General features: G+C 41.5%; 3 protein-coding genes, 1 non-coding gene and 1 pseudogene across 5 annotated transcripts in view; 3 read left to right on the forward strand and 2 right to left on the reverse strand.

Annotated features, from left to right (window-relative positions):
* Nucleotides 1-56,681: 56,681 nt before the first annotated feature.
* LOC129398616 (POTE ankyrin domain family member A) lies at nt 56,682-74,912 on the reverse strand. The gene is made up of 4 exons (XM_055116528.2): nt 72,959-74,912; nt 69,511-69,541; nt 68,765-68,906; nt 56,682-59,871 (listed from the first exon to the last, which is right to left on the reverse strand). The coding sequence occupies exons 1-4, from the start codon at nt 73,045-73,047 to the stop codon at nt 59,639-59,641; spliced, it is 495 nt and encodes a 164-aa protein (XP_054972503.1). The 5' UTR covers nt 73,048-74,912; the 3' UTR covers nt 56,682-59,638.
* Nucleotides 74,913-85,055: 10,143 nt separating this feature from the next.
* Nucleotides 85,056-85,162, reverse strand: LOC112440709 (U6 spliceosomal RNA). Its single transcript, XR_003028729.1, has one exon. It is a non-coding gene; the product is annotated as a U6 spliceosomal RNA (small nuclear RNA).
* A 25,294-nt stretch (nt 85,163-110,456) lies between these two features.
* LOC100983339 (large ribosomal subunit protein uL1-like) lies at nt 110,457-111,186 on the forward strand. The gene has a single exon (XM_024929871.4). It carries the CDS (start codon nt 110,472-110,474, stop codon nt 111,027-111,029), a length of 558 nt encoding a protein of 185 aa, XP_024785639.3. The 5' UTR covers nt 110,457-110,471; the 3' UTR covers nt 111,030-111,186.
* A 6,628-nt stretch (nt 111,187-117,814) lies between these two features.
* Nucleotides 117,815-118,851, forward strand: LOC100979867 (NADH dehydrogenase [ubiquinone] 1 alpha subcomplex subunit 5-like; annotated as a pseudogene).
* Nucleotides 118,852-139,944: 21,093 nt separating this feature from the next.
* Nucleotides 139,945-144,179, forward strand: part of LOC103786893 (proline-rich proteoglycan 2) — a 6,630-nt gene continuing 2,395 nt past the window's right edge. The window contains exon 1 of one of the 2 annotated variants that reach the window (XR_008955843.2): nt 139,945-143,942. Coding sequence is in view for 1 of the 2 variants with exons in the window: in XM_057303001.2 (XP_057158984.1) it covers nt 140,594-141,334 (741 nt within the window). In the remaining variant the exon portion in view is untranslated. The other variant, XM_057303001.2, reaches the window with a different exon arrangement.

The following is a 144,179-nucleotide window of genomic DNA, read 5'->3' on the forward strand; positions in this document are numbered from 1 at the left end:
AGTCTAAGCAGACCAGGCCAAAAGTAATTACCCAGTATAGTATGACTGTTTTGTTGAGGCATGGCCAGACTGCTTCTTTAAACAGGACCGAAATCCATTCCTCCTTGCTGGATCTCTCAGCCAAAGCCTCTGGCCACCCCTGTTCATGTTCTATGGCAAACAAAGTTCTAATTTCTCCCTCGGATGGAGTGCCTAAGGAGTGAAGCAGGCCACCACCTTTGCTCTTTGGGCATCTCAGCTGGTCCAATCTGTGGGCCTTAAAGAGTCCAAACCAATTGGGAGGCTGAAGGGAACCCCAATATAGCACAGCTGCTCTACAAAATATAGCCAGACTGCTTCTTTAAGTTGGTCCCCGATCCCTTTCCTTCTGACTGGGTGAGATGTTCCAACCCAGGTCTCCAGTCACCTCCTACAGGTGCATTCAGGCTGGAAAAAGATCAGTAACCCCCGGGGATGAAGCTACCAGAGGAAGGAACAGGATGCCATCTTTGCTATTTCACAGGCTTCACTGGTGATACCTTCAGGTACCGGAAAAACTGAGGCAACAAGGGTCTATAATAGAACCCCAGCAAACTGCAGCAGCCCTACCAAATGGTGGCCAGACTGTTAAAAGAAAAACAGACAACCAGATAAACAACAACAAAAACACAAAACCCCCAAAGATCAGGAACCTCAAAGATCGAAGGTAGGTAAGTCCACAAAGATGAGAAAGAATCAGTGCAAAAATAATAAAAGCTCAAAAAGCCAGAGTGCCCCTCTCCTTCAAAATGACAACACCTCTCCAGCAAGGATTCAGAACTTGGCTGAGGCTCAGATAGCTAAAATGACACACGTAGGCTTCACAATGTAGATGAAAATGAACGTCACTGAGCTAAAAAAGCAAGTTGTAACCCATTGTAAGGAAGCTAAGAATCATGATAAAACAATGCAGGAGCTGACAGCCAAAATAGCCAGTACAAAGAGGAACATAACTGACCTGATAGAGCTGAAAAACACACTACAAGAAATTCACAATGCAATCACAAGTATTAGTAGCAGAATACACCAAGCAAAGGAAAGAATCTCAGAGCTTGAAGACTGGCATTCTGAAATAGGCAGGCAAGAAGACATACCAAAGAATAAAAAGGAATGAACAAAACCTCAAAGAAATATGGGATTATAGAGAGACTGAATCTATGACTAACTGGAGTACATGAAACAGACAGGGATAATAAAAACAATTTGGAAAACATATTTCAGAACATCACCAAGAAGAACTTCCCCAGTCTACCTAGACAGGCCAACATTCAAATTCAGGAAATGCAGAGACCCCAGTAAGATAATCCACAGAAGATCATCCCCAAGACACATAATCATCAGATTCTGCAAGGTCCAAATGAAGGAAACATATTAAGGGCAGCCAGAAAGAAAGGACACATCATCTACAGCGGGAAGCCCATCAGATGAATAGTGGAACTCTCAGCAGAAACCCTACAAGACAGAATAGATTGAAGGCCAATGTTCAGCTTTCTTAAAGAAAAGAAATTCCAATCCAGAATTTCATACATGGCCAAACTAACCTTCATAAGCAAAGAAGATATAAAATCCTTTGCAGACAAGCAAATGCTACAGGAATTCATTACCACCAGACCTGACTTGCAAGAGCTCGTGAAGAAAGCACTGAATATGGAAGAGTAAAACTATTACCAGCCACTACAAAAACACACTGAAGTACACAGATCAGTGTCACTATGAAGCAACCACATAAACAAGTCTACAAAATAATCAGGCAGCATCATGATGACAGGATCAAATTTACACCTAATAATTTTTTTTTTTTTGGAGACAGTCTTGCTCTGTCGCCAGGCTGGAGTGCAGTGGCATGATCTTGGCTCACTGAAACCTCCAACTCCCTGGTTCAAGTGATTCTCTTGCTTCAGCCTCCCAAGTAGCTGGGATTATACGCATGCACCACCACACCCAGCTAATTTTTGTATTTTTAGTAGAGACGGGGTTTCACCATGTTGACCAGGCTGGTCTTGAATGCCTGACCTCGTGATCCACCTGCCTTGGCCGCCCAAAGTGCTGGGATTACAGGTGTGAGCCACCGCGCCCAGCCTACACATAATATTTTTAACCTTAAATGTAAACGGGCTAAATGCCCCAATTAAAAGACACACATTGGCAGACCAGATAAAAAATCAAGACCCATTGGTATGCAGTCTTTAAGAGACCCATCTCATGTGCAAAGACACAAATAGGCTCAAAATAAAGGGATGGAGGAAAATTTACCAAGCAAATAAAAAGCTGAAAAAAGCAGGGGTTGCCATCCTAGTTTCTGAAAAAAACAGACTTAAAACCAAAAAAAGACAAAAAAGGGCATTACATAATGGTAAAGGGCTCAATTCAACAAGTGCTAACTATCCAAAATATGTATGAACCCAATACAGGAGCACCCAGATTCATAAAACAAGTTCTTAGAGACCTAGAAAGAGACTTAGACTCCCACACAATAATAGTGGGAGACTTTAACACCCCACTGAAAATATTAGACAGATCATCGAGACAGAAAATTAACAAAGATATTCAGGAACTGAACTCAGCTCTAAATCAAGTGAACCTAATAGATATGTACAGAACTCTCCACCCCAAAACAGAATATACATCCTTCTCATTGCCACATGGCACTTATTGTAAAACTGACCACATTATTGGAAGTAAAACACTCCTCAGCAAATCCAAAGAACTGAAATAACAATAAACAGTCTCTCAGACAACAGCACAATCAAATTAGAACTCAGGATTAAGAATTTCACTCAAAACCATATTAGTACATGGAAGGTGAACCACCTGCTTCTGAAAGGGTAAATAATGCACTTAAGGGAGAAATCAAGAAGTTCTTTCAAACTAATGAGAACAAATATACAATACACCTGGGAATCTCTGGGACACAGCTAAAGGAGTGTTAGAGGGAAATTTATAGCACTAAATGCCCACATCAAAAAGCCAGAAAGATCTCAAGTCAACAATCTAAATAACAACTAAAAGAATGAGAGAACCAAGAGCAAACAAACCCCAAAGCTGGAGGAAGGCAAGAAATAATCAAAATCAGGGCTGAACTAAAAAAGATAGAGACACGAAAAACCCTTTTAAAAATCAACATATGCAGGAGCTGGTTTTTTGAAAAAATTATTAAAATAGACCACTAGCTAGACTAATGAAGAAGAAAAGAGAGAAGATTAAAATAGACAAAACCAGAAATAATAAGAAGGATATCACCACTGACCCCACAGAAATACAAACAACTATCAGGGAACACTATAAACACCCCTATGCACATAAACTAGAAAATCTAGAAGAAACAGATAAAATCCTGGATACATACAACCTTCCAAGACTGAACCAGGAAGAAACTGAATCCCTGAATAGACCAATAATGAGTTCTGAACTTGAGGCAGTAATAAATGCCTACAAACCAAAAAAAAAAAAAAAGCCCAGGACCAGATGAATTCACAGCTGAATACTACCAGAGGTACAAAGAAGAGCTGGTACCATCTGGAACTATTCCAAAAAGCTAAACTCAATCTATGAGGCCAGTACACCAAAACCTGGCAGAGACATAACAAAAGAAAACTTCACTCCAATATTCTTGAAGAAGATTGATGCCAAAATCTTCAACAAAATACTGGCAAACTGAATCCACCAGCACTGCAAAAATGCTTATCCACCACAGCAAAAAGCTTATCCATCACAATCAAGCTGACTTCATTCCCAGGATGCAAAGCTGATTCAACACACACAAATCAAATGTGATTCATCACATACACCGAACTAGGTACAAAAACCACATGATTATGTGAACAGATGCAGAAAATGCCTTTGATAAAATTCAACATCCTTTCATGTTAAAAACTCTCAGTAAACCAAGTATTAAAAGAACATACCTCAAAATAAAAGCTTATATGACAAACTCACAGCCAATATTATAGTGAATAGACAAAAGATAAAAGCATTCCCCTTGAAAACCAGCACAAGAGAAAGCTGCCCTCTCTCACCACTCCTATTCAACATAGTATTGGAAGTTCTGACCAGGGCAATCAGGCAAGAGAAAGAAATAAAGGGTATTCAAATACAAAGAGAAGTCAAACTATCTTTGTTTGCAGATGACATGATTCTATTTCAATAGAACCCCGCCATCCCAGCCCAACAGCTTCACATAAAAAGCTCATAAGCAACTTTAGCAAAGTCTCAGAACATAAAAGCAATCTGCAAAAATCACCAGCATTCCCATACACCAACAGGCAAGCCAAGAGCCAAATCATAAATTAAATCTCATTCACAACTGCCACAAAAATAAAATCACTTTTGCTATGCTTTAGCAGAGACTGGCAGCATTTTTCCCCTAAACTAGAGAACTATGGATCTTGGAACTTCAGAGAGATTATTTGGAGTATCTTTGCAGAAGAATTTTTTTTTTTTTTTTCTGAGAGACTTTTGCTCTGTCACCCAGGCTAGAGTGCCGTGGTGTGATCTCATCTCACCGCAATCTCCGCTTCCTGGGTTCAAGCAATTCTCATATCTCAGCCTCCCGCATAACTGGAAATACAGGCATATGCCACCACACCCAGCTAATTTTTGTATGTTTTGTAGAGATACCGTTTCCCCATGTTGGTCAGGCTGGTCTCAAACTCCTGACCTCAAGTGATCCAACCACCTCAACCTCCAAAACTGTTGGGATTACAGGCAAGCGCCACCGTGCCCATCCCAGAAGAAATTTCTAAGCAGCAAATCATTCAAGATATAACCTGGCTGTTTATTTATTTGAGACTGCGTATAGCTCTGTCACCCAAACTGGAGTGCAGTGGTGTGACCTTGGCTCACTGCAACCTCCACCTCTCAGGTTCAAATGATTTTCCTGCCTCAGCCTCCTGAGTAGCTAGGATTACAGGCACGTGCCACCACACCCAGCTAATTTTTGTGTTTTCAGTAGAAATGGGGTTTCACCATGTTAGCCAGGCTGGTCCCGAACACCTGATCTCGTGATCCACCCATCTCGGTCTTCGAAAGTGCTGGGATTACAGGCGTGAGCCACCACACCCGGCCATGACCTGACTGTTTCTTAACGTGTATAGTCATGTGTCTTCATAAAGAGATGGTCTGAAATTGGAATTTACATTTTAAAAAAAAAACAGAGCATAAAAGTTTGGAAAACTTGCAGCCTGACCATGTGTTAGGAAAAAAATGCACTTTCTGGGGAGATATTCAAGCTAGTGGCTGTAGACATTTGCATAAGAGAAGGTGAATGTTAATAACCAAGACAATGGGAAAAAAATGTCTTCAGGGCATTTCAAGATCTTTATGGCAGCCCCTCCCATCAAAGGCCTGAAGGCCTAAGAGAAAAAAAATAGTTTTCTTGACTGTGCCCAGGATCTCACTGCTTTGTGCAGCTTTGGGACATGGAGCCCTGTGTCCCAGCTGCTCCAGCTCCAGCTGTGGCTAAAAGAGGCCAAGGTACAGCTCAGACACTGGCTTCAGAGGGTGCAAGTCCCAAGCTTTGGTGGCTTCTACATGCTCTTAAGCCTGTGGGTGCACAGAAGGCAACAATTTAGGAGCCTCTACCTAGATTTCAGAGGATATATGGAGATGCCTGGATGTCCAGGCAGAAGTCTGCTGCAGGGACAAAGCTCTCATGGAGAAGCTCTACTAGGGCAGTGCAGACGGGAAATGTGGGGTTGGAGACGTCACAGACAGTCCCCACTGGAGCACTGCCTCATGGAGCTGTGAGAAGAGGGCCACCATATTCCAGACCCCAGAATGGTAGATCCACTGACAGTTTGCACCATAAACTGGAAAAGCCGAAGGCACTCAGTGCTAGTCCCAGTAAGCAGCAACAGGGGCTGTACCCTGCAGAGCCACTGGGGTGGAGCTGTCCAAGGCATTGGGAGGCCATGCCTTGTGTCAGTATGGCATGGAGTCAAAGGAGATTATTTTGGAGCTTTAAGATTTAGTGACTGCCCTGTTGGGTTCTCCAATTGCATGGGGCCTGTAACCTCTTTGTTTTGGCCAATTTCTCGCATTTGGAATGGGAGCATTTACCCAATGCCTGTACTTCCATCGTATCTAAGAAATAACTAACTTGTTTTTTTATTTTACATGCTCATAGGTGAAAGGAACTTGCCTAGTCTCACATGAGACTTTGGACTTGGATGTTTGAGTTAATGCTGGAATGAATTAAGAGTTTGGGGGACTGTTGGGAAGGTGTGATTGTTTTCAAATGTGAGGAGGACATGAGATTTGGGAGAATCCAGGAGTGGAATAAGGTTTTGCTCTGTGTCCCCACCCAAATCTCATGTTGAATTGTAATTCCCACATGTCAGGAAAGAGACCTAGTGGGACATAACTGGATCATGAAGGTGGTTTTCCCCATGCTGTTCTCATGATAAGTGAGTTGTAATGAGGTCTAATGGTTCAAACGTGTGTGGCAGTTCCCCCTTTACTCTCTATCTCCTGCCACCAGGTAAGATGTGCCTTGCTTCCCCTTCACCTTCTGCCATAATTGTAGGTCTCCTGAGGCCTTCCAAGCCATGCATAATTGTGAGTCAATTAATCCTCTTTTCTTTATAAATTACTCGGTCTCAGGTAGTTCTTTATACACGTGTGTAAACAGAATAACATGTTGCCCAAAGCAATTAATCGATTCAATGCTATTCCCATTAAATTACCACTGACATTCTTCACAGAATTAGAAACAAACTATTTTAAAATTCATATGAAACCAAAAAGAGCCCAAATAGCCAAGGCAATCCCAAGCAAAAAGACAAATAAAAGCTGGAGGCATCACACTACTTGACTTTATACTACAGGGCTATAGTAACAAAAATAGCATGGTACTGGTACAAGAACAGACACACAGACCAATAGAACAGAATAGAGAACCCAGAAATAAGACCACACAACTACCACCATCTGATCTTTGACACACTTACGAAGAATGAGCAATGGGGAAAGGATTCCCTATTTAACAAATGGTGCTAGAGAACTGGCTAGCCATATGCGGAAAATTGAAACTGGAAACCTTCCTTACACCATATACAAAAACCAACTCCAGATAGATTAAAGATTTAAATGTAAAACCCAAAAACTGTAAAAACTCTAGAAGAAACCCTAGGCAATACCATTCAGGACACAGGCATAGGCAAAGATTTCATGATGAAGACCAATTGCAACAAAAGCAAAAGCGGATGAATAAGATCTAATTAAATTAAAGAGCTTCTGCACAGCGAAAGAAACTATCAACAGAGTAAACAGAAAACCTACAAAATGGGAAAAAACTTTTTCAATCTACCCATCTGACAAAGGGTCTAATATCCAGCACTGGATAGTGCTCCCAGTACTAATATCCAGCACACTAGAACCTGTAGGAGGGAAGGAGGTGGGAAAAGGGAAAGGATCAGGAAGAATAGCTAATGGGTGCTAGACTTAATACCTGGGTTATGAGATGATCTGTGCAACAAATCAACATGGCATATGTTGATCTATGTAACAAACCTGAATATCCTGCACATGTACCCCTGAATTTAAAATAAAAGTTAAAAATTAAACACAACAAAACACCAAAAAACAATTTAAAATGTGAAAGGAAAGACAGATTTTAAAAAACAGAACTTCTGAAAATGCATGCAAAGTTAAACAGAGTCAAAAGTTTTCACAACATCCTAGACCAAGCAGAAGAATTTTAGAATATAAAGACTGATCTTTCAAATTCACCTACTCACACAAAAATTTTTTTTAAAAAGTATTTTTAAAAATGAAGAAAGCCTTTGGGCCAGGCGCAGTGGCTCATGCCTGTAATCCCAGCACTTTGGGAGGCCGAGGTGGGCCAATCACCTGAGGTCAGGAGTTCAAGACCAGCCTGACCAATATGGAGAAACCCCGTCTCTGCTGAAAACACAAAATTAGCCGGGCATGGTGGCGCACACCTGTAACCCCAGCTACTCAGTAGACTGAGGCAGGAGAATCACTTGAACCCAGGAGGCGGAGGTTGCGGTGAGCCGAGATCACACCATTGCACTCCAGCCTGGGCAACAAGTTCAAAACTCCATCTCAACAACAATAATAAAGATGAACAAAGCCTTTGAAAAATATGGGATTACGTAAAGCAACCAAACCCACCAGTTATAGGCATGCCTGAGGGAGAAAAAAGTTAAAGTCTTGGAAAACATTTGAGGAAACGCTTCAGGAAATTTTTCATGGTCTTGATAGAGATGTAGATATGCAAATGCAAGATGCTCGGGGAACAACTAGAAGATACTTTACAGGTGAATATCACCAAGGCATGTAGTCATCAGCCTATCCAAAGTCAACATGAAGAAAAAATCATAAGAGCACCTAAAGAAAAGCATCAAATCATCTATAAAGTAAATGCCGTCAGACTAACAGCAGACTTCTCAGCAGAAATCTTACAGACCAGGAGATTAAAGACCTATTTAAGCCTTCTTAAAACAAAAATACCAGCCCCAAATTTTATATCCTGCCAAATAAAACAGAGACAAAGTCTTTCAAAGACAAGCAAATGCTAAGGAAATTTGTCACCACTAGACCAGCCCTGCAAGAAATGCTCAAAGAAGTTCTAAACATGGAAACTAAAGAATCATACCATTATAAAAACACATGCAAGTGGCCAAGAAATATATTAAAAAACTGCTCAGCATCAGTAATCATAAGAGAAATCCAAATCAAAACCAAATAAGATACTGTCACACCAGTCAGAATGGCTATTATCAAAAAGTCAAAAAAAACAACAGATGCTGGTGAGGCTGTGGAGAAAAGAGAATATTTATGCACTGTTGGTGGGGAAAGCAGTTTTGTAATATCTCAAGGAACTTAAAACAGATCAACCATTAGACTCAGCAATCCTATTACTGGGAATATGCTTAAAAGAAAATAAATCAATAAACCAAAAGACACATGCACTTGTATGTTTATTACTGTGCTATTTACAACAGCAAAGGCATGGAAAGTCAACCCAGATGCCCCTCAACAGTAGATTGGAAAAAGAAAATGTGATACATATACACCATGGAATACTACACAGCCAAAAGAAGACAAAATCATGTTCTTTTAAGCAACATGGATAAAGCTGGAGGCTATAATCCTAACCAAATTAACACAGAAACAGAAAATACTACATGTTCTCACTTATAAGTGGAAGCTAAATATTCAGCACACTGAGACATAAACATGGGAACAACAGACACTGTAAACTACTAGATTGGGGAGGAAGAAAGGGGTGTATGGGTTGATAAACTACCTACTGCATAATATTCTTACTAACTGGGTACAATATACCCTTGCAGCAATCAATCACATGTACCTCTGCATCAAAAATAATTGTTAGCCAGGCATGGTGGCTCACACCTGTAATTCCAGCACTCTGCAAGGCCAAGGTGAGTGGAACACTTGAGGTCAGGAGTTTGAGACCAGCCTGGCCAACATGGTGAAACCCCATCTCTATTAAAAATAGAAAAAATAAGGTGGGTGTGACAGCATGGGCCTGTAATCCCAGCTACTCAGGAGGTTGAGACAGGAGAATCACTTGAACCTGGGAGGTAGAGGTTGTAGTGAGCTGAGACTGCACCACTGCACACCAGCCTGGGTGACACAGCAAGACCCTGTCTCAAAATAAATAAATAAATAATCATTAAAGTTAAAAAATATATACAAATACAAACCTCACAGATCTTATGAAGTAATCACAATTGAGACTCCAAAGAAACTAGATAACAATATTATGACAGGAATAAAATTTCATATATCAATATAAACCTTTAATGTACATGGCCTAAGTGCTCCACTTAAGAGATAGAGAATGGCAAATTGAATTTAAGACAACAAGATTCAGCCATTTGCTGCCAAGAAGAAACCCACCTAATGAATCAACACACTCAGACTCAAAGTTAAGCGGTGGATAAAGGTGTACCATGCAAACAGAAAACAAAAATGAGCAGGAGCAATTGTACTTTTATCAGATAATACAGACATTAAATTAACAACAACAAAAAGAGAGGTTATTATGTAAAGAATTCAATTAAACAAGAAGATATAACTATTCTTAAAATACATACACCCCAAACTGGAAACCAAGGTTCATTAACCAAATATGAGTAGACTGAATGAAAGACACAGACAGCAATATAGTAATAGCAGGGTGCTTCAACACCCCACTGACAGCAGTAGACAAATCATCAAGGATAAAAATCCACAATGAAACTCTGAACTTAAAATGATCTTTACACCAAATGGATCAAATAGACACCTACAGAACAGAACATTCTACTCAACAACTACAAAATGTATATTTTTCTCATCTGCACATGGAACAGTCTCAAAAATACTCCATATGTTTTACCATAAGAAAGTCTCAATAAATGTAAAAAGATCAAAATAATATCAAGTATCTTCTCAGACCACAGTAATCCTATTGTAATTTTGAATAAAATTAGAAATCAATACCAAGAGGAAATCTCAAAACTACACAAATACATGGAAACTAAACACTGTTCTTGAATGATCTTCGGGTAAACCAAAAAATTAATGCAGAAATCAAAAAATTTTTGAGAGGAATAAAAATAGAGACAAAAAAATACCCAAACCTCTGGGATACAACAAAAGGAATGCAAATATGAATGTTTACAGCATTAATTATGTCAAAATGACAGAAATAGCTCAAAATAACGACCCATGTCACACCTCAAGGAACTAGAGAAATAAAAACAAACCAAACCCAAGGCCAGCATAACAACAAAAAATGCAAACATCGCAGCCCAAGGAAAAGAGACTGAAATGAAAAAAGATACAAAGGATCGACAAAATGAAAAGTTGGCTCTTTGAACAAACAAAATTAACAAACTGGTAGCTAGGTCAAACAAAAAAAAGCAAAAACATTCAAATAAGCACAATCAAAAAGAGTAAAGTTGACATTTCAACTGATACTGACATGGCTCTGTTGTCTGGGGAAACACCTAGGGTCCTTGGTCTTGCACAAAGAAAATTAGTGACATGGACACATGTGGAGTGGATTAAGGAGCAGAAAGTTTAATAGGCAAGAAAGAAGAGAACAGCTCCCCCGTACAGAGGGAGGGAAAGCAGTTGCTTATATTGGGAGATTCAAGGAGGTGATGTCTGATTTGTATAGGGTCCAGGGGATTGGTTTGACCAGGTATGTCATTCGCATAACCTGCAATAAAACTGGCCTTTTATTATGCAAATTCAGCCATCTAGCTGATTGCCATGACACCTGTACAGGTGGCCTCTACCTGACTCCCCACCATGATGTCCGTACATGTGGCAACAAAGAAAAAGTAGTGGGAACCACCATATTGGGTGGACCTGGCTCTTAGCTACCTGCATTTACATATGCAAACCTGTAGCTTGCATATCAATGCTTGCAACTATGGTTTTTCAGGCCACTTTTTTTTAAAAAAGAAATGTTTGGGGGCTGCTTTTTTATTAAAAGATAAAGCCTTACTGAGGACTCTTTTACCCTTTCTGGCTGCCTAAAATAATTTAATAACTCCTGTAATAATACCAAAAAAATACAAAAGATTATTAGAGACTACTATGAGCATATGCTCAAAAACTAGAAAATCTACAGAACATAAATTCCTGGATACATACAACCTCAGAAGACTGAAACGGGAAACTATAAAATTCCTGAGCAGACAAATAATAGGTAATTAATTTGACACAGTAATTTAGAAAATCTCCCAACTAGAAAGAGCCCAGGGCCATACAGATTCACAGCTGAATGTTACCAGACATAAGTAAAACAGCACATCAAAAAGGTAATACATCACATACAAGTGGGTTTTATTCAAAGGATGCAAGGATGGTTCAACATAAGGAAATCAACAAATGTAATTCAACACAAACAGAACTATGAAGAAAAACCCTATGATCATCTCAACAGATGCAGAAAAAGTATTGGATAAAATCCAATATCCCCTCATGATAAAAAAATTCCTCAACAAATGAGGCATTGAAGGAACATTCCTCAAAATAAAAAAAGTCATGTATGCTAAATCCACAGCCTACATCATACAGAACGGGCAAAAGTTGAAAGTATTCTCCCTAAGAACTGGAACACAACATGGATACCCAATTTTATCACCTCTATTCAAGATACTACTTGAAGTCCTAGACTGAGCAAGTAAGCAAGAGAAAGAAATGAAAGGCATCCAAACTGGAAAAGAGAAAGTCAGATGATCTCTGTTTGCTTATTGATCTTATACCTGGTAAACCCTAAAGACTCGTACGAGAAACTTCTAGACTTTATAAATGACTTCAGTAATGTTTTAGGATACAAAATCAATGTGCAAAAAGCAGTATCATTTCTAAACACCAATAATGTTCAAGGTGAAAACCCAATCAAGAACTCAATCCTATTTACAATAGTCACACAAACATGAAATACCTAGATGTTCATTTTAGTCAAGGAGGTAGAAGATCTGTGTTAGGAAAACTACACTCTGAGTAAAGACAAAACACTGATGAAAGAAATCATAGATGAAACAAACATATAAAAAAATCCTATAACCACATATTTGGTAGAATCAATGTCTTTAAAATGACCATACTGCCCAAGGAAATACAACAAATTCAATGCATTCTGGTCAAACTATTACCATCATTTTTCAAGGAATTAGTAAAACAATTCTAAGATTCACATAGAACAAAAAAAGCCCAAACAGCCAAAGCAATTCTAAGCAAAAGTAACACAGTTGGAAGCATCATATTACCTGACTTCATATTATACTATAAGACTGTAATAACCAAAACAGCATGATGACAGTACAGAATTATACCAACTGGCTAATGGAACAGAACAGGGCCCTTACACCTACACCCAAGTAATCTTCAACACGGTCTACAAAAAATACACAATGAGGAAAAAACAACCTATTCAATAAATTGTCCTAAAAAAATTAAACAGCCACGAGTAGAAGAATAAAACAGGACCCCTATCACTCACCATATATAAAAATTAACAGAAAATGGATTAAAGACTTAAATGTAAGACTGGAAACTATAAAAACTCTAGAATAAAAGCCAAAAAAACCTCTTCTGGACACTGGTCTTTGCAAAGAATTTATAACTAAGTCAATGCAACAAAAGCAAAAAATACACAAATCAGATTATATTAAACCAAAGAGCTTCTGCACAGCAAAAGAAATAATCAACAGAGCAAACAGACTACCTAAAGAATGGGAGAATATACTTGCAAATTATGCATTTGACAAAGTAGTAATATCCAAAATCTATAAGGAACTCAAGCAACTCAACAACAACAAAAAACATTAAAAAGCAAACAAAGGATGTAATAAGATATTTATCAAAAGAAAACATACAAGTGGCCAACAAGCTTACGAAAAGATGCTCATCACTAATCATCAGAGAAGTGCAAATTCAAGCTGCAGTGAGATACCATCTCACACCAGTCAGAATGGCTATTATTAAAAAGTAAAAAAAAAAAGAAAGAAAGAAAAGAAAAAGAAAAAAGTGAATGCATATACAATGTAAATTAGTACAACCTAGTTGGAATAAACTTCAGTTAAGGGGGAAGGTTGCAGAAGCCAAGGTTCTTGTCATGTAGATGAAGCCTCTAGATAGCAGGTTTCAGAAAGAATATATGTGAATGTTCTTATCATAGGTGTCAGACTTTCAGGAGAGGACAAGTAAGGGAGGGAGATTCTTTACAGAATGTGTATTTTATCAAGAGACAGATTTGCAGGCCCATTTCAAAATATGTCAAAAAATATATTTTGAGGTAAAATACTTTGATTTTCTTTTAAGGCCTACTTTGATTTTCTTTTAAGGCCTGTTATTTGTCATGTGAAGTTATGCCACAGTCAGGTTGGAGTTGGTCTTCTTGTTACAAAGAGGCTGTTTTGTCAGTTATAATTATAATGTTAATGCTGTTCACTTGTGCCTCAACTCCAAGGATAAAAGTGTACAATGAGACATGTCTGACCCCACTTACCATCATGGCCTGAACTAGTTTTTCAGGTTTGTTTGGTCCTCCTTGACTGAGAAATCTAGTAGTTGGGGGACTTAGAATTTTATTTGTGCTTTACATCCTGCTCTTTCTGGCAAACGTTTGCAAGGCAACATCAATAATGAAACTTTGGCTGGGCTTGGTGACTCATGTCGGTAATCCCAACACTTCAGGAGACCGAGGTGGGTGGATCACTTGAGGCCAGGAGTTCAAAACCAGCCTGACCAACATGACGAAACCCCATCTCTACAAAAAAATGCAAAAATTAGCCAGGTGTGGTGGCGCATGCCTGTAATCCCAGCTGCTTGGGAGGCTGAGGCAAAAGAATCATTTGAACCCAGGAGGCAGAGTTTGCAGTGATCTGAGATCATGCCACTGCACTCCAGCCTAAACAACAGACTAAGACTCTGTCTCAAAAAAAAAAAAAAAGTCAAACTTTAATTTTTTCCCTGTTGCAAGAGTGGTGAAGCTACCTGCCCTGGATTCTGCTCCTTGATGGGGCCCCTATGGCCAACAGACTTAAAGCCAAAAGACTTATAGCCAATTTAAATGTTTGAGGACTAAACTCTGGTTTTTTTTTTTATCTTGCCCACATTCCTATCTAAGGGGTCTGGAGAGCCATGCCCTACAAATCATAAATTCTCATCAGAAGGGTTTTATTTAACCCTATATATCATGACATATTTTCCAACCTGCCTCTGGCATAACATTATGAGACAAGGAAGAAAATCAAAATATTTTACCCCAAAACATGTTTATTTGCCATATCTTGAAATGGCCCTACAAAGCTATTATTTGTGGGGGAGAATTTGCATCTGTAAACAATCTCCATTATCATAGCTGGAATTTTTTCTTCAAGACCCTCCCAATCCTAAAGAGATGTAACTAAAATCTGAATCGGAAACATTTGTCATCTATTGTCTCTAAGGGCAGCCACTATAACACTTCAAAAGAACTTGGATCTCCACAATTTTTACCTTAACCAGAACATTCCTTTCTATGAATCCAAGATCTTTAAACAAACTCAACCAATTATCAACCAGAAAATTTTTAATTCACCTATAGCCTGGAAGCCCCCCCACTTTGAGTTGTCCTGCCTCTCTAGACCAAACCAATGTATTTCTTAAATGTATTTGATGTCTCATGCCTCTCTAAAATGTATAAAACCAAGCTGCACCCCGACCACCTTGGGCATATGTTCTCAGGACCTTCTACAGGCTGCGTCATGGGCCATGGTCGCTCAAATTTGTCTCAGAATAAATCTCTTCAAATATTTTACAAAGTTTGACTCTTTTATTCGACATATTCTAGGCCAGACAGGAATAGGGGTGGGCAGGCATTCATCAACTCTTAAAAATTTTAAAGCAACATAAAAGCCAAAAACCAAAAGCCAAAGATAACAAAATTGACTTGTATAACTTTGTTAAATCAGGTTTAGCCTAAAGCTGCCTCTTTACATATTTTAAGTTCAGCCTAAAGGCTTCCCTGTATAACAAGTGGACATGTAAACAGACCACAGCCTACACTTGTGCCAACAACAGACTACTGGCCATATACAGCCAACCGTTCAAACTCTGTTCAAATAAGGCAAATTCCTAGCTGTAACCAATCCAGCTGTTTCTATACCTCACTACTATATTTTTTATGTAACTTCCCTTTTTATGTACATAAATCTTCTTCCACCATGTTGGCTGCACTTGAGTCTCTGAGCTTACTCTGGCTCAGGAGGCTGCTTGACTCATGAATCGTTTATTCCTCAATTAAACTCTTTTAAATTTAATTTGGCTAAAGTTTTTCTTTTAACAGATGGCATCAGAAGTGGGATCTGAAGCAGAGCTTCTAATGACTCCCAGGAGTGCTGAGTGACCAAGCAAGGTACCTGCCGGGCCCACAGTGCCCACTGCTTTCTCACAGCAACTGGGGATCATGGAAAGTTCTCAGATTTTGAAGTTCCACGGATTTGTGTTTTGAGCTCTCCAAGTTTCTTTGAGCAAATTTCTGATCCAAACTGGGTTTGGAAGTCGTGACCAAAACTGGACTGGGTCAAGGATAGAATATGGTAATTAACTGGCTTGGATCCGGTTAGAGGCCTCTTACATCTGATGGGGTCAAAAAGAACCCAGGTAAATGGCAATATTGCAGGGGGCATAAAATTTGGCTTTTGGAAATTTGCAGGGATTTTTGTGTTCTACCCCTTTGTTTCATTTTTCTTGTGCACTTAGGTAGGAAAAAAATCACTGGCTAAGCTGATCAAGGAAACCTGATGGCAAAGCCAATATTTGTGGTAAAAATGGCATCCTTAATTTCTGAAGAATTGAGTTCCGGCTTACACACGCATAAGTATTAAGCCCCGGAAGCAGCAAAGTCTTACAGAAATGGCAAAATCTTAACTAAAGATAACTTACAGTGGAACGTTTTAAATGAACAACACTGCGCTGAAGTGATTTGAAAATAAGGGTTCTTACATCAGTCTCATTGAAGGATGTCTATTGATGTGCAAAAGCTTCTAAAAATACTTCAGTATTTTAAAGACTTTACGGAAAAACAAACAGCTTAAAAGACTGATTAAAGAAATTAAATCTGCCTTGCACTCTGCTGATGGCTGTGGATGACAGGATTCGGCATGTAAAGGATCATGGGACATGGGGAACTGTTTTTCTCCTGAAATAGGGAAACGAGAGCTGATGGTACTCCTAAAAAAGATCCCTTCACGACTGATAAGCAGCCCCCTGAACTTTAATTCACTGTTACTGCAATGGGTAGGTCCTTCTCTGGCCTCCCTGAGCTCTTTGCCTTCCCCACCCCACCACAGACAATATTTTTCTCTTTTCCCTTTTCTAGCTTTTCTGTTACTCAGGGCAACTGTCTGCTCTTTCATCTTGCTCAGAGTCCACATATTGAAATTCCTCGTTGGAAGCTCATTCCATCTCACTTTCAGTGGATGACAGGGCCCAACCTGAGGCAAGTCTGACCCTTGCCGGTTCAATATTGGGCACTAAGCAGAGTTTTGTCACATGTATTTTGCATTGGCCAGAATAGAAAATGTTAATTTGGTTACCCCATGCAACCTCTTGTAAGCATCTTGCAAAACTGAAAGGCTTTTGCCTATGGTTTTAAGAAACAGAAATAGGTTTTATGAAATAGAAAAAGGTAATTTTCCTTTGTAATGTGGCTTGGCCAAGGCTATGGGCAGCAAGCAGGGTTGTGAAGATCACTAAGGGAAAGGGAACCTAGAAGCTTGACATGCCTCCAAAAGGGTCAGACTTCTTGCCTCAGACTTCTTGCCTCTCTCTATGGAAACTAGCTGTAGAAATGGTAAAAATCACTATCTCCTCTGCAAAGTTTTCATTAATGAAAAAAAGGATTTGTGAGACTAGTCTTAAACTGTAGCAAATCTGGTGTACTTTGTGCTATGAATTGGGGTCATTTTGTCATAAAAATGGGTACTACAGGATAGAATGCAGGCCTAGGGCCCCCATAAGCTCACTGTTCAAGCCAGTCCAGCAAACTGGTCAATTACAAACTTTGCTGCAGGTATCTGAAACATTAAAAAAAAAAATGGATGGGGATTCCCTCTCATCTAGTTTTATGTCCTTGGGAGCTTGTTACCAAATGGTAGTACTTTCTCTTGGTCTCCACCATCTGGAGGACAGGAATTGTGGAGTTCATGTCATAGTACTAAAAATTATCTTGAGCAGTTAAAAGCCTTTGCAAGTTCAAAACTGGCTGCTCTAGGCTCCTTCTGTGAAGAGCAACGGAAATTACCTAATGCTATAGCTTAGTGGCTAAGACTTTGCCTTTTTACAGTGGCAGCCTGGTTTCAATTCTTGGCTCAGAGAATGAGTCCTTTCTGGTTTGATATCTGTGTGATCTTTGCCATTTATTCTCTTTCCCTCCATGAACAACTTCCGACATCCATCTTGAATTTTTCCTTCTCTAGGCTACCTGTGGAGAGTCTAGATTTTGTAAAAATTGCTTACTACCTCTTTGAAAATACCACAGACACTCGTGGTTAAGTCATAACCTTAGTTAAGGCTTATTGGTTTCACCTGGGAGATTACTTTTGTAATAGTTAAAAAGCCAGAAATATTGGCTGTTTGACCTAGCTTAAGTCAGGTTAATATGAGTTTAAAATGGCTTTTTTTTAAAAGTGCACTATAGGTAAAAGCCAGCTTAATTAAAATGGAATATCCAAGATATAGGTATATTTAAAAGTCCTTTTTGATTTTTTCTCTTCTTCGATCTTATTTTTCCATTAAAAAAAAAAGGAAAAAAAAGGTATTTTCTTTTCAGTTAACTCAATTGTTTTTCTCCATTTTGTCTTCTTGCTTTTCTTGATGCACACACGAGGTTAACTGTGCATGCATCAGTTACTAAGATAACTTCTAACAGCCTGGAACTCCTTGGGAAAAACAGAGGAGGCACCACAGACCTGGTTTTGGGAAAAACCTCTGTTTTCCTCACGAAACCCCAGGAATTGAAAGCAGATAGATTCCTCACAAAATCTAAGGCTATATTTTTGGGGATGGCAAATGGCAGTTATGGGGGGCGATACTCAGCTCTTTGCACGTTTCAATCAGAGAAACATGTTCTTGGTCACCTAGAAAGTATGGAAATGTCCTCACTCCCCACTGAGAAATAAGGCTCCCATAAGGGATGGGCTGATCACAAAATGAACTAATTGGTTTTGGATTGCTCTGCACCAAATACATGGTAAGGATCATTGCACTGTCTTGTTCCATAGCATTTCTTTTTTGGGGATCCAGTATAAACTGGGACCCTAAATTTTGGGGGATCTGTTTTGCCTTTCAGCTGTGCCTGTTTATTAGGTCCTAAAAACCGCATATTTTCCTATCCCTCTTCCACAAAGGACTCCATCCTGAAGCCAGTAATCCAATTAAGACAAAACTGACAAAAACTGGCAAATGAAAAAATCTTACAACTACTGGATCTACTTCTGTCTGTATTTTTATATGTTGTGTGTGATGTTTATAAATGAAAAAGCTCTAATTGGTTTAAAAATCAATGAGTGCTTAAATCAAATATTTTTTTCAGAAAAATAAAAACTGTTATGCCTTTTAGTTCATCTGACTTTAGTAAACTTTGGGAAATAAAGACAGTTTTAAAGTTTATTGGTAAAATAAAGGCATTTGGTCTAAATTAGGCAGGTCAGATATTAGATTTATAAAGTGCTTTAAATAAACTGCTTCTTTGACTTCTAAAATTTGTTCAACTTACCTGTTTTGGAGCCACCAGGAAAGGCCTGGGGACATGTGGAATTAGCCATGCCCCCTGGCTATGCTTGAAAGAGTCAGACTTTATCTGCACTTCTGATGTCCTAGGCTCCAGACCCAGTACATAATTAAAATCAGTTACTTGCCAGGTTTTTCAACAAAAATAAAAATTGCTAAGAGTTAACACTGTAACATGTAATTGAGACTACTGAAAAAGGTTTTACATGGAAGCTGTGTGAGCAAAGTGAAATGTGCTTTTAGTAAAAGATTATAAGAAGGCATTGGAATGTAAATTTTTGCCTAGTTTAGAGGGTTAAAGGATTGTTTTAATTTAGATAGGATAAAGCTAAAGGTTTGAACAAGTTGTGGAAGGTTTCTGAAAAATTAATCTTGTAAAAGAAACTGTGTGTGTGAACATATTGGCTAAATTTAAAGTAGCATTATTCAGTTTTTCCATAAATTGAACATTGGAATAAAAGCACAAAAGGGTTTTATTAGAGCACTGAACTGCTTTTTAATACAAATTTGTAAAAGGTTATCAAAAGTTTATGAGAATCTCACCTTATGGTCAAAATGATAAAGACTGAATTTGTCTATAAGGTTTTATTAAAAATTGGGGTTGACATTAATAGTACATTAATGCAAAGATGAAATTTGGCATTCTCTCTTGAATAAGATTTTCATGTAATATTACAGGATAATAAAAGTTTTGTTTCCCCTCCAAATAAACTACAGAAAAAGAAGAGAAAGACACAGATTGTTTGAAAAGCTAAGTCTTCTATCAATGAGTCAAATTTTTGCCTTTAAAAATTTTTTGAGTTATTTTGGCTAAATGACTTATTGTGACCTCGAATTCCATTTTATAATATCAAGTGTTTTAAACCTTTAATATATTTGATAGCCTTCCCAAAATCAAATTTCAGCTTCAAAATTAAGTCTTTTTTGACTTCTAACTTTGGGATGCTACAGAGGCCCCTGAAGCATCCAAAAGATGGGTAAACAGAATTATTTGACATGTTAAGTTACATGGGAATCACTGTCAAAATAAGAAATGTCTAACCTTCTTCAGGTTATATTCTAATGAATGTTAACATATGTTACAACATTGTGTGGGATTTCTAAAATTCTAATATGTCTAAATACATGCTATCAATCATAATTACAGTTATAATAAATTGTAGACCACAGAAATAACCAAATTTACTTGTCAATTGTGTAACTATGACTATTTAAAGTCATTTCCACAGTTAACTGCTTAATACTGATGCAGTTTCTGAAAATTTCACAAGCACAAAATATCCTAGAATATGGTGTCTTTTAGGTTCCTGAAAGGATGGGAAGGACCACGAAAAGAGCTCTTGAATACAGGTTTCTGGAAACTTTAGAATCATATCATTTGGATGTGTAAGAATTCCTGAAACTTGGCAAAATGTGGTGGCTCACACCTGTAATCCCAGCTCTTTGGGAGGCCGAGGCAGGCGGATCACAAGGTCAGGAGTTTGGGACCAGCCTGGCCAACATGGTGAAACTCTGTCTCTACTAAAAATACAAAAAAAAAAAAAAAAAAAATTAGCCAGGTGTGGTGGCAGGGACCTGTAATCCCAACTACTTGAGAGGCTGAGGCAGGAAAATCGCTTGGAGGTTGCAGTGAGCCAAGACTGTGCCACTGCACTCTAGCCTGGGCAACAGAGCGAGACTCCATCTCAAAAAAAAAAAAAAAAAAAGAATTCTTGTAACTTTAATGAAAAGACTTACTTGTTTTTAAAACTCCTACTCACGAAGAACAAAAATTAATTGAATAACAAGAAAACACTTTGTCAGAACTTCATGCTAAATAAGCCAATACTGAAATTGTTTAGATATACAATTCAATGAATTCCATGTTCTAAGTCAAATTACCTATGAAAACCCATCTGTTATTAGTGCTATGAACCTAAATTGGAGAAACAACTGGTATTCAAGAGGGCATAAGTTCAATGTTAAGCATGGACTCATGGAGAACAGGACAGCTGCCTTGTCCTTCCTGAGTCCATCCATAAAACTTTCATTATTAAAATTTCTGCATTCCATGACTCATCATAGAAAAGATAAAATAATCCAAGTTAAATATATATTGGCGTGGTGAATTCTAAATTGCTAAAATAGTTTATGACCAATGTTTGTTTGTCAAACTCATATTCCTGGAAAGACAATCAAAGCTTCAGATACATTCCACTACCTGATAGGCCATTTCAACATTTATAAAGGGATTTCATTGAATTATCATTTTCAATGCATGTTTTCTGGTTGTATAAAATCTGTCCCATGAAAAAGACCTGATGTTATAACAGTAGATTATTATGTCACACTGTATTTTCACCACATAAAAGAAAGCTTTTTATGATTCACTGCCTGAGAATAATCAACACCCCTTCACAATCTGGAGCCTGAAGATTGGATCTTCTGAGAACATCAGAGAAAGACTGCCTTTAACATCCACACTGCAGCAAAGCACCACAAAGAAGGGTCCCTCCACAGTCTTGGAACTGTACACCCACTGGAACCCTTAAAGTAAAGCTAACCAGAGAAGTTTCTCCCAGAAGATGGCATACTTGATGTGAACACCTTTTCCCAAGATCACAGATCAAGACTTTTCTATCATGAGACTCTGAATATTTTTTCCCTTGCTAATGCCTCTATAAACAATAGACATGAAAAGGGGGGTCTGTTGTGCACACTCATGGGGTATACTTTTATCTGTGAAAGATTTTGTAGCCAGTCTTATATATATATAAAACCTTAAACCTTGGGAGCTTGTTTGGAGGTTCTAGCAGAGGACTGCAGCTACTCATATACCCTTGACCAAAAAATGGTCCTCCTATGCAGCTTCAAAAGGGATGCACATGGAGTAGTGAGAGAGGAAGGGGACACCTGCCTAGCTAGCCAAATCAGCCAAACCAAACCTGGAGATCAATGAGGTAAGAGATGTCAGAGCCATATCGCCCTCACATCTGGATAACTTTATACCTTGATGGATGGAAGATGAAGGCCAAATGTGAGAAATTTTAATGGTACATATGTTGCCTCATAATCAGTTGGAAACAGACATTTATTCACTCCTCTTAACCTACATCATGGGTTAAAGAGAACATTGCCAGGAAGCCTTCACTCCTTTGTTAGGTCCTATTTTTCCCATGGTTTAAAGTAAAAGAGGCAATGATTTCAAATGTATCCCTCATGATAGGTTCTATAGCACATTCTACTGTAAAGGCTAAAGTTACAAAACAGACTTTAAATTCCCTTGGGAAAGCTATGCTAAATAATAGAATTGCTCTAGATTACTTACTGGCTAAACAGAGAAGTAACTGTGCAGCTGCTGGCACGTGTGGCCTATGAAGAAATACATCACAATAGGTATTATATTCAGTTGTCGGACATTAATGAAGAGACTGCTTACTTAAGTGAGCAAACTCTTTAGCTCATTCTTTGGATTTTAGGTGGTTTGGTTTATGAGGACCTTAAGTAACTAACTACTCCAAACCCTTGTTATTATCTTTCTGATACACTATAGTCTCCCTGGCACACTGTATTCTCCTTAAAATTTTAAATGCTTCCATGCAGCCATCTCTATAATGTCAAATGGTCTCTCTTCAACTGGAATGACAAGAGCTGAAAAAAGTGTGTGACCATGAGGACACTGTAACCTATAAGTAACATGCTGAGACCAGAAACCCAAAGTGATGGTAACTGAGAGTAGCACTAAGACCCTAAGTTTTGGCCACAGTGTCAATCACCTAAGTGAGAACCTGACCAAAATGGGGGAATTTTTTTAAAAAATTATGAGAGGCTATTGTTTTGGACTGAGTTCATGCATTATGCCCCAACAGACCAGATTGAACCAAACCAAAATTGAGTCACTCATGCTAAATATGACATAATCAAACTAAAACTTTAAGGAAAAACACACATCCTAGAACAGACTAGGTTTTGTTTTTTGTTTTTGTTTTTGTTTTTTCCTCCTATAAAAAGGATGTTCCAGCATAAGAAGGTACCCTCTACTCTAACCCTTACAAAAAAATCAAATAATCTGAAGTCCCTGTTTCCACCTTACAAAACCCACTGTTCTACTACTTCCCAATGGGTTTCAAGACCAAATAAGTACACACACAATAGTAATAGGAACATCAATGACTAAAATATGACCAATCTCTCAAAATTGAGAAGATGACCAAAAGAGGGAAACTGTTAAAGTTTAGCCTAAAGCTTCCTCCTTACAAATGTTAAGTTTGGCCTAAAGGTTAAGGTCAAAGGTTTCCCTGTACTTGAACTATAACAAGTAAAAGTATAAACAGACTACACCCTACATTTGTGCCAATCACTGAGATTAGGCCAATCAAATGTAGACAACTGTTCAAATCATGTTCAAATAAGGCAAACATTGAGCTGTAACCAATCCAGCTGTTTCTGTACCTAACTTCAATTTTCTGTATATCACTTTCCTTTTTCTGTCCATAAACATTCTTCCACCATGTGGCTGCACTGAGCCTGAGTCTACTCTGGCTCAGGAGGCAGACCAATTAGCAAATCATTCATTGCTCCAGTAAATTTTTAAGTTTAATTCAGCTGAAGTTTTTCTTTTAATTTCTATGTGATGGGCTAGCATAATTTTGGTTTTAGTTACACACTGTAGTAATTAGCTATGTGAAACACAATCATATTAAGACTTTTGTTATGCCACAAAGTTTTTTGTGTGGTCTTTTTAGTAATTTATACTAAGATGGCTGATTTTAAAAGAGCTTTCTGTATTTATCTGTATAAGTTTCATAACTTGGAGCATTCTACCCATTAGACTTTGTCACTAAGTATCTTAATATCCCCCTCTCAGTAATTTTCTTTCAATTTTATGGAGAGTAGAAAATTCTTTATAGTTGGGATGGATGGAAAGAACCCAGGAGGCAGTTTCTCATTTTGTCAGCTGTTTAGGCATGGGCACCTGTCCTTTATTTGAAGAAGCTAAACTAATTTTATCCCTCAAAACTGGTCCTTAAAGTCCCATATGCTCAACTTTTCTACAAGAGTACTTGCACGTTTGAGAAAAGGTGTTTATATAGTTTTAGCAATGGGACATTAGCAATAAAAATGGATTGGGCCCAGTGGGATTTATAATAGTTTTAAATTTTGGAGATACAACGTAGAGAAAGGTAATTTTTGTTGTTTTACCCAATTTTATAAGCTATATATATAATTGACTTTTTTTTTTGACAGTTTCACTCTGTCACTCAGGCTGGAGTGAAGTGGGATGATCTCAGCTCCCTGGAACTTCCGCCTCCCAGGTTCAAGTAATCCTCCTACCTCTCATCCCAAAAGCTAGGACTACAGGCACATGCCACCACATCCAGCTAATTTTTGTATTTTTAGTAGAGACAGGATTTCACCACATTGACCAGGCTGGCCTCGAACTCCTACCTCAAGTAGTCTACCTGTCTTGGCCTCCCAAAGCTGGGATTACAGATGTGAGCCACCGTGCCTGGCCCAGAATTCAAAATATTTAAACACAAAGGACATAAGCCCTGCTAGCTCTGACAATGACAGAAAAAGAACTCACAGGTAGCTAAACATTTAAATTATCTAGTATTAAGGCATAGAACAAATTATATTAAGATAGAGAAAAAATAATTTAGTATTTATGTGTTTATATACAGGCCTAGCCCAGTATCACTTGAAAGCATTTTTGTTTTTTGTTTTTTGTTTTGAGACAGAGTCTCACTTTGTCACCCAGGCTGGAGTGCAATGGCACCATCTCCACTCACTGCAGCCTCGACCTCCTGGGCTAAAGCAATCCTACTGCCTTGGCCCCCCAAGTAGCTGGGACTACAGGTACATGCCAACAAACCAAATTACTTTGAACTATTTGCAGAGAAGGGGTATTGCCATATTGCCCACAGGCTGATTTTGAACTCCTGAGCTCAAGCGATCCACTTGCCTTGGTCTCCCAAAGTGCTGAAATTACAGGTGTGAACCACCATGCCCGGCCTAGTTTATTTATATTTTTAATTTAAAAAAACATTCTGACTGCATCCTCTCCCTCTTACACTCCCAGAGGAAGTGAAGAATTATCATCAATGGCAAATGGCAGTTGCAGAAAAGCAACACCAAAAGCTGCACACATACACCCTCCCAAGACTAAACCAGGAAGATGTCGAATCCCTGAATAGACCAATAACAAATTCTGAAATGGAGGCAGTAATAGCCTACCAACCAAAAAAAGCCCAGGACCAGACAGATTGACAGCTGAATTCTACCAGAGGTACAAAGAGGAGCTGGTATCATTTCTTCTGAAACTATTCCAAACAATAGAAAAAGAGGAACTCCTCCCTAACTCATTTTATGAGACCAGCATTATCCTGATACCAAAACCTGGCAGATACGCAACAAAAAAAGAATTTCAGGCCAATATCCCTGATGAGCATCGATATGAAAATCCTCAATAAAATACTGGCAAACGAAATCCAGCAATATATCAAAAAGCTTATCTACCACGATCAAGTTTGCTTCATCCCTGATATGCAAGGCTGGTTCAACATATGTAAATCAATAAATGTAATCCATCTTATAAACAGAACCAATGACAAAAACCACATGATTTTCTCAATAGATGCAAAAAAGGCCTTCAATAAAATTCAACATCCCTTCATGCTAAAAACTCTCAATAAACTAGGTATTGATGGAACCTATCTCAAAATAATAAGAGCTATTTATAACAAACCCACAGCCAATATCATACCGAATGGGCAAAAGCTAGAAGCATTCCCTTTGAAAACCGACACAAGAAAATGATGTCCTCTCTCACCACTCCTATTCAACATAGTATTGGAAGTCCTGGCTAGGGCAATCAGGCAAGAGAAAGAAATAAAGAGTATTCAAATAGGAAAAGAGGATGTAAAATTGTCTCTGTTTGCAGATGACATGATTGTATATTTAGAAAAACCCATCATCTCAGCTCAGAATCTCCTTAAGCTGATAAGCAACTTTAACAAAGCCTCACGATACAAAATCAATGTGCAAAAATCACAGGCATTCCTATACACCAATAATAGATAAACAGAGAGCCAAATCATGAATGAACTCCCATTCACAATTGCTACAAAGAGAATAAAATACCTAGGATTACAACTTACAAATAATGGGAAGGACCTCTTCAAGGAGAACTACAACCCACTGCTCAAGGAAATAAAAGAGGACACAAACAAACAGAAAAACATTTCATGTTCATGCATAAAAAGAATCAATATTGTGAAAATGGCAATACTGCCCAAAGTAATTTATATATTCAATGCAATCCCCATCAAGCTACTATTGACTTTCTTCACAGAATTACAAAAACCACTTTAAATTTCATATGAAACCAAAAAATAGCCCATATAGCCAAGACAATCCTAAGCAAAAAGAACAAAGCTGGAGACATCACGCTACCTGACTTCAAACTATACTACAAGGCTACAGCAACAAAAACACCATGGTACTGGTACCAAAATAGATATATAGACCAATGGAACAGAACAGGGGCCTCAGAAATAATGCCAAACATCTACAAATCATCTGATCATTGAAAAACCTGACAAAAACAGTCAATGGGGAGAGGATTTCCTATTTAATAAATAGTGCTGGGGAAACTGGCTAACCATATGCAGAAAACTGAAACTGGATCCCTTCCTTACACCTAATACAAAAATTAACTCAAGATGGATTAAAGACTTAATAAGACCTAAAACCATAAAAACCCTAGAAGAAAACCTAGGTAATACCATTCAGGACACAGGCATGGGCAAAGACTTCATGACTAAAACACCAAAAGCAATGGCAACAAAAGCCAAAATTTACAAATGGGCTCAACTAAAAAGCTGCCACGAAGCAAAAGAAACTATCAGACTGAACAGGCAACCTACAGAATGGGAGAAAAATTTTGCAATTTATCCATCTGATAAAGTGCTAATATCCAGAATCTATAAAGAACTTAAACAAATTTACAATTAAAAAAAACCATCAATAAGTGGGTGAAGGATATGAACAGACACTTCTCAAAAGAAGACATTTATGCAGCCAACAAATATATGAAAAGAAGCTCATCATCACTGGTCATTAGAGAAATGCAAATCAAAATCACAATGAGATACCATCTCACGTCAGTTAGAATGGTTATCATTAAAAAGTCAGAAAACAACATATGCTGGAGAGGATGTGGATAAACAGAAATGCTTTTATACTGTTGGTGGGAGTGTAAATTAGTTCAACCACTGTGGAAGACAGTGTGGTGACTCCTCAAGGATCTGGAACCAGAAATACCATTTGACCTAGCAATCCCATTACTGGGTGTGTACCCAAAAAATTATAAATAATTCTACTATAAACACACATGTACATGTATGTTTATTGCAGCACTGTTCACAATAGCAAAGACTTGGAACCAACCCAAATGCCCATCAATGATAGACTATATAAAGAAAATGTGACACACACACACCATGGAATACTATGCAGCCATAAAAAAGGATGAGTTCATGTCCTTTGCAGGGACATGGATGAAGCTGGAAACCATCATTCTCTGCAAACTAATACAGGAACAAAAAACCAAACACTGCATGTTCTCACTCATACGTGGGAGCTGAACAATAAGAATACATGGACATAGGGAGGGGAACATCGCAAACCAGGGCATCTCGAGGGGTGGGGGATTAGAGGAGGGATAGCATTAGGAGAAATACCTAATGTAGATGACAGGTTGATGGGTGCAGCAAACCACCATGGCATTTGTATACCAATGTAACAAACCTGCAGGTTCTGCACATGTATCCCAGAACTTACAGTATAATAATAAAAAAAAACAAAGTCCAATTTTTTAGAAAGGTTATTATGAATAATTTCCTTTCCATTCTAGCCAACAGAATTGCATACACAATTTTAAAATAAATTCTCTTTTTAATGAAGCTTATTACACAGACCAATTATAACACACTTGGACTTTCTGTTTTGTCCTAAACATACTCTTTCTTAAATAACCAGCCATTTCATTTTAGGATAAAAATCTATCATACAAGATTCTTTTTTTTTTCTTCTTCTTTTTTTTTTATTATACTTTAAGTTTTAGAGTACATGTGCACATTGTGCAGGTTAGTTACACATGTATACATGTGCCATGCTGGTGTGGTGCACCCACTAACTCGTCATCTAGCATTAGGTATATCTCCCAATGCTATCCCTCCCCCCTCCCCCCACCCCACCACAGTCCCCACAGTGTGATATTCCCCTTCCTGTGTCCATGTGATCTCATTGTTCAATTCCCACCTATGAGTGAGAATATGCGGTGTTTGGTTTTTTGTTCTTGTGATAGTTTACTGAGAATGAAAATTATTTTCCTTTTAATCTTTGTTAACAAAAATATCTCTTTATAACTTAACTTTCTTTAAATCTCTCTCTTAATGGTTTCCTTTATCTTGTTATATAAGAAATCTTTTAATAAACTTTGAATTGGACAATTACTTTCATTTTATTTCTTATCATTTCTTAATTTCATTTTTTCCTACAATTTTTCTTTTTTCATTGGAATACTTCTTATTTTGGCACACTTTATATGTAAAATCACAAATTAATTAAAATTTTGATTTTTTGTAATAATTTTTTGTGAAAACCTAGGAAGCAGGAAATCTTTAATTGTCACATCAGCACTTTATAAGGGTGTATAATCTTTTTTTTTTTTTCTTGAGATGGAGGTTTGCTCTGTCCCCAGGCAGGGGTGCAATGGCACAATCTCGGATCACTGCAACCTCTGCCTCCTGGGTTCAAGCACTTCTCCTGCCTTAGCCTCCTGAGTAGCTGGGAATACAGGCATGTACCACCACTCCCAGCTAATTTTTGTATTTTTAGTAGAGACGGGGTTTCACCATATTGGTAAGGTTGGTCTCAAATTCCTGACCTCATGATCTGCCTCCCAAAGTGCTGGGATCACATATGTGAGCCACCATGCCTGGACAGTGAGAAACATCTTATAATTATTTTGAAAATGCTTTTAATGATGTAATTTAAAAATTGATAATGACCCAGACATTTAATATCTATTATTCGATACAACATTAAGATTTAACTTATATGACATGTTCATTTATAAGCTTTCATTCTATTACATTTACCTAATTTCTTATTAATAGGTTTCTCTTACTGATAACTCTGGATTGAGTGGTTTCCATTAAATCAACAATATTAAATGTCTTGGGGTGGAGCCAAGATGGCCAAATAAGAACAGCTCCAGTCTACAACTCCCAGCGTGAGTGACGCAGAAGACGGGTGATTTCTGCATTTCCAGCTGAGGTACTGGGTTCATCTTACAGGGAAGTGTTGGACAGTGGGTGCAGGACAGTGGGTGCAGTGCACCAAGCATGAGCCAAAGCAGGGCGAGGCATCGCCACACCCGGGAAGCTCAAGGGGTCAGGGAATTCCCTTTCCTAGCCAAGCAAAGCTGTGACAGACGGTACCTAGAAAATCGGGTCACTCCCAGCCCAATACTGCATTTTCCAATAGTCTTAACAAACGGCACACCAGGAGATTATATCCCACTCATGGCTCAGAGGGTCCTATGCCCACAGAGCCTCGCTCATTGCTAGCACAACAGACTGAGATCAAACTGCAAGGCGGCAGCAAGTCTGGGGGAGGGGCACCTGCCATTGCTGAGGCTTGAGTAGGTAAACAAAGCAGCCAGGAAGCTCGAACTGGGTGGAGCCCACTGCAGCTCAAGGAGGCCTGACTGCCTCTGTAGACTCCACATCTGGGGGCAGGGCATAGGGAAACAAAAGGCAGCAAAAACCTCTGCAGACTTAAATGTTCCTGTGTGACAGCTTTGAAGAGCATAGTGGTTCTCCCAGCACCCAGCTTGAGATCTGAAAATGGACAGACTGCCTCCTCAACTGGGTCCCTGACCCCTGAGAAGCCTAACTGGGAGTCACCCCCAGTAGAGGCACACTGACACCTCACACGGCCGGGTACTCCTCTGAGACAAAGCTTTCAGAGGAACGATCAGGCAGCAGCATTTGTGGTTCACCAATATCTGCTGTTCTGCAGCCGCTGCTGCTGATACCCAGGCAAACAGGGTCTGGAGTGGACCTCCAGCAAACTCCAACAGACCTGCAGCTGAGGGTCCTGACTCTTAGAAGGAAAACTGACAAACAGAAAGGACATCCACACCAAAACCCCATCTGTATGTCACCATCATCGAAGACCAAAGGTAGATAAAACCACAAAGATGGGGAAAAAACAGAGCAGAAAAACTGGAAACTCTAAAAATCAGAGCACCTCTCCTCCTCCAAAGGAACGCAGCTCCTCACCAGCAATGGAACAAAGCTGGATGGAGAATGACTTTGACGAGTCAAGAGAAGACGGCTTCAGACAATCAAATTACACCGAGCTAAAGGAGGAAGTTCGAACCTATGACTAAGAACCTAAAAACACTGAAAAAAAAATTAGATGAACGGCTAACTAGAATAACCCATGCAGAGAAGTCCTTAAAGGACCAGATGGAGCTAAAACCCATGGCACGAGAACTACATGACGAATCCACAAGCCTCAGTAGCTGATTCGATCAACTGGAAGAACGGGTATCAGTGATGGAAGATCAAATGAATGAAATGAAGGGAGAAGAGAAGTTTAGAGAAAAAAGAATAAAAAGAAATGAGCAAAGCCTCCAAGAAATATGGGACTATATGAAAAGACCAAATCTACGTCTCACTGGTGTACCTGAAAGTGACGGGGAGAATGGAACCAGATTGGAAAATACTCTGCAGCATATTATCCAGGAGAACTTCCCCAATCTAGCAAGGCAGACCAACATTCAAATTCAGGAAATAAAGAGAATGCCACAAAGATACTCCTCGAGAAGAGCAACTCCAAGACACATAATTGTCAGATTCACCAAAGTTTAAATGAAGGAAAAAATGTTAAGGGCAGCCAGAGAGAAAGGTCAGGTTACCCAAAAAGGGAAGCCCATCAGACTAACAGTGGATCTCTCAGCAGAAACTCTACAAGCCAGAAGAGAGTGGGGGCCAATATTCAACATTCTTAAAGAATAGAATTTTCAAACCAGAATTTCATATCCAGCCAAACTAAGCTTCATAAGTGAAGGAAAAATAAAATCCTTTACAGACCAGCAAATGCTGAGAGATTTTGTCACCACCAGGCCTGCCCTACAAGAGCTCCTGAAGGAAGCACTAAACATGGAAAGGAACAACTGATGCCAGCCACTGCAAAAACATGCCAAATTGTAAAGACCATCGAGGCTAGGAAGAAACTGCATCAACTAACGAGCAAAATAACCAGCTAACGTCAAAATGACAGGATCAAATTCACACATAACAATATTAACCTTAAATGTAAATGGGCTAAATCCTCCAATTAAAAGACACAAGACTGGCAAATTGGATAAAGAGTCAAGACCCATCAGTGTGCTGTATTCAGGAAACCCATCTCACATGCAGAGACACACATAGGCTCAAAATAAAGGGATGCAGGAAGATCCACCAAGCAAATGGAAAACAAAAAAGGCAGGGGTTGCAATCCTAGTTTCTGATAAAACAGACTTTAAGCCAACAAAGATCAAAAGAGACAAAGAAGGTCATTACATAATGGTAAAGGGATCAATCCAACAAGAAGAGCTAACTATCCTAAATATATATGCACCCAATACAGGAGCACCCAGATTCATAAAGCAAGTCCTTAGAGACCCAGAAAGAGACTTAGACTCCCACACAATAATAATGGGAGACTTTAACACCCCACTGTCAACATTAGACAGATCAATGAGACAGAAAGTTAACAAGGATATCCAGGAATTGAACTCAGCTCTGCAACAAGCAGACCTAATAGACATCCACAGAACTCTCCACACTAAATCAATAGAATATACATTCTTTTCAGCACCAAAACACACCAATTCCAAAATTGACCACATAGTTGGAAGTAAAGCACTCCTCAGCAAATGTAAAAGAACAGAAATTATAACAAACTGTCTCTCAGACCACAGTGCAATCAAACTAGAACTCAGAATTAAGAATCTCACTCAAAACCGCTCAACTACATGGAAACTGAACAACCTGCTCCTGAATGACTACTGGGTACATAACGAAATGAAGGCAGAAATAAAGATGTTCTTTGAAACCAATGAAAACAAAGACACAACATACCAGAATCTCTGGGACACATTCAAAGCAGTGTGTAGAGGGAAATTTATAGCACTAAATGCCCACAAGAGAAAGCAGGAAAGATCTAAAACTGACACACTAACAACACAATTAAAAGAACTAGAAAAGCAAGAGCAAACACATTCAAAAGCTAGAGAAGGCAAGAAATAACAAAGATCAGAGCAAAACTGAAGGAAATAGAGACACGAAAAACCCTTCAAAACATCAATGAATCCAGGAGCTGCTTTTTGAAAAGATCAACAAAATTGATAGACTGCTAGCAAGACTAATAAAGAAGAAAAGAGAGAAGAATCAAATAGATGCAATTAAAAATTACAAAGGAGATATCACCACCGATCCCACAGAAATACAAACTACCATCAGAGAATACTATAAACACCTCTACACAAATAAACTAGAAAATCTAGAAGAAATGGATAAATTCCTCGACACATACACTCTCCCAAGACTAAACCAGGAAGAAGTTGAATCTCTGAATAGACCAATAAGAGGCTCTGAAATTGAGGCAATAATTATTAGCTTACCAAACAAAAAAAGTCCAGCGCCAGATGGATTCACAGCCAAATTCTACCACAGGTACAAGGAGGAGCTGGTACCATTCCTTCTGAAACTATTCCTATCAATAGAAACAGAGGGAATCCTCCCTAACTCATTTTATGAGGCCAGCATCATCCTGATACCAAAGCCTGGCAGAGACACAACAAAAAAAGAGAATTTCAGACCAATATCCTTGATGAACATTGATGCAAAAATCCTCCATACAATACTGGCAAACCTAATCCAGCAGCACGTCAAAAAGCTTATCCACCATGATCAAGTGGGCTTCATCCCGGGGATGCAAGGCTGGTTCAACATACACAAATCAATAAATGTAATCCAGCATATAAACAGAACCAAAGACAAAAACCACATGATTATCTCAATAGATGGAGAAAAGGCCTTTGACAAAATTCAACACCCTTCATGCTAAGAACTCTCAATAAATTAGGTATTGATGGGACGTATCTCAAAATAATAAGAGCTATCTATGACAAACCCACAGCCAATATCATACTGAATGGGCAAAAACTGGAAGCATTCCCTTTGAAAACTGGCACAAGACAGGGATGCCCTCTCTCACCACTCCTATTCAACACAGTGTTGGAAGTTCTGGCCAGGGCAATTAGGCAGGAGAAGGAAATAAAGGGCAATCAACTAGGAAAAAGGAAGTCAAATTGTCCCTGTTTGCAGATGACATGATTGTGTATCTAGAAAACCCCATCATCTCAGCCCAAAGTCTCCTCAAGCTGATAAGCAACTTCAGCAAAGTCTCAGGATACAAAATCAATGTACAAAAATCACAAGCATTCTTATACACCAACAACAGACAAACAGAGAGCCAAATCATGAGTGAACTCCCATTCACAATTGTTTCAAAGAGAATAAAATACCTAGGAATCCAACTTACAAGGGATGTGAAGGACCTCTTCAAGGAGAACTACAAATCACTGCTCAATGAAATAAAAGAGGATACAAACAAATGGAAGAACATTTCATGCTCATGGGTAGGAAGAATCAATATCGTGAAAATGGCCATACTGCCCAAGGTAATTTATAGATTCAATGCCATCCCCATCAAGCTACCAATGACTTTCTTCACAGAATTGGAAAAAACTAAAGTTCATATGTAACCAAAAAAGAGTCCACATTGCCAAGTCAATCCTAAGCCGAAAGAACAAAGCTGGAGGCATCATGCTACCTGACTTCAAACTATACTACAAGACTACAGTAACCAAAACAGCATGGTACTGGTACCAAAACAGAGATATAGACCAATGGAACAGAACAGAGCCCTCAGAAATAATGCTGCATATCTACAACTATCTGATCTTTGACAAACCTGACAAAAACAAGAAATGGGGAAAGGATTCCCTCTTTAATAAATGGTGCTGGGAAAACTGGCTAGCCATATGTAGAAAGCTGAACCTGGATCCCTCCCTTACACCTTATACAAAAATTAATTCAAGATGGATTAAAGACTTAAATGTTAGACCTAAAACCATAAAAACCCTAGAAGAAAACCTAGGCAATACCATTCAGGACATAGGCATGGGCAAGGACTCCATGTCTAAAACACCAAAAGCAATGGCAACAAAAGCCAAAATTGACAAATGGGATCTAGTTAAACTGAGGAGCTTCTGCACAGCAAAAGAAACTGCCATCTGAGTGAACAGGCAACCTACAGAATGGGAGAAAATTTTCTCAACCTACTCATCTGACAAAGGGCTAATATCCAGAATCTACAATGAACTCAAACAAATTTACAAGAGAAAACAAACAACCCCATCAAAAAGTGGGCAAAGGACATGAACAGACACTTCTCAAAAGAAGACATTTATGCAGCCAAAAAACACGTGAAAAAATGCTCATCATCACTGGCCATCAGAGAAATGCAAATCAAAACCACAATGAGATACCATCTCACACCAGTTAGAATGGCAATCATTAAAAAGTCAGGAAACAACAGGTGCTGGAGAGGATGTGGAGAAATAGGAACACTTTTACACTGTTGGTGGGACTGTAAACTAGTTCAACCATTGTGGAAGTCAGTGTGGCGATTCCTCAGGGATCTAGAACTAGAAATACCATTTGACCCAGCCATCCCATTACTGGGTATATACCCAAAGGACTATAAATCATGCTGCTATAAAGACACATGCACACGTATGTTTACAGTGGCACTATTCACAATAGCAAAGACTTGGAACCAACCCAAATGTCCAACAATGATAGACTGGATTAAGAAAATGTGGCACATATTCACCAGGGAATACTATGCAGCCATAAAAAAGGATGAGTTCATGTCCTTTGTGGGGACATAGATGAAACTGGAAACCATCATTCTCAGCAAACTATCGCAAGGACAAAAAACCAAACAATGCATTATCTCACTCATGGGTGGGAATTGAACAATGAGAACACATGGACACAGGAAGGGGAACATCGCACACCAGGAACTGTTGTGTGGTAGGGGTAGGGGGTAGGGATAGCATTAGGAGATATACCTAATGCTAAATGATGAGTTAATGGGTGCAGCACACCAACATGGCACATGTACACATATGTAAGAAACCTGCACGTTGTGCATATGTACCCTAAAACTTAAAGTATAATAATAATAAAATTTAAAACAAAAAGTTAAAAAAAAAAGTGTCAGGAAACAATAGGTGCTGGAGAGGATGTGGAGAATAAGGAGAACTTTTACACTGTTGGTGGGACTGTAAACTAGTTCAACCATTGTGGAAGTCAGTGTGGCAATTCCTCAGGGATCTAGAACTAGAAATACCATTTGACCCAGCCATCCCATTACTAGGTACATACCCAAAGGATTATAAATCATGCTGCTGCTATAAAGACACATGCACATGTATGTTTACTGTGGCACTATTCACAATAGCAAAGACTTGGCACCAACCCAAATGTCCAACAATGATAGACTGGATTAAGAAAATGTGGCACATATACACCATGGAATACTATGCAGCCATAAAAAAGGATGAGTTCATGTCCTTTGTAGGGACATGGATGAAGCTGGAAACCATCATTCTCAGCAAACTATCGCAAGGACAAAAAACCAAACAGCACATGTTCTCACTCATAGGTGGGAACTGAACAATGAGAACACATGGGCACAGGAAGGGAACATCACACACCAGGGCCTGTTGTGGGGTGGGGGGAGGGGGAAGGGATAGCATTAGGAGATATACCTAATGTTAAATGATAAGTTAATGGGTGCAGCACAGCAACATGGCACATGTATACATATGTAAGTAACCTGCACATTGTGCACATGTACCCTAAAACTTAAAGTATAATAAAAATATATATTAAATGCCTTACTTATCAAAAATTACATGAAGAAAAATCATTGTTTTCTGCTGGGTTTATAATTTATAACTTTTGTGTCAAATTTTGACATCTTATAGTCGCTGAGATGAATACAAAACCACTTGACAAGAAAATTTAAAAAAAGAAAAATGAAAAAAACTACTTGACCAATACATCTAAACCACAATGTATGCTGACAATTGTGAAGACATTTTGAATTTTCTTTTTACCAATGAATTTAAAGCCAGCTTATAGGTTAAAATTCTACTTTAGTCACATGAACTTGAAAAAGTACTTGGGTATAAGTTTCTAATCTTCTGATAAAATATTTAAGAACTTTTTAAAAGCCAATTAGAGCCCTTTTATATATTTTTGATACTCAAACATTATATACATTTGTCATATAAACATTTAGACATATAGACACACAGAAGTAGATCTTAGGGATTCATAAGATTTTTCATTTACTGGCTTTAGGGTGGAGCTTTTTAAGAAACAGGGCCAAGGAATCATGCAGTTTCTAGGGCCTAACATGCAGGCAGAGCTGTAAGGCAGAACAGATATCTAAAAATCAAGGACTACATTTTTACAGAAAATCCTCAGGACCTCAAAAGAGGAAAACATTATGAGATGAGACAATGCCATGTTTTTACCATGCATTTCACTACAAGTACATTTCCCCTGAGGTTGGTGGCCAACAAAAGCCAATTAGCCCATTCAATAATCAGCTCATATCCCATGGCAGTCTCACTATTCAGTAGGGGGTTGGGATGTTTCCATACCTTCCAGGTGGCCAAAGGCATACTATCTCTTCCAATAAGCTGCCCTAAAAATATATCTCTTACCTAGCTATTACACACACCAAAGTCAAAAACTTTCCCATTGTGCAAAGTGATTTTTGACACCCTCAAAAGCCATTACGATCCAGCAATGCAATTTAAAAAGTGAGCAGTTTAATATCTGCAAAAAACTTGTCTGTTTACAACTCATGGGATTTGATAAACAAAAATAGTGGTTCCTCCCAAAAAGAAGTCTGGTGCCTTCTTTTGTAAGCAATCAGGCTATCAGAAATTATTTTAGATCTTTTATGTGGGCATCAAGGGTGGCAAGAGAAAAAAGGGACAGACATAAGTAAAATGGAGAGATATAATTCAGTTGAATGAGAAGAAAAACAAATATTTTTCAAAAAACAAGATCCACAGAAAGGCCTTTTAGATACACACACACACAAATATATGTATATATAATAGAAAAATAATGATATATAAACACATATTTCTAACATACATATGTGTATTTGTTCATATATAAATATATGTATATATTTAGAACATATATGTAATTATGTTTAAATATAATTATATACATATTAGAAATTTGCTTTTAATTAAGTTGACTTCTAATCATGGAGCTCTTAAAAAAAATCCTTTTAAATATTTTACTACCATATCATAGCTAGGACAAACTGCTGGTATTTTTAAAGTAACACAAATACCAAACCAGAAAGAACTAGACTTAGGAACCAAACTCAGGTTGCTGTGGTGAACAGGGCAGAATCTTAGCATTGGGTGGCCACCACTGCTCTTTCAGTTTGGCCTTGGCTAGCAAAAGATGGCCTTGTTACATAGACGAAACCTCATAGGTTAAAAAAAAAAAAAGTTTTAAAAAGTCCTTTCTGCTAACTGGATTTTTTTTTCTTTTTGCAGCTACCGGAGTTTTAGCCAATTCAAATGCCTTGTTCCCCACAATTTGGAACATTCCTTTGGATGTGACCAAGTCAGGAAAAGATGGTCATACTTCATGGGAGAAATGTGAAACAACAAAAAAATCCCAAACATAAACAAAAACAGTTAAGCAAAACAAACAAATTCATATGAATACCAAGTGTTCTAACAGTAAGGAGAAATTAAAACCAGCTGGTTGGTAATCTTAACTTTTAGTCATTAAGGAACATTTTTAAGACAAAACTCTAATTCAGCTACTTACCTGGAAATAAAGCTCAGGCTGATGATCGCTCTCTACCATCATAGAGAGGCAGGAAAAAACTCACACTCACCTTCTCTGTCAGAAGCAAGTTGAAACTCAAGAAAGAAGGTGCCTGCTCTCCATCATCATGGAAGCAGGAAAACTTGCCTTCCTTGTTGGAAATGAGTAAAACTTCAGAAAAGGAGTTGTACAGCAAAATAACTTCAAATAGCAACCAAATTTTGGGAGATCAGGGACTCTCTGGAGGGGAGAAGCTCCCCAAGCTCCACAAATTAGCCTATTGGCTTGAGAAATAAAGATAACCCAGGTTGGTATCAAGCAAAAATAAAAGATTTATCAAAGGTCAGGGCCATCTTTGTAATGTCCTTCTCTGCCTTTTTTTTTATCTTTATTGGTATAAAGTTTTTTTTGTCAGGATAGGATTGCAACACCTGCTTTCTCCTGTTTTCCATTTGCTTGAAAGATTTTTCTCCATTCCTTTATTTTGAGCCTATGTGTGGCATCGCATGTGTGATGGGTCTCTTGAAAACAGAATACTCAAATGGGTCTTGGTTCTTTATCCAGCTTGCCCCTCTGTGTCTTTCATTTGGAGCATTTAGCCCATTTACATTTAAGGTTAGTAATGATATGTGTGGATTTCATCCTGTCGTCATGCTGTTGGCTGCTTATTCTGCAGACTTGTCTGTGGTTTTTAGCATCACTGGTCTGTGTACTTCAGTGTGTTTTTGTAGTGGCTGGTGATAGTCTTTCCTTTCTGTAGTTAGTGCTTCCTTCAGGAGCTGTTTTAAGGCATGTCTGGTGGTAATGAATTCCCTCAGCATTTGCTTCTCTGAAAAGGATCCTATTTCTTCATTTATGAAGCTTAGTTTGGCTGGACATGAAATTCTGGGTTGAAACTTCTTTTAATAAGTTCAATATTGGGCCCTACAATCTCTTCTGGCTTGTAGGGTTTGAGCTGAGAAGTCTGCTATAAGTCTGTTGGGAGTTCAATATTGGGCCCTACAATCTCTTCTGGCTTGTAGGGTTTGAGCTGAGAAGTCTGCTGTAAGTCTGTTGGGATTCCCTTTGTAGGTGACCTCACCTTTCTCCCTAGCTGCTTTTAACATTTTTTTCTTTCATTTTGACCCTTGAGAATCTGATGATTAAGTGTCTTGGGGATGATCTTCTCATGGCATATCTTACTGGGGTTCTCTGGATTTCCCGAATTTGAATGTTGGCCTGTCTGGCTGGGTTGGGAATATTCTCATGAATGATATTCTGAAATATTTTTCCAAGTTGGTTCCATTCTCATCTTTCAGATATATTAATCAGTAATAGATTTGGTCTCTTTACATAATCCCGTATTTCTCAAAGGTTTTGTTCATTCCTTTTCATTCTTTTTTCCCCCATTCTTGTCTGCATGTTTTATTTCAAAAAGCCAGTTTTCAAGCTCTGAGATTCTTTTCTCTTCTTGTTCTATTCTGCTAGTTGGTCTTGCACATGAGATGGGGCTGGTCTGACCTCAGCACTCCTTAGTCTGCTTGCCTCTCCCAGGGCCCCAGCCTGGCCACACCTGCTTACAGGGCACTCTTGGGTGCCCACACACACTAAAAGAATTTTCATAATGCAATCACACACAATCACCATGTGACTGCGTTATCAAAATTCTTGTAGTTTGCTTTTCAGCTCTATCAGGTTGGTTATGTTCTTCTTTATACTGGCTATTTTGTCTGTTAGCTCCTGCAATGTTTTACAATGATTTTTAGCTTCCTTGCATTGGATTACAACATACTTCTTGCACTCAGTGAACTTTTTTCCTACCCATATTCTGAATTCTACTTGTATCATTTCAGACATCTCAGCCTTAGCCCAGTTCTGAACACTTGCTAGAGAGTTGACACAGTCATTTGGAGGAAAGAAGGCATGCTGACTTTTTGAGTTTTCAGTGTTCTTGCACAGATTCTTTCTCATCATTATGGGCTTACCACACCTTCAACTTTTGAGGTTGCTGACCTTTGGACAGGGTATTTTTTTTAATCATATTTGATGACTTTGAGAGTTTGATTGTGGTGTAAGGTGGATTCAGCCAACTGGCTTTGTTTCTGGAGGATTTTAGGGGGCCAACACTCAGCTCCCAATTCCTGGACTGTGTGCTTTAACATGGGGAACTTGTATTGGGCCCCAACTTTGTTCCCTGGCTCCTCCAGGTTTGAAGTCCACTGTACTGGGGGACCAAAGCGCAGCAGCTGCAGCAGAGTGCTAGCAGATGCAAAAGTGCCTGCCTCCCTGCAGGCATTCACCCAGTGGTGGAAGCAAGACAGCTGGGGTGGGGGGGCCAGGGGGGCCCTGCTGACTGTTTGTGCTGTTGCACTGGAGGAGGTATTGGTTTGGGGTGGGGTGCTGGCAAGTGCAGGTCTGGGTGCCTTCTCTGTGCCCCCCAAGCAACAGCAGTTGCTTAGGGTATAAGAGGGTCCCTTTTTCTCTGTACAGCATTAGCTCAAGGGCAAGGTGCTGGCAGGGTGGGCATTTTTGGCTCTGTGCCCACCATAGCTCCATCATCAATAGCAGTTGACGTGTGTTGGGGTGTGTGGCTGCACTCCCGTGTGCTGGTGGGGCAAGTACAGCAAAACCCACCTGTGTAGACACACACCAGCAAAGTGATATAGGAAGTTTCCATATAAAGAAGAGCTGCAGTATGGAGAGGCAATGTGCAGGCTGGTGCATGCCTGTAGGGGCCACATTGCTGAACTCTCCACTGGTCAAGCACAGTCCACTGGCACAGAAGCTATGGTGTGGGCACCCAAGAGTGCCCTGTAAGCAAGTGTGGCCAGGCTGGGGCCCTGGGAGAGGCAAGCAGACTAAGGATTGCTCAGGTCAGACCAGCCCCATCTCATGTACAAGACTGCCCAGCAGATATCAGGTCTGAGAGGAGAACTCTCTCAAAAGTAAAGACCCAGCACAGCAAAGCTGCTCTACGAAAATGTGGCCAGACTTCTTTTTTAAGCAAGTCCCCTTTTTTAAGAAGCGAACTCTCAGACCTGATCTCTGCTGGGCAATCTTACACATGAGATGTGGTTGGTCTGACCTCAGCACTCCTAAAGTGCTGGGGTAAAGTGTCTCAGAAGAGCAAGTGGAGCTTAGATAGCTGTCCCTGCCCTCCAGGCTCCACATGAGCTGGCTTGCTGCTCCACCACTTTGCTTGCCTCCTGGGGGCTCTACCCCAGAGAGATGTGAGTTAGCAATTACTAAGTGCAATCAGCCGGGTTGGAGGGTCTGTGCCGTGGGCCAAGCCAGGGTTCGCTGTCTGGTGATGAGCAGTGGAGGGTGTGTGGGACCCGTGGAAGATGGGCTGACATGTTCCTTGACCCAACTTCAGCTTATGGGAGGTGTCGATACAGCACTTAAAGTCTTTGCTTCCTTGATATTCTGAGGGTAGCAAGGACAGTTCCACTTCAGAGGCAGTGGCAGAGAGGATTTCAGTTGCTCCTGGAAGCACTGTCCAGGGAACTGCCAAGTTGCTACTGGCTTGATAGCTTCGGTGGGGGGTTTTCTAGAGACTCAGGCCAGGAGGACCTGCCCATCAAGGAGATATGGAAACTGGCACCCACGTAACTGTCTGGCCACTTTTCCATAGGGCTGCTATGGCATGCTGGGAGTCCACTCCAGTCCCTAGCTGCCTCGGATTTTCCAGTGCCTGATGCTATCACCAGTGAAGCCTGCGAAAAGGCAAAGATGACAGCCTGCCCCTTCCTCTGGGAGTTCTATACCACTGAGGTACGAACCTGTTGCCAATTTGAACACACCTATAGGAGGTGGCTGGAGGCAAGTTGAGAAGTCTTGCCTAGACAGGAGGAACAACAACAGGGACTTGCTTAAAAAAGAGGTCTGCTCAACTGACAAAGGGCTAATCCAGAATCTACAATGAACTCAAACAAATTTACAAGAAAAAAACAAACAATCCCATCAAAAAGTGGGCAAAGGACATGAACAGACACTTCTCAAAAGAAGACATTTATGCAGCCAAAAAACACATGAAAAAATGCTCACCATCACTGGCCATCAGAGAAATGCAAATCAAAACCACAATGAGATACCATCTCACACCAGTTAGAAAGGGGATCATTAAAAAGTCAGGAAACAACAGGTGCTGGAGAGGATGTGGAGAAATAGGAACACTTTTACACTGTTGGTGGGACTGTAAACTAGTTCAACCATTGTGGAAGTCAGTGTGGCAATTCCTCAGGGATCTAGAACTAGAAATACCATTTGACCCAGCCATCCCATTATTGGGTATATACCCAAAGGACTATAAATCATGCTGCTATAAAGACACATGCACACGTATGTTTATTGTGGCATTATTCACAATAGCAAAGACTTGGAACCAACCCGAATGTCCAACAATGATAGACTGGATTAAGAAAATGTGGCACATATACACCATGGAATACTATGCAGCCATAAAAAATGATGAGTTCATGTCCTTTGTAGGGACATGGATGAAATTGGAAACCATCATTCTCAGTAAACTATCGCAAGAACAAGAAACCAAACACCACATATTCTCACTCATAGGTGGGAATTGAACAATGAGACCACATGGACACAGGAAGGGGAACATCACACTCTGGGGACTGTTGTGGGATGTGGGGAGGGGGGAGGGATAGCATTGGGAGATATACCTAATGCTAGATGACGAGTTAGTGGGTGCAGCGCACCAGCATGGTACATGTATACATATGTAACTAACCTGCATATTGTGCACATGTTCCCTAAAACCTAAAGTATAATAATAATAATAAATAATTTTAAAAAAAAGGTCTGGCCACATTTTTGCAGAGCAGCTGTGCTGTGCTGGGGGTTCATTTCAGCCCCTGGTCGCCTCAGACACTCTGAAGCCCTAAGGCTGAAATGGCTAAGTCACCCAAACAGCAAAGATGACAGTCTGGTCCTCCCGCTGGGAGCTCTGACCCAGGGGGCCTGAAACCTCTGTCAGCCAGAGAACAGCAGTGAAGGTAGCCAGAGACCCTGGGTGAAAGGCTCCACCCAGTGATGAGAAACGTGGTCAGGGACTGACTTAAAAAAGAGGCTGGCTATGTTTTCATAGGGTGGCTGTGCTGTGCTGGGGTACTACTTCCACCCCGGTCAGCTTGGGCTCTCCAAAGCCTGAAGGCCAGAACGGCTAGTCCCCCAAACATCAAAGGTGGTGGCTGCCCCTCTCCTCTGGTAACTCTGTCCTAGTGGGGGTTTCAAATCTCTGTTGGCTGGAGAATACTGGTGGGGGTAGCTGGAGGACCCAGTTGGGAGGTCCTGTCCAGTGAGGAGGAACAGCATCAGGGGCCTGCTTACAGAAGCAATCTGGCCATGATTTGGTAAAGCAGCTGTGCTGTGCTGCGGGATCTCTTCTGTCCCTGGTCAGTTTGTACTCTCCAAAGCCAGCAGGCTGGAATGGCTAAGTTGCCCAAACAGGAAAGATGGTAGCCTGCCCCATCTTTTCTCTCAGAGTTTATCTTGTGTGATGGAGCTTAATTTTTAGGGTGTTAATTTTACTGTCAGCATTAGAGAGTTGTTCAGAAAGAATCTCACTGTTATCTTTTAGGTTAGACCTATGAAAATTCACTGTCTCCTATAAATAAACCCATTCATGTCTTGTTCTCTGGAAAGACTCTCTTTCTGCTATCTGACTTTGGTCACAATCATGTAAAGCAGCAACCAGTCCATCATGAAATGATTGAATTTCTGTTTCCAGTCATTCCTTGTTGTGTTTTACATTCTTCAGTTCAGAACTGAGCATTTTATTCTCAGTTGTCAAAATACTAAGCTGTCCATTGTACTGAAATACAGTTTTTGCTAATGCTTCCTCATTCAATCTTATAGCCTTTAGAAGATTATCATGCTCTTCTTTCACACTTTCAATGTCCTCAAAATATTTCTTTTCCTTTATCTCATTCTGATGTTTTATTGTATCCAGTTCCAGTCTTAGCATGGCAATTTCTTCCTGCAACATGCTATTTTCATGCAAGAGACCTTTTTCTTTCTTATGGTTAAGAGAAATCTAAGTAAACAAAGGAAACTTTTAGTTAGCACTCAATAGAATGGCATGTTATAATTTCTTCTGAAATTAAAGAGTAACCTGTATATTTGTATAATGAAAGAATTCCCACAGTGAATATTTAACTGGAAAAAACGTTGGACAAAACTTCAAACCTAAGAGAGTGTAAATTCCCAAAAGTTTAAATATCTATTTAAAGACCATGAAAAATAAATCACTAGAGGATTTTTAAGAATCTCAGAATTGGAAAAGCCTTTCTCTGAATTACAAAAAAACCGAGAGGCATAAAATATAAGATTAATACATTTGACTATATTTTTAAAATTGGGTATACACTCTTGATAACCACCTATAATCTATAAACCACACCACTATAAGAGCCTTAGCTATGCATATATTTGGATAGATGCAATTTCTCAAAGTTCTTTAATTTCCTTTTTGTGAATAAGCTGACTTTTCTGAATAAATTTTCTGAATGAATTTTTTCTGAATAAACTTTCTGTATAAACTTTTTCTGAACAAACCTTCCTTTTATGAATAAACTGACTTCTCCATTAATATGTTAAGAAGATGAACTAATGTCCAAAAACTAGAAAATCTGTTGTTAGTAGTAAAACTTATTTTGGAAATTGTAAAGATCATCAATTCTTATGAAAAATATCAAATGCTTCTCCTTTGGATTGAGGCCATTGTAAACGTCACTATTCGACCGCTGCAGGCAAATGGAGCTGAATTAAGAAGATAGCTTTATCTTATATATACATGTATAGATATATGATAAAGAATATATAGAATATATATATACACATGTATATATACATACTTGTATGTGTGTGTATATATATATAATTTTAAAATCCTTTATACTTTCCAAAATACATAGAGTTGGTTTTTCAAATATATACAGATATAGAAACATTTGAAAATGGCTAAGAAAAATATCTCAGAATTCATTTTCTTTTCAGCCACTTTTATCTGCTTTTGTTTGTTAGTCAGTATCTCGTCTAGTAATATTCTAGCATTATATTCTTCAGAAAGTTGCTTCTGGGTATCATTTCATTCCTGCACAAACTACAGATACAGTACATTTTTGGTTTAATAGGACTGAAAAACAAAGTCTAAAAGAGCAGAACCTCTGTTATAAAACTGTTAAAAGAAAGTAGCCTATTAAAACACAAAAATTTTTAAGCCTCAAGAATCATTCAAATTTTTTTTTTTTTTATTGATCATTCTTGGGTGTTTCTCGCAGAGGGGGATTTGGCAGGGTCACAGGACAATAGTGGAGGGAAGGTCAGCAGATAAACAAGTGAACAAAGTTCTCTGGTTTTCCTAGGCAGAGGACCCTGCGGCCTTCCGCAGTGTTTGTGTCCCTGGGTACTTGAGATTAGGGAGTGGTGATGACTCTTAACGAACATGCTGCCTTCAAGCATCTGTTTAACAAAGCACATCTTGCACCGCCCTTAATCCATTCAACCCTGAGTGGATACAGCACATGTTTCAGAGAGCACAGGGTTGGGGGTAAGGTCACAGATCAACAGGATCCCAAGGCAGAATTTTTCTTAGTACAGAACAAAATGAAAAGTCTCCCATGTCTACCTCTTTCTACACAGACACGGCAACCATCCGATTTCTCAATCTTTTCCCCACATTCCCCCCCTTTCTATTCCACAAAACCGCCATTGTCTTCATGGCCCGTTCTCAATGAGCTGTTGAGTACACCTCCCAGATGGGGTGGTGGCCGGGCAGAGGAGCTCCTCACTTCCCAGTAGGGGTGGCCGGGCAGAAGCACCCCTCACCTCCCGGACGGGGCGGCTGGCCGGGTGGGGGGCTGACCCCCCCACCTCCCTCCCGGACAGGGCGGCTGGCCGGGCGGGGGGCTGACCCCCCACCTCCCTCCCGGACAGGGCGGCTGGCCGGGCAGAGGGGCTCCTCACTTCCCAGTAGGGGTGGCCGGGCAGAGGCGCCCCTCACTTCCCCGACGGGGTGGCTGGCCCGGCGGGGGGCTGACCCCCCCACCTCCCTCCCGGACGGGGCGGCTGGCCAGGCAGAGGGGCTCCTCACTTCCCGGTAGGGGCTGCCGGGCAGAGGCGCCCCTCACCTCCCGGACAGGGCAGCTGGCCGGGCGGGGGGCTGACACCCCCACCTCCCTCCCAGACGGGGCGGCTGGCCGGGCGGGGGGCTGACCCCCCCACCTCCCTCCCAGATGGGGCGGCTGGCCGGGCGGGGGGCTGACCCCCCCACCTCCCTCCCGGATGGGGCGGCTGGCCGGGCGGGGCGCTGACCCCCCCACCTCCCTCCCGGATGGGGCGGCTGGCCGGGCGGGGGGCTGACCCCCCCACCTCCCTCCCGGACGGGGCGGCTGGCCGGGCAGAGGGGCTCCTCACTTCCCAGTAGGGGCGGCCGGGCAGAGGCGCCCCTCACCTCCCGGACAGGGCGGCTGGCCAGGCGGGGGGCTAACCCCCCCACCTCCCTCCTGGACGGGGCGGCTGGCCGGGCGGGGGGCTGACCCCCCCACCTCCCTCCCAGACAGAGCGGCTGGCCAGGCAGAGGGGCTCCTCACTTCCCAGTAGGGGCGGCTGGGCAGAGGCGCCCCCCACCTCCCGGACAGGGCGGCTGGCCGGGCGGGGGGCTGATCCCCCCACCTCCCTCCCGGACGGGGTGGCTGGCCAGGCGGGGGGCTGATCCCCCCACCTCCCTCCCGGACGGGGCGGCTGGCCGGGCGGGGGTCTGACCCCCCCACCTCCCTCCCGGACGGGGCGGCTGGCCGGGCGGGGGGCTGACCCCCCCACCTCCCTCCCGGACGGGGCGGCTGGCCGGGCAGAGGGGCTCCTCACTTCCCAGTAGGGGCGGCCGGGCAGAGGCGCCCCTCACCTCCCGGACGGGGCGGCTGGCCAGGCGGGGGCTAACCCCCCCACCTCCCTCCTGGACGGGGCGGCTGGCCGGGTGGGGGGCTGACCCCCCCACCTCCCTCCCAGACAGAGCGGCTGGCCAGGCAGAGGGGCTCCTCACTTCCCAGTAGGGGCGGCTGGGCAGAGGCGCCCCCCACCTCCCGGACAGGGCGGCTGGCCGGGCGGGGGGCTGATCCCCCCACCTCCCTCCCGGACAGGGTGGCTGGCCAGGCGGGGGGCTGATCCTCCCACCTCCCTCCCGGACGGGGCGGCTGGCCGGGCGGGGGTCTGACCCCCCCACCTCCCTCCCGGATGGGGCAGCTGGCCGGGCGGGGGGCTGACCCCCCCACCTCCCTCCCGGATGGGGCGGCTGGCCGGGCAGAGGCGCCCCTCACCTCCCGGACGGGGCGGCTGGCCGGGCGGGGGGCTGACCCCCCCACCTCCCTCCCGGACGGAGCGGCTGGCCGGGCAGAGAGGCTCCTCACTTCCCAGTAGGGGCAGCCGGGCAGAGGCGCCCCTCACCTCCCGGACAGGGCGCCTGGCCGGGCGGGGGGCTGACCCCCCCACCTCCCTCCCGGATGAGGAGGGAGGACGCTCCTCACTTCTCAGATGGGGTGGCTGCCGGGCGGAGGGGCTCCTCACTTCTCAGACGGGGCGGTTGCCAGGCAGAGGGTCTCCTCACTTCTCAGACGGGGCGGCCGGGCAGAGACGCTCCTCACTTCCCGGATGGGGCGGCAGGGCAGAGGTGCTCCCCACATCTCAGACGATGGGCGGCCGGGCAGAGACGCTCCTCACTTCCCAGATGTGATGGCGGCCGGGAAGAGGCGCTCCTCACTTCCTAGATGGGATGGCGGCCGGGCAGAGACGCTCCTCACTTTCCAGACTGGGCAGCCAGGCAGAGGGGCTCCTCACATCCCAGACGATGGGCGGTCAGGCGGAGACGCTCCTCACTTCCCAGACGGGGTGGCTGCCAGGCAGAGGCTGCAATCTCGGCACTTAGGGAGGCCAAGGCAGGCGGCTGGGAGGTGGTTGTAGCGAGCCGAGTTCACGCCACTGCACTCCAGCCTGGGCGCCATTGAGCACTGAGTTAACGAGACTCCGTCTGCAATCCCGGCACCTCGGGAGGCTGAGGCTGGCAGATCACTCACGGTTAGGAGCTGGAGACCAGCCCGGCCGACACATCGAAACCCCGTCTCCACCAAAAAAATACGAAAACCAGTCAGGCGTGGCGGCGCGCACCTGCAATCGCAGGCACTCGGCAGGCTGAGGCAGGAGAATCAGGCAGGGAGGTTGCAGTGAGCTGAGATGGCAGCAGTACCGTCCAGCTTCGGCTCGGCATCAGAGGGAGACCGTGGAAAGAGGGGAGAGGGAGAGGGAGAGGGAGAGGGACTCATTCAAATTTTAATTGCATACATGAGAGCTAAATTTCTCACGAGGAGAAACAGTTCTTACCTATATAAAGATACAGTATTGTGTAATAAAATTTCTTTCAAAACATTTAACACATTTTAGTTTGAAAGCTATTTAGCCTGTATTTTAATATAAAAATCCATAAATGGGCATTTATGTTAGTGATTAAACTCAACTAGTCCTCCATTTCTTTATTCTGAAAACACAGATTGAGATGCCAAGGTTTACAATAAAATAATTGTAACTATAAATGTCATAGCTCATTATAAAAATTAGATAACAGTTTTGGTGTGTTTACACCTAAATAACATACTACATTAAATCAAAGGAATATAAGTAATATTGATGAAATATAAAGTTGGAAATATAAAGTTTTCATCAGAAATTTACCTGATCCAAATTCTTTCTTACTGTCCTCAATTCCATGGCTCGTGTTTTCAGAGTCCGTTTCAGTTGTTGGTTCATTTCAACATCTTTCCCATATTCCTCTTCTTTTCTTTTTAACTCTTCACTACCTTTTTTATACAACATATCAGCATCCTTTCTCTTTTCTTCTTCTTGTTTTAAGGTCAATCTATACAGTTAAATATAGTTACATTAAAATTCATTTTGTTAGAAAATAAAAAAGTTTATTTTGTGATGTGGCTCTTCCTGAATAGGTTTATTATACAAATAAAATTTCTGTGTTCTTGACTATTTTTTCTTTCCAGTTCTCATGCTTTTAATTTCTTCCTTCAATCTTTTCCAAGGGACAAATACTTGAAATGTAGTGAGGAAAGAACAACTTGCTAATTGATGAGTTTCTGTTACTAGTAATTCCAATAAATATTATGAAAAAGGATATTAGAAATTATTCTGTTAACTTACAAGTTGAAAATTGTCTCTTTTCACACAGCCATAGGAACTTCTCAATTATGACAGATCATTTCAAATTAACTAATTAAAAAGAACATAGTACTTAAACAAGTTTATAAATTCACTAGAAGAAATTTTATTTTCATGAAATACTGGAGGTATCCCTAAAATGATTTACAGGGCAAGATGGCACCATCAGATGTCATTCACAGAATGTATATCTGCAGATTAATCCAAGACAAGGCAAAGGGGTCTCACATCTGTTAATCCAGCTGTCCCCAACCATGTTGGCACCAGGGACTGGCTCTTTGGAAGATAATTTTTCCTCGGACCTGAGGTGGGGGGATGGTTCCAGGATGATTCAAGCACGTTACATTTATTGTGTACTTTATTTCTATTATTACTGATTGTAATATATAATGAAATAATTATATAACTCACCATAACGTAGAATCAGTGGGAAACTTGAGCTTGTTTTCCTGCAACTACATGGTCCCATCTGGGAGTGACAGGAGACAGTGACAGATCATCAGGCATTAGATTCTCATAAGGAGTGCACAACCTAGATCCCCTGCATGAGTAGCTTACTACAGGGTTCAGGTCACACTTCTTGACAATCTATTGCCACCGCTGATCTGACGGGAGGAAGAGCTCAGGTGGTAATGCAAGTGATGGGGAGTGGCTGTAAACACAGATAAAGCTTCGCTTGCTCACCTGCCCCTAACCTTCTGCTGTGTGGTCCAATTCCTAACAGGACAGGGACTGGTACTGGTCCTTGTCCTGGGGATTGGGAACCCCTGTGTTAACCCATACTTTTTATGTTTACTTTCTGGAAACACTTTCCATTTATATTCTTGATTCCTATATGTTTTATAAACAACTTAGAAATTCCTTTTGGAACAAGGCATGGTCTAGTATTTAAACAATGAAGAATAACATGTGTTTTTAACATAGAACTTTGAATTAATTTTATCTGTGTATGAAAGATGTGAAATAAACTAATCCCTTTCCATTTTACTTTTCATTTCATGAATATTAAGAATAAAACTGGGAAGTCCTAGGCAGAGAAATTGGGCAAGAGAAATAAAGGGCATCCAAATTGGAAAAGAGGAAGTCAAACTATCTCTTCAGCAATGATATGCTCTTATACCTAGAAAACTCTAAAGACTCCTACAAAACACTCCTAGATTTGATAAATGAATTCAGTAAAGTCTCAGAGGTTACAAAATAAATGAATACCAGTCAGTATCACCACTATACACCAACTACAACAAAGCTGAGATAATATGAAGAACTCAAACCCTTTTACAACGCCTGCAAAACTGTAAAATACCTAGGAATATACTTAATGAAGGAGGTGAGTGATCTATATAAGGATAAATGGAAAACATCACTGAAGAAAATAATAGATGACACAAATGAAAATACATCCTATGTTCATGGGTTGAAAGAATTGATATTGTGAAAATGACCATAGTGCCCAAAACAGTCTACAGGTTCGATACAATTCCTATCAAAATACCAATGTCATTCTTCATAGAATTATTTAAAAAAAACTGCTGACATTTATGTAGAACCACAACAGAGCCTGAATAGCAACAGACATATCAAGCAAAGGGAACAAATATGTTGGCATCACATTACCTGACTTCAAATTACACTCTAAGGCTACAGTAACAAAAACAGCATGGTACTGGTATAAAAGTAGATACATAGATCAATGGAACAGAATAGACAAGCCAGAAAAAAAAGCCACTTACAAGCAAATGATCTTTGAGAAAGGATACAAAAACATACACTGGAGAAAGTACACATTATTTAATAAACGGTGCTGGGAGAAAAAGCCACATGTAGAAGAATGAAACTGGATCTCTATCTCTAACCAGACCCAAAAATTAATTCAAGGTGGATTAAAGGCCTAAACCTAAGACCTGAAAACACTGGCTTAGGCAATGAATGAAGACCCTAAAAGCAAATGTAACAAAAATGAAAATAAATAAATAAATATGGCCTAATTAAACTAAAAAGCTTCAGCACAGCAAAAGAAATAGTCCATCAGAGTAAACCAACAACCCATAGAATGGGAAAAATATTTGTAAATTATGAATCTAACAAAGGATGAATATCCATAATCTACAAGAAATTCAAACAAAGCAGCAGGAAAAATACAAATAATTCCATCAAAAAGTGTGCACATGACATGAATAGACATTTGTCAAAAGAAGATGTATGAATAGTGAAAAAGCATATAAAAACATGCTAAACATCACTTATCATCAGGGAAATGTAAAATAAAACAACAATAAGATATCACCTCACTGTAGCCAGAATGGCCATTATTAAAAATCAAAAAACAATAGACAGTGGTGCAGATGTGGCAAAAAAAGAACAGTTACACACTGCTGGTAGGAATGCAAACGAGTACAAAATATATGGAAAACAGTATGGCGATTTCTCAAAGAACTAAAAGTAGATCCTACCATTCTATTCAGCATTCTCATTTCTGGGTATCTAAGGAATCATTAAATCGAAAAGACACCGGCATATGTGTGTTTAGTGCAGCACAATTCAAAATATGCAAAGATATGGAATCAACCAGTGTCCATTAACTGGTGAGTGGAATAAAGAAAATGTGATATATACATATATATATGTGAGTGTGTATATATATGTATATATACATATCCATACCACAGAATACTACTCAGCCATAAAGAAGAATGAAATAATCCTTTTTGCAGCAAACTGGATGGAGCTAGAGGCCCTTATTCTAAGTGAAGTAACTCAGGAATGGAACAATACCACATGTTCTCATTTATAAGTGGGAGCTGTGCTATGGGTATGTAAAGGTAGGCAGAGTGGTATAATGATATTGGAGACTCAGAAGAAGAAAGGGTAGAAGAAAGGTGAGCAATAAAAACTACCTATTGTTGATGGGTACACTAAAATCCAGAGTTCACCACTATACAATTCATCCATCTAACCAAATACCGCTTGTACCCCTACAGCTATTGAAATATAAATAAATAAATTTAAACAGGGAGAAAAAAAGAATAAAACTGTATAAAGTTTTAAAGAAGTATTCTGGCTTGAAACAAATGGCCACTTCATGCTCTGTTAGTTGAACTGTGAATTAATATAAATGGTTTTTTTTATTTTAATTTCCAGAGTACATGTGCAGAATGCATAGATTTGTTTCATAGGTAAACATGTGCCATGGTGGTTTGCTGCACCTACCAACCCATCACCTAGGTATTAAGCCCAGCATGCATTAAATACAAATATTCTTGAGGACAATTTAGAAATATTGATCCAAGTCCTTTTTTTTAAAGTTTCTGTATTTTAAACAAAAAATTCTATATTAAAGATTTATTCAAAGTAAATAATTAGAAATGTAGAAAATGATTTATATAAAAGATGTTCTGGGCTGTGTGCGATGGCTCACACCTGTAATCCCAATGCTTTGGGAGGCTCAGGCAGGAGGATTGTTGGAGGTCATTCTGGGCAACATAGTGAGACCTTGTCTCAGCGAAAAATATAAAAAGTTAGCCAGGCATGGGGGTGTGTGCCTTAGTCCTAGCTACTTAGGAAATCGAGGCAAGATGATCTGTTGAGCCCAAAAGTTCAAAGTTGCAATGAGCTATGATTTCACCACTGCACTCTAGCCTGAGTGACAGAGCAAAACCCTGTCTAGTAATAATGTCTAATGATAATAATAGTAACGATAATAATAGTAATAATGAAAGATGTTCCTTGCAGCATTAATTCTAATACAAAAGAATTAAAAACCCCAAATTCAATTTGTTAAATAGATTTCTATATGGCAGACTTCTATATAGTCACTAAAATCATGATTTAAAAGAATATGCAATTATCAGAAGAATCACAGTTAAGAATTTGTTACATTATTTCTAAGATTTTCATACGCCACAAGACCAAGACGTTTTCTCCCGTTCAGCCCGAGAAAGTCAGCAATCACAATAATTCTCACATATATCTTTAGTATAAATAGTTAAAATATTCTTTAAAACTAGAATGTCATACCTCAAAGTGGAGAGGTTTTTTTTGTTTGTTTGTTTCTTTTTTCTGATATTGTCAAGAATAGGAGTTCAGTTTGAATTCCTATTACTGATTCTTTTTTTTTTATTACTATACTTTAAGTTTTAGGGTACATGTGCACATTGTGCAGGTTAGTTACATAAGTATACATGTGCCATGCTGGTGCGCTGCACCCACTAACTCGTCATCTAGCATTAGGTATATCTCCCAATGCTATCCCTCCCCCCTCCCCCACCCCACCACAGTCCCCACAGTGTGATATTCCCCTTCCTGTGTCCATGTGATCTCATTGTTCAATTCCCACCTATGAGTGAGAATATGTGGTGTTTGGTTTCTTGTTCTTGCGATAGTTTACTGAGAATGATGATTTCCAGTTTCATCCATGTCCCTACAAAGGACATGAACTCATCCTTTTTTATGGCTGCATAGTATTCCATGGTGTATATGTGCCACATTTTCTTAATCCAGTCTATCGTTGTTGGACATTTGCGTTGGTTCCAAGTCTTTGCTATTGCGAATAATGCCGCAATAAACATACATGTGCATGTGTCTTTATAGCAGCATGATTTATAGTCCTTTGGGTATATACCCAGTAATGGGATGGCTGGGTCAAATGGTATTTCTAGTTCTAGATCCCTGAGGAATTGCCACACTGACTTCCACAATGGTTGAACCAGTTTGCAGTCCCACCAACAGTGTAAAAGTGTTCCCATTTCTCCACATCCTCTCCAGCACCTATTGTTTCCTGACTTTTTAATGATTGCTATTCTAACTGGTGTGACATGGTATCTCATTGTGGTTTTGATTTGCATTTCTCTGATGGCCAGTGGTGATGAGCATTTTTTCATGTGTTTTTTGGCTGCATAAATGTCTTCTTTTGAGAAGTGTCTGTTCATGTCCTTTGCCCACTTTTTGATGGGGTTGTTTGTTTTTTTCTTGTAAATTTGTTTGAGTTCATTGTAGATTCTGGATATTAGCCCTTTGTCAGATGAGTAGGTTGAGAAAATTTTCTCCCATTTTGTAGGTTGCCTGTTCACTCTGATGATAGTTTCCTTTGCTGTGCAGAAGCTCTTTAGTTGAATTAGATCCCATTTGTCAATTTTGTCTTTTGTTGCCATTGCTTTTGGTGTTTTAGACATGAAGTCCTTGCCCATGCCTATGTCCTGAATGGTAATGCCTAGGTTTTCTTCTAGGGTTTTTATGGTTTTAGGTCTAATGTTTAAGTCTTTAATCCATCTTGAATTGATTTTTGTATAAGGTATAAGGAAGGGATCCAGTTTCAGCTTTCTACATATGGCTAGCCAGTTTTCCCAACACCATTTATTAAATAGGGAATCCTTTCCCCATTGCTTGTTTTTCTCAGGTTTGTCAAAGATCAGATAGTTGTAGATATGTGGTGTAATTTCTGAGGGCTCTGTTCTGTTCCATTGATCTATATCTCTGTTTTGGTACCAGTACCATGCTGTTTCGGTTACTGTAGCCTTGAAGTATAGTTTGAAGTCAGGTAGTGTGATGCCTCCAGCTTTGTTCTTTTGGCTTAGGATTGCCTTGGCGATGCGGGCTCTTTTTTACTTCCATATGAACTTTAAAGTAGTTTTTTCCAATTCTGTGAAGAAAGGCATTGGTAGCTTGATGGGGATGGCATTGAATCTGTAAATTACCTTGGGCAGTATGGCCATTTTCACGATATTGATTCTTCCTACCCATGAGCATGGAATGTTCTTCCATTTGTTTGTATCCTCTTTTATTTCATTGAGCAGTGGTTTGTAGTTCTCCTTGAAGAGGTCCTTCACATCCCTTGTAAGTTGGATTCCTAGGTATTTTATTCTCTTTGAAACAATTGTGAATGGGAGTTCACTCATGATTTGGCTCTCTGTTTGTCTGTTGTTGGTGTATAAGAATGCTTGTGATTTTTGTACATTGATTTTGTATCCTGAGACTTTGCTGAAGTTGCTTATCAGCTTAAGGAGATTTTGGGCTGAGACGATGGGGTTTTCTAGATATACAATCATGTCGTCTGCAAACAGGGACAATTTGACTTCCTCTTTTCCTAATTGAATACCTTTTATTTCCTTCTCCTGCCTAATTGCCCTGGCCAGAACTTCCAACACTATGTTGAATAGGAGTGGTGAGAGAGGGCATCCCTGTCTTGTGCCAGTTTTCAAAGGGAATGCTTCCAGTTTTTGCCCATTCAGTATGATATTGGCTGTGGGTTTGTCATAGATAGCTCTTATTATTTTGAGATACGTCCCATCAATACCTAATTTATTGAGAGTTTTTAGCATGAAGGGTTGTTGAATTTTGTCAAAGGCCTTTTCTGCATCTATTGAGATAATCATGTGGTTTTTGTCTTTGGCTCTGTTTACATGCTGAATTACATTTATTGATTTGCGTATATTGAACCAGCCTTGCATCCCAGGGATGAAGCCCACTTGATCATGGTGGATAAGCTTTTTGATGTGCTGCAGGATTCATTTTGCCAGTATTTTATTGAGGATTTTTGCATCAATGTTCATCAAGGATATTGGTCTAAAATTCTCTTTTTTGGTTGTGTCTCTGCCCAGCTTTGGTATCAGAATGATGCTGGCCTCATAAAATGACTTTAGGGAGGATTCCCTCTTTTTCTATTGATAGGAATAGTTTCAGAAGGAATGGTACCAGTTCCTCCTTGTACCTCTGGTAGAATTCGGCTGTGAGTCCATCTGGTCCTGGACTCTTTTGGGTTGGTAAACTATTTATTATTGCCACAATTTCAGCTCCTGTTATTGGTCTATTCAGAGATTCAACTTCTTCCTGGTTTAGTCTTGGGAGAGTGTAGGTGTCGAGGAATTTATCCATTTCTTCTAGATTTTCTAGTTTATTTGCATAGAGGTGTTTGTAGTATTGTCTCATGGTAGTTTGTATTTCTGTGGGATTGGTGGTGATATCCCCTTTATCATTTTTTATTGTGTCTATTTGATTCTTCTCTCTTTTTTTCTTTATTAGTCTTGCTAGCGGTCTATCAATTTTGTTGATCCTTTCAAAAAACCAGCTCCTGGATTCATTAATTTTTTGAGGGGTTTTTTGTGTCTCTATTTCCTTCAGTTCTTCTCTGATTTTAGTTATTTCTTGCCTTCTGCTAGCTTTTGGATGTGTTTGCTCTTGCTTTTCTAGTTCTTTTAATTGTGATGTTAGGGTGTCAATTTTGGATCTTTCCTGCTTTCTCTTGTGGGCATTTAGTGCTATAAATTTCCCTCTAACACACTGCTTTGATGTGTCGCAGAGATTCTGGTATGTTGTGTCTTTGTTCTCATTGGTTTCAAAGAACATCTTTATTTCTGCCTTCATTTCGTTATGTATCCAGTAGTCATTCAGGAGCAGGTTGTTCAGTTTCCATGTAGTTGAGCGGTTTTGAGTGAGATTCTTAATTCTGAGTTCTAGTTTGATTGCACTGTGGTCTGAGAGATAGTTTGTTATAATCTCTGTTCTTTTACATTTGCTGAGGAGAGCTTTACTTCCAAGTATGTGGTTAATTTTGGAATAGGTGTGGTGCTGAAAAAAATGTATATTCTGTTGATTTGGGGTGGAAAGTTCTGTAGATGTCTATTAGGTCCGCTTGGTGCAGAGCTGAGTTCAATTCCTGGGTATCCTTGTTGACTTTCTGTCTCGTTGATCTGTCTAATGTTGACAGTGGGGTGTTAAAGTCTCCCATTATTAATGTGTGGGAGTCTAAGTCTCTTTGTAGGTCACTCAGGACCTGCTTTATGAATCTGGGTGCTCCTGTATTGGGTGCATATATATTTAGGATAGTTAGCTCTTCTTGTTGAATTGATCCCTTTACCATTATGTAATGACCTTCTTTGTCTCTTTTGATCTTTGTTGGTTTAAAGTCTGTTTTATCAGAGACTAGGATTGCAACCCCTGCCTTTTTTTGTTTTGTTTTCTTGGTAGATCTTCCTCCATCCTTTTATTTTGAGCCTATGTGTGTCTCTGCACATGAGATGGGTTTCCTGAATACAGCACACTGATGGGTCTTGACTCTTTATCCAATTTGCCAGTCTGTGTCTTTTAATTGGAGCATTTAGTCCATTTACATTTAAAGTTAGTATTGTTATGTGTGAATTTGATCCTGTGATTATGATGTTAGCTGGTGATTTTGCTCGTTAGTTGATGCAGTTTCTTCCTAGTCTCGATGGTCTTTACATTTTGGCATTATTTTGCAGTGGCTTGTACCGGTTGTTCCTTTCCATGTTCAGTGCTTCCTTCAGGAGCTCTTTTAGGGCAGGCCTGGTGGTGACAAAATCTCTCAGCATTTGCTTGTCTGTAAAGTATTTTATTTCTTCTTCACTTATGAAGCTTAGTTTGGCTGGATATGAAATTCTGGGTTGAAAATTCTTGTCTTTAAGAATGTTGAATATTGGCCCCCACTCTCTTCTGGCTTGTAGGGTTTCTGCCGAGAGATCCGCTGTTAGTCTGACGGGCTTCCCTTTGAGTGTAACCCGACCTTTCTCTCTGGCTGCCCTTAACATTTTTTCCTTCATTTCAACTTTGGTGAATCTGACAATTATGTGTCTTGGAGTTGCTCTTCTCGAGGAGTATCTTTGTGGCGTTCTCTGTATTTCCTGAATCTGAATGTTGGCCTGCCTTGCTAGATTGGGGAAGTTCTCCTGGATAATATCCTGCAGAGTGTTTTCCAACTTGGTTCCATTCTCCCCATCACTTTCAGGTACAACAATCAGATGTAGACTTGGTCTTTTCACATAGTACCATATTTCTTGGAGGCTTTGCTCATTTCTTTTTATTCTTTTTTCTCTAAATTTCCCTTCTCACTTCATTTCATTCATTTCATCTTCCATTGCTGATACCCCTTCTTCCAGTTGATCCCATCAGCTCCTGAGGCTTCTGCATTCTTCACGTAGTTCTCGAGCCTTGGTTTTCAGCTCCATCACCTCCTTTAAGCACTTCTCTGTATTGGTTACTCTGGTTATACATTCTTCTAAGTTTTTTTCAAAGTTTTCAACTTCTTTGCCTTTGGTTTGAATTTCCTCCCGTAGCTCAGAGTAATTTGATCATCTGAAGCCTTCTTCTCTCAGCTCGTCAAAGTCATTCTCCATCCAGCTTTGTTCCGTTGCTGGTGAGGAACTGCGTTCCTTTGGAGGAAGAGAGGCGCTCTGCTTTTTAGAGTTTCCCATTTTTCTGTTCTGTTTTTTCCCCATCTTTGTGGTTTTATCTACTTTTGGTCTTTGATGATGGTGATGTACAGATGGGTTTTTGGTGTGGATGTCCTTTCTGTTTGTTAGTTTTCCTTCTAACAGACAGGACCCTCAGCTGCAGGTCTGTTGGAATACCCTGCCGTGTGAGGTGTCAGTGTGCCCCTGCTGGGGGGTGCCTCCCAGTTAGGCTGCTTGGGGGTCAGGGGTCAGGGACCCACTTGAGGAGGCAGTCTGCCGGTTCTCGGATCTGCAGCTGCATGCTGGGAGAACCACTGCTCTCTTCAAAGCTGTCAGACAGGGACATTTAAGTCTGCAGAGGTTACTGCTGTCTTTTTGTTTGTCTGTGCCCTGCCCCCAGAGGTGGAGCCTACAGAGGCAGGCAGGCCTGCTTGAGCTATGGTGGGTTCCACCCAGTTCGAGCTTCCCAGCTGCTTTGTTTACCTAATCAAGCCTGGGCAATGGTGGGCGCCCCTCCCCCAGCCTCGCTGCCGCCTTGCAGTTTGATCTCAGACTGCTGTGCTAGCAATCAGCGAGACTCCGTGGGCGTAGGACCCTCTGAGCTATGTGCGGGATATAATCTCGTGGTGCGCCGTTTTTTAAGCCAGTCGGAGAAGCGCAATATTCGGGTGGGAGTGACCCAATTTTCCAGGTGAGTCCGTCACCCCTTTCTTTGACTCGGAAAGGGAACTCCCTGACCCCTTACGCTTCCCAAGTGAGGCAATGCCTCGCCCTGCTTTGGCTCACGCACGTTGCGCGCACCCACTGACCTATGCCCACTGTCTGGCACTCCCTTGTGAGATGGAAATGCAGAAATCACCCATCTTCTGCGTCACTCACACTGGGAGCTGTAGACCAGAGCTGTTCCTATTCGGCCATCTTGGCTCCTCCCCCCAAAGTGGAGAGTTCTTGCTCCCATTCATCTTTTTCATGTTCTAACTGTGTTTCTTTTGTTTCAGACAGCTTCTTTTGTAGTACATGAATCATATTTTCCATTTGTTCAATTTCTACTGTAAGTTGTTCACAGTGATTACTTTTAAGTTCTAGTAAGTGTTCATCTGAAAGAACTGCATCCTGGATTTTTGATAGGCTAGCAGAATCTGCATTGGGGGAAAACAAGGTGGAAATAAAATATATGAGTACTTTTTGGATATAAAGTCCTGTGCATTTTAACATTCACCCATCCATACACCAAACAAATATGCACTGAGTTCCTACCATATGGAAGACATTCTACTGAGCTCTGCAGATAAAACAAACAGTAACTCTGTTCTTGTTTAGCTTTAGGTGTAGTGAAGAACAAATACTAAATTACAAATTCAGATAGATGCTGCAAGAAAACAGTTCTATGATAACACAGCATTTGATCTATACTGGGCTCAGGAAGATTTCCCTGGGGAAGAGATGGCTACACTGAGTAATGAAGGGTGAGAAGGAAGCAGTTAAGTAAAGGGAGTAGAAAAGCATTCTAGCTAGTCTACGGCATGTGCTGAAGCTCTGCTGCAGTCTGCTTCTGGCCACAATGGAGCAGCAGATACTGATTTACCTTCTTGCCTGAAACAAAAACAAGAAAGACAAAATACACAATACAATGATTTTCAAGAACATGGACTGCAGGTAATGAAGACGATGATCCCTGTAAGACAGGAAACAAATGAAGTAAGATTTACAAACACCCCAGCAAACTGACTGGACAAAGTTTCCAGGCCATGACAACAGGAGAAAATAAAATTGAGGTAGAGTCCGCCAGATTCCCTGAGTTGGAACAACGAAGCTGAGAGGCTCAAAAAAACATCAAGGCAGACAGAAATCACAAAACAGAACACTGGAAATGAGAGAACAGTATAGGAGAAGAACAATAAAGACCTGCAAAAATACCCTCTTGGGTATTTATTTAACAGAGTAATGAACAGTATATGTGTGCTAGGAAACTACTTGAGACCAGGGCGAAAAAAATCCTTAAAAAATTAAAAGAAACAGTGCCTGTTGCTCACATAATATACCAGGAAGAGTGTCCATTCCTATGACTGATACTGGAAAAACTTCACAGGGCAAAGAATAGCGTTATTAGAAACACCTTGTCTCGAGTGGAAAGTTAGACCAAATCATAAAGCAAGACCAGAAAGATCAAGTTGTTTATAAGTAAGTCAACTGTGTCCCCAAATAAATCTCAAGTAGAGGCAAAGAAGATATTTCTTGAAAGCAAATTGCACTAGTAGGAATTAAAATTAAAATGTTAGGACTGGGCCAGGTACAGTGGCTCATACCTGTAATGCCAGCACTTTGGGAGGCCGAGGCGGGCAGATCACTTAAGATCAGGAGTTCGAGACCAGCCTGGCCCACATGGTGAAACCCCATCTCTACTGAAAATACAAAGAATTTAGGTGGCCATCGTAACAGGCACCTATAACCCCAGCTACTCAGGAGGCTGAGGCAGGAGAATGGCTTGAACCCGGGAGGCGAAGGTTGTAGTGAGTGGTGATCAAGCCACTGCACTCCAGCCTGGGTGACAGAGCAAGACTTGGTCTCAAAAAAAAAAAAAAAAGTTAGGACTGAAAACAACACTGGATGGAAGTAAATGCAGACTAGATATCACAAAAAAGAAAATTCATAAATTTGAGACATCAGAGAACTATGAGAAAATTTTAAGCAACAATATATAAGTCCCCAAAGAGGGAGGAAGACAGAAAGACAAAAACATACAGATAGTGGCCAGAAACTTTCTAAACGTAATAAAAACTATAATCCTGCAAATCCAGGAAGAATCTGGCTGGGAGAGAGAAAATGAAAGTATACTACTCTAATTTTCTTATGCCATATATGATATTATATAATATTGCCTGAAGGTGAGCTATGATAAGTTAAAATCATACAGTACAAATTGTAATGCAACCACTAACACAGCAAAAAAAGAGTTATAGACAATAAGCCAAAAAAAGATAAAACTGAATCATAAAAATTACATAACTAATTGAAAAGAAAGCAGGAAAAGAAGGGAACAAAGAACAGCTGGAACTAATGAAAATCAAACAGCATGACAGATAAACTTAACTATTAATATATCAATAATCACATTATAAATAAAACTGGCCTAAAAACCTAAAAGACAGATTGTCAAACTGTATAAAAAGCAAGATCCTACTCCATGCTACCTATAAGAAACACACTTTAAATGTAAAGATGCAAATTAAAAGGATGAAAAATATAGACCACACAGTTGACAAAAGAAAGCTAAGCAGGAATGATTATGTTAATACAAAAGTAGATTTCACAGCAAAAAAATATTACTAGCTATAAACGACATCATTTCATGATAAATGTTCAATTAATCAAGAACATATAACCCTAAATGTTTATGTACCTAGTAACATAACAGCTTTGAAATACATGAGGAAAAAACTGATAGAACAAATTGACAAATTCACAGGTATAGTCTGAGATTTCAGTATTGCTTACTCAATATGTGATAGAACAAGGAGGCAGAAAATCAGCAAGATGAGAGTAGACTTGAAGAACACAACGCTTCTCAACTACCCTTGGAACACTTAGTAAAACAGACCATATTCTAGGCTATACAATAAATCTTCATAAAAGAATTAAGTCAAAGGATTTAAGTCATAGAAAGTATGATCCCTGACCACAAAGGAATCAAATTAAAATCACTAACAAAATATCTCATCAAAATACTCAAAAATTTAGAAACAAAGTAACACACATCTAAATAACCCTAGGTCAAAGACATAATGCAAAGAGAAATTAGAAACTATTTTGAAGTGAATAAAAATGAAAATAGTACATATCAGAATTTGTGGACTAAAGCTACAACGCACTTAAAAAGTTAGCACTGACTGTCTATACTGGAAGACTCTCAAATCAATGGCCTTGACTTCTATCTTACGAAAGTAAAAAAGAAGAAACTACAAAAAGAAAAAAAAGAGAGAGAGAGAGCAAATTAAACCCAAAAGAAGCAGAGGAAATAATATAATAAATATCTGCTATGATCTGAACATTTGTGTCCTCCCAAAACTCATATGCTGAAACTTAATCACAGAAGTGATGTTATTAGGAACTGCAGCTTTGTGGAGGCAATTGGCTCATGGAATCCAAGCCCTCATGAATGGGATTAGTGCCCTTATCTGAGACACCAGAGAGCTCATTCACCCCTTCTGTCATATGAAGCACACAGGGGAGAAAAGGGAAAGTAGGAACCAGGAATTGATCCCTTACCAGACATTCAATTTTCTGGCACCTTGATCTTGGATTTTGCAGCCTCCAGGAATATAAGAAATCAGTTTCTGTTGTTTATAAGCTACCCAGTCTATGGTATTTTGTGACAGCAGGCCAAACAGATGATGACATCAAAGATAAAACCAATAAAACAGAATACGGAAAATCAATAAAACCAAACACTTCGAGGTCAATGAAAGTGATAAACCTCGATCTAGCCAGGCTGATAATAAAAAAGATAACAAATTACTAATTTCAGAAATAAGTAATGTGACTTTTTTTTTTTTTGGAGATACAATCTCGCTCTGTTGTCTAGGCTGGAGTGCAGTGGCACAATCTCAGCTCACTGCAACGTCCACCTCCTGGGTTCAAGAGATTCTCCTGCCTCAGCCTCCTGTGTAGCTGGGATTACAGGCGCCTGCCACCAAGCCCAGCTAATGTTTGCATTTTTAGTAGACGTGAGGGGTCTCACCATGTTGGCCAGGCTGGTCTCGAACTCCTGACCTCAGGTGATACACCCTTTTTGGCTTCCCAAAGTGCTGGAATTACAGACATGAGCCACGGTGCCCGGCCCAATGTGACATTTTTACACATTCTACAGATATTAAAAGAATGGCAAGATAATAATGTGAGCTCTATGTAACTAACCATGACAACTTAAATTAAATGGACACATTCCTTGAAAAATAAAAATTACCAAAGCTCAATCAAGAAGAAATAGATAACCCAAATCACCTTATATCCACAAAAGAAAATAAAGTTGAGAAAACTCCAAGCTCAGACAGCTGTGCTGGTGAATTCTATCAAACATTTTAGGAAGATGTAATATAATTTTACACAACCTCTCCCCCAAAAAATAAAGTGGGGAAATACAACACAACTCATTCTATAATGCTAGCATTACCCTGAACCAAACAGTGATATTACAAAAAAGAAAACTCCCTCATGAACGTTGACAAAAAATTTAACCAATTTCTGAAGCAACCAAGATATCCTCCAATAGGTGAGTGAACAACCTCTAGCACAGTCATATAATGAACTATTATTCAATGCTAAACAAAAATAAGCTATCATGTCATAAGACATGGTGGAAACATAAATGCATATTACTAAGTGAAAGATGCCAATCTGAAGGATATGCACTGTATGATTTCAACTATATGACATTCTAGAAAAGGTAAAACTATGGATACAGTAAAAAGATCAGTGGTTGCCTGGGGTTGAGGAGGGCAGGAAAGGGCAGACAGGTGAAACACAAAGGAATTTTAGAGCAGTAAAAATAATTTGTACAATACTATAATGATGAATATATGTCCTTTCCAAACCCACATATTGTAGAACGCCAAGAGTGCACACTAATATAATCTATGAACTTCGGATGATTATGACGTGCCATTTTGGTTCATCAATCATATCAACTGTACCACTCTAGTGAGGGATACTGATAATGGGAAAGGCTATGCATGTCTGGGGACAGGAACTACACAGACAATCTCTGTACCTCTCAATGTTGCTGTGAACCTAAAACTACATTAAAATAGTCTTTTAAAATTTCTAAACAAAATTTTGGCAAACTGGATACAAATAAATACAGGGTCTAACTTTGTTGCCCAGGTTGGTCTCGAACTCCAGCTTCAAGCAATCCTCCTGCTCTGACCTCCCAAAGTGCTGAAACTACAGGCATGAGCCACCGTGTCCAGCGCCAATGATATACTATTTTTAAAAAGCCTACATCCTAAGCAAATGGGTTTTATTCTAAAATGCAAGGTTGGTTTAACATTAAAATATTAGTTATTCAACTAATTAAAAAACTAAAACAGAAGAACCTTATGATTATCTCAGTAGATAAAGGCATTTGATAAAATTCAATTTCATTCTTGATTTAAAAAAAAACCCTCTCAGCAATCTAAGAATACAAATGAACTTCATCAGCATGACACAAAGCATCTATGACAAACCTACAGCTAACGTGTATCACAATGACACACTGAATGCTTTCCCCATATCAGGAACAACACAGGAATGTCTGCTTTCAAAACTTTAGTAAGCATTATGCTAAAGATTCTAGCCAGTGGTGTCAGACAAGAAAAAGAAATAAAAGGTATCCAGGTTGGAAAGAAGAAGTAAAACTGTCTTTATTCACAACCGTGATCACATAATAGGGGCAGATAAACTACAACCTGTGGGCCAGCTTCTTGTTTTATTGGAACACAGCTGTGTTCATTAATGTATGTATTCTCCCTGGCTGCTCTCATACTACAATGGCAGAGTTGATTAGCTGCAACAGAGACTGTTCTGCCGCAAGTCTGAAAGATTTCCTATCTTTAGTAAAACAGTAGTTTGAGAATGAAAATATTTGATGATCATTGTTGTATGTATAAAATTTGATCAAATATACCAAAAAAGTTACTAGAACTAATAATAAGTAAGTTTAGCAAGGCTGGAGGATACAAAAATCAACATACAAAAATCAGCTGTATTCCTATATACTAGCAATAAACAATTAACTTGAAATTTAAAAAAATATCATAACTTCATTTAAAAAATGAGATACAGATGAATCAGATAAAATATGGAAACACCAAGGCTGGGTGCAGTGGCTCACACCTATAATCCCAACACTTTGGGAAGCCAAGCCTGGAGGATCACTTGAGGTCAGGAGTTCAAGACCAGTCTGGCCAACATAATAAAACCCCATCTCTACTAAAAATAAAAAAGTTAGCTGGGTACGGTGTCTCATGCCTATAATCCCAGCTACTCAGGAGGCTGAGGCAGGAGAATCATTTGAACCCAGGATGCAGAGGTTGCAGTGAACCAAGACTGCACCACTGCACTCCAGCCTGGGTGACAGAGTGACACTCTGTCTCAAAAAAAAAAAGAAACACATATTTAAAAAAACTACAAAATATTACTGAGAAAATTAAATTTGTCCTATATAAATAGGAACAATTTCATAGGAGAGGAACAATTTCATAGGAGTGGAACAATGCATTATCATTAAAATGTCAATCCTCCCCCAATTCATGTATAGATTGAATACAAACTCAGTGTAATTCCCAGAAAGACAGCAGGCTTTTTTTTTTTTTTGAGATAGAGTTTCACTCTTGTTGCCCAGGCTGAAGTGCAATGGCACAATCTCGGCTTACTGCAACCTCTGCCTCCTCAGTTCAAGTGATTATCTCCTGCCTCAGCCTCCTGAGTAGCTGGGATTACAGACATGCGCCACCACACCTGGCTAATTTTGTATTTTTAGTAGAGATGGGGTTTCTCCATTTTGGTCAGGCTGGTCTCGAATTCCTGACCTCATGATCTGCCTGCCTCAGCCTCCCAAAGTGCTGGGATTACAGATGTGAGCCACCGCACCCAGCTGACAGCAGGCTTTTAAAAAAAAAATTAATCTGATTCCAAAACTCATGTGGAAATGCAAAAGATCCAGCATAGTCAAAATAACCCTTAAAAAAGAAGAAAACCAAAGGGCTGATGTCAAGATTTAGTATAAATTTACAGTAATGAAAACAGTGTGTTACTATTACAGGTGGAATAGCTCTCAAAGTGTGTGGTACCAAAAGTGTTTTGGGTTTTGGAATATTTGCATATATATAATCAGATATCTCGAGGGTGGAACCCAAGTCTAAACACAAAATACACTTATGTTATATACACCTTATACATAGAGCTTAAATGTAATTTTATGGAATACTTTTAGTAAATTTAGTTTGTGTACTTGAGGTCTAGTGTGAAATTTTCTACTTGTGGCATCATGTTGGCACTCAAAAAGTTTTGGATTTTGGAGCATTTCTGATTTTGGATTTTGGTATTAGGGATGCTAGACCTACATAAAGAAAGCCAGAAACCAATTTAAGATGGTTCTACTTAGAATTTTTCAACTGTACGATGGGTTTATTGGGGTATTTTTTTTTTTGAGACGGAGTCTCGCTCCGTCACCCAGGCTGGAGTGCAGTAGTGCTATCTTGGCTCACTGCAAGCTCCGCCTCCCAGGTTCACACCATTCTCCTGCCTCAGCCTCCCGAGTAGCTGGGAATATATGCGCCTGCCACCACACCCGGCTAATTTTTTTCTATTTTTACTAGAGATGAGGTTTCACCGTGTTAGCCAGGACAGGATGGTCTCGGTCTCCTGATCTCGTGATCTGCCCATCTCAGCCTCCCAAAGTGCTGGGATTACAGGCGTGAGCCACCACGCCCGCCTCCTGGGGTATTAAATGGATTTTCAACTTATGATTGGTTTATCAGTGTAACTCCAGAAGAATATGTAGATCAATGGAACACAACAAACAGTCCAGAAATAGACCCACACACATACAGCCAACTTATTTTTCACAAATGCACGATAGCAATGTAGTGGAGAAAAGAGAAAGCCTTTTCAACATATGTGGCTGGAACAATTAGATATCCACATCCATAAAATGAACTTGCATCCACACCTCACTCCATAAGCAAAAATGTACACAATGTGGATCACAGATGTAAGACCTAAATCTATAAAAATTCTTCAAGAAAGCAGAGGAGAAAATCTTTGGGACCTTGTGCTGGACAAAGACTTTTTTAGATATGACACAAAAAGCAAAATCCATAATTAAATGAACACATATATCAGACTTCATCAAAATGAAAAACTTCTTCTCTTTAAAATATATTAAGAAAACAAAAGGTCAAGCCACAAACTGGGGAAAAAAATCCTTCCAAAAAGCATAATAAAGGAATAATATCCAGAATCTATTAAAAAAAAAACTCTTAAAACTCAAGAAATAAGAATAAAAACTATCTAATTTTTAATTCTTTATAAGCTCTCCATTTCACTAAAGAAGATATACAGGTGGCAAATAAAGCACTCGGGAACATGTTCAACATTCTTAGTCCTTAGGGTAATGCACATTCACACCATAGTGACACGCACAACATGCACCCATTGGAATGGCTAAAAACTAAAAACTAATAAACAGCAGTACTAAGAGCTCATGACGATATGGAACAAGGAGAATTATCATATACTGCTGATAGGAATGGAAAATAGCACAAATACTTAAACATTTAGTAGTTTCTTAATAAGGGAATACAAAGGGACAGGAAGAGACTTTTATGGATGATGGGTATGTTATCGGTCTTGATTATGGTGATGGTTTTGCATGTGCATACATATGCCAAAACTTATCAAATTTTATGTTTTATATATGTGCTGTCTATCGTATATCAGTTATGCCTCACTAAAGCTGTCAGTTGCAGGAATAAACATCTAAGACAATAGCTAGGACAAAGAGGAAAAAAGTATATTAAATGATGCAGGAGAGAGCTCAAGTATTCAAATCTTAACCTTATAGCAATGGCAAGTGGTAAGCTGAGTTATAAGCAAGAGATAACATCAGATCTGAATTTTTAAAAATTAATAATTATAGTTTCAGAGTAGACCATGGTCTCAGGAAATGGGGTAGCAAGAAAAACAGTTCTAAGGTTATTGCAGTATCCCGAGTGGGAGAGAATGGTAACCTGATCTGCGAATAAGGCATATAAGAGAAGAAGAGTCAACAAAAATGCTGAGACTGCCCTTCATACTGAGAAAGGCACCATGGAGTTATCATAGCTTTGGTATACAATATACATTATTTCTCAGTCTACTTTAACGTTAAACATATTTCTGAGATAAGCAACACTATAACACGTTAGTGCTCTATGGTGCAACACTAAGCAATGTGTGCAAATATTACTGTAGGATACATAAAAAGTCATTCTACTTATGCAATGGTCCTACCGTTAAAATCCATTTTGATTTGTTCAGTGAGCAACATAAAAGTCTCATAATTAGGGTAAGGCAAATCATAATCCTCTGAGGCTATTTCAGATGGCCACGTTATGTCATCAAGGTCATCCACTGAATGTATTTCACTTTTGACCTGTGAGATAAATAATACTGCTTCAAATGTCCTCAAAATATTTACAGAATATTCTAGATGTACAGAAGTGGTATTTATTCATCTTTTTATATGAGCAAAACCACAGGCACTTCTTAAAACAACAGATTTTTCTTAAAAGGGTACCATTATCAATGGCTAGGCTACTCTTTCTTAAGCCCTTTTTTCTTTTCCTAAGCACTTTTTTTTTTTTTTTTTACAGAGTCTCACTCTATTACCCAAGCTGGAGTGCAACGGCGCCATCTCGGCTCACTACAACCTCCGCTTCCCAAGTTCAAGCAATTCTTCTGCCTCAGCATGCCGAGTAGCTGGGATTATAGGCATATGCCACCACACCCGGCTAATTTTTGTATTTTTAGTAGAGACGGGGTTTCACCATGTTGTGCAGGCTGGTCTCAAACTCCTGACCTTGTGATCTGCCCACGTTGGCCTCCCAAAGTGCTGGGATTACAGGCGTGAAACACCATGCCCGACCAAGCCCTTTCTTCCTAACTAAATGTCTTTATAACCAAAGATTCTCACTTAACCTTTTATAATGTGTTTTTTTCTTAACAATAATGTTTTAGATAATTTAATTTTACAATACCTTGTTCTTTTCATTAAATTTCTTTTCAGGCCTGAAAAAAGAAACAATTCCTTTTAGACAAATAGTAAACACATAAAATACAAAGAATGTCCAAAACTATTATTTTATTATATAAAATCTCTGCATTTATAAGTTGTTTCTTCTTTTCATTAAGTGTTCAGGTCATTTTTAACAGGTAATGTAAATATAATTATTTTCCATAAGGGGAATTAAACTATAAACAGAAAGAGTAACATTAAGGGAGACAAAATATGGTAATAATATCATTACAAAGAATTAAATTTAGATCAAGCTTTCTGACAGTCAAGACAAAAGGAAAAACATGTTACTTGTATTATGTGATAGAAATAAATATACCAGCACTTCTCACTGTTGTCCTTTACAATAAAAACAAGCTTCTACTAACACTAAAACCTATTTGGAACATATTACTTATGTTCTTATATGAGGGGAACCCTTTTTAATGATAATATTCACTTTTTCAGGACTTGTTATGCAGGTACTATGCATCATTCTAAGCACTGTGCATTTGTCAAGCTCATTTTAATTATCATAACAATTCTGTGAGGTAGGTAACATATTAGAGATTCTATAAAGGGAGAAACTAGGCACGGAAAGGCCATATAAATTTCCCCAGCCCACAGAGCTGGTCAGTAGTCTACACAGCATTGAAACTCAAGAATTCTGCCTCTAAAACGTGTGTTTTGCAATATCCTGTGAAGGTAATATTTATTTCCAAGTGTTTTTAAGAGATATGATAGCAGATGAATCCATATTATCATTACATTTTTGGCTATAATTATAACTAATAATTTCTGAATCTTGCACTTTTAAAAAAATAAAAAGACTTTATACGGAGGCAAGTTTGGAAACCTACTTTCAAAACACTAAAAATTTATTTTTTAAAAGAAATTAATCAGTGGCATTCATTCATCTCTTCAACTGTTTATTCATGCATTCAACAAATACTCGTTGGGCACACAACACATGCTGATGACACTGTTGTCCGAGGGAAACATGGTTTTGATGCTTTCAAACTTTACAATCCTGAAGTAATAATCTGCAATAGTTTGTCAATAGTTTGCTTTTCTCAAGTTCATGAACAAAATCCTTCCCTACTCCCCAGAATCTAAACAACTGTAAAGTTGATACACCTGATATTTTAGAGTAAGTAACTCAGCAAATCATGGCTACTGTCAAAGGTACTGCAATATGTACAATTATGATGAAATATTTAAGTTCTATTCATCATGGCATAAGTGTGTGGATGTTTATTATAATTATTTTTAAAAATCTGTGTATGATAGCTTAAGATTTAGGTCATCATCTGCATGTTCAGTTACACTAATGTTACACTTCTAAACCAATTCTGAAAAAAACAACTCTAATCATAAAACTATACATGAATAGGCTGGGTGCGGTGGCTCACTCCTGTAATCCTAGCACTTTGGGAGGCCGAGGTGGGCAGGTCACCTGAGGTCAGGAGTTCAAGACCAGCCTGGTCAACGTGGTGAAACCCCGTCTCTACTAAAAATACAAAAATTAGCCAGGCGTGGTGGCACATGCCTGTAATCCCAGCTACTTGGGAGGCAGGAGAATTGCTTGAACCTGGGAGGCAGAGGTTGCAGTGCGCCAAGATCGCGCCACTGCACTCCAGCCTGGGTGACAGTGCAAGACTCTGTCTCAAAAACAAAACAAAACAAAACAAAAACTATACATGAATAGAAGTTCTAAGGACAATTAGTTTGCTAAACACCCATAAAGATAATGAATCAAGCTAATGCTGAGACATGCAACCAAGTAAACAAAATAACATTTCATAAACATGTTCTTCTACTATGGATCACTCCCAAAAGTAAAAAAAAAAAAAACTCTAAAAATTTCTGTTTTGAAATACAAAAAGAGAGAAAACTCCCTCAAATCCTCAAATCCCACATTCTTTTTCAGTTACTGCCCATTTCTCTATTGCCTTTCTCAGTAAAGTTTCTCTCAAGAGTTGTCTACGTTCATCTACTACAGAGTTCCATGGCTACCATTTATTGACACTGCTCCTAGTCAAAGTCACTAATCCTTATTGTAATCAATCTTTCAACAGCATTGATATAGTTGAGTACTCTCCAGCTTTGAGAGACTACATTATTCTATTTCCAAAAATAAAAGTAATCAGTGTTAACATTCCTTCCCGGAGATTTCTTTCTTTTTTTTTTTTTTTCCAGACGAAGTTCTGTTCTTGTTGCCTAGGCTGGAGTGCAATGGTGTGATCTCGGCTCACCACAACCTCCACCTCCCAGGTTGAAGCAATTCTCCTGCCTCAGCCTCCCGAGTAGCAATGGCGCAATCCCAGCTCGCCACAACCTCTGCCTCCTGGGTTCGAGCAATTCTGCCTCAGCCTCCCGAGTAGCTGGGATTACAGGCATGTGCCACCATGTCCGGCAAATTTTGTATTTTTAGTAGAGACGGGGTTTCACCATATCGATGAGGCTGGTCTCAAACTCCAGACCTCAGGTGATCTGCCTGTCTCGGGCTCCCAAAGTGCTGGGATTACAGGTGTGAGCCACCGCGCCTGGCCTACCTTTTTTTTTTTTTAAGTTCTGGGATACATGTGCAAAACGTGCAGGTTTGTTACATAGGTATACATGTGCCATGGTGATTTGCTGTGCCTATCAACCCATCATCTAGGTTTTAAGTCCCACATACATTAAGTATTTTTCCTGCTATCCCTCACCTTGCCCGACAGACCCCAGTGTGTGAAGTTCCCTCCCTGTGTCCATGTGTTATTGTTCAACTCCCACTAATGAGTGAGAACATGCAGTGTTTGGTTTTCTGTTCCTGTGTTAGTTTGCTGAGAATGATATTTCCAGCTGCCTCCATGTCCCAGCAAAGGACATGAACTCATCCTTTTTTGTGGCTGCATAGTACTCCATGGTGTAAATGTGCCACATTTTCTTTATCCAGTCTATCATTGATGGGCATTTGGGTTGGTTCCAAGTCTCTGCTATTGTAAACAGTGCTGCAATAAACATATGTGTGCATGTGTCTTTACAGCAGAATGATTTATAATCTTTTGGGTATTTACCATGTAATGGGATTGCTGGGTCAAATGTTATTTCTGGTTCTAGATCCCTGAGGAGTTGCCACACTGTCTTCCACAATGGTTGAACTAGTTTACGCTCCCACTAACAGTGTAAAACCATTCCTATTTCTCAACATCCTCTCCAGCATCTGTTGTTTCCTGACTTTTTAATGATCGCCATTCTAACTGGCATGAGATGGTATCTCATTGTGGTTTTGATTTGCATTTCTCTAATGACCAGTGATAATGAACTTTTTTTCATATGTTTGTTGGCTGTGTAAATGTCTTCTTTTGAGAAGTGTCTGTTCATATCCTTTGCCCACTTTTTGATGGGGTATTCCTAGAGATTTCTTATAAAGGACTTGTAAATTTTACCTTCTTTCGTCCTCATCTATTTCACTTAAACTGCTGTCATCATTTATTTGTAGCAGACCATGAGTTAGTAAATTGACCTTCTCAAACATGGGTGTAATCACAGATTATTTTGAGGTCCGTTTTTTATTTTCATGTTTCTTTACTTTCTTCACATGCAAGGCAAACCACTATTTTTAAAAATCTATAAAAAGCCAATGTTTTCCAATAACCCTATTGACAATGAACAAAAAAAAAATTTTGTAAAACTCCAACTCTTTTCCATCTCAATCCACTTATTAATTTAAAAAATGGTTATAAAGTGCAAACAACATAAAAGGAAATGTGCATTCCCTGCTTCAAAAACAAGGTAATATACAATTATGATACAATGTGTTATGTAAAAGTTGATATATAAAAAGTTATATTTTAGCACAGGGAAGGCTTTAGAGAAGAGGTAAAATATAAGAGGAGCCCAATTAGGAAAAATCATTAAGAGAAAACCATTCTAGTTAAAAAACAGAATGTGAGCACAAAGATTAAGCATACGAAATCTAGATGCTTACTAAAAACTTGAAAGGAAAAGTGTAAAATACTTGGAAGCTAAGAATAGATGAATGCTACACGGCATTTGAATGCTACATTAAAAAGCTGGAGTCCACTGAATACAGGCAATGACTGTTAAACATGAAAATCATAATTAGATTTGAGCTATATTTCTGTTTCTATTATTCACTGTAATAATGTTTACCTTTAAATGAAGTTTTGAAAATAGCTGTGGCAAACGTAACATGAAAGATTAAGTCAGGAAAATGTCCTGAGAGAGAGTGTATTCGTCCACTTTCACACTGCTAAAAAGAAATACTGAAGACCGGGTAATTCATAAAGGCTAAGCTGCACCTTGGCCCCTTTTAGCCACAGCTGGACCTGTAGCAGCTGAACACAGGGCACCAAGTCCTGAGGCTGCACACAGTAGCAGGGCCCTGGGTCCAACCCATGAAACCACTTGTTCCTTCTAGGCCTCTGGGTCTATGATGGGGGTGGCTGCCATGAAGATCTCTGACATGCCCTGGAGATACTTTCCCCAGGCCAGCTTGCATTCCTCCCCAGAAAATGGGCTGTTTTTCTTTTCTACCCCATGGTCAGGCTACAAATTTTCCAAATTTATGCCCTGCTTCCTTTTTAAACATAAGTTCCAACTTAAAACCGTCTCTTTGTGAATGCATAAAGCTGAATGCTTTCAGAATCAACCAGGTCACCACTTGGAATGCTTTGCTGCTTAGAAATTTCTTCCACCAGATACCTGAAATCATCTCTCTCAAGTTCAAAGTTTCACAGATTTCTACGGCAGGGGCAAAATGTCGTGAGTCTCTTTACTAAAACATAGCAAGAGTCACCTTTGTTCCAGTTCCCAAAAAGCTCCTTATCTCTATCTAAGACCACCTCAGCCTGGACTTCATTGTCCCTATCACTATCAACATTTTGGTAAAAAAAAAAAAAAAAAAAAAAAAAAAAAACCATTCAACAAGTCTGTAGGAAGTTCCAAACTTTCCCACGTCTTCCTGTCTTCTTTTGAGCCCTCCAAACTGTTACAACCTCTTTCTGTTACTCAGTTCCATAGTTGCTTCAACATTTTCAGGTTATCTTTATAGCAGTATCCCACTATCCCTGGTACCAATTCTTTGTATTAGTCTGTTTTCACACTGCTATAAAGAAATACCTGAGACTGGGTAATTCACAAAGGAAAGAGGCTTAATTGATTCACAGTTACACATGGCTGAGGAGGCCTCAGGAAATGTACAATCATGGCTGAAGGGGAAGGGGAAGCAGGCACCTTCTTCACAAGGTAGCAGGAGAGAGATAAGTGAAGGGGAAAGAGCCCCTTATGAAACCATCAGCTCTTGTGAGAACTTCCTACCACGAGAACAGCATGGGGGAAACTGACCCCATGATCCAATCACCTCCCACCAGGTCTTTCTCTCAACACCCGGAAATTACCATTTGACACGAGATTTGGGTGGGGACACAAAGCGAAACTATATTGGGGGGTATCCTTAGAAATATCTAATTTCTAAATTTCACTATTTATATTTCAAAAATAGCAGTTTTTGATTAGTTATGATTTTGTTGGAAAATAAAATGATCTGGTAAATTTTCTTCATTTAGCCTAGTATTTAGTCAAAATATAAAAAGCTGGATTTGCCAGCAGAAAATTGTAATTACTTTTTAATGAGGTAAACATGCATAAGAATATTACTATTATTGTACAGAGAAGAGAGTAAACAAGAAAAGGAATTTAAAAAGAGAGAATATCAGTACCATATACATACATGAACTGACAAAGAGACTAAATTCTCCCACTGGAAATTATTTTAGGACTTGAGTAAAAACTTCTAAAAATACCAAAAACAGAAACAAAACACTTGTTTTTAAGATATAAATTATGCAGAGAACTCTTCTGGTTAAGACAAGATTATATATCAAAAAAAGATCTTCCTGAGAGCTTTCATTAACCAATTCATCTTGACCAAAACTTTAAAATTAAGTCTACAATTCTGGAATATAAAATACTTTCATTTTGAAAACAGTTAATGGAAGGCAACTTTTAAATAGAAAATTTCTGGTTAAAGTTGACTCAAACTCAGGAAAGAACTGACCTGTAGCCATGGTAACAAGAAGCCACTCAAAGGTTCATAATCCCTTGGAAAGAATTTGTAAGTCCATTAAATTTGCCACTCAAAATTTTTTAGATAAAATACCAGTAAAATTTGCAATTCCTCTGACTCATTTTGCCATAATTACAATTATCATGATTACCAGTAAAAGAATAAATAGTGAATAACCACAATATTGGGCTTTTCTCCCTAAATGAAGGAATATTAATATAAAGAATGTAGCTCATTATAAAGAGCCAAAAGAATAAAAAATGCATATAATTACCAGGCAAAATTGTTAGAATGAACCATGTCAAACATTTTTTAAGTGAGGATCAATCAAACAATATACCCAGGATAAACTCCATTCATTCATTTAATAAGTATTTATGGCCGGGCACGGTGGCTCACGCCTGTAATCCCAGCACTTCGGGAGGCAGAGGTGGGTGGATCACAAGGTCAGGAGATCGAGATCATTCTGAGAAACATGGTGAAACCCCATCTCTACTAAAAGTATAAAAAAAATAGCCGGGCGTGGTGGTGGACACCTGTAGTCCCAGCTACTTGGGAGGCTGAGGCAGGAGAATGGCATGAACTTGGGAGGCGGAGCTTGCGGTAAGCCGAGATCATGCCACTGCACTCCAGCCTGGGCAACAGAGTGAGACTCTGTCTCAAAAAAAAAAAAAGTATTTACTAGGTAGCTACATCCAATATGTTAGGCCTTTTTCTAGGCAGTGAGGATATGGTAGTGAACAATAAAAATCCTATTCATGAGAATGAGATAAACACACAACAATAGATAAGGCAAAATATACAGTATGTTAGAGGAGAAAAACTAAATCAGGAAAATGAAATGTTTATGTGTTTAAGGGGAAGAGTGGTGGGAAAGTTGGGATGGCCAGAAAAGTCCCTGCTGAGAAAGGGTATTTTAATTAAAGAACTGAAGGAATGGGAAGAGTAAGCAGGGAGGATATCTGGGGAAAAAGTATCCCAGACAAAAGGAACTGCCAAGTACAGAGGTGTGCCTGGAGTCTTTAAACAATAGGGATAGATAAGGAAAAGCAAGAAGTTCAGTGTGGTTGAAGCAGAGCAAAGGAGATAAGAAATAGAAGTTTAAGTGGGAGGGATAATATGCCAGATGGTGTACTGTCTTTTAGTTATTAGGAGGAAGTTTGACACATACTCAGAGTGAAATGGGAGGCCATCAGAAGGGCTGGGGCAGAGGAATGACACAATTTGATTTATGTTTTAAATACATCCACTGAGTTAAGAATTGATTTAAAGGGATTTTTTTTTTAAACCAGAACTATCAATTATCAGTCTATGACACTCATCTAGACTACAGACGATGGTCACTCAGATGTACAATATATGACTGGCTTCTGGATATATTCTTCAAGTATACTTGATAAGATATGCTGATAGATTAGATGTGAGGCATCAGAGAGAGAGAAAGATGAGTCAAGAATGACATGAAGGTTTTTGGCAAAGCAAATGGAAGAGTTGCCATTTACCAAAGTAGGAAAGACTACATGAGGTGTAGATTTCAGGAAGGACATCAGTAGCCCAATTTTGGGCTGACAAGTGTGTGCTACCCAATAGCTAACCAAAGAGAGATGTCAAGTAGGCAGGTTGGTATAGAGATCTGGAATTAAGGAGAGAGAACCGAGCTGGAGACATACATTTGGAAATCACTAGCATATACACAGTAGAAAAAGTCACAAGGGTCCAGGGGCAGTGGCTCACACCTGTAATCTCAGCACTTTGGGAGGCCGCGGTGGGTGGATCACCTGAGATCAGGAGTTTGAGACCAGCCTGGCCAACTTGGGGAAACCCTGTCTCTACTAAAAATACAAAAATTAGCCGGGTATGGTGGCATGCATCTGTAATTCCAGCTACTCAGGAGGCTGAAGCAGGAGAATTGCTTGAACCCAGGAGGTGGAGGTTGCAGTGAGCTGAGATCGTGCCACTGAACTCCAGTCTGGGCAACAGAGTGAGACTCTGTCTCAAACAAACAAACAAAAAAAGGAACGAAAGAAAGAAAGAGCCATGAGAAATAGAATTTGGGACTGAGACCTGGGAAACAACAATGTACAAAAGGTGAAAGCTGAGGAGGAGCAAGTGAAACAGACCATGATGAACAGAGTAGAAAGACAGGATGAAAAGCCTGAGGGAGTGAAGTCCTGAAAGCCAAGCGAAGACGCTGTTAGGGAGAAGATGTCCTCCAATGGGTCAAATATTGCTGACAAATTAAATAAAATGAGGTGTAAGAAAAAATGCCTAGATTTATTACAGAAAAAATTAGTGATAACCTTGAGAAAAACAATTTTGGAGGAGTGCTGAAGTTGAAGACTACTGGCATGAGATCAAGAGTGAATGGAAAGAAAATTTGAGTTTGTGAGTGTAGACAGTTCTTTTAAGGACATCACACTTAGGAGTCATGACTGTGAATAATGTAATTTGCTTCCACAGTCATGAATAGCGATAGATAAGAAACAGTAGTTTTCAAACTTTATGTAAATGGTGCAGTTTTCAAATTTTATATAATTACATATTTTAAAGGTTATAAAAATTATACAGTATGGTATTTAAAAATGCCAGACCAACATATTACATTCTTAAAATTATAGAACTAAAAGCCCCCTTGAACATTTCTAGATTACATAAGCTCATTATCATTTTGTTCATGCTTATAAATAAAGACTAATACTAAAAGTTTCAAGGGAAGTATTTCTTGCTTCATAAAAACCAGGCAATTCTAGGACAGTTGATACTCATCAAGTATACAAAGTAATTGATCACAGTAAAATACTGAGTTCTATTAACAGAAATAAAACAGGAAAATGCAGAAAATAATCTTATTTTATCAATGAAGTTTTAAAAATTATATGAAGTATAATTATATGAATTATATGAACATAAAAATTATATGAAGTCACCGTTGAAAACTATGGTGCGGTGAATACAGAAATATATTCTGTTTTCAAAGGAAGAATAATGTCATGTGTGCAGGGCACTTTTACAAATAAAAGTCACTGTATTAGCAGCACCTTCCTTTTAGCACAAGAGTCAGCGAATTAGCACTTGTGGGCCAAATCCAGCCCACTGCCTGTTTTTGTAAATAAAGTACGTTGGAACACAGCCATGCTTATTCACTTTCTAGTCCATAGAGTCAATTAGCTAGGTGTGATGTTGCACACCTGTGGTCCTAGCTAGTAGAGAGGCTGAGGTGGGAGGATCACTAGAGCCCAAAAAGTCGAGGGTGCAGTGAGCCATGATCATGCAACTGTACCCCAGCCTGGGCAACAGAGCGAGACCCTGTCTCATAAGAATAAATATATATAGTCCACAAAGCCTAAAATATTTACTAACTGGCTCTTTGCAGAAAAAGCTGGCCAACTCCTGGTTTAGTAGATCAAAGATCCTTTGATGCATTTTAACAAGTTTTACCCAATATACTGAAATGTTTATATGAAATATAGATCCCCATGTGCAATCCCTTGGCAATATTCAGATTGAGGTTTCAATATTTCAGCACTCAGGCACTGACAACTAAAATTTAATAACTAGCAATCTTGTTGCTGACAAGTTACAGGGTCAACATAGCATGTAGCTTCCATTTGCAACATAGCAGATATTACAAGAATTCTAACAAAATTGTCTTAAGATGTGTCATCAAACTAAATGTTTTAAATACATGTTTATTGTGAAATAATCAGTACACTCTGGATCTAACCTCATTTTTTAAAAAATGGTTGCATACTGGATGGGCACGGTGGCTCATGCCTGTAATCCCAGCACTTTAAGAGCCCAAGACGGGCAGATTACCCGAGGTCAGGAGTTCAAGACCAGCCTGGCCAACATGGTGAAACCCCGTCTCTACTAAAAATACAAAAATTAGCCGGGCATGGTGGCACACACCTGTAATCCCAGCTACTCGGGAGGCTGAGGCAGGAGAATTGCCTGAGCCTGGGAGGCGGAGGTTGCAGTGAACTGAGATCATGCCACTGCACTCCAGCCTGGCCGACAGAATGAGACTCTCAAAAAAAAAAAAAAAAAAAGGCTGCATACGACATTATTTTCTGGGTTTGAAAATTCAGTTATTTCCTATTGATAAGGACTTAGAGTAACTCCAGCTTGTTGATATAATAATGCTGTAATAAATGTCCTTATACATAAGTATATATGTAACGAGTATATATGTATATAAATGTATATAATGTATATAAGTGTATATAAATATGTATACACATATATACACAAATATCTTTAACATACATATATTATATATCCTTACTATATGTGTGTGTGTGAATATGCTACTAAATTAACACTCAAAATGTATTTACCAACAGGGTATGAGAATGTCTTTTTCAATGAGACCATTTCCATTACAGTAACACCGATGGAGCTGGTGGCCATTATCCTAAGCAAACTAATGCAGGAACAGAAAATCCGATGCCACATATTCTTACTCATTAGTGGAAACTAAACAATGAGAACACATGAACACAAAAAGGAGAACAAGACACCAGGGCCTACTTGAGGGTGGAGAGCAGCAGGAGGGAGAGCACCAAAAAACTACCTATCTGGTATTTTGCTTATTATCTGGCTGATGAAATAATCTGTAGCCCAAATCTCCATGATACAGTTTACCTATATAACAAACCTGCACATGTACCCTTAAAACTAAAATTAAAGTCCACTCCTTCCTCATGTCGAGGTTAAATGCTAGTGTACACCTGGAAACCTCTGAATCATCTGAGATTTCTCTCTATCCCCCAAATCTTTTTCATTCAATCATCACTAAATCATATTGACTATACCTCTCTTCTGCCTCTGCTTTATATTCTCACCGCCACTGGGAACATAAACATTTATCAAATGGCTTTTGTTTAAAAAAAACCCGCCAACTATTAATGTTATTTCTTACATGAAAAAAGAACTTAAGCAAAACAAATGAAAAAGGCATAACACCAAAAAAGGCCAACATTTTAAAATGAATAACTGAGATTCCTAACTTTATTTCACCATAGATGGGTGAAAACCTTAAATACATTGATACTAGTCCAAGGATGTATGACAAGGAAACTATAGCTGACTACTGCAAAAGCTTCCTTTGTCTCCTGGTTTCTTTACATGGTTACCTTCCATCAACCTCCATGAGGGGTCACAAACTATAGGCCACAGGCCAAATCCAGTCTGTCTTATGGTTTTTTAAATAAAATTTTATTGGATCTCAGTCATGCCTATTTGCTTACATATTATCCATAGTTGCTTTCTCACTGTGACAGCAGGGTTAAGTAGATATGACAGAGACCACATAGTCTAAAATATTTCCCACATGGTCCTTTACAGAAAAAGCTTGTCGACCCCTATTTTACACCATAGCCAGAATGCCTTAACACTCCAATTTAATCTCCTGACTCCCCTGCTCAAATTTCTCCAATGAGTCCCTGCATCAGCCATTGCTGGCTCCCTACCAATAGCCATTCCTAATTCTTTCTTGCAGAAGAAACACAAATCTATTGGGATACTTATTATCCCAATATTCTTCCCCAGCTACAGAAAGAGAAACGATTATTCTAAGCTAATCACATAATTACATTTGCTTTCCCAGTGCCCAGTATGGGGATGGGCATGTGGTGTGACCCAGCCAATGAAATGTTACAGGAAGTCCACTGCATGCTTCTAAGTTTTCTCCCTATTTAAAGAAACGCGAAGAAAAGCAGCCCTTGCAACATTGTGTTCTGAGACCAAGATGTTTGGAGCTGTTGCAGATTAGCCAGCCATGAAAGGAGATTTGAAGAAGACACTGCCAACAGCACAGCTGAAAGAGGGACAAGTGGGATTCTAGGATATCACTGAACAATCAAAACAACTCTAGTTCCTACTGTTTTAACCACTCCTCATCTAGTATTTGCAGTCCAAAGCATTCTACCTGGTAAATTTCCCATGGCCCACGGGATAAGAGCTACTCATTTCTATAGTATTAAAAATTCTATCATAAACTTGCCTTAGCTTAGTATTCACCTCATTCCCAACCTCTCATATCTCACACTTTTTGTACTAGCAAAAGTGAACTGCTCGTAAACCCTGCAAAGTTCACTCAAGCATCTTGTCTTTTGCACTTGCTGCTCTTCCTCCCATACAGGCAATCTCATTAGATGTTCCTTCTGCCAAACACACAATCTCCTTACGTGTTCTTTCTGCCAAACATCATTCTTCTGCTACTTTACCTAGAAAAAAATCTACTCACTCTGCATGCTTACCTTAAATCCTACCTACTTTTTTTTTAAAGCCTTCATTCCTAAACACATGTGTCTGGCACATAATCAATATAATATAAAACCATAAATATAAACTTCCAGTGGGCATCTAGCACACAGTAAGCTCTGAATAAAGTAGCAAAATAATAAAAATGACAATGACAACAAGCTCCTGTCTGTATTTTTAACTGTGTTCTGTAGCATTAAAAAAATGCTTAGTATCTAAAAGACATTCGATAGCTATTTGTTAAATAGATAGGTGAAAACATAAATAAAAATGTTTCCTTGTAAATTCTATTGAAAAAGTACAGAGATGAAATAGACACAGCTCTATTCTATTATGAGCACCTTAAAGATCAAAACTACATCTATTCCATCTTTGTCTCCTGCAACGTACAAAACCTAACTTACAGAAGCTCTTTGATAAACATATGGCTAGGCCAGGCGCGGTGGCTCAAGCCTGTAATCCCAGCACTTTGGGAGGCCAAGGCAGGCGGATCACGAGGTCAGGAGATAGAGACCATCCTGGCTAACACGGTGAAACCCCATCTCTACTAAAAAAAATACAAAAAAATTAGCCGGGCGTGGTGGCGGGTGCCTGTAGTCCCAGCTACTCGGGAGGCTGAGGCAGGTGAATGGCGTGAACTCGGGAGGCGGAGCTTGCAGTGAGCCAAGATCGCACCACTGCACTCCAGCCTGGGGGACAGAGCGAGACTCCGTCTCAAAAAAAAAAAAAAAAGATAAACATATGGTTAAATTAAAGGTGTTCTCACACAGTTTGAATTGTACAATATACTAGGTGTCCACATCCAGGTAGCATACTAGCATTTTTGTTATTATGAAACATTTTTGTACTTTTATTATAATCTGCTGAGCCTAGAGTTAGGCAATTTGTATATTTATTATGACAATCTTTTGGCGAATGGTAGCAGAGCATCTTGTTTTAACAAAATTACTGTTATCACGACAATTAGCCAGCAGGTACAAGAATACATCTTGTTCCAACAAAGTAAATATATCTCTTTCAATTTCAAATTAAAAGGAATAAAGTCAGTAACAGTGAGACCTTGCTGGTACAAGCATATGTAACATGACCTGTGCTTTGCTGTTCATGATCAAAACTTCCGTACTTTTACTTTTTATCTATGGTAGGACCACCCAGAGCAGGTATCCACAACTCCCAGGCCACAGACTGGTACCAGTCCATGGCCTTTTTGGAACCACCCCACACAGGAGGAGGTGAGCATCAGGCAAGCCAGAGAAGCTTCATCTGTATTTATAGCCATGCCCCATGGCTCATATTACCACCTAAGCTCCGCCTCCTGTCAGATCAGTGGTAGCATTAGATACTCATGGGAGCGTGAACCCTGTTGTTAACTGCCCATGCGAGGGATCTAGGTTGTGTGCTTCTTATGAGAATCTAATGCCTGATGGTCTGTCACTGTCTCCCTTTGCCCCCAGATGGGACCATTTAGTTGCAGGAAAACAAGCTCAGAGATTCCACTCATTCTACATTATGGTAAGTTGTATAATTATTTCATTATATATTACAATGTAATAATAATATAAAGTAGCACAATAAATGCAATGTGCTTGAATAATTCTGAAACCATCCACACCTTCCCCTAGTCCAAGGAAAAACTGTCTTTCACAAAACCGATCCCTGGTGCCAAAAAAGCAAAAAGGTTGGGGACAATTGACCTAAAGTAATTCACTATAAGAAGTTTTACCTGGATTACTGTTTTCAGAACAGTTTTTTGGCATTTGTTTTTCTTTATAGTCAGAAAATAATTGGCAAATTCTATGTATAAAAATGTAATAAATAAAATTATTTTAATACTGATATAAAAATACTTACCAAATGAAAAATTCTTAGAGTATTTCAAATATCAGAATATCAGAAAACAAGATTATCCCATCCACTTATGTGTACATCCTACAAACTTTTCATTAAGCTTCTAATTAAAAAAGAAAAAAGTAAGGTGAAATACTCATAAATTGAGGGCACCATGACTCAATAAATTAACTTGCATTCACTTGACATAATAGAAAGTCCCAACTCTGAAGAAGTCCTAGCTCCATAATGAACAGCTATTGTTCTTGGAAAATTTACTTCTCTTAGGCTCAATGTCTTCTTCTACAAAGTGAGGAATTTGCTGCCTTATTTCACTAAGCTATAAAGATTTAACAAGATAAATTTTTAAATGCTCACAGAAATAGTAAAGCAATGGAATAATCTGTTCCTAAACTTTATGACTGAAATTATCTTCGAATCCCAAATAAAACCCAATGTGTAGCTAGGCGCAGTGGCTCACACCTGTAATCCCAGCACTTTGGGAGGCCAAGGCAGGCAGATCACGAGGTCAAGAGATCGGGACCATCGTGGCCAACATGGTGAAACCCTGTCTCTACTAAAAATACAAAAAATTAGGTGGGCATGGTGGCATGCGCCTGTAGTCCCAGCTACTTGGGAGGCTGAGCCAGGAGAATCACCTGAACCTGGGAGGCAGAGGTTGCAGTGTGCCAAGGTCGCGCCACTGCACTCCAGCCTGGCAACAGAGCAAGACTCAGTCTAAAAACCCAAAGTGTATTTTGTTCATAGGTCCTAATATGCAAATGTTGTAGCCTTCAGGAAATGTTATTGTCTTTTGTTTATTAGTTGTCCTACTCTTTATGGCTTATAACTCACAGCATCTCAACTATTTCAGAGTTTATAATTAAATTTATTCATAAATATCTCATTAAAGTAGGTAACATGATTGTCCACTATTATGGAGTTTATCAATCACAACAAGGGCAGAAAACCAATGGATGGATGTCAAAACCTGGCTTGGACCAATGATCCTTCTCTACAGACTCACACTCTGAACCAGCAGATGTTTGTTAGGATAATGCTTCATATCCATGTTCATCTCCAGCTGACATGGGAGACCAAAATCCTATTTTTATTTGTTTTAGTTTCCATGAAGAAGTTGCAAATTCATTCTCTAATTTTTGAGACACATACTAACGATATATTTTGCACACAACACTCTACACATTATTCAGCTCTGGGGACATCTCATAGGCCACCTTACATGAATATTTTTGTAGCGAAAATCACAATTTCAATATTTAGATGGCACCCATTTTGCTTTGATTCACACTGTTTCCTTAGAGTTAGTGAGCAAATAGTCAAATGACCTTCCAGTGACTGTGCAAAATATGGAATGCTTCAAAAATTTGTGCAGCCTCCCTATGCAGGGGCCATGCTAATTTTCTCTGTATTGTTCCAATTTTAGGATATGTGCAGCCGAAGCAAGCACAAAGCCCTACTTTTACACATGGACAGTGATGAGTCATGAACAAGATTTGGCTCTCAGTCTAACTAACCTACTTGAGATCTCGAGAATTATCTCCAAAGGTTTCCTGTGAGGTAGAATTAGAAAATATTTTTAAATCTTGAGGAAGAGATGCAAGTAGCTTGGGAGATTTTCATTATCATGGAAAATAGATCACTCAAGGGGCCAACCACAGCTGGGTGCCCACTGCTCTAGGGAAGGTTAACATGGGGCTTTCTACTGCCTAAGGTACTATACAGGATATAAAGGTGCCTCAGTGTATGTATCTGGTAGCAAAGAAGAAGAAACAAACACTGATGTCTTTCTGCCACATTACTTGAACCTCTCTGACAGTTTAGAACAAGCCCAACTAATATCTGCTAGAGAAAAGACCAACACAGGACTCAAAAGATCTCTTAACATGAAGTTCTCAGTTAAGTCTAGGATAAGATGTGGGTTCCACATCAGGTTTTGAATGTAGGGGGAATTGAAAAACTGATGGTAGGAAGGAAAAGGTATTATTCTGTAAGCTGATAGATACTGCCAATAATATTCATTTTAATGTCCCAATCACAGAGATAAAAGTCAAATTAGGCCAGGCGTGGTGTCACACCTGTAATCCTAGCATTTTGAGAGGCTGAGGTGGAATTGCTTGAGTCCAGGAGTTCAAGACCAGCCTGGGAAACATGGCAAAAACCCCATCTCTACTTAAAAAAAAAAAAAACTTTAAGCCAAAGGAAACTTGGGGTTCAAATGAATAGGTATTGCTCATTTTTTCAATACTTAGATTTATAGAATATATGTAAATCAGATATTTCCAATGATAAATACTAGGATTTGAAAGGCCACACCCACCTGGGGAAATTCCACTCCCACCCGGCGGGGGGAAGCCCACACCCACCCCACGCCCACCTGGGGAAAGGCCAAGCCCCTCCACCCACCCGCCGAGGAAACACCCAGCCCAGCCAGGGGAATGCCAAGCCCAGCCAAGAAAAGGTCAAGCCCAGCAAAGGAATGCACGGGGAGGAAATGCCAATCCACGCGAGGACCACGAAGCGAAGCGACCAACGCCAAGCCAAGCATGGAACGCCAAGTCAAAAGACCAACACCAAGCCAAGTGACGAACGCCAAGCCAAGCCGTTACATACGCATGCGCAGAACACCAAGCCAAGCTGCTGCGGCGTGCGTGTGCGGCGTACCTCAGATGGCAAGTTACTGCACGTGGCAGTGTCCGACGTGTGCAACCCGCGTGCTTGTAAGTTCTGGTGCCACAAATGTCAGTGACAGCCTTGTGTTCCCGCCAGACCTCGTGGAAACTGGCCAAGCTTCAGGCCATTGATAAGGAGAGGCAGCCCGTGGGAAAAGGCGTCTACAAGCAGGACTGGGGCCAGAGCGCCTGGAACTTGAGGATGCTGACTGTCTCCTCTGAAGAAAGCCCCGAAGACACTCGTGGCGGTGCTGTGCCCAGGTGGCCGCGGCTGCAGGGGAGGGGCAGGCTGGCGGAACTCGCTGCAAATGGCCTCAAAATCGTGGAACATAAGCCGCCCACGGTCCCCAGGCCCTGCTGAGCGGGGGGAGGAGCACGAGCACCTACCACTGACGGTGAGATGCAGAAAGGCATCCCTATGTGCAGATCCTGGGAACAGGATGCTTTAAGCCCCAGGGAGCCAGATCAGGCAACCCTGTCAGCACAGTTGAGCTGGACCCGGGCAGTGGCTCTGTGACCCTCCTGCGGGGACCCTCCTGCTACACAGCTCCACGTGGCCAGGCTCCAGGGTGCTCACCCAAACAGCAAGTGCTTTGGTGTGGGATGAAAAATGGATTCCGAACCTAGGACACAGACCTGCTCTTGCCAACAAAAGTAGAGAGGAAGACAATTAGGAGTGCAAAAAGAATGTATTCTTTTGTAACTCAAGTCTTGCCTGATCTGGAGGGTTAAGCTAAGACTCCTCTTGCTTGATACTAAATGAACTTTTGAATGAAATAGAGAAAAAGAAAGAAGACACACACACTAAATCACCTTGTCCCACTGTGATCCCCTGAGCCAGCAAGCAAGGGGAGGCCTGGCCTCCTGGGCCCTCTCCCCACCTGAGGGCAGAGCAGTTTCCTCCAGGGTTGCAGGGAGCAGCTGGGCTCAGTGGGCTGGGCCACCCTTCCTTCGTTTATGGGCATCCCCACACCTGCACTCCCCCACGCAGAGTTCCATGATCTGGGTTCAAATCCCAGCTCCGACCCTCAGCACCTGTGCCACCTGGCAAATGCCTTACCCCCACGCACTTGCTGTGTCCTTCTCGACAGGAGGGATGGGAGCCGGTGTCCCTGGCATGCAGCGTTGTGACAGTCAAACACAAGCAGGAGCAGGCAGACACGTGGACAGGGGCCTGGCTGCTGGGGGTGCTCACTAGAGGGCATCAACCCATCTGCCCAGGTGGTCTTGCAAGTCTCAGCACTTATTAGGCACCTGACTATGGTAGACAGCTGAACAAAGCCCTGAGCTGCCCTGGGGAATATGACCAGGGTGATGGACCAGGAAGGACAGTTGGGGTGCTTGGCATGAGTAAGGAGGGGCCAGAGAAATGCCAGTCTCTTCCCACCAGCTATGGGTCCTGGATCATCTGTATGGGGCACCCTCAGTGGGCTGAGAACCCAGAGATGCCACAAGGTTTGGCCGCATCCTAGGCTTCCTGAATTCCAGCCCAGCCATGGCCCAGGCTTGGGGGTACTTTGGGCTCTTAGTTGGGATGAGGAGGGGCCAGGTAACACTCCTCATATGTCCCAGGATCTGATCAAGAAAGTGGTGCCCTGTCACTGCCTGGGACCATCTGGTCTCAGTGAAACAATTAGGGCAGGAAGACCCTAGCACCCACCTTCTGGGCCACGAACACCCAGGTCCACAGTGTGGCCACCTGAGTCAGCACCACTTGCCTTGGGAGCCAGAGCATGAAGGCCCAGACAAGACTAGCATGGTGGAGCAGTGGATGCAGGTACGCAGAATGTGCTGTGCGGATCCAAAGGGCCCCTCTCTGGAGACTTGGGCATAACCTCTCTATCTTAAAAAAATCATTGCCTGTAATCCCAGCACTTTGGGAGGCTGAGGTGGGCGGATCATGAGGTCAGGAGATCGAGACTATCCTGGCTAACACGGTGAAACCCCGTCTCGACTGAAAATACAAAAAATTAGCTGGGCATGGTGGTGGGCACCTGTAGTCCCAGCTACTTAGGAGGCTGAGGCAGGAGAATGACGTGAACCCAGCAGGCAGAGCTTGCAGTGAGCTGAGATCGTGCCACTGCACTCCAGCCTGGGCGACAGAGCAAGACTCCATCTCAAAAAAAAAAAAATCATTGACACCCATAATATTTTACCTATTTACCTATTTTACTCATTTATAGGGTACATACGAGTGTTTGTTACATGCAGTGAATGTGTATTCTGGCTACTTTGAAATATTGTTGCTTAGCTACCCTAGTCTGCTGTCAAACATTACACCTTATTTCTTCTAACTGTATGTTTGCACCCAATAGCCACCCTCTCTTCATTCTCCCTTCCACACACCTGGTCTTCCCGGACGCTAGTATCTGCCATTGTATTCTCTGTGTCCATGAGATCAAGTTTTTTTAGCTCCCACATGTGAGTGAGAACCTGCAGTATCTGTCTTTCTGTGCCTGGCTTATTTCACTTAACATAATGACTTCCAGATCTATCCATGTTTTTGCAAATGATATGATTTCATTATTTTTTATTGCCAAATAGTATTCTATTGTATACATTTTGCACATTTTACTTAGCTATTCATTTGTTGATGGACACTTGGGTTGATTCTGTATCTTTGCTACTGTGAATAGTGCTGTGATAAACATGACAATGCAGGTATCCCTTTGCTACACTAAATTTTTATTTATTTATTTATTTATTTTTTAGAAAGAATCTCACTCTGTCACCCAGTCCGGAGTTCAGTGGCGCAATCTCGCCTCACCGCAAGCTCCACTTCCTGGGTTCAAGTGATTCTCCTGCCTCAGCCTCCCCAGGTAGCTGGGATTACAGGTGTGCACCACAACGCCTGGCTAATTATATTTTTAGTGGAGATGGGGTTTCTCCATGTTATCCAGGCTGGTCTCAAACTCCTGACCTCAAGTGATATACCTGCCTTAGCCTCCCAAAGTGCTGGGATTACAGGAATGAGCCACCACGGCCTGAACTCTTTCCTTTGGATAAATACCCAGTAGTGGAAACGTTGGACCATACAGTACTTCTATGTTTAAGTTTTTTAGAATTCTCCATACTGGTTTCCATCGTGGTTATACTGATTTGCATTCCTACTGACAGTATAACAGAGTTTCCATTTCTCTGCATTCTCACCAGCATCTGTTATTTTTTGTCTTTTTAATAATAGCCATTCTGAGGTGAGATGATACCTCATTGTGGTTTTGATTTGCATTTCCCTGATCAATGATGTTGAGAATTTTCTCATATACCTGTTAGCCATTTGTAAGTCTTTTGAGAAATGTCTATTCCTGTCCTTGGCCCATTTTTAATGGGATTGTTTTGTTACTTTTGAGGAATTTGAGTTCCTTGTATACTCTGCATATTAGTCCCCTGTCAGATGAGTAATTTGCAGTTATTTTCTCCCATTCAAGAGGCTGTCTCTTCATGTGTTGTTTCTTTTCCTGTGCAGAAGCTATATCCCAGTCATCTATTTTTGCTTTTGTTGCCTGTGCTTTTGAGATCTCAGCCATAAATTATTTGCTAAACCAATGTCCTGAAGAGTTTTCCCTATGTTTTTTTCTAGCAGTTTCATAGTTCCAGGTCTTACATTTAAGTCTTTAATCTATCTTGAGCTGGCTTGTATCTTCTACCTGAGAAATGGAAGAAGTTCAGAATGATTATGCTGAGATAGTAAGAAGACTGTGCATAGCTAGAAATAATGGTCAGGAGAAAGCCATTGTGTGTTAATAAGGGGGCATTTTTTGTTTGTTTTTGAGATGGAGTCTCACTGTGTCACCAGGCTGGAGTGCAGTGGTGCGATCTTGGCTCACTGCAACCTCTGCCTCCTAGGTTCAAGCAATTCTCCTGCTTCAGCCTCCCGAGTAGCTGGGACTACAGGTGTGCACCACCACACCTAGCTAATTTTTGTATTTTTAGTAGAGACGGGGTTTCACCATGTTGGCCAGGATGGTCTAGATCTCTTGACCTTGTGATCTGCCTGCCTTGGCCTCCCAAAGTGCTGGGATTACAGACATGAGCCACTGCGCCTGGCCAATAAGGGGGTATTTTTGTATATTTCTTTCTCAGAAACAAAGAGGCCAATTCCACATCGAAATTAAATGTATGATTTTCAAAAAGGACGCCTTGAGAATCTAACCAAATCTAACCCTTATTTAAAATTACTTGGTAAACTATGTCACTTTAGGTAGAGGAAGATAAGAATTACAGGAAGTTGAATTCTTGAAAAATCCACAAAAATGTACTGTGCTTGGCGAGAAACTTGTAAAAGTGATTGCCCCTTTACCATGATTTGATATGAAAAATACTGTAATATGCCTGCCTGCCTGCCTTCCTTTCTTTTTCTTTCTTTAGTTCTTTCTTTCTTTCTACAGTCTCCCTCTGTTGCCGAGGCTGGACTGTACTGCCGTGATCTCGGCTAGCTGCAACCTCCCTGCCTCCGGCTCCCGTGATTCTCCTGCCTTGGCCTGCTGACTGCCTGGGATTGCAGGCACGTGCCGCCACTCCTGACTGGTTTTTGTATTTTTGGTGGAGAGGGGGTTTCGTCGTGTTGGCGGGGCTGGTCTCCAGCTCCTGACCTCGAGTGATCTGCCCGCCTCAGCCTCCCGAGGTGCTGGGATTGCAGACGGAGTCTCGCTCACTCAATGCTCAATGTTGCCCAGGCTGGAATGCGGTGGTGTGATCTCGCTACAACCTCCACCTCCCAGCTGCCTGCCTTGGCCTCCCAAAGTGCTAAGACTACAGCCTCTGCCCGGCCACCACCCCGTCTAGGAAGTGAGGAGCATCTCTGCCTGGTCGCCCATCGTCTGGGATGTGAGGAGCCCCTCTGCCTGGCCACCCTGTCTGGGAAGTCAGGAGCGCGTCTGCCCAGCCGCCACCCCGTCTAGGAAGTGAGGAGCATCTCTGCCTGGCCGGCCGCCCATCGTATGGGATGTGAGGAGCGCCTCTGCCCGGCTGCCCCCTCTGGGATGTGAGGAGCACCTCTGCCAGGCCGCCCCATCTGGGAAGTGTACCCAACAGCTCTGAAGAGACAGCGACCATGGAGAACGGGCCATGATGACAATGGCGGTTTTGTCTAAAAGAAAAAGGGGGAATGTGGGGAAAAGAAAGAGAGATCAGATTGTTACTGTGTCTGTGTAGAAAGAAGTAGACATAGGAGACTCCATTTTGTTCTGTACTAAGAAAAATTCTTCTGCCTTGGGATGCTGTTAATCTATAACCTTACCCCCAACCCCGTGCTCTCTGAAACATGTGCTGTGTCAACTCAGGGTTAAATGGATTAAGGGCGGTGCAAGATGTGCTTTGTTAAACAGATGCTTGAAAGCAGCATGCTCGTTAAGAGTCATCACCACTCCCTAATCTCAAGCACCCAGGGACACAAACACTGCGGAAGGCCGCAGGGACCTCTGCCTAGGAAAACCAGAGACCTTTGTTCACGTGTTTATCTGCTGACCTTCTCTCCACTATTATCCTATGACCCTGCCACATCCCCCTCTCCGAGAAACACCCAAGAATGATCAATAAATACTAAAAAAAAAAAAAAGAAAAGAAAAATACTGTAATATATCACTACTTTTATTTGATAAGATTTTAGCTGATTAAAGTTTTGGTCTTAATTGCTATTTTACAAAATAGATGCTCACTCTGAGCATACACTTCTACAACCAGTTTTAGGAACTTAAAATTTTTATATAATTTCATATGTTGTTACAAGAATAGTACCAAGAATGCTCCTTCTTCTCTTAATCGGGACTCACCAATTTCTAATATTTTGTTCCATTTTGTATCATTTGTCTATTTACATACCTTTTTTTTAGCAATTTGAGAGGAAATTATGGACATAATCACCCCTAGGTGTGTATTTCCTAAGAATAAGGGTTTTTTTTTTTTTTTTTTTTTTTGAGATGGAGTCTACCTCTGTCGCCCAGGCTGGAGTGCAGTAGTGTGATCTCAACTCACTGCAAGCTCCGCCTCCCAGGTTCCTGCCATTCTCCTGCCTCAGCCTCCAGAGTAGCTGGGACTACAGGTGCCCGCCACTACATCCGGCTAATTTTGTACAGTTTTAGTAGAGACAAGGTTTCACCTGTGTTAGCCAGGATGATCTTGATCTCCTGACCTTGTGATCTGCCCACCTCGGCCTCCCAAAGTGCTAGGATTACAGGCGTGAGCCACCACACCCAGCCAGAATAAGGGTATTCTTTTACCCAACTCCAGAATAATTATTAAAATTGTGATTTTTTGGGGGGAGGGGGACGAGGTGTTGCGCAGGCTGGAGTGCAGTGGCACGATCTTGACTCACTGCAGCCAGTGAGCTACCTCAGCCTCTGGAGTAGCTGGGACTAATTTTTGTATTTTTGGTAAAGATGGAAGGGGGGGAATCTCACCATGTTGCCCAGGCTGGTCTCCAACTCCTGGCCTCAAGCAATCCTCCCACCTCACGCACCCAAAATGCTAGGATTACAGGCCTGAGCCACCATACCTGGCCTGATCCCAGTTTTAGAAAAACTCTGTATCTAAGTGTACGGATATGTTGGGTAATCACTATCAAATTTTGGAAACTTTGCTTTTTTATATAATCAGAAGGATTCCATAAATGTACTTTGACTTGAAATAATATTTTCTTGAAGCCAGATATACATAGCTGTGACCTGGACTAGTTCATCTCATCACCTCCCCTCCCCACACCCTGCAGGTCCTGAGGTCAGTGGCCTTCCTGCCTGAGTCTTGGCTGCCTATGCTGCTGGCCATGGGTGAGAGGACAGCCTGCCCAATGAGTGTCAGTGTGCTTGTTGTTTGTGTGCTTCTGTTGCATTTCCTGTATCTCGTTTTTTGCTTTTCCCATCTCTGTTTCTCCCTTTCCTCCCTGAGGCCTGCACTGGCAGTGCACTACCCACCTCTGAGTGGAGGGCAAGCCAGGCCCATGGCCATATGATCCACTCCCTCAGAAACACTCAGTTATACCTATTTGAATTAATGACTAGAAGCCCATGTGTTTAGAAATTTCACTTTCAATAATAGACTCTGCCCTACCACCCTATTGCAGGCATGGCAAATTATTGCAAGGAATGCACATACTACATCCAGTCCTATCAGCAACTGACTAAAGCCTTTCCCATAATAGCATCCTAAACAACCTTTTAATGACATTCTGTCAGCAGATTTTTTCTATTGGAGAAAACACTAGAGAAAAACTGCTTGAGTTTTGGTGGAAGAGACTGTATCTGGAACGGTGAGCAACAAATACAGCATTAAAACCAAGACGTCAATACTTGGGTTCATATTTCACAACTAAAAAAGAAATTCAGAATTCCACACAATTGGAAGACTACTCAAATAGAAAATCTCAAAGTGAGGATTCTCAGAGATCCTCCAGGAGCAACTGATCTGCACAAGCAGACAACTGACCCAACACCTTCAGAATAAGCAATGACAGTGGACGGTGGATAGCTTCTGTCTAACACATTAGACAAAGACTCCTAATTCCTGTTTTGGTTTTTACCTGCTTGCTTATAACCATCCTTCTCATTTTCTACAGACCCCTTTTTGTCATTCATTCAGAATGACTCTTTTGCTCTTTTTTCCATCTTTATTATAAGAGTTAGGTCAGAACATACTCATTCTAATGCCATTCTTAGATAATCCCAAAGAGTAGCCACTGTCCTCAATCCTCCTGACTGCTAGATATGCTGGATAAACTTCTGGCAATTCTGGTGTCATCAGATGGGACCACAGGCATCATAGCGAATGGCATTTTCACTTGCACCTACATTGACAGTTAACCCTAAAAAAGTCAACCTGTGACTTGCTAGAGTCCCTTTCTTCCAGAAAGATGACTAATATCAATGCCAATGATTGGTCATTTTGCCAATAAGAATAATTGGTTATCTTACCATTTGTTACAATCTATTGATCAGACCCTCAGTAACTATAAATTTGAATTCACCAGACTTTGTAGGGCAATAGGCCAAATACCTGCCACACAGAAGAGACTAACAGAGTTCCAACTATATAACCTAGCTGGTGTAAGGCCTTAGTTTTTACACTGTGAACAACTCCTTATCTCCCTGATTTCTGTGTACGCCTGCTAAATACTTCCTTTATGGCCAGAACAGATGGTCCTATTTGCCTCAGACTAACACTTTATCCACTTTGGTAGAAAGAGTACTTCGAGAATTGTCTATATATACACAGACCCTAAATATATAATGGGCAAGACTGGAAATCCAACTCAGATATGAGCTCCAAAATGAGTCCACTCAACTATTCAGAGCTACTACCTGGAGAAATTACTGACTCATTGTTTATGTGAACAATGAGGGCAGTGTTCCCAGTGGTGGGAGTCACACAAATAGTAACGAGAGTAAAAAACCTATTACTAACTGTAGACGTTACTGATGACAGCACCTCTGCCCAAGATGAGGTAGAGCTAGACAATCGCAGTGCTCTGGAGTTCTTGTCGCCTTCATGACAGCGTCTGTGCCATTAACACTTCTTGTGTTTGATCGATGAAAGAGGCAAGGTGGAGTCTGCTTTCAGGGTAGCAAACTCTGAATAAATGGGCTTTCCTTTTCTCATTTGGGTGGTCTTTATTTCCACAAACAGTCCATAAAATGAAAGGTTCTGTGCTATTTTAGAAAAATGTCTAGGAGTAACTGTGCTAATCCCCTTCCCACACCCCCAGCTTTCCAGCCATGGACAGGAGCTTTTTCCTCTCTGTAGACTCAGCTTCAAGTCATCATGAAGCCACTGCAATGCCTCCTGCAGTGGAACCTGAGAAAACGAAGCTCTTGGCCTTATTCTGGAGGTGGCACCCAAGTCTCGAGAACAACACGCATGTGTGCCAGGCAGCAAAAGAAAGGGCAAGTTCTCATCCCCTGCAGGCTGCAGGGTGCAGCACAGGATGCTCAGAGCTCACTATTCAGTGTATGTCTGCTAACCACTGCCTGCCTCTTGCTATACTGCTGAAATTCTCAATGCCTTGGTCTTTCTGCTTTCTTGGCTGTCACATTGGCACATTCTGTGGTGCTATGAAATGACTCAAAAGGATCTCTCTCAATCATGTCTGAGTAGCAAAACTGACTTCAAGTATCCTGAAAACAGAGGAGGTGAAAATCCAGAAGACAGGGCCACCTATTTCCTCCGTCTGATGATCTAGCCTGTCTTAAACCAGAGGACCACAGTGCATCTTGTGATCTCAGCCTCCTGGATCAGTCATTGTCTAGCTTTGATCATAACCATGAGAAACTGGAGCAGAAGATGAATGTGGAGAATGCTCTGGCTTGTCCTTATCCTGGAAAATTATTGTCCAGCAAATATGTAGCTGTCTAAAGCAGTAGAAGACAGCTGGTGTACCTCGTCATAGGAAGCACTGAAGAGTGCTTTTTCTTTCATCTAGCAAGTCTCAATTCTTGTTTATATTCTAAATCAGAACATAAAATCATGGGCCAGGACTGTATAGAGCAAACATAAATTCTATACACATATACATGGCCAGGACTCACTTAAATGGCTATATATAGGAGCAAAGAGGCTGGGAAGCAACGGCCAACACAGTTAACACACAGCCTACAGGAGGGGAGAAAATGTGCCCAAACTGTGCGTCTCCACCAAGTCCTAGTAGCTAGAATCTACAAGGACCTTACATAAATCAAGAACAAAAAAAGAATCACAGTAAAAAATGGACAAAGGACACGAACACACACCTGTCAGAAGAAGACCTAGTAGAGACCGACAGACACGAAAACATGCTCAAGCTAACTATCATCAGAGAAATCCAACTCATGAGGACAAGGAGGTAACAGCAGCATTTCACGCCAGTCAGAACAGCCACTAGTCCAAAGTCAAAAGAGAACATGCTGGAGAGGTAGCGGAGGAAACGAAACTCTGTTACACTCTTGGTGGGAATGCAAAATTGACCTCATACTGCAGAAAGCAGTTTGAAGACTTCTCAATAATAGAGAAAATATAAATAAATAAATAAATAAATAAATGGATGGAAAGCAACTACCCTCCAACCAAGCAATCCTGGGTATCCTTTGGGTATCTACCCAAAGGAAAATAAATGTTTCTATCAAGAAGGACACACACCCTCGCACGTTCACAGGAGTGCTATTCCCAAGTGGGAAGACGTGGAAATAACCTAGGTGCCCACCAAGAGCAAATAAGATTTGAAAAAATGTGATACCTTTGCTAAAAGGCCAGCAAGGATGATCAAACACAAACAAAATCATGCCCCCGGCAGCAACATGGATGGAATTGGAGGCCACTAGGCTGGGTGAACTAAGGCAAGAACAAAAAACCAAGTAACTCAGGTTCTCACTGACAAGCAGAAGCTAAACACCAAATACGCCCGAACATAAAGATGAAATCAACAGGTGCTGGGGATGACCAGACAGGAAAAGGATGGAAACAGAAAGCCCTGGAGGAAGAACAACCCCACTGGTACTGTCTCCACCGCCCAGGTGACAGGTGCGTTGGGATCCCAAGCTTCAGCATCCTGCTGTATAGCCACGTAGCTGGCCTGCAGGTGTACCCCTTGATCACAATAAAAGTAGCTGTTGTTTTAGAAAATCCAGGTTTGGAACTAAAAATAGGAAAAAGTAAATAAAACAAGAAAACGCACACGAAGCAAAACAAAACAAAGCCTATAGTAACCTAACCCACACATTAGTGGCATAAACTTAGGAAGATAACCGACTGGACAAAACAAGGGGCCATATAATCAACCCAAAATTACAGACAGTGAACACTTTTCCCACCCTCCCCACCTCACCCTGGGAAGCATGCCAAAGGCACAGTGGTTGAAAAAACCAGGTATTCATGTGCAGAGGACTGAAATAAACCCTTCTGTTGCACAAGATCCAAAAAGCAACATAAAGTCCACCAAACATGTAAGTGCAATCCTGAAACCAAAAAACTCCAAGGAAAATGCACAGGGTGAGCATCAATTTTGGGGAAACTTGAATCCCTACACCTAAGCTGCAAACAGGAAAGGAAAACATAGGAGCCAAATACCCACAGACCGTACAATGGCTTCGCCATCTCCCTTCTCAATAGGACACAGAAATCACTGCTAACGAAAGCAAATATAACCACGTGGGGCTAAGGACAACTAACTTCCCAGAGAGAAAACAGCAAACCCAAACTGAAGCCATCCTACAGACTGGGAAAAAATTATGGAAAAATCATGGAAGAGCCTGTTATCTAACATACCTCAGAAACTAATGGTTCTAAGTGGGCAAAACATAAAAACCCATACACAAGCTGAAAATGCCCAGAGTACCTGCGTGGACATTTCTTAAAAGAAGACCTTACATTGACTCTTGGGTAACAGAAAAATTTCTTCATATCAGCAATCATCCCCCAAATGTAAATCCCAACCACCCACACTCACATACTGTCCAACTTCCCTGGAGGATGAGTATGACCAGAAAGAGCAATAAATTTTTCTGAAGGCAAGGGCTAGTGTATGTAGACTTGCAGACACAGGAACTCTTATCTCCTATTGGTGGTAATGTAAACTCCCATAAACACTAGGAGAAACATCTGGAGGTTTCTGAAAGAATCAGCAGTACAACTACCAGTTCTTCATCTAGCCATCCCAACACTGGGTATACCTGTAAAGCAGAAGAAATTCATACCTTAAGGAGATACCTGCCTTCCCATATTTCATGAGGCACTAGAGACAATAATCAAGGTACGGAGTCAACCTACCTGTCCATCCACAGATGAAGACATGCAGAAACTGAAGGATATATGCACAAGAGAATACTCTTCAGCCATCAAACTTCTGGACATCAGGTCACTTCCAGCAAGGTGAAGAAACCTGGAGGACATTAAGTTAAATGAAATAAGCCAAGCAGAGGAAGGCAAACACAAATTCTGCATGATCTCCCCAACATGGGAATCTGACAAAGTCAATCTTCTCACAGAGGTATCCATGTCAATAGTGGGTACCAGAGGCTGGGGGGAGGACTGGAAACAGCTACAAAGTGACACTTAGATGAGAGGTGGGAATTCTGGTGTTCTACAGCACAGCAGGGTGACTAGGCTTAATAATATCCTAGCATAATATCCCACAGAGTGGGCAGGGAGGATTCGGAATGCTCTCCCCACCAAGAAATCATGTCTGTAGCATGAAACAGAGATGAGCTAGGTCCTGCAGGTTGATCATGACACTAGTGGTACATATGTCAGAAGGTCCCCTGCACCCTTTAAGTACCCACATAGACCATGTGGAAATTCTTGTTTTCACAATAGGATCACAACACCCTACTAAAAATCCTGCGGGATAATGAAACGCCCTGCATCCCCAAAGCAGTTCCTACACATACAAACTTGGTAGAGTGCATCACATGCCTCCATTTTAAATTACTTTGCAAAGCCTTAGCTACCCAAACTATATATGTGATTGGCATTAACAGGGTAACACAGGCCAATGGACACAATGAGGGTGCCAAGGGGCAAACCCAAATTGATGTGGAGTGAGCACATGTTGGAAAAGAATCCCAAAAGTCACCACAGGAAGGGAGAGCCTGTTCATCGCATCATTCTGAAAATGTGAGATCCCTAGTAAAATAACAAAAAGGGGTTCCTACTGTGTGAAATTCACAATAATCCACTCAACATGGACGTAAGACCTACACACAAAACTGGAAGCCATCACTCTCCTAGGAGAAAGCGTCTGGTATGCAGATACCTGGGTCAACCTGGATCTGTGCTTATGCTTTGCAAAAAGGAAAACAAAAAATATAGGGGAAAGAAAAGAATATAAACAATCAAAACTCACTGACAATGGATTGGTATGCTAGTGGATTGCTTTTACTTCACCAGTCACCAAGGGAAAATCAAAACTTTGCACATATGTGAAACCACATCAGATTGTATGGCTTGTGTGCAAGAAAGAATAAAAACAATGAATGAAAAGAAAAACACATCTAAAGGATGATAGGAGAATTCTGAGGAAAAACACAGCTATTGAGGCATTTTTTGGAAAACATATAAGTAACTAACACTACTACAACAATGAATGAAAAGGAAAAACATCTGAAGGATAAGAGAATTTGAAGGGAAAACACAGCTATTGATGCATTTTTTGGAAAACGTGTAAGTAACACTACTAATTAGCAGAAAACAACAGAAAAGAGAAAGTAATTACTGAGCCAAAACTGAGCAAAGAACCTGAATAGCCTTTTCTGCAAAGAACACAAAAAATTGAAAACAAGTTTACCAACACTTAGTTAACATCACTAATCATGGGAAAAAAATGAAAATCAGAACAAGATCAGATACCCTGTCCTTCTCGGTGGAATGAATATTACAAAGGCCTTCATATATTTTAAAACAAGGGAAACCACAAACACTGGTGTGAATCTCCAGAACAGGGAGCTCTCTTATCCATAATTGTTGACAAAGTAAATTAGTATGCAAACTACAGAGACCAGTTGGAGGTTCCACAGAAAACTAAAAATACAACTACCATTTCATTTAGCTTTGCTACTGCTGGGTGTGCAGTGGAAGCACTTGAAACCAGTACATGGAAGTGGTATCTGCCTTCCCATACTGACTGTGGCACCAGTCACAAAAGACAAGATAAGGAATCAACCTACCTGTCCACCCACAGAGAATGAGATCCAGAAACCACAGTACCCATTCACAAATAAATACTCTTCAGCTAGACATGCATACTGAAATCATGTCATTCACAGCAACATAGTGGAACCTGGAGGACATTATCGTAAATGAAACACATTAGGCCAAGAAAGGCAAACCTCACATCATCATCATCTCATTCATGAGGACTATAAGACACTTTATCTCGCATAGACCTAGAAAGCACCATAGTGCTTGCCAGGGTTGGAGTGGAAGGTGGGGCATGGGCAGGGATAGGAAATGGGTACATAGTGACAAGTTCCATAAGAGGAATGAAACCTGCTGTTCTATTCCTCAGCAGGGTGACTAGGGCTAACATTATCAGAGGGTAGTTTCCAAGACAGCCAGAAAGGAGGGTTCTGGCTGTCCTCACCTCAAAGACATGATAACTCTACAAGGCAAAAAGAGATGCTAAATACCCTGATTTCATCACTATGCAATGCATGCATGGACCCAAATGTCCCACTCTAACCTCTATTTGTACACATTTATGTATGGGCCAATTTTGTTTTTTGAAAGCAATGTAAAGAAACAATGATAAAATTCCTGTGGGACCACAAAACTCCCTGAAACTGCAAAGCCAAGCTGGAAGATCCAGACTACGTCAGATGGACCACACTCCCTGATTTCAAATTTCATGACAGAGATATAGACCTGCCTCCACCTGGACAGAATAGAGAACCTGGAAGTAATCCCACACACCTACAACCATCTGACCTTTGAAAAGACTCAAAACTCAGCAATGGAGAAAGGACTCCCTGTGCAATGAATGGTGCTAGGAAAGGCAGCTAGACACATGCAAAAGATTAACACTGGAGCCCTACCTGTCACCATATGCAAAAATTGACTCAAGGTGAGCAAAAGATTTCAGAAGAAGACCTCAAACTATAAAAGTCCTAGAAGAAAACCTAGGAAATACCTTTCTCAACATAGGCTTTGGTAAAGCATTTAGATAACTTAGTCCCTAAAAGCAACAGCAAGAAAAACCAAAATAAAAAGGTTGGGCCTAAGAAACTGAAAGACTGCCAGATAGCAAAAGAAATCACCAGCACAGTAAATGCCTATATAGCCTACAGGATGGGAGAAAATGTTCCCAAACTATGCTTCTGACCAAGGTCTAATAGCCAGACTGTAACATGACCTTAAAAAAATCAAGAGTCAGAAAAACAAATAATCCAATCAAACAATGGGCAAAGGACATGATGTACAAGCAGCCAACAGAAGAAAAAATGCTCAACATCACTAATCGTCAGAGAAATGCAACTCACGCACACACTGAAATACCATCTTACACTAGTCAGAATGGCCATTTGTCCTAAGTCCAAATATTAACATGGTGGCGAGGCAGCAGAGGAAAGCGAACACTGCTACGCTCTTGGTGGGAATAAAAACCAGCTCTCACACTGTGAGAAGTGGTTTGAAGTTTACTCAAAGAACTTAAAACAGAACTACCATCTGAATGGAGCAATCCCACAACTGAGTATCTACACAAAGGGAAATAAAGCCTTCTTTCAAAATGACACATACACTGGTATGTTCTTGGAAGTGCTATTCATAAGAAAAAACAAAACAAAATAAAATCAACCTATGTGCCCATTAACAGTTGATGATTAGGTTTTTACACTTGCAGTACATGGACACCAAAAACTCCTACACAGCTTAAAAAATTTTCGTGTCCTCAACAGCAACAAGGATGGACCTGGAGGCCACTATGCTAAGCAAAGTAATGCAAGAACAGAAAATCAAATACCACATGTTCTCATTTATACACTGAAGCTAAACACCGAACACACCCACAGATACTGGGGACTACCAGACAGAGAATGGAGGGAGACAGTAAATGTTGGTGGAAGAACCATCTGATTGGTACTGTGCTCACTGCCTGGGTGATGGGGTTCCTTCGGAACCCAAGCTTCACTATCCTGCCATATACCCATGTGGCCAACCTGCAAGGTGCAACCTTTAATCAAAATACAAGTAGGTATTATTTTAGAAATCAAGATTAGGAGCTGAAAAAAAAATTATTAAGGAAGAGGAAACCTAGAGTGATCCAAACGATCTGCTGCTGGCACACACACAGAAAAACAACTGAATGAACAAAATGAGGAAGCCAAATAAGCAACCCAAAATTATATATAGTTAACATATTTTGCAAAAGCTCACCAAAGGCATAACAGTTGAGAAAACTGGATATTCCTGTGCAAAAGACTGAAACAGTTCTCTTATGCTGCACAATATGCAAAAACATAAAATCAATTGAACACCCAAATCCAATTCTGAAACCAAAAAACTCCAAGGAAAAAACACAGGGTCAGTGTATATTTTGGGGAAACTTGAATCTGTGCACACAGGTTGCAAAGGAGAAATTTTAAAAAACAAAAGGAAAAATTAGGGGGAAAATACCCATAGACAATACAATGATTTGCCATCTTTTTTTCTTGATGGAACACAGAAATCACTGCTGACAAAACCAAATATAAACATGTGAGACAAACACTTTAGAGTTTCTGCATGGGACAGAAAACAATGAACCCAAAGAGACAGCATCCTACCTTGGGAGAAAGACTGACTGGAGGAAAACTGTGGAAAATCATAAATTTGAAAGCGGTTGTTATCCAACATATTCAAACACTAAAGCTACTAAGTGGGGAAAAGATTTAAAAAAATACACAAGCTAAAAATGTGCAAAGGACCAGCACAGCCACTTCTTCAAGGAAGACATGAAACTGATTCACAAGTGAAACAAAAGTTTCTCCACATCACTAATCACTCCAAACATGTATGTCAGAATCACACTCAGATACCATCAAACTTCACCGAGAATGAATATGACCATAAACAGCAATAAAATTTTTGGAAGGCAGCAGTGTAGACTTGAAAAAGGGAAACTCAGCCAGGCGCGATGGCTCACGCCTGTAATCCCAGCACTTTGGGAGGCCGAGACGGGAGGATCACGAGGTCAGGAGATCAAGACCATCCTGGCTAACACGGTGAAACCCCATCTCTACTAAAAATACAAAAAAAGAATTAGCCAGGTGTAGTGGCGGGCACTTGTTGTCCCAGCTACTCGGGAAGCTGAGGCAGGAGAATGGCGTGAACCCGGGAGACAGAGCCTGCAGTGAGCTGAGATCGCACCACTGCACTCCAGCCTGGGCGACTGAGCAAGACTCCATCTCAAAAAAAATAAATAAATAAAAAGAAAAAGGGAAACTCTTACACGCTATTGGTCGCAATGTAAATTAGTGTATATAATACTGTGAAAAAAGCTGGAGTTTCCTCAACAAATTAAAAATACAATTACTAGTTCTTCTAGTCATCCCCACACTGGGTATGCATTTAACGCAAAGGATATCCATTTCTTAAGGAGTTATTTGCCTTCCCATGTTTCATGAAGCACTATTCACAATATCCAAGATATGGAATCAACCTACCTGGCCATCCACAGATGAAGGGATAAAGAAACTGCAGTATATCTGCACAATGCAATGCACTCCTTGAGAAGAAAATGTCATTTTCATTTGGAGCCATACAGATGAACCTGGAAAATATGTTAAATAAAATAATCCAGGCATAGAAAGATAAGCACAGAATCATCTCACTTTTATGAAATTCAAAAAAACTTCACGTTCAATCAGTAGAAGGTACAGTACTAGTCTTCTGAGAAGAGTGGAAGGAGGGGTTGGGAGTGATTGGTTATGGAAACAAAGTTGCAGTTAGTTAAGACAAACACATTCTTGTGTTCTATACCACAGCTGGGTGACTCTGGTTAACAAAAAAAAAAGTTTTTTTCAAAAAAAGCTAGAAGGGAGCAATTTGAATGTTCTCACAACAGAGAAATAATACCTTCATGAAGGAATGGATATGCTAAGTACCGTGATGTGATCATTACTAAAAACATACATGTATCAAAATGTCCCAGAGGAAACAAAAAGTACCAGCATACCCTCTAATTACATACTTCATTATACACAGAAATTTAAGAAATACGAATACACAATGCTAATGTTCATATGGAACCACAAATGGTCCTGAATATCTAAGGAATCCTGAGAAATACAAACCAACTTGGAGGATTCACAATCCCTGATATCAAAATTATATTGCAAAGCTGTAAGTATCCAAAATACCTACTACTGTGACATGAAATGCCACTGTGCTCCAGCCTGGGTGAGAGAATGAGACTCAGTCTCAAAAAATACATACTGTTAGAAAATTTCAGGGAATCATGAGTGATAACTGTGTACATGTACCAAACATGTACACAGAAAAAAAAAATACTAAGTAGCATCAAAATACAGATCCAAACTAATTGGGCAAAGACCCTGAATAGACATGAATAAACATCTCTGCAAAGATGATACAAAACTGACCAACAAGTAAGAGAAAAGGTCAACATCACTACTCATCAGAAAAAAAACGAACTCCAAAACCACATTCAGGTTGGTCACGGTGGTTCATGCCTGTAATCTCAGCACTTTGGGAGGCTGAGGTGGGCGGATCCACTTGAGGTCAGGAGTTCAAGACCAGCCTGGCCGTGGTGAAACCCTGTCTCTACTAAAAATACAAAAAAACTAGCCAGGCATCATGGTGCACGCCTGTAATCCCAGCTACTAAGGAGGCTAAGGCATGATAATTGCTTGAACTCAGGAGGCTGAGGCTGCAGGGAGCCGAGATCTCATCAATGCACTCCAGCCTGCGTGACAGAGCAAGCCTCAGTCTCCAAAAAAAAAAATTAAAAAACCACACACACATTCAGATGCCATTTCACTTACTGGAATGAATGTTACTAAAAATATTTTTAAAAACTTTTTTTGAGACAGGGACTCATTCTGTCACCCAGGCTGGAGTGCAGTGGCATGGATCATGACTCACTGCAGTCTTAACCTCTGGGGCACAAGTGATCCTTCCACCTCAGCCTCCTGAGTACCTGGAACTACAGGCACGCACCCACCACACCTGGCTAATACTTTTTTATTTTTGGTACAGATAAAGTTTTGCCATGTTGCCTAGGCTGGTCTCGAATGCTTGGGCTCAAGTGATCCTACCCACCTCGGCCTCCCAAAGTGCTTGGATTATAGGCATGAGCCACCATTCCTAGCCACACACACAAAAAAAAATCTAAAAAAGAAGAATGCTGGTATGGATTTGAAGAAAAGGGAACTCTTTTTTCCAGTTGGGGGAAAGATGAATTAGTATATACATTACGGTAAAGAGTTGGAGTTCCCTCAAAATTTGAAAGTACAACTACCAGGAGGCCAATGTGGGTGGATTGCTTGAGCTCAAGAGTTCACGACCAGCCCAGGTAACAGGCAAAACTCTCTATCTACAAAAGTTAGGCAGGCATGGTGACACATGCCTGTGGTACCAGGTACACAGAGGCTGAGGTGGGAAAATTTCTTGAGCCTGAGATGTGGAGGCTGCAGTAAGCCAAGACTGTTCCACTGCACCCCAGCATGGACAACAGAGTGAGACCCTGTCTCAAAAAAAAAGAAAGAAAATACAACTACCATATAATCTAGCATTCCCACTACTGGGTATGCCTCCAAAGCAAGTGAAATCAGCATCAGAGATCAGAAAGAGACAATGGGGACAGAGATTTTCTTCATCAAACTCTTTTGGGAAAACCAATATCCATATGCAAAGAATGAAACAGGACCCTTCTGTTACACAATGCACAAAAATCAACTCAAAATGGATTCAAAACCTCAAAACAAGACCTGAAACCATGAAACATCATAAAATTCCCATAAGAAAAGATAGGAAGCTTACTTTCAGGGCAATTTGAAACCATACTCACAGGTTGCAAGGAGTGGGGAAAAAAAAAGAACAGAAACAAAAGAAAAAACGGAATACACAGGGGTACAGTCTCATTGAGAATGGAATCATTTGTGAAATATCTTAATTGGGCACCAAAATTCCAAGCAACAGAAGCAAAAATAGACATGCATAGCTCCATCAAAGTGAGAAGTTTTTGCAAGGCAAAGGAAACAATGAACCCAATGAGAAAGGCTGGGAGAAAATTTCAAGGCATTACATATCTGCTAATGGGTTGTTATGGAAAATATGCAACACATTAACAATACTAGGTAGTGGTCCAGTTCCAAGATGGCTGAATAGGAACAGCTCCAGTCTGCAGCTCCCAGCGTGCTCAACGCAGAAGATGGGTGATTTCTGCACTTTCAACTGAGGTACCTGGTTCATCTCATTGGGACCGGTTGGGCAGTGGCTGCAGCCCACGGAGGGTTAGCCAAAGCAGGGTGGGGCATCGCCTCACCCAGGAAGCACAAGGGGTCTGGTTATTTCCCTTTCCTAGCCAAGGGAAGCCGTGATAGACTGTACCGGGAAAATCGGGACACTGCCACATAAATACTGCGCTTTTCCAACAGTCTTAGCAAACGGCACACCAGGAGATTATATCCCATGCCTGGCTCAGCGGGTCCCATGCGTGGCTCAATGGGTCCCATGCCTTGCTCACTGCTAGTGCAGCAGTCCAAGATCAAACTGTGAGGTGGTAGCCCGGCTTGGGGAGGGGTGTCCACCATTGCTGAGGCTTGAGTAGGTAAACAAAGCAGCTGGGAAGCTCGAACTGGGTGGAGCCCACCACAGCCCAAGGAGGCCTGCCTGCCTCTGTAAACTCCACCTCTGGGGGCAGGGCATAGCTGAACAAAACGCAGCAGAAACTTCTGTAGACTTAAACGTCCCTGTCTGACAGCTCTGAAGACAGCAGTGGTTCTCCCAGCACGGTGTTTGAGCTCTGAGAACGGACAGACTGCCTCCTCCAGTGGGTCCCTGACCCCCATGTAGCCAAACTGGGAGACACCTCATACAGCCGGGTGCCCTTCTGAGATGAAGCTTCCAGAGGAAGGATCAGGCAACAATACTTACTGTTCTGCAATATTTGCTGTTCTGCAGCCTCTGCTGGTGATACCCAGGCAAACAGGGTCTGGAGTGGACCTCCAGCAAACTCCAACAGACCTGCAGCTGAGGGACCTGACTGTTGGAAGGAAAACTAACAGAAAGGAATAGCATCAACATCAACAAAAAGGACATCCACGCCAAAACCCCATCTGTAGGTCACCATCATCAAAGACCAAAGGTAGATAAAACCACAAAGATGGGGAGAAACCAGAGCAGAAAAGCTGAAAATTCTAAAAACCAGAGCGCCTTTTCTCCTCCAAAGGATCACAGCTCCTCGCCAGCAACGGAACAAAGCTGGACGGAGAATGACTTTGACAAGTTGACAGAAATAGGCTTCAGAAGGTCAGTAATAACAAACTTCTCTGAGCTAAAGGAGGATGTTCGAACCCATCACGAGGAAGTTAAAAACCTTGAAAAAACATTAGATGAGTGGCTAACTAGAATAAACAGTGTAGAGAAGACCTTAAATGACCTGATGGAGCTGAAAACCATGGCACTAGAACTACGTGACACATGTACAAGCTTCAGTAGCCGATTCGATCAAGTGGAAGAAAGGGTATCAGTGATTGAAGATCAAATTAATGAAATTAAACAGAGAAGTTTAGAGAAAAACGAGTATAAAGAAATGAAAACCTACAAAGAGACTTAGACTCCCACACAATAATAATGTAAGATTTTAACACCCCACTGTCAATATTACACAGATCAACGAGACAGAAGGTTAACAAGGATATCCAGGATTTGAACTCAGCTCTGCACCAAGCAGACCTAATAGACATCTACAGAACTCTCCACCCTAAATCAACAGATTGTACATTCTTCTCAGCACCACATCGCACTTATTCCAAAATTGACCACATAGTTGGAAGTAAAGCACTCCTCAGCAAATGTAAAAGAACAGAAATCAAAACAAACTGTCTCTCAGACCACAGTGCAATCAAATTAGAACTCAGGATTAAGAAACTCACTCAAAAACGCACAACTACATGGAAACTGAACAACCTGCTCCTGAATGACTACTGGGTAAATAACAAAATGAAGGCAGAAAAAGCATGTTCTTTGAAACCAATGAGAACAAAGACAATGTACCAGAATCTCTGGGACACATTTAAAGCAGTGTGTACAGGGAACTTTATAGCACTAAATGCCCACAAGAGAAAGCAGGAGAAATCTAAAATCGACACCCTAACATCACAGTTAAAAGAACTAGACAAGCAAGAGCAAACAAATTCAAAAGCTAGCAGAAGGCAAGAAATAACTAAGATCAGAGCAGAACTGAAGGAGATAGAGACACAAAAAAACCCTTCAAAAAATCAATAAATCCAGGAGCTGCTTTTTTGAAAAGATCAACAAAATTGATAGACTGCTAGCAAGACAAAGAAGAAAAGATGAAGAAGAAAAGAGAGAAGAATCAAATAAACGGAATAAAAAATGATAAAGGGGTTATCACCACCAATCCCACAGAAATACAAACTACCATCAGAGAACACTATAAAAACCACTATGCAAATAAACTGGAAAATCTAGAAGAAATAGATAAATTCCTGCACACATACACCCTCCCAAGACTAAACCAGGAAGAAGTTGAATCCCTGCATAGACCAAAAACAGGCTCTGAAATTGAGGCAATAATTAATAGCCTACCAACCAAAAAACGTCCAGGACCAGATGGATTCACAGCCGAATTCTACCAGAGGTACAAAGAGGAGCTGGTACCATTCCTTCTGAAACTATTCCGATCAATAGAAAAAGAGGGAATCCTCCCTAACTCGTTTTATGAAGCCAGCATCATCCTGATACCAAAGCCTGGCAGAGACACAACAAAAAGAGAATTTTAGACCAATATCCCTGATGAATATTGATGCGAAAATCCTCAATAAAATACTGGCAAACCAAATCCAGCAGCACATCGAAAAGCTTATCCACCATGATCAAGTTGGCTTCATCCCTGGGATGCAAGCCTGGTTCAACATACACAAATCAATAAATGTAATCCATCACATAAACAGAACCAAAGACAAAAACCACGTGATTATCTCAATAGATGCAGAAAAGGCCACTGACAAAATTCAACAGCCGTTCATGCTAAAAACTGTCAATAAACTAGGTATTGATGGAATGTATCTCCAAATAATAATTTATGATAAACCCACAGCCAATATCATACTGAATGTGCAAAAGCTGGAAGCATTCCCTTTGAAAACTGGCACAAGACAGGGATGCCCTCTCTCACCACTCCTATTCAACATAGTGTTGGAAGTTCTAGCCAGGGCAATCAGGCAAGAGAAAGAAATAAAGGGTATTCAATTAGGAAAAGAGGAAGTCAAATTGTCCCTGTTTGCAGATACCATGATTGTATATTTAGAAATCCCCATCGTCTCAGCCTAAAATCTCCTTAAGCTAATAAGCAACTTCAGCAAAGTCTCAGGGTACAAAATAAATGTGCAAAAGTCACAAGCATTCCTATACACCAATAACAGACAAACAGAGAGCCAAATCATGAGTGAACTCCCATTCACAATTGCTACAAAGAGAATAAATTACCTAGGAATCCAACTTACAAGGGACGTGAAGGACCTCTTCAAGGAGAACTACAAACCACTGCTAAACGAAATAAACAAGGACACAAACAAATGGAAGAACATTACATGCTCAAAGATAGGAAGAATCAGTATCATGAAAATGGCCATACTGCCCAAGGTAATTTATAGATTCAATGCCATTCCCATCAAGCTACCAATGACTTTCTTCACAGAATTGGAAAAGACTAAAGTTCCCATGGAACCAAAAAAGAGCCCACATTGCCAAGACAATCCTAAGCAAAAAGAACAAAGCTGGAGGCATCATGCTACCTGACTTCAAACTATACTACAAGGCTACAATAACAAAAACACCATGGTACTGGTACCAAAACAGAGATATAGACCAATGGAACAGAACAGAGGCCTCAGAAATAACATCACACATCTACAACCATCTGATCTTTGACAAACCTGACAAAAACAAGAAAAGGGGAAAGGATTTCCTACTTAATAAATGGTGCTGGGAAAACTGGCTAGCCATATGTACAAAGCTGAAACTGGATCCCTTCCTTACACCTTATACAAAAATTAATTCAAGATGGATCAAAGACTTAAATGTTAGACCTAAAACCATAAAAACCCTAGAAGAAAACCTAGGCAATTCCATTCAGGACACAGGCATGGGCAAAGACTTCATGACTAAAAAACACCAAAAGCAATGGCAACAAAGGCCAAAATAGACAAATGGGATCTAATTAAACCAAAGAGCTTCTGCACAGAAAGAAACTACCATCAAAGTGAACAGGCAAACTACAGAATGGGAGAAAATTTTTGCAATCTACCCATCTGACAAGGGGCTAATATCCAGAATCTACAAAGAACTTACACAAATGTACAAGAAAAAAACAACCCCATCAAAAAGTGGGCAAAGGATATGAACAGACATGTCTCAAAAGAAGACATTTGCTCTTTTCTGGTTAGCATGGCGGGAGAAGCCATGAGCAGCAAAGTCTCTTGCGACACCCTGTACAAGGCGGTGCAGGAAGTCCTGCACGGGAACCAGTGCAAGCGCCACAAGTTCCTGGAGACGATGGAGTTGCACATCAGCTTGAAGAACTATGACCCCCAGAAGGACAAGCGCTTCTCGGGCACCGTCAGGCTTAAGTCCACTCCCCACCCCAAGTTCTCTGTGTGTGTCCTGGGGGACCAGCAGCACTGTGACAAGGCTAAGGCCGTAGATATCCCCCACATGGACATCAAGACGCTGAAAAACCTCAACAAGAATAAAAAACCGGTCAAGAAGCTGGTCAAGAAGTATGATGCATTTTTGGCCTCAGAGTCTCTGATCAAGCAGATTCCACGAATCCTCGGCCCAGGTCTAAATAAGGCAGGAAAGTTCCCTTCACTGCTCACACACAATGAAAATATGGTGGCCAAAGTGGATGAGGTGAAGTCGACAATCAAGTTCCAAATGAAGAAGGTGTTATGTCTGGCTGTAGCTGTTGGTCACGTGAAGATGACAGACGATGAGCTTGTGTAAAACACTCACCTGTCTGTCAACTTCTTGGTGTCATTGCTCAAGAAAAACTGGCAGAATGTCCGGGCCTTATATATCAAGAGCACCATGGGCAAGCCCCAGCGCCTATATTAAGGCACAATTTGAATAAATTCTATTACCAATTAAAAAAAAAAAAGAAGACAGTTATGCAGCCAACAGACACAGGAAAAAATGCTCATCATCACTGGTCATCAGAGAAATGCAAATCAAAACCACATTGAGATACCATCTCACACCAGTTAGAATGGCAGTTATTAAAAAGTCAGGAAGCAACAGGTGCTGAAGAGGATGTGGAGAAATAGGAACACTTTTACACTGCTGGTGGGAGTGCAAACTAGTTCAGCCATTGTGGAAGACAGTGTGGCGATTCCTCAAGGATCTAGAACTAGAAATACCATTTGACCCAGCAATCCCATTACTGGATATATGTCCAAAGGATTATAAATCTTGCTACTATAAAGACACATGTACAAGTATGTTTATTGTGGCACTATTCACAATAGCAAAGACTTGGAACCAACCCAAATTTCCATCAATGATAGACTAGATTTAGAAAATGTGGCACATATACACCATGGAATACTATGCAGCCATAAAAAAGGATGAGTTCAAGTGTGAGTGACACAGAAGATGGGTGATTTCTGCATTTCCATCTGAGGTACTGGGTTCATCTCACTAGGGAGTGCCAGACAGTGGGCGCAGGTCAGTGGGTGCACACACCATGCGCCAGCCGAAGCAGGGCGAGGCATTGCCTCACTCGGGAAGCGCAAGGGGTCAGGGAGCTCCCTTTCCTAGTCAAAGAAAGGGGTGACAGACAGCACCTGAAAATTGGGTCACTCCCACCCGAATACTGCGCTTTTCCGACGGGCTTAAAAGATGGCACACCGGGAGACTATATCCTGCACCTGGCTCAGAGGGTCCTATGCCCACGGAGTCTCACTGATTGCTAGCACAGCAGTCAGATCAAACTGCAAGGTGGCAGCAAGGCTGGGGGAGGGGTGCCCGCCATTCCCCAGGCTTGCTTAGGTAAACAAAGCAGCAGGGAAGCTTGAACTGGGTGGAGCCCACCACAGCTCAAGGAGGCCTGGCTGCCTCTATAGGCTCCACCTCTCGGGGCAGGGCACAGACAAACAAAAAGACAGCAGTAACCTCTGCAGACTTAAATGTCCCTGTCTGACAGCTTTGAAGAGAGAAGTGGTTCTCCCAGCACGCAGCTGCAGATCTGAGAACCGGCAGACTGCCTCCTCAAGTGGGTCCCTGACCCCTGACCCCCGAGCAGCCTAACTGGGAGGCACCCCCCAGCAGGGGCAGACTGACACCTCACACGGCAGGGTATTCCAACAGACCTGCAGCTGAGGGTCCTGTCTGTTAGAAGGAAAACTAACAAACAGAAAGGACATCCACACCAAAAACCCATCTGTACATCACCATCATCAAAGACCAAAAGTAGATAAAACCACAAAGATGGGGAAAAAACAGAGCAAAATAACTGGAAACTCTAAAAAGCAGAGTGCCTCTCCTCCTCCAAAGGAACGCAGTTCCTCACCAGCAACGGAACAAAGCTGGACAGAGAATGACTTTGACGAGCTGAGAGAAGAAGGCCTCAGACGATCAAATTACTCTGAGCTACGGGAGGAAATTCAAACCAAAGGCAAAGAAGTTGAAAACTTTGAAAAAAGTTTAGAAGAATGTATAACTAGAATAACCAATACAGAGAAGTGCTTAAAGGAGCTGATGGAGCTGAAAACCAAGGCTCTAGAACTACGTGAAGAATGCAGAAGCCTCAGGAGCCAATGCGATCAACTGGAAGAAAGGGTATCAGCCATGGAAGATGAAGTGAATGAAATGAAGCGAGAAGGGAAGTTTAGAGAAAAAAGAACAAAAAGAAAGGAGCAAAGCCTCCAAGAAATATGGGACTATGTGAAAACACCAAATCTACGTCTGATTGGTGTACCTGAAAGTGACGGGGAGAATGGAACCAAGTTGGAAAACACTCTGCAGGATATTATCCAGGAGAACTTCCCCAATCTAGCAAGGCAGGCCAACATTCAAATTCAGGAAATACAGAGAACGCCACAAAGATACTCCTCAAGAAGAGCAACTCCAAGACACATAATTGTGAGATTCACCAAAGTCGAAATGAAGGAAAAAATGTTAAGGGCAGCCAGAGAGAAAGGTCGGGTTACCCACAAGGGAAGCCCATCAGACTAACAGTGGATCTCTCGGCAGAAACTCTACAAGCCAGAAGAGAGTGGGGGCCAATATTCAACATTCTTAAAGACAAGAATTTTCAACTCAGAATTTCATATCCAGCCAAAATAAGCTTCATAGGTGAAGGAGAAATAAAACACTTTACAGACAAGCAAATGCTGAGAGATTTTGTCACCACCAGGCCTGCCCTACAAGAGCTCCTGAAGGAAGCGCTAAACATGGAAAGGAACAACCAGTACCAGCCACTGCAAAATAATGCCAAAATGTAAAGACCATCGAGACTAGGAAGAAACTGCATCAACTAACGAGCAAAATAACCAGCTAACATCATAATGACAGGATCAAATCCACACCTAACAATATTAACTTTAAATGTAAATGGACTAAATGCTCCAATTAAAAGACACAGACTGGCAAATTGGATAAAGAGTCAAGACCCATCAGTGTGCTGTATTCAGGAAACCCATCTCACGTGCAGAGACACATATAGGCTCAAAATAAAAGGATGGAGGAAGATCTACCAAGCAAATGGAAAACAAAAAAAAGGCATGGGTTGCAATCCTAGTCTCTGATAAAACAGACTTTAAACCAACAAAGATCAAAAGAGACAAAGAAGGTCATTACATAATGGTAAAGGGATCAATTCAACAAGAAGAGCTAACTATCCTAAATATATATGCACCCAATACAGGAGCACCCAGATTCATAAAGCAAGTCCTGAGCGACCTACAAAGAGACTTAGACTCCCACACATTAATAATGGGAGACTTTAACACCCCACTGTCAACATTAGACAGATCAACGAGACAGAAAGTCAACAAGGATTCCCAGGAATTGAACTCAGCTCTGCACCAAGTGGAACTAATAGACATCTACAGAACTCTCCACCCAAAATCAACAGAATATACATTTTTTTCAGCACCACACCACACCTGTTCCAAAATTGACCACATAGTTGGAAGTAAAGCTCTCCTCAGCAAATGTAAAAGAACAGAAATTATAACAAACTGTCTCTCAGACCACAGTGCAATCAAACTAGAACTCAGGATTAAGAATCTCACTCAAAACCACTCAACGACATGGAAACTGAACAACCTGCTCCTGAATGACTACTGGGTACATAATGAAATGAAGGCAGAAATAAAGATGTTCTTTGAAACCAACGAGAACATAGACACAACATACCAGAATCTCTGGGACGCATTCAAAGCAGTGTGTAAGAGGGAAATTTATAGCACTAAATGCCCACAAGAGAAAGCAGGAAAGATCCAAAATTGACACCCTAACATCACAATTAAAAGAACTAGAAAAGCAAGATCAAACACATTCAAAAGCTAGCAGAAGGCAAGAAATAACTAAAATCAGAGCAGAACTGAAGGAAATAGAGACACAAAAAACCCTTCAAAAAATTAATGAATCCAGCAGCTGGTTTTTTGAAAGGATCAACAAAATTGATAGACCACTAGCAAGACTAATAAAGAAAAAAAGAGAGAAGAATCAAATAGACTCAATAAAAAATGATAAAGGGGATATCCCCACCAATCCCACAGAAATACAAACTACCATCAGAGAACACTACAAACACCTCTATGCAAATAAACTAGAAAATCTAGAAGAAATGGATAAATTCCTCGACACATACACTCTCCCAAGACTAAACCAGGAAGAAGTTGAATCTCTGAATAGACCAATAACAGGAGCTGAAATTGTGGCAATAATCAATAGCTTACCAAGCAAAAAGAGTCCAGGACCAGATGGATTCACAGCCAATTTCTACCAGAGGTACAAGAAAGAACTGGTACCATTCCTTCTGAAACTATTCCTATCAATAGAAAAAGAGGGAATCCTCCCTAACTCATTTTATGAGGCCAGCATCATCCTGATACCAAAGCCGGGCAGAGACACAACAAAAAAAGAGAATTTTAGACCAATATCCTTGATGAACATTGATGCAAAAATCCTCAATAAAATACTGGCAAACGGAATCCAGCAGCACATCAAAAAGCTTATCCACCATGATCAAGTGGGCTTCATCCCTGGGATGCAAGGCTGGTTCAATATACACAAATCAATAAATGTAATCCAGCATATAAACAGAACCAAAGACAAAAACCACATGATTATCTCAATAGATGCAGAAAAGGCCTTTGACAAAATTCAACAACCTTCATGCTAAAAACTCTCAATAAATTAGGTATTGATGGGACGTATCTCAAAATAATAAGAGCTATCTATGACAAACCCACAGCCAATATCATACTGAATGGGCAAAAACTGGAAGCATTCCCTTTGAAAACTGGCACAAGACAGGGATGCCCTCTCTCACCACTCCTATTCAACATAGTGTTGGAAGTTCTGGCCAGGGCAATTAGGCAGGAGAAGGAAATAAAGGGCAATCAACTAGGAAAAGAGGAAGTCAAATTGTCCCTGTTTGCAGATGACATGATTGTATATCTAGAAAATCCCATTGTCTCAGCCCAAAATCTCCTTAAGCTAATAAGCAACTTCAGCAAAGTCTCAGGATACAAAATCAATGTACAAAAATCACAAGCATTCTTATACACCAACAACAGACAAACAGAGAGCCAAATCATGAGTGAACTCCAATTCACAATTGCTTCAAAGAGAATAAAATACCTAGGAATCCAACTTACAAGGGATGTGAAGGACCTCTTCAAGGAGAACTACAAACCACTGCTCAGTGAAATAAAAGAGGATACAAACAAATGGAAGAACATTCCATGCTCATGGGTAGGAAGAATCAATATCATGAAAATGGCCATACTGCCCAAGGTAATTTATAGATTCAATGCCATCCCCAACAAGCTACCAATGACTTTCTGCACAGAATTAGAAAAAGCTACTTTAAAGTTCATATGGAAGCAAAAAAGAGCCCGCATCGCCAAGTCAATCCTAAGCCAAAAGAACAAAGCTGGAGGCATTACACAACCTGACTTCAAACTATACTACAAGGCTACAGTAACCAAAACAGCATGGTACTGGTACCAAAACAGAGATATAGATCAATGGAACAGAACAGAGCCCTCAGAAATAACACCACATCTCTACAACTGTCTGATCTTTGACAAACCTGAGAAAAACAAGCAATGGGGAAAGGATTCCCTATTTAATAAAGGGTGCTGGGAAAACTGGCTAGCCTTATGTAGAAAGCTGAAACTGGATCCCTTCCTTACACCTTATACAAAAATTAATTCAAGATGGATTAAAGACTTAAACGTTAGACCTAAAACCACAAAAACCCTAGAAGAAAACCTAGGCATTACCATTCAGGACATAGGCATGGGCAAGGACTTCATGTCTAAAACACCAATAGCAATGGCAACCAAAGCCAGAATTGACAAATGGGATCTAATTAAACTAAAGAGCTTCTGCACAGCAAAAGAAACTACTACCATCAGAGTGAACAGGCAACCTAAAAAATGGGAGAAAATTTTTGCAACCTACTTATCTGACAAAGGGCTAATATCCAGAATCTACAATGAACTCAAACAAATTTACAAGAAAAAAACAAACAACCCCATCAAAAAGTGGGCAAAGGACATGAACAGACACTTCTCAAAAGAAGACATTTATGCAGCCAAAAAACACATGAAAAAATGCTCACCATCACTGGCCATCAGAGAAATGCAAATCAAAACCATAATGAGATACCATCTCACACCAGTTAGAATGGCAATCATTAAAAAGTCAGGAAACAACAGGTGCTGGAGAGGATGTGGAGAAATAGGAACACTTTTACACTGTTGGTAGGACTGTAAACTAGTTCAACCATTGTGGAAGTCAGTATGGCGATTCCTCAGGGATCTAGAACTAGAAATACCATTTGACCCAGCCATCCCATTACTGGGTATATACCCAAAGGACTATAAATCATGCTGCTATAAAGACACATGCACACGTATGTTTATTGCAGCATTATTCACAATAGCAAAGACTTGGAACCAACCCAAATGTCCAACAATGATAGACTGGATTAAGAAAATGTGGCACATATACACCATGGAATACTATGCAGCCATAAAAAATGATGAGTTCACGTCCTTTGTAGGGACATGGATGAAATTGGAAATCATCATTCTCAGTAAACTATCGCAAGAACAAAAAACCAAACACCGCATATTCTCACTCATAGGTGGGCATTGAACAATGAGAACATATGGACACAGGAAGGGGAACATCACACTCTGGGGACTGTTGTGGGGTGTGGGGAGGGGGGAGGGATAGCATTGGGAGATATACCTAATGCTAGATGACGAGTTAGTGGCTGCAGCGCACCAGCATGACACATGCATACATATGTAACTAACCTGCACATTGTGCACATGTACCCTAAAACTTAAAGTATAATAATAATAAATTTTAAAAAAAAGGATGAGTTCATGTCCTTTGTAGGGACATGGATGAAGCTGGAAACAATCATTCTGAGCAAACTGTCACAAGGACAGATAACCAAACACCACATGTTCTCACTCATAGGTGGGAACTGAACAAAGAGAACGCTTGGACACAGGGCAGGGAACATCACACACCAGGGCCTGTCATGGGGTGGGGGGATGGGGGAGGGATAGCATTAGGAGAAATACCTAATGTAAATGATGATTTAATAGTTGCAGCACACCAACATGGCACATGTATACATATGTAACAAACCTGCAAGTTGTGCACATGTACCCGAGAACTTAAAGCATAATTTTTAAAAAAAGGGAGAAAAAAAAAAAAAACAATACTAGGTAGCAACAATAAAATGTATGATCCACCCAAAATTGGGCAGAGACCCTGAATAGATATTTCTCCAAAAAGGGCATTAAACAGCATGGAAGTTCCCTTCCCCTGGTTAGGTGGCTATGGCTGGAGGGACAGAGGGGACACGTGCTGCAGGGGATGGAGAAAAGTGGCCCCTGTGCAGTGGGAATCCAGATTTAAAAAAAAAAAATTCAGGTCATCGACTCGTCGGCACTGTCATGGCGGTGTGCTGAAGAAGACCACTGGCCTTGTGGGATTGGCTGTGTGCAATACTCCACACGAGAGGCTAAGAATATTGTACACAAAGATTCTTGATGTTCTTGAGGAAATCCCTAAAAATGCAGCATATAGAAAGTATACAGAAGAGATTACAAATGAGAAGCTGGCTATGGTTAAAGCGGAACCAGAAGTTAAAAAATTAGAAGACCAACTTCAAGGCAGTCAATTAGAAGAAGTGATTCTTTAGGCTGAACATGAACTAAATCTGGCAAGAAAAATGAGGGAGTGGAAACCATGGGAGTCATCAGTGGAAGAGCCTCCTGCTGATCAGTGGAAATGGCCAATGTAATTATTAAGTGACTTTGGTGTGTTGATGGGAAACTGATGTAATTAAATATTCTGTTATATTAAGAGCATGTTCATATTACTGACATTTTATAATCAAGAAAAGTGATATAGAAAATATGTAGGAGACTGTTAAAATTGGTGATCATGGTAATATGGTCATGTGAATCCATTTTTGATTTATAAAGTGTTCACACAAGTTATTTCAAAGATGATATTTCTATGAACAGAGAGGTCATGGGAAGATTTGAAAATTATTAAAGAAAAATTCTTCAATGCAGAGACCATAATCAAAAAGTAAAGTATCTTTAGTAGTATGGTCAATACATCATTTAATTTTTCAAGTTATCCTGAAGAAGAAGAAAAGGTCCTTAATTATCATAGTCTAAACAAATTTATAGATCACTGTTTAAAGTAAATAATACGAGTGAATATTTTCAAATGTGATAAAATAGCACAAGTGGCTGGTGATAAAATTTGACATTATGGTTAACCTCCTTAGCTGTGATCTTATGTATGTAAAGTAAAATTTAAATATGTAATTATAGGTTGATTACAAATCCATAATGTCATTTTATTTTATTCATTATTTGAATTATACCATTTACTCTGTTTTCTCATAGTCTTAATTTTATTATATTTTGTTGTTACTGTATTATATTTGAAAACCTTCAAATTAGAATACATTGTACAGTTGAAGAAATTCACTTGGTACTTAAAAGAAAGATTTCCCATTGCATAGAGGTTACTGGAGAAACTTTTCCTTTTGTTGCATTTGTGGAAATTAGTTTTCTGGCCCATGGCCTTTAATTTTCTTAATCAACCTAATTACATCAGGATAGAGGTAGAGTTTCTGTAAAAGAAGAGACATTAAGAGTTCCTGAAATTTATATCTGGCATATGGATAGGCTTATATTCAAAATATCTTAGTCATACGACTATAAGTTCAAAGTGGAATCACTAAATAGTTTGCAGTACGTTTCTAATATAAGTGTAGGTGGGTATCAAAACAAGACAAATGCTGTTCAGGGAAAGAAGTTGGCAAGCTTAATGTAAAACAAAAATAAAATTACGTGTGTTTTCGCCTTTAAAAACAAAATTCAGCAGGCCAGGTGCAGTAGTTCACACCTATAATCCCAGCACTTTGGGAAGCCAAGGCGGGAGGACTGCTTTGAGTTCAGGAGTTTGAGACCAGCCTGGGTGCCATGGCAAAACTCCATCTCTACAACAACAACAACAACAAAAATTAGCTGGGCATGGTGGCACAGGCCCAGTCACTCAGGAGGCTGAGGCTGGAGAATCCCTTGATTCCAGGAAGTAGAGGTTGCAGTGAGCTGAGATCCACCACTGCACTCCAGCCTGGCCAACAGAGCCAGACCCTGTCTCAAAAAAAATAAAAATCAGCAAACTCTGGAGGTGGCTGGGATTCTTTTCCTTCCACCTGAGGCTTGGATGCAGCACAATCAAGCAGGGTGTGGCTCCGACACCCATCCTGGGCCAGGCTTCCCCTTCCTCCCACAGACAGAGTTTCCCTCTCTCTCAATCTACATAAGAGTTTCCCTCAGAAAAAGTCCTAAAGCCTAAAATTCTACAGCCTCCTATGCTGCCACCCTCAAAAGCCCTAGGGGAATGAATACTACTGTAAAATACACACTAAAATACTAACAGAAAAAGAGGAAAATGAGTGAGAACCTGATGGGAATAACAGAACATTCCACAAAATGAAAGCTTCTATACTCACAATGAAGAAAAAACAGCTGAGGAGCTGCGCTGAGGCGAAACTGCAAGGAAGCTCCCTCCTCAGCAGTCAGCACAGTGGATAGGAGCTGTCTCTTCCCAAGGGCGCAGTCCCAAGTCATCCCAAAGCTGCCGCAGTGTCCCGTCCAGCAAGTCCTGAGGGACCTGGAGTGCTTCACTTTCTCCTCACTGTGGATGCCACACCTGCCACACGGTGCCTGCAGGTAGAACACCCATGTGCACCATTAAGGGCAGAAAAGGCAGTTTGAACGCCCCTGCTGGTCACAGTGTGCAACGCAGGATGGTTCCACCTCATGGTCATGGCCCCAGTGCTGTGAAATTAGAACTGGTGACATACATCTGGGAAATAACTGTCTTGTAACAAGACTGTTGTCATTTAACTACCAGTTTTGTTATCCTGTAACTTCTTGTGGGATGAAGAAAATTGTGTTCCAAAGAAATGATGTTTGCCATATTATTGGAGATCAGTTGTAAAACAATGTTGGATACTTCCCACGAATTACCAGTGGTTTGCTTTGTGAAGAGGTTTAAATTCCCATCTCTGGTGCATTTTGGAACAAGTGGCTTTGAGGTCAACACCTTGAAAGGTAGCCCTCAAAAGAACAAGAGTCTTCAGTTCCCACACAAAGTAAAAAATGTGAACTTAATTTTAGCATTGTTAATAGGGAACAACTATCCATGAATCCCTGCATCAAAATGCCTATGTTATAACATCCTCTCTTCCTAAGGCACAGGAGCAAGTGGTACATACTTGTCTGGCAACCAGTTTCATTAATGCTGTTGTTGTATCTGTCCAAAGATGAGAAGTAGTTTGTTACCAGTTTCACTACCTTTTGGAGTTTTAGATAACATATATCCACACTGTGATATTTACACTTTTTAATGACCCCCTTTTAAATAAAATTGCCACTTTATGTGAAATCCAGTTCATGCATAATAAAGCTTGCCTGTACATATATGGTGTTGGGCATACACCATACATTTGTACATAATGCCAGCCATGCCTTAATCATGGGATAAGAATGGCCAGACACTTCCCACATTTCTGCGACAGCAAATTGAGCGCTCACACAGGGCTCCTGGCTGGAGAACAGGTGAGACCCAGACCTGCCCATGACTCTCCTCCCTCAGTGGTCCATCATTCAATTATTTAGGCACCTCTGGGGACAGACACCAGGCTCTCTGAGGCTTCAGATGCCCCAGAAAGCCTGCTCTCCTAAAAACAGTGGCCTTGGATGGAGACATTCTTGCTGCATTTCTCCTTAAATATACTCAATGTGTGTGTGTGTGTGTGTGTGTGTGTGTGTGTTTGAATCAACACAATTGTCCCACAGAAACTTCTAAGGGCCTGATAAATATGTGCATAGAATTTTGATGGGATAATTTTTTAACTATATAAAAAGATATAAATAATATGTAATTTTTAAAAAATGGTGCGGTGGCTCATACCTGTAATCCCAGCACTTTGGGAGGCCAAAGCAGGTGGATCACCTGAGTCCAGGAATTCAAGACCAGCTTGGGCAACATGGAGGAACTCTGTCTCTACAAAAAAAAAAAATACAAAAACTAGCTGGCCATAGTAGTGCGCACCTGTAGTCCCAGCTGCTTGGGAGGCTGAGGTGGGAGGATGACCTGAGCCAGGGAGGTCAAGGTTGCAGTCAGCCGAGATTGCACCACTGCACTCCAGCCTAGACAACAGAGACACTGTATCAATAAAAAATAAAGAAATGTCTGACAGATAATCCTTCAGCGTTTTTATCTAGTAGTTATCTCAGCACTCCCAGGACTGCTGTGAGCAATCAATGAAATCTGTCACAGCAGAGACTCTTTGGGGTCTCCCAGCCAAGGCCATGTGGAGCACATAGAGGCAGGATCAGGGAATCTGAGCATCTGCCTAGGGCCTCTCCCTGCTTCCTCACCCTCTGCCATATTCTTCTCCACATCTGACTCTGTGAAGCCACATCATCTGTTTCCTGACTCCTCCATCACCTGCACTAACTGTAATCCTCCTTTTCTACCAGTGACAAACTCCCACTCTGCTGGTGTCTGGGCCATAAATCTCCAAATACAGAATGCCCTCAAGCCACATGTGTTTCCCTGAATTAAAACACAAAGTTTCAGCATAACTGTCATTTATCCCATCATTCTCCAGAGCTCCCCATCTCCCCATCCCCAGGATGCTCCCCAGGTCTCCACAGCCAGCCCTCTTCTCATTCCTCCATGGAGCCCTGGCACAAAATACTGACCCATACTGCCCTTCCCAGGGCTTAGAGGTGCCAAGTTATGAGCCAAGACCGCCAGGTGCAACAGGAAGCTCCACTGGAGATACGCTTCCCACCTCTTTTGTATTATCTACTGCGCAACTCATATTTTATATTTTACTATATTTTATTATTTTATATTTTATCTTTTGAGACAAGGTCTCTGTTGCCCAGCATGCAGCACAGTGGCATGATCACAGCTCACTGCAGCCTCCATCTCTTTGGCTCAAGCAATCCTCCTGCCTCAGCCTCCTGAGTAGCTGGGACTACAGGCATGCACCACCATGCTTGGCTAATTTATTTTATTTTTTGAAAGACGGGAGTCTCACTATGTTGCTCAGGCTGGCCTTGAACTCCTTGGCTCAAGTGATCTTCCCATGTTAGTCTCACAAAGTGTTGGGATTAGAGGCATAAGCCGCCGTGCCCAGCCTGTTGAGAGTTTTTATCATGAAGGGGTGTTAAGATTTTATCAAAAGATTTTTCTGCGTCTATTGAGATAATCATATGGTTTTTGCTTTTAATCTGTTTATACAGGGAATCACACTTACCGATTGCAAATGTTGAACCAACATCCCTGGAATAAAGTCTATTTGATCAAGGTGAATTAGTTTTTCGATGTGCTGCTGGATTCAGTTTGCTAGTATTTTGTTGAGGATTTCTTCTTCTATGCTCATTGGGATATTGGCCTGAAATTTTTTTCTTTGTCATGTCTCTGCCAGATTTTAGTGTTAGGCTGATGCTGGTTTCATAGAATGAATTAAGGAGGAGTCTCTCCTCCTCGACTTTTTAGAGTAGTTTCAGAAAGGCTTTGAATTCAGAATTTGGCTTTGAATCCATCAGGTCCAGGGACTTTTTTCATTGCTAGGTTTTATATTACTGTTTCAATCAGGGTTCAGTATTGGTCTACTCAAGGTTCCAATCTCTTCCTGATTTAATCTTACGAGACTGTATATTTCCAGGAATGTATCCATTTCCTCCAGATTTTCTAATTTGTTTGTATAGAATTGTTCATAGTATTCTGAGGGTCCCTTTCATTTCTGTAAGAACAGTTGTAATGCCATCTTTGTCATTTCCAATTCTACTTATTTGGATCTTTAATCCAGCTAGCAGTGCATCAATATTGTTTATTTTTCTCAGAGAAGCAACTCTTGGTTTCATTAACCTTTTGTATAGATTTTTGCATCTCAATTTCATTAAGTTCTTCTCTGATTTTAGTTATTTATGTGTTTCTTACAAGCTTTGGGGTTGGTTGGTTCTTCGGTTCCCAAGTTCTTTTAGGTGCCCAGTTAATTGTCAATTTGAGATCTTTCTGACTTTTTGATGAAGGCATTTAGAGGTATAAACTTCCTCTTCACACTGCTTTACTTGTGTGAAGAGAAATCCCAGAAATCTCTGGTAAGCTATGTGCCTATTTTAATTAATTTCAAAGTTTTTTTATTTCTGCCTTAATTTCAATGTTCACCCAGGATTTATTCAGGAACAAGTTGTTTAATTTCCATGTATTTGTGTTGTTTTAAGAGATCTTAACTGCTATTGGTTTATATTTTTATTGCACTGTGGTCTCACAGTGTGCTTTGTACAATTTCAGGGTTTTTTTAATTATGTATTGAGACTTGCTTTATGGCTGAGCATATGGTTCATCTTAAAATACGTTCCACATACAGATAAGAAGAATGTGTATTCTGTGGTTGTTGAGTGGAGGATTCTGTAGAAGACTATTAGGTCTAATTGGTCAAGTTTTGAGTTTAAGTCCCACATTTCTTTGTTAATTTTCTGCCTTAATGATCCGACTAACGCTTCCGTGGGGAGGTGAAGTCTCCCACTACTATTGTGTGGTTGTCTATGTCATTTTGTAGGACAAGAAAAACTTGTGCTATGAATTTGGGTGCTTCAGTGTTGGGTGCACATATATTTAGGATAGTTAAGTCTTCTTGTTAGCCTTTATCATTATGTAATACTGCCTTCCTTGTCCTACCTAATTTTATTGGTTTAAAGTCTGTTTTATCTGATATAAGAATTGCAACTCCCGGCCGGGCACGGTGGCTCACACTTGTAATCCCAGCACTTTGGGAGGCCGAGGTGGGTGGATCACTTGAGGTCAGGAGTTCGAAACTAGCCTTGCCAGCATGGCAAAACCCCATCTCTACTAAAAATACAAAAATTAACTGGGCGTGGTGGCACCCACCTATAGTCCCAGCTACTCGAGAGGCTGAGGCAGAAGAATCGCTTGAACCTAGGAGGCAGAGGTTGCAGTGAGCCGAGATCGCACCACTGCACTCCAGCCTGGGTGGCAGAGCAAGACTCTATCTCAAAATAAATAAATGAATAAATAAATAAATAAAGAATTGCAACTTCTAGTCCAGATGCAGTCACTAATGCCTGTAATCCAGGCACTTAGTGAGGCCAAGGCAGGTGGATGGTTTGAACTCAAGAGCTGGAGACCAGCCTGGGCAACATGGCAAAACACCATCTCTACAAAAAATACAAAAATTAGCCAGGCATGGTGGCAGATACCTATAGTCCCAGCTACTTGGAGGCTGAGGTGGGAGGATCACTTAAGCCTCAGAGGTTGAGGCTGCAGTGAGCCATAATCACAACACTACACTCAAGCCTGGGTAACAGAGACCCTATCTCAAAAAAAGAACAGCGACTCTTACCTGGTTGATATTTCTCCACCCCTTTACTTTGAGCCTGTGGATACTGTTACATGTGAGATTAATCTCTTGATGATGGTTGGGTCTTGTCTTTATATCTAGCTTTATATCTATCTTGCCACTGGATCAAAGATTTAAGTGTAAGACTTTAATAGTTAAGTCTTCTTGTTAGCCTTTATCATTATGTAATAATGCCCTTCCTTGTCCTACCTAATTTTATTGGTTTAAAGTCTGTTTTATCTGATATAAGAATTGCAACTCCCAGCCGGGAAACTCTAGAAGAAAACCTAGGAAATACCATTCAGGACATCAGCCTTGGGAAAGAATTTATGACTAGAGGCCGGGCACGGTGGCTCACACCTGTAATCCTAGCACTTTGGGAGTGCTGAGGTGGGCGGATCACCTGAGGTCAGGAGTTTGAGACCAGCCTGACCAACATGGTGAAACCCTGTCTCTACTAAAAATACAAAAAATTACCCTGGCATGGGAGTGCGCACCTGTAATCCCAGCTTCCTGGGAGGCTGAGGCACGAGAATTGCTTGAACCCAGGAGACAGAAGTTGTAGTGAGCCAAGACTGTACCACTGTGCTCCAGCCTGGTCAATAGAGTGAGACTCTGTCTCAAATTGAAAAAAAAAAAAAAAAAGAATTTATGACTAGGTTCTCAATAGCAGTTGCAACAAAAACAAAAATTGACAAGTGGGACCTAATTAAACTAAAGAACTTCTTCACAACAAAAGTAACTATCAACAGAATAAACAGAAAACCTACAGAATGGAAGAAAATATTCACAAAAGTCTAATATCTAGCATCTATAAGAAACTTAAATCAATATGCAAAATACGAATAATCCCATTAAAAAGTGGGCAAAAGGCTAGGCACAATGGCTCATGCCTGTAATCCCAGGACTTTGGGAGGCCGAGGCAGGCAGATCACCTGAGGTCAGTAGTTCAAGACCAGCCTGGCCAACATGGTGAAACCCTGTCTCTACTAAAAATACAAAAATTAGCTGGGCATGGTGGCAGGTGCCTGTAATCCCAGCTACTCAGGTGGCTGAGGGAGGAGAATCGCTTGAAGCTGGGAGGCAGAGGTTGCAGTAAGCTGAGATCATGCCACTGCATTCCAGCTTGGGCAACAGAGCAAGGCTCTGTCTCAGAAAAAAAAAAAAAAGAAGAAGAAGAAAAAAAAAAAGGTGGGCAAAAGATGTAAACAGACACTTCTGAAAAGAAGACATACGAAGCCAACAAACATATCAAAATGTTCAACATTGTAGTTTCCCAGGCAACAAGCGCAGACAGGACCACTGTGGGTGGGGGGGATGAAAACCAGAAAAAACACTGCAGCATTTCCATTAGGCTTAAGAAATGCATTTTAACTGTCAAAATGTTACAGACAATAATATTGAAAGTCACTTCGCTGGAAATGATTCAAAGCAGAATGTCACTTTCATTATGGAAAGCAAGGTGTGAAAAAACAGAAAAATGCATAGAAATAGGTGATCAATATTATTTGATTTTACAAAATTTATCTACATTACTGTGGATTTTTAATATGCCTCCTTACCTTTCTCTGCAAATATGACCATGCATTAATTCAACATAAAAAGGAGAGTCATCCAGGATGATGGGGCAGCATAGAATAGAGTGTATGCCTGAACACCATTTGGAACAATGATAAGCTCTTACCTGCTCAGATCTTCATTCAAATGGTAAACCACACATTCCAAAACTGAGATTCAAACATAACAGGGCCGTTCATATTCATGTGTGGCTCCAGTTTCCTCATTCATAACAACAACAAAAAAAGCTTAGATTCAATCTTAAAAACCTTTCTGACTCTAACAGCTTTTGATTTTTAGAAATAAAGTTTAGAAGGTCCCTTTTGTCTAGAAACACTGCTTATAAAATAAAGACTACATTATAGGACATTTAAAAACTTTTTCTTTATAGGACCTAATTGTTAACAGTCAACCTTTAGAAAATAATACTTGAAATCCCCTACTACACAACTATTAAAGTGTCTAAATTTTGCACCAACTTTTGTAACCCTGATGGCATTTACTTTTTTTTTTTTTTTTTTTTTTGATGGAGTTTCGCTCTGTTGCCCAGGCTGGAGTGCAGCGGCATGATCTCGGCTCACTGCAAGCTCCACCTCCTGGGTTCACGCCATTCTCCTGCCTCAGCCTCCCAAGTAGCTGGGACTACAGGCGCCGGCCACCATGCCTGGCTAATTTTTTGTATTTTTAGTAGAGACGGGGTTTCACCATGTTAGCCAGGATGGTGACGATCTCCTGACCTCACGATCTGCCTGCCTTGGCCTCCCAAAGTGCTGAGCTTACAGATGTGAGCCACCACGCCCGGCTGAATGGCATTTACTCTTATATCCATGTAGAAACATATAATTGGATTAACAGAAATGTGTTGAGTGCCCTTAATCTACATTTTCACACAATATGTCACTATAATATTGTGAAATAGTCTATATCTTCTTCCAAAGAATCTTTTCAGTCAAATGTTTAGTCAATTTAGGAAGTTAGGTTAACTGACTAATTCAGTCAAAACTAGCAATGTAGTAGCTGCAGACAAATACTACTAAAGTGTTTTTTTAATAATTCACCTCTCAATGATTGGTAAATAAGAAAATGAAAAGCAAAATGAGAAGGTGAAAAGCAGTCACATGTTCACCGTTTTCCTTTCTACCTTGAATACCCAACAAATCAAGATTAACATTTATAATAATTAATTCATCTGAGCCAATCATCTGTTATTAAACTTTATCGGATCAATGTTAATGCCTCAGTGAATCAGCTGCATTACTGGCGTGCCCCTGAATATCTAGTTGCACTTGTGTATGTTTCCCTTTTGTATACATACTTACTCTCATATGAAAGCTAGTATAATAAAAACATCCCAGTTATAAGCGACTAAGTCAATAATTCAAAGGCACTGTAAATTCCAAGAAATGGCAGCACATATATGCGTTGACTTATTCCAATGTCTGTAATCAATGCAAAACAATGTGACCTGTCTGTGCTTGACACAAGGGATCTCTAGTCCTGGCTTATATCACTGAATGAGACCAGGTTATTAAATTTTCAGGAATTTTTGAGAGTTAATTGTTAAATAAAGTCATTATTAAAATGCATTATATAAACTTCCAACTAAATTATATTAAAACAATACCTACAACTCCTCATATTCTAATTATTTTACTATATTTTATTATCTATGCTCATGATGCATCTACTGCATCTATATGGCAGAAATATCATATGATGGTGTGCTACCATGCATCTCATCCCAACTCATCATTCAGTGACATCAGCTTGGTAGCTTGAATCTGACCATGACAGTCCTATTTACAACACAGAAATGTGCAAATACTACCAGCCATGTTTTTGTGTTTTTCAGAGAGTCAGATGTTACACATTTACCAGCACACCACTGGATCTACAGAACCCAGACAAGTTCCCCACTCTCTTGTAGTCACCAAAAATACAAGATACTATGGGACTAGGTAGTAAGTCTATGGGATCAGAAAAGGCCTACCAGAGAAAATGTTACTTAAGCAGAGTCCTGGGGAATAAGTCAAGGTTAGACAGGTGGGCAATGAGGACACAGAAGAAGTTTTGCTGAGCAAGGGGAAAATAGCTTGCAGGATTGAGACTCATCCAAGAAATTCAAAGAAGCCAAGGGTGCTAGTTATGGGGTAGAAAGAACTCAGGCAAAAAAAAAAAAATTATTACTCACGATAGCAAAACACACTTGGCCAGGGCATGGTGGCTCACATCTGTAATCCCAGCACTTTGGGAGGCTGAGGTGGGTGGGTCACTTGAGGTCAGGAGATCGAGAACATCCTGGCTAACATAGTGAAACCCCGTCTCTACTAAATATGCACAAAAAATTAGCCAGGCGTGGTGGCAGGCCCCTGTAGTCCCAGCTACCCAGGAGGCTGAGGCAGGAGAATGGTGTGAACCCAGGAGGCGGAGCTTGCAGTGAGCCGAGATCACGCCACTGCACTCCAGCCTGGGCGACTGAGCAAGACTCCGTCTCAAAAAAAAAAAAAAAAATTAGCTGGGCACGATGGCATGCGCCTATAACCCTAGCTACTCGGGAGGCTGAGGCAAGAGAATCACTTGAACCTGGGAGGCGGAGGTTGCAGTGAGCAGAGATCGCACCACTGCACTCCAGCCTGGGCAAGAGATTCCATCTCAAAAAAAAAAAAAACACTCAAATTCATAACCATTTAAAAACATTGTGAAGCTACTAAAGGCTTTTAAGCATGGGGGTAGAAGGAAGAGAGGTGAGAATTGTTAAACAATCACACTTGACTGAACTGGAGAACGGACAAAAAGAGTGTCCAAGAAAAGATGCAGAGAAAAGTGACCAGAAGGCAGTCCCAGCGACTCCAAGCTTTCCTAATAACATACCACTAACAGCAAAATCTTTCTTAGCATGCAACCATATTACATTTTTATTTAATGATCATTTAAGTGCTCTGCTCCACTAATAGAAATATTATTATACACATACAAGGAAAAGGAAATTTTTAAATGTGAGATAAAGTATAGATATATGTAAAGTTCTGATCTCTATTTCCACACTTCAGTGGTTCTGCAGCCCACTTCACAGACCACTGACAAAGCCAGCTTTGGGAGATGGAACCTAGGACGTATAGGCAACAGGACTTTGGTGAGGGCCACATGGAGCTGGGGCCAGATGCCACTCTCAGGGAAGACCTAGCTCATGCTGAGACACCCACACTAGGAAAAACCTCTTCAAAACTTGGCACCATGGCTGTGACGAAATTTCCCCCAGTTTGCCTATCAAAGACATCACAATGGTTGGGCAAAATTTTCTAGCACTCTATTTCACCAGGGGCAAACAGAAAATGTTAATGTGTGTATGTCAGTGTGTTCATGTGAGTGTGTGTGTGTGCCTGTGCATGTACATGTGAGTATGTGTGAGAACACAAGTGTGCATGTGAGCACGTACGTGCATACACGTGTGCATTTGTGTATATGTGTGCATGTGAATATATGTGTATCTTGAGTATGTGAGCATGTATCTATGTTTGCACATGAATGTGCATGTGTGTTTGCACTCACCAATCTGGGTGCTGGTTCATGAGTGGGAAGACCCACTGGTGTCACTCAAGGCTTTTGATAACAAAGAACATTTTTTTCTTCCCAGTAAAAATAGAACCCAGCCCTCCAGAGGTTACTCACACCCTCTCAACCTCTCTCCACCCCCTCGTTGTTTCCCCTATCTGATCTGCCCCTCCTTCTCTCTCCTTCAGAATGTTTTCTATGTGCAGTGTTTTCTCACCTTAGATTGCTCTCTCCTTCTTTCAGCCTTCTAATCATCTTGTCCATTCTTTCTGTTTCTCACTCATATTTGTCTCTTGTCATCACTCTCCTCTCCTCTCTCCTCTGTCTCTCTCCCCTTTCCCTCTCTTTTCTTTTCTCCTCTCCTCTCCCCCACCCTCATTCATCCTGTGGAGTCTGAAGCCGTCACACCACAGATTTTCCATGTGAGCAGAAAATGGAGACACACGAACAACACACCTCTTCACAGATTCCATGGATGGGCCACAGAGGTAATGGTAAGCTGCAGAACACCGAGTCCCCTTCTCACCACGCCTCCTCAACTGGGGCTGTGGGGCCTGCACGTGGTTCCTCTGTCCCAGGTGCCTTTCCAGAAAGACACAAGGGGATAAGAGATTTTCTTCATTCATGGTTTTAAGGAAACCGATATCCATATGCAACAGAATGAAATAGGACCCTTCTGTTACACAACAAAAAATCAACTCCAAATGGGCTTAAAACCTCAATACGGCTGGACACGGTGGCTCACACCTATAATCTCAGCACTTTGGGAGGCCGAGGCAGGCAGGTCACGAGGTCAGGAATTCAAGACCAACCTGGCCAATATGGTGAAACCCGGTCTCTACTAAAACTACAAAAATTAGCCGGGTGTGGTGGTGTGCACCTGTAGTCCCAGCGACACCGGAGGCTGAGGCAGCAGAATCACTTGAACCTGGGAGGCAGAAATTGCAGTGAACTGAGATTGTGCCACTGCACTCCAGCCTGGCCAACAGAGCAAGACTCAGTCTCAAAAAAATAAAAACCCTCAACACAAGACCTGAAACCATGAATCATCGTAAAACTGTAAGAAACTACAGGGGGAGCTTACTTCCAGGACAACTTGAATCCAAGCTCACAGGGTGGAAAGGAGAGAGAGAGAGAGAGAGGAGAGAGACAGAGGAGAGGAGAGAGAGGGGGGGGAGGGCAGAGAAGAGAAGAGAAAGTAAAACAGGGTAAGATCTCATTTTAAAACTGGGCACCAAAATCACAAGCAACAAAATCAAAAATCGACGTGCAGGGGCTACAGTAAACTGAAAAGCTGCTGCACCGCAAACCCCATGAACTCCCCGCGTCAAGTGGGGGTGACGAGAGGGACAGGAGGGGACACGCGCTGCCGGAGGTGGAGAAAAGTGGCCCTTGTGCCCCAAAGGTGGGAACTCAGATAAAAAAATCAGCAAACCCTGGAGGTGACTAGGATCCTTTTTCTTCCGTCTGAGGCTTGGACCCAGCGCAGCCAAACTCCGACCCTGGCCTGGGCGGCTTCCCCTTCCTCCCAAGGCCGGAGCTTCCCTCTCTCTGTCTACACGGGGGAGTTTCCCTCAGAAAGAGTCCTAACGTCCTGAAGTATCACAGCCTCCTATGCTGCCACCCTCCAAAGCCCTCAGGGAATGAGAACTACTGTAAAATAAATACTAAAATACTACCAGATTAAGATGAAAAGGAGAACCTAACAGGAAGAAACAAAACATTCTAGAAAACGAAAGCTTCTGTACTCACCATGAAGGAAAAAACGCCCAAGAGAAACCCGCAACACGAAGAAGCCACACCGAAGTTCCGTCTTCAGCAGTCAGCTACTGACAGGAGCTCTTTCTTCCCCAGAGCGCAGCCACAAGTGGTCCCGAACCTGCTGCAGTGCCGGAGAGTCCTGAGGGAACTGGAGCGCTACTTCTCCACAGTACAGACGCCACGCTGCACATCACACCACTGACACCATGCACACCACGCACACCACACATACCACGCTGCATCTGCGCAGAGAACGCGCATGCATACCACATGGGGGGCAGAAAAGGCGGTTTGGCGATCCCTGCCGGTCACATTGCGCAGTGCAGGCTGATTCCACCTCAAGGTCTTCATCAGCCCAGGCCATGGCCCCAACCTTTGGTTTTTGACCTTGGAATTACTGCTAACGGGGAGAGGAAGGCTGACAGTGTTTTCCACACAAATTATTTCTCCTGCACGTCCTCATTACAGAAGCAGCTACAATAACGTCCACTGGCACACACAGGCCACTACCCTCTGTGATGGGCCAGTGTTGGGGGCAGTGATCAGGTTTTGGGGATGGGATGTCGAGGCAGCAGAGCGACACTGGGAAGGGTCCATGGATCTCGGCCCAGCTCAGAGGCTGGCGGCGGGAGGCCTGTGGCTGAGCAGCAATGGACCATATGGTTGACTTTGGAAGCCACGGGCACTGTCCTGGCTAAGGGACGTTGAGAATGGGATGCAGGTGGGAAGCAAGGCCTCAACTCCCTCCCTCTCATCTGGATTTAACTGGTCTTTGGCTGGTTCCATTAGGTGCATGCTTGCAACCAATACCTCCCCGGGGGCCTGCTGAGCTGCAGCCTAGGAGACACTGGGCAGCCGGGAGGCTGCTTGGCAGCAACCCTGGTCTGCAGGGGCTGGGAGACCTTCCCTTGGCTCCTCTCCCCTCCAGCAGGGGGTGGAGAAAAGTGGCCCTTGTGCCCCAAAGGTGGGAACTCAGGTGGGAGAAAGCCAAGCAGTGCTCCCTTGGCTTTCTGGGGGCCCCATGGTACTGGATTCCCACCAACCTTGGGTTTTGGAGATTCCAATCCCCATGTGTTTGGTGGCATTTCCCCTTTTCTCTCTTGTTTTCAAGGCCTTTACCACGAGCGGCCCTTTATCCATGTTGTTCACCAGGCCTGCCACACCCCAGCTCCCTAGCCAGCACAGGAGCTGCCAGAGACCAAGCCCTGAAACACCCCCATCCCCACCCCCTTGCAGCCTTCTCCACACTGTTCCCACTGGCCTGATGCCTGGGGAGTTCCTCAGTTATGCCTCCCCAAACCCCAGTCTAGTGGGCTGAGGCAATACTTCCTCCTCGAAGTGGCCCAGCTGAGAACGAATGATGCCCTCCAGTGTGCAGTCAGGCTGAAATGGGCTCTTTGCATCCACAGTGGAAACCTAGAGGTAAGTAAGTTCGTGGGGAAGCAGAGTTCTAGGTCTTCTATGCCCTGAAAGGTTTATTTTCAAGATGGCTGAGCAATCCAGCTTTCTACAGAATGAAGGAGCCAGGTATCCAGCATTCGAGACCCATGGAGAATGAGAGGAGGTAAGAGAGGATGATCTTTCAGCTGTGGAATGTTCTTTGGCACAACCTTTATGGGAAGGGATCAGTTCTGGTTCTGCCATAGCCCCAGCTGCCCCTCTCCCCAAGCCCCTGCCAGTGAGGCTGACCCTTTGAGCTTACTTCATAACAGTAATTAACCCTGCCACACTCATGGACTTTGTCGTCTTGGTTCTCCCATCTCCCTTTCTCCTGTGACAGGTCCATTGCTGGCAGTGGACTGGTGAAGTCCTCACTCCAGCCTCCTTTCAGCTCTGCCCCCCACTCCCCAAGGGGAAGGGTCCATTAGAAAGTGGCTCATCCCATGGTACATGGTTTCTTCATAGCCACACTAGGACCCTTAGGTAGAAATTAGCCTTCCCCCTTTATGGATCATTAAAAAATGGTAATAGCACCTGTGGAGAGAATGTCCTCTTCCCTGCTGGCTGCCCCACCCAGACCATGCAGATAGCAACACCCAGGGTGCAGGCTGGGGCAGGGTATAGTGGGATGGGCAGCAATGGTCCCCTAGGTCTGGAGAAAAGTCTGCAGACTGTGCCTTTGGCAGGATCTTTCTGCAGTTAGCTCTGTCCAGGGAAGAATGAAAGGCATTTCCCAGCCTGTCTCCTGGGCAGGCGCCTCAAATCCAGGGATGAGCTACATTCTGAAGGGGCCAGCCCTCTTTTTGATTTTATTGTGTCCCCAAATCCAGGGCTTTTGGGGGTGACAGGGAATCAGGCTTCCAGTGGGGATATATTGCTTTTTATCTATAGGTGGAGAAGATTCCAGAAGAAGAATATTGTCTGACTTCCCTGTTCTCTCTGGGCAATTGGTTCCTTGGTTCTCTCCCCAGCTCCATGTTGTCTCAGTCTCCTGTACCCCAGCACCCCTCCAGGCCTTCCATGTGGGCCCCTAGATCACACTACTCACCTTCACACACCCACAACTGAGTTCATTGACTAGCTTGCTGATACCTCATAATTCTCAGCCAGAGCAAGCCCTCGGATGACCCACCAGGCCTTGCCACTCCAGATGTTACCTTGTGGGCATTCCTGGCACCATTTTCCCTCTGGGTCCTATAAGCTCCCAAATGCAAGAGGTCCTGGAGTACACCTGTGTGCCTGGCAACATCCAGCTCTGTGTTTCTGCTCCATTGAGGTGTCTCATTGCTTCCATTGCCCCTCGTAGGGCACCAAGCCTCTAGCAAAGGGAGGCAGCAACCCCCGGCCTGACCCCTGGATCTGCAGGTTCAGATCTCACCAGGGATAGCCCAGACTTCAACTTGCTTTTTTGAGTATCAGGGCCCCAGTCCCTTAGTGCCCAGGGACTCAGAGTTTGGAGTAATCCTAGCCCTGACAAGAAGTAGGGGTGCTGGTGGGGAGTATCTGTTGGCTGTTCATGAACCTCTGGTTTCCCAGGCCTCTCTCCACTGGACATGGCAGCATCTCTGAATTACAGATTGCAATGTGCTGCCCTGCATGGTTGAACCATTTCTGATGCTTACTAGGCATTCTTTCCCATGTGCCCTGTCTCCTTTTCAATGCCAGTGACTTCCAATGGCCTATGCTTATTCACAGCAATAGTACCTAGGGAGTGCCCACGAAGCCCTTTTGTCCTGGTCCCTTGGTCTGCATGGGTCCCCTGGGGAGGCAGCTGCTGAGTGGGTCGGTTCCTGGGAACCTGCATTTAGGAAGCTCTGGGCTGTGCAGGCATCACCCTGGGATTCAGACAGGTGAGAGGCCCAGCCCTTAGAGGAGCTATATCAGGGAGAGTGCCTTCCACCCTGAAGCCACCCTAGACCTGGAGGAGCTGCAGTCCCCTCCTCTGCTAAAGGGCCTTTGAGGAGAGTGGGGCTGACTCCCAACTGGGCAGCTCTTGAGAAGGACAAACGGCTGGTTTGTGCACCCATTGTCTGCTCTGTGTCTCCGTTGGTCCCTCTGTCTCTTCCTTTTCATATTTCTGCACATAAAATATACTGGCGTTTGTGTTCCACAAGGCAAATGTCCACTCTTTGCCTTGTAGACACTCAGCGGTTCATTTGCTCCTCAGATATTTTTTAACTCAGTGCTGGCTCATTGGCAACATGACCTTAGCCTTGCATCCCTATGATTCGTGCTCCCAGAGCTTCCGGTTGATCCTCTACAACACACATACCGAGCCCCTGCTCCTCTACCCCAACCCTCTCCCATCCTTCAGTGGCTCTCACTGTCCTACAGCAGGGGTGGCAAATCTCTAGTGTCCACCCAGTACACTCTAGTGGAGTGTACTGCTCCACCCCTGCAGTACAGGGGACATTGCTAACTGATCTGTCACTTTTTGCCCTGATGCCACCTCGGAATCTTTTTCTTTTTTTTTGAGATGGAGTCTCACTCTGTCTCCCAGGCTGGAGTGCAGTGGCGCGATCTCAGCTGACTGCAAGCTCCGCCTCTGGGGTTCACGCCAATCTCCTGCCTCAGCTTCCCAAATAGGTGGGACTACAGGCGCCCGCCACCATGCCGAACAAATTTTTTTTTTGTATTTTTAGTAGAGATGGGGTTTCACCGTGTTAGCCAGGATGAGTCTCCATCTCCTGACCTCGTCATCTGCCCGCCTCAGCCTCCCAAAGTGCTGGGATTACAGGCATGAGCCACCGTGCCTGGCCCCACCTCGGAATCCTTCTTAACACATGCTCTGAAATTAGCACACTATCAATGAAATGAAGATGACTTACGAAATAAAACCCACAGGTCATCCTCTGTACTGCAAGGTGGAACTCAATCTCTGGAGAGTGGCATTCCAGGCTTTTCATGACCCCTCCAGCCATTTCCCTTCTGCCCTCTCCAGGCTCTCTAGTCCCCATTCCATGCCTTTGCTCCTCCTTTTCCATCTGTCTAGAATGTTCTTCATCCCCTATCTCCTGGCAAACTACTCCTCATGCTTCAAGACCTCTGTGAAGCCTCTTCCCCTCCCCCAGCACTCATGTGCTCTCTCTGACTCTGTCTCTCTCTCTCTCTATATATATATATATACACACACACATATACACATACGTACATCCATATACCTACACATGCACCTATTACTGACTATCAAACCCCAGGAAAGCTTACTAGCAAGGTCACTGAGAGTAAGGATGCTGCCTCACTCAGTGACCAGCAGTGACTCATATGTGCATGTGGAATCACCGTACAAAGAAAATGTAGGTTCTGTGCTTGCAAATGGCCCTGACCTTCATGGCACTACAGGGTGGATGATTAGCTACTCACAACACAGATGCAGAAAAGGGTCCTTCTTTACCTGCCCCAGTATCGAGAAAAAGCAGTATGCATTCATTAACTGCACCTTTCAAAGTACTGTCCCGCCACATAGAGTTTCTGCTCCCTGTCTTCCTTCAATAAATTCCCTTTTTTGGTTAACTTGTCTCTTGGCTGAAATCTTTTTCCCAATACAAACAAAGGGCTGAGGATTTCTGCACTTCCTAGTGCCACTAATATAGCCACAGCAACTTTCTGTAAATGGTTTCGTGGTATGTTTTTTCCATCCTGTTATTTTTAAGGGTTTTTTTTTTTCTTTTTTTTTTTTTTTTGAGTCGGAGTCTTGCCCTGTTGCCAGGCTGGAGTGCAGTGGCGCAATCTCGGCTCACTGGAACCTCCGCCTCCTGGTTCAAATGATTCTCCTGCCTCAGCCTCCCAAGTAGCTGGGTGTCTGCCACCACGCCCAGTTAATTTTTTGTACTTTTAGTAGAGAAAGAGTTTCACCATGTTGGCCGGGATGATCTCGATCTCTTGGCCTCGTGATCCGCCGCCTCGGCCTCTCAAAGTGCTGGGATTACAGGCATGAGCCAGCGCACCTGGCCTTTTTTTTCCGTTTTAATAAGTACACTTAACATGAGATCTCTTAACGTGAAATCTACCCTCTTAACAAAATTTTAAGTACATTATACAGAAATCTACCCTCTTAACAAAATTTTAAGTACATTATACAGCATTGTTAACTGTAAGCACAGTGTTGCACAGCACATCTCTAGAACTTACTTATCTTGCATAACTGAAGCTTCATAGCCCTTGAGCAGTGACTCCCCATTTCCTTCTCCCTCTGCCCCTGGCATTCTACTCCACTGCTGTTAGGCTGACTATGATAGAGACCTCACACAAATGGAGCCAGGCAGCATTTTTCCTCCTGTGACTGACTTATTTCACTCAGCATAATGTGCTCCAGTGTTATCCACGTTGTAGTGTATGGCAAGATTTAATTCTCTATGAATTTGAATAGTATCCCATTGCATCTATACACCACATTTTCTGTAAACATTCATTGATCAGTGGACCTTACGTTGTCTCCCTGTCTTTGAAACTGTGATTAATACTGCAATGAATAAGAGTGTATCGATATTTCTGCAAGATCCTAACTTCCATTCTTTCGGATGCATACTCAGATGTGTTCTTTGTTTTAAGGGTGTATATTTTTATTTAGTTTGTCAATCCAAGTGAGAGCCTGGCAGGGCTCTATCACTTCAGTCACAAGAAACTGAGACCTGCCCCTCATCTCTGATTTTCATAGGTTTTGTCTCACCTCTCAGCTTCCTGCCTCCTGTGGATCGGGATTCCATATCTGTCATAACAGGGATTAGTGTGGGCTAGAAATCCTCAGTCTCCTGTTTCTTTTCCATCCCTGTGATATTATAAATTATGAATTTGGTCTTTGACCCCATTTCCCATCATACAACTCATAAAACGTTTAGAATTACTGAAGTGATGCCTTTTTGTATGCCACTGAGATATGGCCGGCAGTCCCTAGGTAGCTTCAGGATAGGGGCCAGTCACCAGAAAGACCAAGGCAGGGTTAGAGGATAGTGACTTCCAGCCTTGTCTCCCAACCTCCATGGAGGGAAGAGGGGCTGCAGGTTAATCACCAGTGGTCAGTAGTTTACTCCATCAAGCTTGTGTGATGAGGCCTCCATAAAAACCCAAAGGGGGCTGGATTGGGAGAGCTTCTCGGGGACTGAACACATGAAGGTTACTGGATGGTTGTGCACCTCTTCCCATACCTCACCCTATGTACCTTTTCATCTGTGTCGGTTATATCCTTTATAATAAACCAGTGAATTTAAGTAAGTGTTCTCCTGAGTTCCACAACGCATTCTAGCAAATTAATTGAAGCCAAGGAGGGGTTGTGGGATCCTCAGTTTATAGGTCTTTGGTCAGAAGCACAGATGAAGCAACCTGGGCTTGTGATTGGCATAAGAAGTGGGGCACAGTCTTCGTGAAAGAGCCCTCAAGCTGTAAGATCAGACCCCATCTTCATGTAGATAGTGTCAGAACTGAGTTGAGTTAGAGGACACCCAGGTGGGGTCCACTACAAAACTGATGGCTTGCTTTGTGGGAGCGAGAAATCCCCACACATTTGGTCACGGAAGCCTTCTGTGCTGATTGTTGTGGTGACAGCAGAGCAAAGGTAGTCTGTGCTCTTTCCACTCAGCCCCGAGGACACTGAATGACACTCATAGCGCTTTCAGCGTCCTAGGGCATGGGCAGGTGTACTTTCACTGTGTAGCCTGTCTTTTTCCTTTGTGGTGTCCCAGTCGTCCATCCTAGGGCACGTTACCGATCCACTTGCAGACAGTCTCAGAACCTGCAGACTTCACAGGCTGCCTTATAGATAAAGAGCACTAATGTGCATGAGTTTCCTCTTTGACTCCACAAACCTCAACACCTTTCCCCTGGGCCACATGCTGACTACTCCCCTAACCCAAAACTTGTCCTGAGACATGGGCACAAACACACATCAAGGTCACATGCCCAGACACATGGGATGACCAGAGTATTTTCCACCTGAGCTTCCTGCCTTTGTGGCAATGACTGGGCTGAGATGATTTATCTTAATAGTTAAGCATAAATATTGGGGGGATAAAAGGTTACCAATTCAGTGAAGGTCTCAGATCGTTGCTCCAGGAAGGAGAAGTGCCTGCGTTTCCCTTATTCTGGCCTTAGTGACAAGAGGAGAGAAGGGATCTAGGGGTCCTAGAGGAGATCAGACAAGAGGCTTGGGCCTCGTTTCCCTGGGGGTAGGGGCCCTGGGCTGCACTGGGCTCTGTCCACCTCCTGAATGGGAATGCTCACCCTCAGCCTCAGACAGGAGGCCAGAGTAGTAAGGGAGGCCACCAGGCCAGACCTGGAACAAGAGCTCCCACAGAGACCCCTGAGCGCTGTGGGAAACAGCAGGCGTCACTGTATGGGGCTTCTCCTAGGAGCTGGGGACCCAGGCCACAGTGTCCACAGGACTCTGCTGCTTGCTCCAGTGCAGAAGGAGATGACCCTCAGTTCTAGAAGATGGGGCTGGCTGAGTGAGTGCAGAGTGCAGGCAGGACCCTAAAAGGGCACCAGGGCCACCTCTGCCAGCACAGAGGCTGACACAGGGAGGGCGCAGCCACCCCTGCATGGTGACAGTGACTGGTGTTTCACATTTACCAATCCCTGCTTCTGGCATCTGAGGGTCCTGTGCTGTCTCCTCTGCTGACACCCACCTGCGCACCATCTCAAGGGAAAACACATACAAACACACAATAATAAAATAATGAAATGGCCCACAGAACCTATCTACTCGTTGTTGAAATTTTTATTACTTTCCTCAGGTTAGAAAATATTTCACCATTTGCTAACCTGCACAATGTGCACATGTACCCTAACACTTAAAGTATAATAAAAAAAAAAAAGAAAAAAAAAAGAAAATATTTCACCATTTGTTCAAATTACCTCCTGTATTATTTGCTGAGTTTTGTGGTTGTTTTCTTTTAGATACATTGGAAGTTTATCATTTTAATGAGAGTAGAATAATAAACAGTCTGAAATTTTAAGGAATTACATAAAAAGCAATATAGCCTTTTCCTCTTTCGCTTGCTGTCTCCCCTTCCCCTCCTTCTTTCTCCAAATGGAGGGAGTTCTTTTTTTCTTCTTCCATCTCATCTACTCAATAACGGAGCCGCTGCAGCCGCTGCACGCTGCACACACACGGCACAGTCCCTGGGTCCGGGAGCCAGAGCAGCGCCACTCGGAGACGGGATGGTTCCGTGGGTTGTGTAGGAGCACAGGAAAGCGGAGGCCGGGCCACACAGCACCGCGAACCCAGCAGCCCAAGCCCAGCGGACCAAGCAGCCACCCCCGGGAGCCGCCACTGCCTGGAGCAGTCACCGGCGGGAGCCTCCATTTCCAGGAGCCGCCACCGCTGGGAGCTGCCACAGCCGGGAGCCGCCACCGCCAGAAGCCTCCATCTCCCGGGAGCCGCCATCGCTGGGAGCCGCCACCTCCAGGAGCCGCCACGGCCACCGGGAGCCGTCACCGCAGGGAACCTCCATCTCATGGAGCCACCACCGCTGGGAGCTGCCACCTCAGGAGCAGCGGCAGCACTGGGACCCGCCGGGCCCCCTCGCACCCAGCGGCTCTGCAGGTGCCCTACACCCGGGAGGGGCCGAGGGAGCCCACGCCGCCGGCGGGACCGCAGGGATTTGCTGGCTCTTTCTGCGCTGAGGGGTCGCGGCGCGGGGCGGAGGTCGGGTGGGGAAAGCTGGAGCCGCAGGGAACGCGCAGGACAGGCTCGCTGGGTGTCGGCTCTAGCCCTCTGTCAGAGACCTTGGGACCCGCGCAATGTGGCAGTGGAAGGCGCAGGGTCTGACCCCGGCCGCGGCCGCCACAGCAGCTGATCTGTCAACCCCGGCCAGAGCCGAGCCGCCTGAGGCCTGCAGTGTTCTCCATCACCACTGTGATGGCATCCGCTTCCGTGACTGTCACTGTGCACCCTCCGCCTGTCCCTGGGCCCACGCAGGACCCCCAAGCGGGGCTCTGCACAGGCCAGGAGGGCTACCCAGGGACTGACCACGGGTTGTTCATGGGTCCTCACCTGCTTTTCCAGGTCCAGGGTGAGAGGACGAATTTGAAGGTAGAAGTCATAGAGTTGCAGGATGTGGAGTGCGAGGAGTGGCCCCGGGGAAGCAGCTCCAACTGAGGGTGATTAAAATCTGAAGCAGGCCGGGCGCAGTGGCTCACATCTGTAATCCCGGCACATTTGGAGGCCGAGGCAGGTGGATCACCTGACGTCAGGAGTTCGAGACCAGCCTGGGCAACATGGTGAAACCCCGTCTCTGCTAAAAATACAAAAAGTTAGCCAGGCATGATGGCGAGCGCCTGTAATCCCAGCTACTCGGGAGGCTGAGGCACGAGAATCGCTCGAACCTGGGAGGGGGAGGTTGCAGTCACCTGAGATTGGACCATTGCACTCCAGCCTGGGCAACAAGAGCGAAACTCCATCTCAGAAAAAAAAAAAAAAAAAAAAAAAATCTAAAGTAAAGAGGTCAAAGATTGGAAACCCCTGCCCCTACATCTTTCAAGAACTGCTTGGCAAGAACTGCTCGTAGTTACGGTAAAGATGCCTTGAGCCAGGATAGCAGTACATTGTTGCTGTAGCTGGTTGTATTATTTTGTTAAACATTTCCATAAAGATTTAAGAGGTGTACACATGTGTAATATAGGAAGGAAGGATGTAAAGTAGTATGATCTGGGGCTTCTCCACTCCTGCCCCAGATTGTGGAGGCTGCAGTGGGGCCTCTCCTTATTTGTGCATTGGTCTCTGTGCCACAACCAAGCTTCACTTCGTCTTAAATGTCAGCATATGTTGCTGCTGCTTAAATATTTTATAATTTCAAAAAATTAGCTGGGCGTGGTGGTGGGCGCCAGTAGTCCCAGCTACTCGGGAGGCTGAGGCAGGAGAATGGCCGTTAACCTGGGAGGTGGAGCTTGCAGTGAGCCGAGATTGCGCCACCGCACTCCAGCCTGGGTGAAAGAGCAAGACTCCGTCTCAAGAAAACTAATAATAATAAAATAAAATAAAATATATTGTATAATTTACTTATATAATTCTATGTGAATGTTGCTTATGTAATAGGATTATTTTGTAAAGCTTTCTGTTTAAATATTTTAAATTTGCATATCACAACCCTGCGGTAGTATGAAATGTTACTGGTTTTTTTTTCTTTTTTCTTTTTTCTTTTTATTTTTTATATTATTATTATACTTTAAGTTCTAGGGTACATGTGCACAACGTGCAGTTTTATTACATAGGTATACATGTGCCATATTGGTTTGCTGCACCCATCAACTCGTCCTTTACATTAGGTATTTCTCCCAATGCTATCCCTCCCCCAGCCCCCCACCTGAAATGTTACTGTTAACTTTCAATCATGTTATGCATCATAACGTTTTTTGTTTAATGAACAGATATGAGCAAAGCACGTTAATCCCGGTATCTTCTCTAGTTGTAGTTGTGTGCGGTTCTCGAGTGGCTGCACATGTGAACACGTGTGATTTCTCAGTGTACTGTACTGTGATTTGTTTTTATTGCTTGTTTTGTTTCCCCTCAGTGTCTGTAACCCTTAGTAGGCTCTGACCTAGTCAGGCTAGAAGAAGCATAAGGATCTTTTATTGCTTTGTGCTGGGTGAGGGCTGGCCCTAAACATCTGCCTAATCCTTTCAACGGGCCCAGGAAAAGCCAGACTGGCATCATGTCCACAGCATCGCTTAATATCGTTGGTTGTCATCCAGACACCTCAACTTGTGCTGCAGAGGAAATAAGTTCCTTCTCACGGATCATCATGATGGATATTGAAACCTCAGGGTGCAGAACTAACACCTGTTCATCATCGTGGATGTTAAAGAATTGGGTAACATGCCAAGCGGTAAGCCTTGGATGGGCCATGAGAGTATCCTCTAAAAAGCACGCAGTATTGTGCCCCTCTCACAACCAACACACACATGACCTGTCCCCTGGCACCCCCAAATTTAAGAGTGGATTGCAAATCTTTTGGAGACCATGGCCCTGCTACATGTAGAAAAACCTGTTCTGCTATTCCTGGGCCCACAATAAACCCAGAAATTATGTTTTGAGTTACTGTGATTTAAACTCCCTCTCTTCTTAAATGGAACAGCTCATTGGGGCTTTCTGGATCTGTTTCCATTTTCTTTAAAAGTAAATTGTGAGCATGCATTGTGGTGATGCAGAGGCAGGCATTCTGTGAGATACAAGCTCCAGAAGGATTCTCCTCAATGTGTCAGTGTTGGGATTCACACTTCCTAAATAAATCATCATTGTCTCCGTCTTCTCCATTAATAGCGCTCTTTCAGTGTGACATGGAAAAGCAGGATGGCATACACCCCACTGAAGGATGTAGGCGGAGGCAGATCTCTCAACCAGGCATATTGCTTCTGTACTGCTCTTCTTTTGCTCTAAGGTATGGGTTCCCTCAACCTCTTAGCTAGAGACCAGCAAATGTCAGGGAAGCACCCGGTGTCTGGCTCCCCTTCCAAATCAACACCAGTGTCTTGTTACAGACAAGAAGTCAGAGGAAAGGGCGGGGTCCCTGCAGGGCAGAAGCCTAAGCTACTATGAGGCACTCACAAGTGGCAGCTCCTGTTACTCCCTCTTAAATTATGTGGGAAATCTTAACGGAAGGGCAATGGGCCCCAGG

This window comes from Pan paniscus, chromosome 7 (genome assembly GCF_029289425.2).
Source record: "Pan paniscus chromosome 7, NHGRI_mPanPan1-v2.0_pri, whole genome shotgun sequence".
NCBI classification, from domain to species: domain Eukaryota; kingdom Metazoa; phylum Chordata; class Mammalia; order Primates; family Hominidae; genus Pan; species Pan paniscus.

What these genes read in the sequence shown, in the direction of transcription:
- LOC100983339 (XM_024929871.4), top strand. Translation starts at nt 110,472, where the DNA reads ATGGCGGGAGAAGCCATGAGCAGCAAAGTCTCTTGCGACACCCTGTAC.
- LOC129398616 (XM_055116528.2), bottom strand. Translation starts at nt 73,047, where the DNA reads ATGTTTGAGAAGGTCAATTTACTAACTCATGGTCTGCTACAAATAAAT. An exon ending in AATTTAATGAAAAGAACAAG is followed by an intron (nt 68,907 to 69,510) that starts GTATTGTAAAAT and finishes TTTATCTCACAG; the next exon opens with GTCAAAAGTGAAATACATTC. An exon ending in AATCAAAATGGATTTTAACG is followed by an intron (nt 59,872 to 68,764) that starts GTAGGACCATTG and finishes CCCCCAATGCAG; the next exon opens with ATTCTGCTAGCCTATCAAAA.